General features: G+C 41.3%; 3 protein-coding genes and 1 long non-coding RNA gene across 5 annotated transcripts; 1 reads left to right on the top strand and 3 right to left on the bottom strand.

Annotated features, from left to right (window-relative positions):
• Window positions 1-1,152: 1,152 nt before the first annotated feature.
• LOC139420446 (RNA-binding protein 33-like) lies at window positions 1,153-46,768 on the bottom strand. Of its 2 annotated transcripts, none has more exons than XM_071170587.1 (19): window positions 46,608-46,768; window positions 41,347-41,425; window positions 38,126-38,174; window positions 34,954-35,024; window positions 33,736-34,000; window positions 30,062-30,181; window positions 29,423-29,603; window positions 28,785-29,014; window positions 24,348-24,687; window positions 23,183-23,244; window positions 18,181-18,307; window positions 15,722-16,089; window positions 14,568-14,861; window positions 14,033-14,335; window positions 12,569-13,207; window positions 5,192-5,359; window positions 4,025-4,294; window positions 3,763-3,851; window positions 1,153-3,620 (listed from the first exon to the last, which is right to left on the bottom strand). In XM_071170587.1, the coding sequence occupies exons 1-19, from the start codon at window positions 46,624-46,626 to the stop codon at window positions 3,572-3,574; spliced, it is 3,723 nt and encodes a 1,240-aa protein (XP_071026688.1). In that variant the 5' UTR covers window positions 46,627-46,768; the 3' UTR covers window positions 1,153-3,571. The 2 variants fall into 2 exon arrangements, with proteins under 2 accessions (XP_071026688.1, XP_071026690.1); XM_071170589.1 differs by having other exon boundaries at window positions 3,345-3,620; window positions 15,734-16,089; window positions 46,608-46,766.
• Window positions 46,769-54,678: 7,910 nt separating this feature from the next.
• On the top strand, window positions 54,679-87,829 carry LOC139420713 (uncharacterized). Its single transcript, XR_011635523.1, has 3 exons — window positions 54,679-54,764; window positions 56,883-56,958; window positions 87,797-87,829. It is a non-coding gene; the product is annotated as an uncharacterized lncRNA (long non-coding RNA).
• Window positions 80,297-83,151, bottom strand: LOC139420712 (homeobox protein engrailed-2a-like). Its single transcript, XM_071170944.1, has 2 exons — window positions 82,668-83,151; window positions 80,297-80,766 (listed from the first exon to the last, which is right to left on the bottom strand). The coding sequence occupies exons 1-2, from the start codon at window positions 83,149-83,151 to the stop codon at window positions 80,447-80,449; spliced, it is 804 nt and encodes a 267-aa protein (XP_071027045.1). The 3' UTR covers window positions 80,297-80,446.
• A 17,760-nt stretch (window positions 87,830-105,589) lies between the features above and the next one.
• Window positions 105,590-114,966, bottom strand: LOC139420447 (insulin-induced gene 1 protein-like). The gene is made up of 6 exons (XM_071170590.1): window positions 114,659-114,966; window positions 114,071-114,419; window positions 113,080-113,204; window positions 112,340-112,506; window positions 109,506-109,605; window positions 105,590-107,570 (listed from the first exon to the last, which is right to left on the bottom strand). Exons 2-6 carry the CDS (start codon window positions 114,402-114,404, stop codon window positions 107,541-107,543), a joined length of 756 nt encoding a protein of 251 aa, XP_071026691.1. The 5' UTR covers window positions 114,405-114,419; window positions 114,659-114,966; the 3' UTR covers window positions 105,590-107,540.
• Between the last annotated feature and the right edge of the window lie 29,213 nt (window positions 114,967-144,179).

The following is a 144,179-nucleotide window of genomic DNA, read 5'->3' on the forward strand; positions in this document are numbered from 1 at the left end:
GCGAAAACCATCGACATTTTAAAAATTAAAAATAACCAATAGCAAAAACAATAAGACAATATGAGCAGATCAGTCAATCACTAAGACACTATGTAACATCTCGTTTAAAATCTAAATTAGTGCAGCTTTAAAAAAAAAAAAAAAAATCATCAACATTAAAACCGCTAAAGAGGAGTGCTCCAAACCTGATGACATAAAAATCATTACGTTCACCATAAAGTTCATGCAAGTACATTGGCAATAAAAACCTTAGAAAGAAGGTACAAATAGGTCCAATATGAACCTGTTCTCCGTTACCAGACATAACTTATGTCGTATACTATTGTGACTTAAATGGCATAGCCGATACTTTTTTTAAAAAATCCATAGGATTCAGAATTAAAATTCAATACAGTTAGAAAAAGCAAACAAAAGGAACAAAACAAAACTAGGTCAGTTGAGTCAACGTGAAACCACGAAAGGGGAACAGCGACAAACAAAACCACTTAAAAATTGTACTCAGCATCGTGTACCCTTCTACGTCTTGCAGAAAACCACAAGATTTGGACTTACAGTTAATACTATAGGCATTTAAAATACGTTGTAAATTATCAGTGCTGAGTGTTGGAGGGTAATTCCATATATACTATGAATAAGTATACTCAAATAATTGACTACAATAGATTCCTTGCCATAAATAATGGCATATTATTGTACCAAATTGGTATGTAATGGAAATATGTAGCCTACGTTAAAAAGTACCTCATCTTACTGATACACCAAGATCCCAAGGTTCATTGCGCAACGGGCAATTGTTAAAGGATTTGGTAAAACACAGCACAGGGAGGGGAGTCAACGCATGAAACAATACCAGGGGGATAAAAACTAAACAATTACCTTGAGAAAAATATTAGATCACAATGAATGACAGCTTGCATCAGAACTGAGCTTCATCGTAAAGCACAAGACACATAGACATTAGACACACAGACAAAGTTGTGGGCTGGAGAAGTTAAATCGGCTTCACATACCCATATGTTCATGGTATATATATAGGCCATATTTTATTTATTTCCCCTTAAAAAAAAAGTATTCAAATATCTACGAACAGAAACGGGGTCCAGGGTCTCTTCAGTTTTGGTTCAACACACAAACGAAACACTAGTAGAATAATTCAAGTCTGGACACATCAGGTTTTTTTTATATAGATATATATATAAAAAGTGAACTTGATACAACAAAGCACATAACGAGAACTCAAAACAGCGATAAACATTCGGTGAAAGTTCTACTTGTTTGGTGTTATGTACATTACTAATACACTGATAATGGTTGCCCCCACACCTTTCCGAAGCAGAAAATGTATTGCTCTGAACGACTTGAACGAAAACATACAAAATAACGCAATTACACTGCGACTGTTCTATTCTCTTTTCTTATTACTCGAGGTTTGCCACTTTCGGAAGCAAGGAAATGTCAACAATATTTTCGAAATAAAAACTTCACTACACCTGGAGTAACTACAACACTGGAGTATGTATACGTCGTCTTCAGAAGTAAATTGGACTTTGTTGCACCAGATACCAGTTTTCCGTAAACCTGAAATGGAACAATACCAAATCAAATGAACTACTGAAGGAAGGGAACATCCTCATGACATCAAAAGACCTGTGTGTGTGTGTGCGTTATGTGTTCATTAATCTAGATAATCACTCAGCATAGAAAGAGTTTGTAAATCAATTTTGTTCTGGAAAGTAAAAAAAAAAAAAAAAAAAAAAACTCAAACGTCCTCTTTCCTTTTGCGGCTTGGTGTTCTTATCAGAATGCTAAACTACAATGAGATTGTCAAGACTGCTATGACATTTTTAATTCTGGCCAAACACAAAAACAACAAACCAGTATCCTTGTTTTACCATTAAATCAAAAGTAAAGTTTACTATTAAATTAAAGCTCTATATGAATATCAGCTAGTCAGAAAGTCATGCAAACCAGACCAAACCAGGCTTCCAACTGTTCCTAAATGAGCCATATCAATAGTTTTCAGAATATAAATCGGCCAACAACATTCATTGTATCAGTGATCCAACACAGATAAATATGAATTTATAGCAACTCAAACAAATCTGCTACAATGTCAAAATGTACCCTGCAAAAATCGGGAAGCTTCATAAGGTCTTTATTTTTCCAATCAATCTGTGAAAGATATTGTTGACATAGTTTTATAGCCTACCGGCCATACTCAGCATTTCAATCATTATCCCAAAGGACCATTATCCCAATCAAAAATCTTTAAAACAGAACTTGTAACGATAATTTATTCTGGAGCACAACCACTAAACCTGACATGTACCAATGAAATCAGAATATGCTAAAAAAATATATATACAAAACTAAAGTTGAGTGCATCAGAAAAGTAAAATAATGTCTAAAACCCATTTCGAGATCGCACCAATGTAGGCGGGCCTATTCGTGTTTAACCAATTAAAAGACTAAATAAAAATCTCAATGATCAAGTAGCGTTACCGGCCAAAATGGACTCTTCAGAGTGAGAAGGAAAATGAAACCAGTCTTTACCAGTGAATGTCATTTAACTTTAAAGTACAGAAGAAAACCTAAAGTATAGACACTATTATCCACGTTATCCAGTCTTAATGTTAGGAACAAGATCTTACTATATTTTGTACGGCCAGTCAATCTAGATTCTATTCGAACAACCTTGGAACCATTACCTGGTGCATGTGTACGTTTGAATCATCCCCATCATCATACCCTCAAACTGCATTTGACCAGAATTTCTATTAATGGCTTTAACACGTTCCTACATGTTCTCCACTAGGCAGTGCCATTTACCCAGAAACTAAACGCCGCTTGAGGAAGGGGCCTACCCAAAAAGCCACCCCATAGTGTACACAATCATTATCAAATGCTGCCATCTATAGGAGGAAAATGGCACTGCCAGAAGGAAAATGATGTCGTGGCAAGCCTCGCTCCTCTTCTACACCTGCTTTATTCAAGTAGCTTTCCTCGAATCCAAAACACCTGTTCAGAAAATGAGCAAAATCTTGAGGTACAGTGTAAAACAATAGCCTATACACAGGCAGATCTCCAAAACTCTTCTCTCAAACTGGTGATATCGATGGTGTTCACAATTGAGCCGAGGATGGGAGCAACCATTATCCAGTGTCAACCCCTACCTCTTGTTGTCGTTAGTGCCCGATGCACAAACCTTTTACTCAAACCTTTTCTCATATCTCACATTTCTTCTGTCACAGTTTGAACGTCACCAGCTCGGTGACCATGAACATATTGTCACATGAAACTGGCATTGAACCTCCCCCCCTTGACAGCTATTTAACTATGAGAAAAAAAAACATGCTGCTTTGTGCTGAGGATTTCCACAGTAGACAGTCTGCAGGCGAGGCGGTTGGGGGTGCTTGTTGTGAGGAGGATGAGGGTACGGTGTAGGTTAGTGTTCCATAGGGACGTGGTTACATCGAGCTGAAGGAGCTGTACACGGGGGCCTCATGGTTGAATAAGCATCTGACTCGACGTCCCCGCACTGGGCGCTCGCCGCCTCCCTCTACCGCTCACTTCAGCCGTCAATCAGTGACACGTCAATGTGCGACAAATCTATCATATGCCTGTATGGTTACAAAAGGAGGATGTCTCGTTGAGTAAGCTTTCTAATTTGGCGTAAGGTGTAGGCCCTATTTTTAGAGAGATGACCTCATTAGGATTTGTGGGTTTTAAAAAGGGGAGAGTGAAACAAAGTGGTTTATTTACCTGTTGAAGCTGACTTGGAAACTCAGGGCATGCTGGGGATTGTGAAATTTGGCAATAGCTTTCCTCTGATGGGGCAGCATTTTGAACATCTGCAGCCAAATAAGCAGAAGAAGGGAAGAGCATGCGTTTAGAACAGGGCAGCTGCTGCTACTCTCATCTCAAGCTTCTCTCATCCATATTGGGCCCTGGTTGAAAGTAGCACACTATATGTGGAGAAAAGGGTGTCGTTTGGGACACAGACATGGGGGGGAGGGAGGCATACCTGGATGGGGCCGATGGAGTTGAGCAGGTTTTGGAGCTGCGTGTCCGTGGTGGATGTAGACAGGCCGTCTATGGACACAGTGCAGGCCTGACTGTCCCCCGTCCCCGCCCCTCGCTGATTCTGTCTGGTGGGCATCAGGCGCCCACACCCCAGCTGACCCGCTCCTCCTGCCACCGCTGCCCCTCTGGCTCTGCCACGCCCACACCCCAGCTGACCCGCTCCTCCGGCCCCCGCTGCTCCTCTGGCTCTGCCACGCCCAGGGACAACCACCTGTACCAGGCAGGGAGGAAAGCAAAGGGGGGGGGGGGGGGGGGGGAGGAAGAGAGGAAACTGCTTGAACCTCTTATGTTGCATGTTGATGTTTTAATTCCGTATCCAGCCGAGTGGAGACGAGATGTCTGACACATCTACCAGGGTCTACTGTTTTTCAGCATGAGTGAAAATTCAACAACCGGATGGTTTTCCACCCTTCTATTTCCCCAAACACCTCCAGGCTGCAGAGCTGCTTTTTCTCGATTGACTCATCATATTTCTACATACGGCGTCAACGTCAAGCCATGACGACTGCTGCCTGCGCGCATCTGCTGCATCGAGGGCGAGACCCCAGAGTACAGAGAAGAGAACCAGCCAGGCATCATGGTGGCTGACTTCCCCCGGTCAGCGTCGCCGAGCTGAAGGTGTCTGCCGAGACGGCGGGCTGCTGACAGGCGTGCAGAGATGCCAGGAGACGCTGTGTAGCATCTGTGTTACGCCGACTCTCAGCTTGTCAACATTACAATACCTGGCATACTAGCCTGGCATATTACTAGAGCTACTCCAAAATGGTAAACCTACTAAATGGCAGGGGAATGCCAGAGGTATAAAAAACATAGCGAGAATAGCCATGTGCTCAGAGGATTTCTTACATTTATATTTAAGATGAAAGACCTAGGTACCGCTCCTATCCAAAACACAACACCCGTCCTTAACAAATATGACAGTATTAGACAATTTTGTATAATTTCATCAGAGGAAACGCATGTTCTGTCCAAAATGGCACCCCATATGGCTCTGGTCAAAAGTAATGCACTATGTAGGGAATAGGGTGCCATTTGGGAAATGTTAAATTGTTTGTATTTTGTGTAGTGGAGGAAATGGGGCTAAGTGTGAGGAGGGAGAACAACCTACCCTGTTGCCCAGGCCCCCTCTGTCCCCCTGTGTGACCAGGCCCTGTATGGGTTGTCCTCCGGGGGGGTTGGCCAAGGTTATCTTCCTCACTGGGCCCTGGCGGAGATGGGGGGCTGGCCTGGTGGCCTGCTGCTGGATGGGGGTGCTGATACCACTCACATCTGCTCCCTGGAGATCACACAGCACAGGGAAAAATAAATAGATTGCAGGGCTGTGTCCCAAATTGCACCCTATTCCCTATATACAGTGCGTTCAGAAAGTATTCATACCCCTTGCCCTTTTCCGCATTTTGTTGTTACAGTCTGAATTTAGAATGGATTAAATTAACATTTGTCACTGGCCTACACCCAATACCTCATAATGTCAAAGTGGAACTATGTTTTTGACATTTGTACAAATTAATAAATAATTAAAAGCCAAAATGTCTTGAGTTAGTAAGTATTCAACGACTTTGTTATGGCAAGCCTAAATAAGTTCAGGTGTAAAAATGTGCTTAACAAGTCACATAAGTTGCATGGACACACTCGGTGTGCAATAATATTGTATCAACAAAAAATAATATAAAAAAATTATTGGATGAAACATTGAATTTGGCACTACTGCTATTAGCCAACAGAAACGCATTGAATAACAGATTCAATACATGGAGTAACATATGGTCCCAAAAAATATCAAAAAGAAGTTTGTCAGTCTGTCAGTATCCTAGGACATCTACTTTGTACAGTTGTGGCCAAAATTTTTGAGAATGACACAAATATACATTTTCACAAAGTCTGCTGCCTCAGTTTGTATGATGTCAATTTGCATATACTACAGAATGTTATGAAGAGTGATCAGATGAATTACAATTAATTGCAAAGTCCCTCTTTGCCATGCAAAGGAACTGAATCCCCCAAAAACATTTCCACTGCATTTCAGCCCTGTCACAAAAGGATCAGTGATTCTCTCGTTAACACAGGCGTGAGTGTTGACGAGGACAAGGCTGGAGATCACTCTGTCATGCTAATTGAGTTTGAATAACAGACTGGAAGCTTCAAAAGGAGGGTGGTAATTGGAATCATTGTTCTTCCTCTGTCAACCATGGTTACCTGCAAGGAAACACGTGCCGTCATCATTGCTTTGCACAAAAAGGGCTTCACAGGCAAGGATATTGCTGCCAGTAAGATTGTACCTAAATCAACCATTTACCAGATCATCAAGAACTTCAAGGAGTGTGGTTCAATTGTTGTGAAGAAGGCTTCAGGGCGCCCAAGAAAGTCCAGCAAGTGCCAGGGCCGTCTCCTAAAGTTGATTCAGCTGCGGGATCGGGGCACCACCAATACAGAGCTTGCTCAGGAATGGCAGCAGGCAGGTGTGAGTGCATCTGCACGCACAGTGAGGCAAAGACTTTTGGAGGATGGCCTGGTGTCAAGAAGGGCAGCAAAGAAGCCACTTCTCTCCAGGAAAAACATCAGGGACAGACTGATATTCTGCAAAAGCTACAGGGATTGGACTGCTGAGGACTGGGGTAAAGTCATTTTCTCTGATGAATACCCTTTCTGATTGTTTGGGGCATCCAGAAAAAAGCTTGTCCGGAGAACACAAGGTGAGCACTACCATCAGTCCTGTGTCATGCCAACAGTAAAGCATCCTGAGACCATTCATGTGTGGGGTTACTTCTCAGCCAAGGGAGTGGGCTCACTCACCATTTTGCCTAAGAACACAGCCATGAATAAAGAACGGTACCAACACATCCTCCGAGAGCAACTTCTCCCAACCACCCAGGAACAGTTTGGAGACGAACAATGCCTTTTCCAGCATGATGGAGCACCTTGCAATAAGGCAAAAGTGATAACTAAGTGGCTCAGGGAACAAAACATTGATATTTTGGGTCCATGGCCAGGAAACTCCCCAGACCTTAATCCCATTGAGAACTTGTGGTCAATCCTCAAGAGGCGGGTGGACAAACAAAACACTACATATTCTGACAAACTCCAAGCATTGATTATGCAAGAATGGCCTGCCATCAGTCAGGACGTGGCCCAGAAGTTAACTGACAGCATGCCAGGGCAGATTGCAGAGGTCTTGAAAAAGAAGGGTCAACACTGCAAATATTGACACTTTGCATCAACTTAATGTAATTGTCAATAAAAGCCTTTGACACTTATGAAATGCTTGTAATTATACTTCAGTATTCCATAGTAACATCTGACAAAAATATATAAAGACACTGAAGCAGCAACCGTTGTGAAAATTAATATTTGTGTCATTCTCAAAACTTTTGGCCAAGACTGTATACAACACAACAATTGTTTACAGACAGATTATTTCACTTATAATTCACTGCTTCACAATTCCAGTGGGTCAGAAGTTTACATACACTAAGTTGACTGTGCCTTGAAACAGCTTGGAAAAATCCAGAAAATAATGTCATGGCCTTAGAAGCTTCTGATAGGCTAATTGACATAATTTGAGTCAATTGGAGGTGTACCTGTTGATATATTTCAAGGCCTTCCTTCAAACTCAGTGCCTCTTTACTTGATATCATGAGAAAATCAAAAGAAATCAGCCAAGACCTCAGAAAATAAATTGGAGACCTCCGCAAGTCTGGTTCATCCTTGGGAGCAATTTCCAAACGCCTGAAGGTACCACGTTCATCTGTACAAACAATAGTACGCAAGTATAAACACCATGGGACCACTCAGCCGTCATACCGCTCAGGAAGGAGACGCGTTCCGTCTCCTAAAGATAAACGTACTTTGGTGCGAAAAGTGCAAATCAATCACAGAACAACAGCAAAGGACCCTGTGAAGATGCTGGAGGAAACAGGTACAAAAGTATCTATATCCACCGTAAAACGAGTCCTATATCAACATAACCTGAAAGGCAGCAAACGAGTCCTATATCAACATAACCTGAAAGGCAGCTCAGCAAGGAAGAAGCCAATGCTCCAAAACCGACATAATAAAGCCAAACTACGGTTTGCAACTGCACATGGGGACAAAGATCATACTTTTTGGAAAAATGTCCTCTGGTCTGATGAAACCAAAATAGAACTGTTTGGCCATAATGACCATCGTTATGTTTGGAGGAAAAAGGGAGAGGCTTGCAAGCCGAAGAACAAAATCTCAACCGTCAAGCACATTGGTAGCAGCATCATGATGTGGAGGTGCTTTGCTGCAGGATGGACTGGTGCACTTCACAAAATAGATGGCATCAAGAGGTAGAAAAATGATGTGGATATATTGAAGCAACATCTCAAGACATCAAAGCTTGGTTGCAAATGGGTCTTCCAAATGGACAATGACCCCAAGCATACTTCCAAAGACAAAATGTGACAAAATGGCTTCAGGACAACAAAGTCGAGGTATTGGAGTGGACATCAAAGCCCTTACCTCATCCTATAGAAAATATGTGGGAAGAATTGAAAAAGCGTGTGCGAGCAGGGAGGCCTACAAACCTGACTCATATACACCAGCTCTGTCAGGAGGAAGGGGCCAAAATTCACCCAATTTATTGTGGGAAGCTTGTGGAAGGGTACCTGAAACATTTGACCCAAGTTAAACAATTTAAAGGCAATGCTACCAAATACTAATTTAGTGTATGTAAACTTCTGACCCACTGGGAATGTGATGAAAGAAATAAAAGCTGAAATAAATAATTCTCTCTAGTATTATTCTGACATTTCACATTCTTAAAATAAAGTGGTGATCCTAACTGACCTAAAACAGGGAATATTTACTAGGATTAAATGTCAAGAATTGTGAAAAACTGAGTTTAAATGTAGTTGGCTAAATTGTATGTAAACTTCCGACTTCAACTGTATATCTGAGAGATCAAATAAATTATTTATTTATCCCCTTATTTTAGGCACTAAATTCCATATATACTTCCATTAATTTTTTAAACGAGTACCAGGGACCTTATGATAAGTCTTAGTAGTGGTCATAATAGTTTGCAGGCCAAACCGTTCCAGATGTTTTTGTAAGAAGAACGATTTTCGGGATGTCTCATGGTCTGACAAACACCGCTCTAGCTCTGCCACCTTTCACCGCAGATGTGGAAATGTAATATTGGCGGGTGCGGTGGATTGAGACGCAACCCAAAAAAACAGATATCCTTAGCTTAAACAGACGGATTTTGATAATAATGTTTTGTTATCATGTTAGATTTCTGTAGGGGCGCGGAAATTGTAGGCCAAGGGTCAACATGATTTTTTTGTGACTACCTCATCTCTGTAGACCAGGGAGGTTTTGCTATGGTTGGCTAAGAAGGGCACCTATTGGTAGATGGGCAAAATAAAAAGCAGACATTGAATATCCCTTTGAGCATGATGAAGTTATTTATTACACTTTGGATAGTGTATCAATACACCATGTCACTACAATGATACAAGCGTCCTTCCTAACAGAGTTGCCGGAGAGAAAGGACACCACTTAGGGATTTAACCATGATGCCAATGGTGACTTTAAAACAGTTACAGAGTTTAATGGCTGTGATAGAAGGAAACTGAAGATGGATCAAAAGAAGTCTGTACAGAATAAAACATGTTCCAAAACATGCATCCTGTTTGCAACAAAAGTAATACTGCAAAAAATGAGGTAAAGCTTTGTCCTGAAAACAAAGTGTTATGTTTGGGACAAATCTAATAAAAGTCCAGAGTATCACTCTCCATATTTTCAAGCATATGGGTGGCTGCATCATGTTATGGTTATGCTTGTAATCTTTAAGGGCTGGAAAGTTTTTCAGGATAAAAAAAAAAAGAGTTAAGCATAGGCAAAATCCTAGAGGAAAACCTGGTTCAGTCTGCTTTCCACCAGACACTGGGAGACGAATTTACCTTTCAGCAGGACAATAACCTAAAACACAAGGCTACACTTACACTGGAGTTGCATACCAAGAAGATAGTGAAAGTTCCTGAGTGGCTTTGACTTAAATCTACTTGAAAATCTATGGCAAGACCTGAAAATGGTTGTCTAGCAATGATCAACAACCAATGACAGAGCTAGAAGAATTTTGAAAAGAATAATGGGCAAATGTTGCACAATCCATGTGTGGAAAGCTCTTAGAGACTCACCTATAGAGACTCACAGCTGTTATCGCTGCCAAAGGTGCTTGGGGGTGTGAATACTTCAGTAAATTATATAAATCTGTATTTCAATATCAATAAATTTTCTAAAATGTCATGTTTTTACTTTGTCATTATGGGGTATTGTGTGTAGATGGGTGAACAACAATTATATATCATCCATTTTGAATTCAGGCAGAAACACAACAAAATGTGGAATAAGTCAAGTGGTATGAATACTTTGTGAAGGCACTGCACTCCTTTTGACTGTAGTGCACTACCCATAGGGGGCTCTGGTCAGAAGTTGTACACTTTGTAGGGAATAGGTTGCCATTTCGGACATATACCCTATGATCGATTGCCTTTCCACACATTTCTTGGTTTTAACACACAGTTAGTTATACAGTGTATTGTCCGACTGGAGTCCTAAGTCCTTGAAATCAACACAAGTGCCCGGCGATGCAGAGAACACAGACCGATCACGGATTCCAGAATGGTTGAAAAAGATCCTGCCAAAATGGACCGCCAAAGCAATGTCTGAAGCGAGTCTGGCTTCCCCGTTCACACCTAACAATACCCATGAAGACATTAGCTTTGAGGTGGAGCAGTGTGGGCCTCATGCTATGAATGGATACAACACGGAATGGTGGGATGGACACACTCGTTATTAAATAGAGTTACAGATAGCTAGGGCTGTGCAGCCTACGATTACCATGCTTATACACACACGACACACAAACACGCACAGGCTGACACAGCTGAAAGGTCGTCTCTCGTCTCCTCTCTTATTCTAAATGTGACAGATCAATACCGGGGAGGGAGAGAACGGTGGAGAGAAAGACAGCAGTGATATATATGACTGACCCGTCTCTTGCCCCCCCCTCCCAGCAAATGGATTAATCCTCCTATAGAAATCTACAGCTGCTGATTGCACCCATCAGATGCTAAGCTGCATTACAACCGAGTGACATGTTCCCTGTTCCTTTACCCCTCCCCCTCTACTCCCCACCCCACTTGCTTTTGTGCCGCGTGTTGCATTGTAGGGCCCTGTTCTGTCTGATGAAAATTTAATTTCCCCCTTATCTGCGCTGCCTAAGCTATACAAATCCAAATCCCTCAAAAGGTGACTCTTTTTTACACACAGGTATTATGGCGCAGAGCCGCCCTGTTAAAGGAAGATTAATTGCCACGTGTCGGGGGTTGACGGTTGACGTTTCTATAGCTCACACACCTGAGAGACGGCTGATGGAGAGCGCGAGAGGGAGGGAGAGAGAAGGAGAGAGCGAGGGAAAGAACATCGTCAGGCTGCCGTCGATGACAGCGGAACAATGTGGAAGAGAGAGCATCAGGAGAATCTGCTTTTCAGCACAGCTATGGGCTCCCTCCCTCTCTCTCGTTCTCCCTCTGAGATGCGGCACTTCAGATAGCTCGGCACAGGTTTCTATTAACGCGGCTGACACCCAGTTATCTTAATCTAAGGCAGCAGAGAGAGAGAGAGAGAGAGCCTGCGATTCAGCCTTTACAGCCTTATCCTCTGGGATGGCGGCAACGCAGCTTACTCCAAAATACCATCACATCTCACAAAGGCCTCAACAACAAATATGAATGTTTGAACACAAAGCCATTTCCAGTTTACAAACGAGATGAATTCATAATTAAGGCGGTGGCAGTGACTTGATCAAATGAGAATAAAATGATCGACGCTGACAAAGGAGGGATTGAATCGGGGACACAGTTGGCTTATAACGCTCTTTTCTGTTTTACACTTCCAAGTTCCCTTGTCTTTATCTTTTTGCCTTTAAAAGGACAGACACCAACCTTTGAGGGCAGTGGACTGGTGTCGCTACCAAATAAATGCGATAAATGTCAGATGAATGCCAGACAGTTTATTGACTGGCGCCTTTCATTGTTTAAAAGGTAAGATTGGTGTGGAAGCACCTAATCCTCAATACCACCACTCAAACAAAGGGAATCAGACACTTTGGATCCATTTTGCCAAAATGAAACCGACAGAGATATGTCATTCCGAATAGGTTACAAAAAATGAGTTCCTCCTAGGGAGTGAGTGACATTTAAAAGTATCTGGAAATTCTTGAGTTGAATTCAAGGGAACAATGATGGAGGGTGGAGGGACAAAGGCACTAACCAAACAATAAAGAAACCGTTTGTCTAAGGTTGTAAAATTCCAGTACATTTCCCCAAATGTCCATGTTTTCCAGATATCCTTGTTAAAGGATTTCAGATTTCCCTCCTGATTCCATGAATCTCAGAGAATTTTGCAATCCTATATTTATCAAGTCTAAAAACAAATGGCCAAACCAGACACTCACCCCTCCTAGAAGCTTGACAACTCTAACTTTCTGTGGGATGTGTGGCCCCGCTCTGTCTCCACTATTGGCTCGCTGCATTACAGTTCTCTTCACCCCTGACTTAGGCCCCAGAGCCTGGGCCTGGCCTGGACTCAATCCTGCCATCAGGGCTCCCTGCATGGGCATGTTCCCCAGGGCAGTGGGTCCCCCTGGTCTGATAGAGTTCAGCTGGGTAACGTTCCTCCTCTGCTGCTGATGTTGTTGCTGGGCCTGCTGGGTAGGGTTGGAACTGGGGCCCGTGTTCTGCCCCTGTTGGCCCCTCTGCCAGCCTGGCGCTGGGGCTTGCTGACCCGGGCCCTTGGTCATCTGCAGGCGGGTCTTCACGTTCTGGCGGAGCGCGGGGGGCGTCGGTGGAGTGCAGTTAGGAGGGAAGGCAGTAGAACCTTGCTGGGGCTGTTGGGGTTTAGGTGGAAACTGCCTCTGCTGCTGTTGTTGTTGTGGGTCACCCTGGCCGTTGATGCGCTCCAGAAGCTCCTTCTTGCGAACGCCGGCTTGCATCTGCCTCCTCATCTCCTTCCTCTTCAGGATCTCCTCCCGGAGTCGCTTCTGCTCCTCGATCTTCAGACGGTACTGCCGCGTCTCTTCATCCTCATCAGGATCCTGCAACCAACCAAACACTATGAGAAACATCACACTCACACTCTCCATGAGCTAGTAACATGGGTAGCATCCCCAATGGCACCCTATTCCCTATATAGTGCACTACTTTTGACCAAAGTTCTATGGGCACACAGTGCCCCTCAACCTATTCCCTTTATAGTGCACTACTTTCGACTAGCGCGGGTGCACTATAGGGAATAGGGTGCAGTCACAGAGCTGCAGTGACTACCACTGGAACCGTCTAAATTGGTGTGACATTCACAGCAGTAATGAGAAGCGATACCCCAGAGAAATATACTATGATATTGATCCCGTTTCCAATGGACTACCCGGTGAACGAGTCAACTAATTTATAACCTTATGATCGGGCCATTAATAAACAGAATAGCATTCACTGCCCCATCTAACGGAACACGTTAGCACGGCTTAATATGTCAGGTTACTGAATTTTACAGGCACAATGTCTGTCAAAATTCTCAAATTATCGCCACGCCTTAAATGTGATGGTAAAAAAAAATACAAAATGATTGGTGAAACTGAAGAAGCCACTTCAACTATACTGAGTCACACATGAGAATCCAAGCCGTTTGCCTTTGTTTCCCCGTTTTGGCCATGACCTCAACGCCGTTTTATTTAGACACTACTTTTGTGTGCGTCCCAAATGGCACCCTAATTCCCTACATAGTGCACCACTTTTGACCAGAGCCCTATTTACACTATGTAGGGAATAGGGCGCCGTTTGGGACGCACAAAAATAGTGTCTAAACAAAACTGTGTTTTGTTCATGGCCAAAACGGGGAAACAAACATGTGGTGCAGGACTGACCTGTACTGCTATGTTTGGCTGAATGCCTGTGGAATCCCTGCGAACCACCGTTCTTTCAGGTGGTCCAGGTAGCTGTGCTGCAGCCTTGTTGGCAGCAATAGGCTGGGCTCTCCCTCTGCCACCGCCGGGGACCGGCCAAGCGTTCAGGCTCGGTCGCACCCCCGCCTGCATTGCCCTGGCAACGGGCCTGACGTTGGGCGCCGAGGCGGGGCGGACATTGTTCATGTTTTGGTTGCCAGGTGCCACGGGGAGCTCGCGGAGGTTGCTGTTGCGCTGGGGAAGGACTTTCAGTGCAGGAGGGTTCTGTGGAAGGGGGAGATTTATATTTTGTTAGTCTTTTGATCACAATCATATTCTAAAATCACTAGCCACTTCCGAACTGACATTAGCTTGATATATCTATATAACCAATGTGATTTTTTTTCTTCTGTGCACATTGGGTTTTTGATTGAAAGCAAAGCACATTGATTCCTTCAAAATCAGTTGGAACGTGTCATGAATCCAAATAGTCCTACGACCGATAGTAGCTGCTCACCATCCTGGGCCTGATGGGGGCGTTTCGTTGCTGTGGGTGGGGTCCGCCAGGGTGCGTCTGTCTGGGGCTGCCGTGCTGCTGCATCTGGTGAAAGAGGGGCTGGCCCTGCCCACCGCCGTGGTGCATCATGGGGCCTTGCCGCTGCTCGTTGGGGTGGAGCTGGTGCTGTGGGTGGTGGTGGGGGGGCGGCTGAGACAGGTCCTGTCTGTGGTGCTGCTGCTGTTGTTGTTGATGGGAGAGAGGCAAGTCGTGATGCTGGAGGTGCGAGTGGGGAGGGCCGTGCTGCATCAAGCCCTAGTTTTAATTTCAACGCAAAAAGACAAAGCGGGCAGAATGAGTGATTCTGACAGACAGGGTAAAAGATTGACTGTTTTGACTTACAACTTGAAACAATAAAAATTAATCAGCCACTAAAGTTCTCATATGCAGACGATTGGATCTTCTGTAAGGAGAAACGGTTACATGCATATGATTAACCTCCAATCGGTGTCCTCATATAGCCGCGGCAACAGAGGTAGAACAATGAGCCGTACACTAGAGGGCACTCTTGTCTGCGCCTCACCATTCATACGGCATGGGAAGGTCTGTCTGAGAAATATTAGCTGTTTTAATGACCTTTTCGCTAAACAGGGAATATTCAACAAGCGGTTCCAATATTTTTATAACCGAGTAAGAACGGTACAAAATTCATGAATTTAGAATAAGGACCATATTTCACATTTGATATGTATCCCAACAGGTATTGTATAATTGTTTTATTTCTTTATTGAACCTTTATTTAACTAGGCTAGTCAGTTAAGAACAAATTCTTATTTACAATGACGGCCTAGGAACAGTGGGTTAACTGCCTTGTTCAGGGGCAGAACGACAGATTTTTACCTTGTCAGCTCGGGGATTCGATCTAGCAACCTTTCGGTTACTGGCCCAACACTCTAACTACCTGCAACCCCATAATCACTAATTGTGAAGAAGCTTGTAAAAACCCATAGTATACAATATAAACTGAAGTAATTTCCATCTATGCCCAGTAAATACTTCAGCAATAGACAACACATACCCAGTTGTTGACCAACCCCTGAATCATTCCACTCCACCTTGCACAGGCAAAGCGCAGGCCACCGCCACACACGTTCATTGGTAGATGATTCACTTACTCTCATCCGTACCTGCATCCCAAACTGGAGCTGCTGCAGGGGGAAGGGCCCGGGGGGCACCTGCTGCTGCTGAAACCCGGGCTGAATGTGGCCCATGAAGGGCCTGGTGTTGGGGGGTCCACCGAGCCCCGTCAGGCTGGCCATGCCCTGGTGGCCCTGGGGAGGCAGGTTGGGTCTGGGGGGCTCTCTCTGGAACAGCCCTAGCTGGCCCCCTGGACCCTGGCCTGGCTGGTTGAACCCTCCTAGGCCTGGCTGGTTGAAGGCCATGTGGCCCTGGCTGGAGATCTGATGGTTGTTACTGTTTATGAGTAAGCCAGGGTTCTGGTGCTCGAACATGTGCTGCTGTTGCCCAGGGAACCGCCCTGGGTCTATAGAACAGGAGGGGAAGTAGGAGGGAGGAAAAATCCACAACAGAGACGTCAAGTTGTTTGCTGCGTCGCCACATTTCCCACTCACTTTTAATACATCAGACAGCGACTGCCTCGAGTCTTGGCTGCATGGACTAAGGCTGAGGGAAGCAGCACACATAGGCCTACATCTCTATCAACAGAAAATAACACAACACCAATATTTCATTCCACATAAGCAGTGATTTATAAAATGTGTGATACACTTGTATATTAGGAGCCCCGACTCATTCGAAAGCATGTCGGTGCACATACATACAGTTGCCTTCAGAAAGTATTCACACCCCTTGACTTTTTCCACATGTTGTTGTGTTATAGCCTGAATAGAACATGTATTAAATTGAGAACCTGGCCTACACAGAATACCGCATAATATAATATGATTTTCGGGATTTCTACAAATGAATTAAAAATTAAAAGCTGAAGTGTCTTGAGTCAATATGTATTCAACACCTTTGTTATGGCAAGCCTAAATAAGATTGCACACAATAAGTTGCAAAGACTGACTGACTGTGTGCAATAATGGTGTTTAACATGTTTTTTCAATGACTACCTCATATCTGTACCCCACACATACAATTAGGTCCTTCAGTCAAGCAGTGAATTTCAAACATAGATTCAACCACAAAGACCAGAGAGGTTTTCCAATGCCTCACAAAGAAGGGCACCTATTGGTAGATGGGGAACAAAATCTGACATTGAATATCCCTTTGAGCATGGTGAGATACAGGTGTCCTTCCTAACTCAGTTGCTGGAGAGGAAGGAAACTGCTCAGGGAATTCACCAATGGGCCAATGGTGACTATAAAACAGTTAGAGTATAATGGCTGTGATAGGAGAACACTTAGGATGGATCAACAACATTGTAGTTACTCCACAATATTAACCTAAGTGACAGTGAAAAGAAGGAAGCCTGTACAGAATTGAAATAGTCCAAAACATGCATCCTGTTTGCAACAAGGCACTAAACTAATACTGCAAAAAATGTGGCAAAGTAATTCACTTTTTGTCCTGAATACAAAGTGTTATGTTTGGGGCAAATCCAATACAACACAATACTGACTACCACACTCCATATTTTCAAGCATAGTGCATCATAGCTGCATCATGTTATGGGTATGCTTGTAATCGTTAAGGACTGGCCAGTTTTTTAGGATAAAGAAGAAATGGAATGGAGCTAAGCATAGGCAAAATCCTAGAGGAAAACCTGGTTCAGTCTGCTTTCCACCAGACACTGGGAGACAAATTTACCTTTCAGCAGGACAACAACCTAAAACAGAAGGCCACATCTATACTGGAGTTGCTTACCAAGAACACAGTGATTGTTCCTGACTTAAATCTGGTTGAAAATCTATGGCAATACCTGAAAATGGTTGTCTAGCAATGATCAACAACCAATTTGACAGAGCTTGAAGAACAAATAAAAGAAATTACTCACATCTGTAATCGCTGCCAAATTTGATTCTAACATGTATTGACTCAGGGGGTTGAATGCTTATTCATCTAATCAAGATATACAGTATTAGTACTTTTTAGAAAAGTACCCATTTTTCTTCCACTTTTACATTAGAGTAGTTTGTGTAAGTCGTTGACAAAAAAAATCTAATTAAATTAATTTTAATCCCACTTTGTAACACAACAAAATGTCAAAGGATGTAAATACATTCTGAAGGCACTGTATAACATTAATTTAGTTAATGGAACTCTGCAATTACGCTCGCAGCGTACCCTGAAGGTATACTGCTAGGGGTTAATGCCCAGAAGGTATACTGCTAGGGGTTAATGCCCAGAAGGCTTAGATATGCTAAGAGAGACGATTTAACCCCTTAAAGGCAGGGAAGGACGCGTGGGTGGGCAAGCTAGGTGTGTGTGTCTAGGTGAGGAGGTTTGCATCCCAAATGGCACCCTGTTACCTATATAGCGCACTACTTATGACGAGCGGGCCCTGGTCAAAAGTAATTCACTATATAGGGAATAGGGTGACATTTGGGACAAAAGTAGTGCACTAAATAGGAAAAAAGGGTGCCATTTGAGATGCAGGCTGTGGTCTTACCCCCGATAAAGAAGGGCTCTCTGTCCTGGGGGGCGGGGGGAGGCTGGTTCCTCCAGGGCTCCATGTGATGCGGGGGCCTCTGGCCAAAATTACCAGGCATGTGCTGCTGCTGGAAGTCCCCTGATCCCTGTGAGGGGGGAGAGGTGCACACACACTCATACATTGAATTCCACATTGAATTCCATATTGGGAACCACAGTAATCACAAACTAATTAAAACTAATGAAAAGGGTGCATTTCGGGTAACAATATTATACTACAAAGAGAGCGAGTGCTCAGAATTGATTCTCATTAGGCACGATGTTAACTTGGGTAAAATGTATCAATGTTTACACCATTTTGTGAGAAATACCATTGAGAATAAGTGAGAGTAAACCTCTAAATTCACTAGTGTTCATTGGCATCCTAAGCATCATGACAAAAAAATCTGCCATCTTGGCCAGGAAAACATTAATTTGAGAAACGGTTAAATAATCGTAAACAATCGTATAACACAATGGATCTCTATGGTAAACCTGCACTAAAGCCTACATAGAACTTTGTTGACGGGACCTGCTCGCGTTTCGGGAACATGGACGGCAAAGCATATTGGGCTTGTGTTAGATCAGTGCTAATTTCTTTGTTTCATCTACCCATTGTGTATGTACAACAGCTTTCCACACAGCACAAAATCCCCCCACAGCGCTCCGTCTAGTCTACCTTCAAGGAAAAGCAGCAGATAACGATCCCATAATCCCTCCTCGGAATAAGATCCCCCCCCTCCCCCTCCCATAGCCGGTCTCTCCTTTATTCGCTTAAACATCCGTCTCTGTTGAAAAATTAACCTTCAACTCAAAACGTGGCAATTCCACAACTGGGTTGCTTAGGCCTCCATCCTCCTCACCCCTTTGTAAATTACTTAAAATGCTATCTAGGCTTAATCCACCTTGATTCGCCGGTAGACTGCCGGCATTTAGAAATGGATAGAGGCGCGTTTTGAGTGCTGGAAGGGAGAGAGACTCGCCAAAGTTGCTTAACAGAAAGTTAATCAACGGGGCTTAACGAAGCAGAGGACGAGAGGGAGCGGATCATATTGTTAGTTTGGACATTATCGCTCTGTTCCAAAGGTCAGTCCGGTTTGCACAATGGAGACTCGGTTGCCTACATAATACCTCTGGAAATTTGTATGAATTTGATAACGCGGCTCATCCGCACTGAGTGCTAATCCTTGATAAACAGGCTGAGAGGTGCTCAATGTGTAACTGATGCTGCAGATATCCCTCTCGGAAAGAGGAGGGCTAGCTAAAACAAACGTCATACAATGGACCGGGTCATATGTCAAACCATTCACTGAGAAATGGAAATGAAGAGGATTAGAAGTGGCATTTGTTTTGGTCGGTCCCTCTTTGGACATATTTATTGTCTTGTACAAATTTCACATTGTTGCCACTGTTTATGGAGGAATTTCATATGTAAAGGACAATGGTACTGTTGACCAATGAGACTAAAAGATATGTTAGACAAGTGCCTCCACCATCAGAAAGAAATTTGCCCTGATGTGACTTCAATGTCACCTTTTAATGTCATCTTTGTAGCTTGGACAATGTGGAACCTAGGCTACTTTTATCTTTTCAATATCTAACCTGATGATATTACAACATATTCATATTTGGAAAAAATGGCAAAATATATTATATTTTAACCACCAGTCCCTTGATATGCTGGATAATATTTTATGCTAGACTCAAGAAATGCCAAATTACAAACCTAAAAATGTATTCTTGACTAGCAGTTTCTATCGCCATAGCCCCTAATTAGCTCTTAATTGGAACCTCAGATTAATATTTCATTATACATTTTCCAAATGTTTTATAGAATGATATTACATATTGGGGGGGGGGGGGGGGGGGAAATCACCCCTCCCCTTCTTGAACAATTAAATATGATGGTATGATAATGTATGATAATCAGCCATAATCTGCTGCCCAGTGGTAAATGGATGTTGCTGGGTGTTTTGTCACCTGCATTTCAAATAGTGTCCCTGGCAACAGCAGCCTAAATGTGAATGACAGCTGGGGAATCCAACACTATGCTAGGCATCAGCCCAGACTCTCCCTCCAACTCTGATAATCGTGAAAAACAGCTCTGCTACACACTGGAGCCTCTCTGCTATCAACGTACACCACAATCACAGACAGGAAAAGAGACGAGGACGATTGTCGTTTGAAAAACGCCAAAATTGCATTCAGACTCTAAACGCGAGATCCTGGCTCATTTGTTGACAAGGTTTGTAAGTACACCTTTTGCCAAATGCAATTGGATGCAGCCATTTGTCAATGTCTGATTTGCATTAATCCATATAAAACGCTCTTCCCGAGAAGGTGTCAGTCAGCACCAGTGCCACCTGATGCCTGGGCATCAATTAGCTTGACACACTGTTCTATACATCAGTGGTTCTCAAACCTCTCCTCGGAGACCCCCAGTCCTTACCACCCCTACCTTGTCACAACACAACTGTTTGGCTCAAACACATTAAGAAGGAAAGAAATTCCACAAATGAACTTTTAACAAGGCACACCTGTTCATTGAAATGCCTTCCAGGTGACTAACCTCATGAAGCTGGTTGAGAGAATGCCAAGAGTGTGCAAAGCTGTCATCAAGACAAAGGGTGGCTACTTTGAAGAACCTAAAATATATTTTGATTTGTTTAACACTTTTTGGGTTACTACATGATTCCATATGTGTTATGTCATAGTTTTGATCTCTTCACTATAATTATACAATGTAGAAAATAGTAAAAATAAAGAAAAACCCTTGAATGAGTAGGTGTGTCCAAACTTTTGACTGGTACTGTATTTTGATTTAAAAAAATGTTTTCTCTAAATATGCGTTATATACAATGAAAGGTCAAATACACTGCATTTCAAACAGTCAGCAATAATCTAATGAATTCAGGACTTGTGAAGTTATACCTAGGCTAAATATACATCTTCCACAACCATAAGACCCACTAATAATTACAATATTTCATGAAAATAGTTACTTGCTTTTTTTTGTTGCAATAATACTGGATCTGGCTTTCAAGTCCATATATGAAGAGGCCCTTTTTTGTTCCAAATATAACCATGCATAATGCACATTTACCAATAATGACTTCTTGTAGCAGGTATTAGGCTATAGAAAATGAACACAGGTCTCATCAACAACCTAGCCCACGTGCTAGTGATTAGCCAGCTAATCTTTATATTTCAAGTTTAGCCAACTTGGATCTATTTGCTTGCTAACAAGGTTGAACAGTTGAATTGTTATGAACACACACTTCTGTCCATCTCTAAATGTTTTAAAAGCCTGTTAGCCTGTGCACTTTGTTCAGATGCTGAAATCAAGTGGCCTAACTTATTTCTCAGAATGACAAAGAGTTGCCAATTCCTTATATGATTGTGTTGATGCTAATTGCACATTTACAAAACACAGACTAGACAGCTAGTATAAGAGTCTTTGGCTAAAATGCTGCTAACGTACCAATTCCACATGCGACAAACTGAGCATTCATTTTCCAGAATCGATGTTCAATGATACTCTCGTTTTAGTAGAGCCTGCTATGCGCGCAATTTGAGTAGATGAGACATGAAAAGGGTGAAAAGTTAACTTATTGTCTGAATGTGTTATGGTGTCCATATTACAGATTATTTTGGACCAAACCTCAAATGCAAATAAGCGAGTTGAAACCGCTTGCCAGAGAGGAAGATGTGATCTCAACTTTGCTGGCATGAGAGGCAGAGGGAGGGGCTTGGTGTGTGTGTAAACCATAGAGGAAGAGGCGAAGGGAGAGGTTTCAGTCTCGCTAAAAATCTGTCCAAAATAAGACCAATGCATTTCTATGGGATTATTTTGGACCAAAGCTTGTCGCCTGCCTTCCAGCCTTTGAGACAACGACTCCCATTGTTAGGGCGGAGACTTACATTTCTTAATTATATACATATCTATGGTGTAAATGGGGAAGGTACACACAGCACAGAGGCACGAAGGAGAGGAGACCAAAAATACAACATGAGAACAAGCTGACAAACACTCATAAAAATGAAAAATAACAAAACCTCAAAACCTTCTTGCAATAGAGGCATTTGGAATATCGCGCAAAAAACATACATTCAAATTAATCTGATATAATCGCCCAGCACTAATGCAACCTGAGTAACTTGAGGCACAGTTGGCTGCCTGGTCAATTCACTTCCCCGCCAGTCCTGTAATCACTTTAAAGGCATTCCTTTCCCGTCATCTCTGTAATGGGTTCTATGTTACTCTGGCTGCGTTTAGACAGGCAGCCAAATTCTGATATTTTTCTTCATGAATTGGTCTTTTGACCAATCACATCAGATCTTGTTCAGATCTGATTGGTTAAAAGATCAGATTTCGGGTGCCTGTCTAAACATAGCCTCAGAGGTTCTTCACTGACTCCAGATTCCTTTTCTTAACTAACTGAATACCTATTTATCCCTTAGTATTAAACCAAAATTATGCTATTGGGTTGTTTTTCTAATTCAAAACAGCCTTCTAAAGGTCTGTTCTACTTTGTGCCACAAAATTTCCCTAAAAAGTAGTATTTTCACTGGTGGTAGTGGGCTGTATCCTGGACTGTGTCCCTAATGATACCCTATCCCCATAGGACTCTGGTCAAAATTAGTGCACTATGTAGGGAAAAGGGTGCCATTTGGGACATGCCCCTGATTTCAGGACTCCATTGTGAAGCCAACCACATGGTTTGAGCCCTAGCACATCCATAAAGAGTCCTAACTAATTTAAGCCTCAGCCACCACAGCCCTCCAAGAAGGCCAGCCACGGCCAAAAGCCCCTATCAACCATTTCCAGTTGTGCAGACAGACTCGGTATGAGTGTTTACAGATTTGCTCCAACAGTATTTGGACCAGAGCGGGTATCTAATTGCGATAATGATATTTCCCTCACAAAGAGGCCCAGCGCTAACCGTGTGATGGGGGAGTGTGTAGGAGCAGCTGCTACTCACAGGGAACCTCTGAGGACTCGCAGCAGGTCTGGGCTGGCTCTGGGCAGGAGGCATCAAGGGCACTGCAATGAGAGAGAGAAGGAGTGGTGGTGGTGGTGGGGGGGGGGGGGGGGGGGGGGGGGGGGGGGGGGGCGAATGATGTAGATGGGGCAGAGAGACCAAAGGAGGAGGGGTCAAAAGAGAAATGAGAAGAGGAAGAGAGAACGCAGGGGTGGGGAGAAGGAAGGTTAGTCCATTAGGCACCTCTGTGTGTACTAAAGGCTGATTCACAGGCACGCATCTTACATTTCACCTCCGAGATGGGCTCACATTTAAACACAGCTGGACAGAGGCAAAAAGCAATGAATGAACATAGTGAAGCATTGCGGTTGAAGTTGTCTAATGGACAAGGAGGATGGGTACTTTTGGCTCTGAAAGAGGCCATTTCATCACACAGTATGAGGCTTTTTGACTTCAGTAAATACTCCATGCATCTTCAATTCATAAATCAGTTTGAGTTGCAACTGGTAATGGCAATTCATTTTCCACAGGAATTGAAAAGGACAATTCGTTGCAAATATGGGTTAAGGGACATATGCCAACCTCTGGTAAACACTCCCGTTATCCTGTCCACTCAAAACACACACCGACTGTCTATCTCTGTTACACACACCCCTAGTCATGACTGAAGGCAATCCCTGATATTTTCACACACAGAGACCCACACACACAAACACCTCACAAACACATTTCAGTCTGGACAGACAGGGAAGATAAACCAATCTCAAGGAATGGAATGGAGATACCGCCAAAAAACGACAAGTAAATAAACCTATTACTGGCTGAAAGCCCTATTCACTTGTCATTCAACCCAAACAACAACATGACATGCTAATCCAGACACTTTTCAAAGCAGTGCACGGATAACTGCCAACCATTCGGCAATGTACGCCTTTGCTTAGAGGTAAATATTCAAAACATTCAATGGAGGTGCTATCCTTACAATAAGTCCAAAACCTAAGGAAAAAGGACCCAGTGGGCCACTCAAATGACACACTATTCCCTAAATAAATAACTACTTTTGACCTGGGCCCAAAGGGAATATAAGGCGCCATTTATGACAACATCAAAAGTAATGCACTATATAGGGAATAGGGTGCTACTTGGAACGCAAGTGCAGACCTACCTTGTGCAGGGGAGGACGCTGGGCCCCTGAAATGGGGATTGATGTGGATGTTCTTGGGCTGCTGCTGCTGCTGTTGCTGGTGGGGGTGGTTGTGTGAAGGAGGGGGACTCATCATGCGGGGAGGCGGGTCCATCTGGGGCCTGACTGGGGCCCCGTGTGAGGAGGGAGAGCTACGGTGGGCCATGTGCTGGGGGATGAGGGGTTGCAGGGGCTGCTGGGCCAGCGAGCCCCCACTGTGCTCCTGGAAAAGAGGCCCTCGGGGGCCACCGGGGCCGCCCTGGCGATGGTGCTGCTGATGATGAGTTTGGTGGTGAGGGGGAGGCATTCTGGCGGGAGACTGCTATTTGGAGAGAGAGAGAGAGAGAGAGAGAGAGAGAGAGAGAGAGAGAGAGTAATGGAGAGTGGGGGAGATAGAGTGTGGGAGAAAGAGGGAAGACCAATACAACAAGTCAGATGTGTTGAGTATACAAAACATTACGAACACCTGCTCTTTCCATGACAGACTGACCAGGTGAAAGCTTTGATCCCTTATTAGTGTCCCTTGTTAAATCCACCTCAATCAGTGTAGATGAAGGGAAGGAGACCGCTTAAATAAGGATTTTTAAGCCTTGAGACAATTGAGACATGGATTGTATATGTGTGCCATTCAGAGGGTGAATGGGCAAGACAAAATATTTTAAGTGCCTTTGAACAGGGTATGGTAGCAGACTGGTGGGCTTTTCCCACTCAACAGTTTCCTGTGTGTATCAAGAATAGTCCACCACCCAAAGGATATCCTGCCAACTTGACACAACTGCGGGAAGCATTGGAGTCTACATGGGCCAGTATCCCTGTGGAACGCTTTCCACACCTTGTAGAGTCCATGCCCCAATGCTTTGAGGCGGTTTTGAGGGGTGGGGGGGAGGGTATATTGCTCAGTAAATTAGTTAAATAAAGACACTATTAATCCTTCACCTAGGCCTATACGTTAACTTTAGCTCCTATTCAATTACCTGTTGGCCAGTCATATACAGTGCCTTGCGAAAGTATTCGGCCCCCTTGAACTTTGCGACCTTGTGCCACATTTCAGGCTTCAAACATAAAGATATAAAACTGTATTTTTTTGTGAAGAATCAACAACAAGTGGGACACAATCATGAAGTGGAACGACATTTATTGGATATTTCAAACTTTTTTAACAAATCAAAAACTGAAAAATTGGCCGTGCAAAATTATTCAGCCCCCTTAAGTTAATACTTTGTAGCGCCACCTTTTGCTGCGATTACAGCTGTAAGTCGCTTGGGGTATGTCTCTATCAGTTTTGCACATCGAGAGACTGACATTTTTTCACAATTCCTCCTTGCAAAACAGCTCGAGCTCAGTGAGGTTGGATGGAGAGCATTTGTGAACAGCAGTTTTCAGTTCTTTCCACAGATTCTCGATTGGATTCAGGTCTGGACTTTGACTTGGCCATTCTAACACCTGGATATGTTTATTTTTGAACCATTCCATTGTAGATTTTGCTTTATGTTTTGGATCAATGTCTTGTTGGAAGACAAATCTCCGTCCCAGTCTCAGGTCTTTTGCAGACTCCATCAGGTTTTCTTCCAGAATGGTCCTGTATTTGGCTCCATCCATCTTCCCATCAATTTTAACCATCTTCCCTGTCCATGCTGAAGAAAAGCAGGCCCAAACCATGATGCTGCCACCACCATGTTTGACAGTGGGGATGGTGTGTTCAGCTGTGTTGCTTTTACGCCAAACATAACATTTTGCATTGTTGCCAAAAAGTTCAATTTTGGTTTCATCTGACCAGAGCATCTTCTTCCACATGTTTGGTGTGTCTCCCAGGTGGCTTGTGGCAAACTTTAAACAACACTTTTCATGGATATCTTTAAGAAATGGCTTTCTTCTTGCCACTCTTCCATAAAGGCCAGATTTGTGCAATATACGACTGATTGTTGTCCTATGGACAGAGTCTCCCACCTCAGCTGTAGATCTCTGCAGTTCATCCAGAGTGATCATGGGCCTCTTGGCTGCATCTCTGATCAGTCTTCTCCTTGTATGAGCTGAAATTTTAGAGGGACGGCCAGGTCTTGGTAGATTTGCAGTGGTCTGATACTCCTTCCATTTCAATATTATCGCTTGCACAGTGCTCCTTGGGATGTTTAAAGCTTGGGAAATCTTTTTGTATCCAAATCCGGCTTTAAACTTCTTCACAACAGTATCTCGGACCTACCTGGTGTGTTCCTTGTTCTTCATGATGCTCTCTGCGCTTTTAACGGACCTCTGAGACTATCACAGTGCAGGTGCATTTATACGGAGACTTGATTACACACAGGTGGATTCTATTTATCATCATTAGTCATTTAGGTCAACATTGGATCATTCAGAGATCCTCACTGAACTTCTGGAGAGAGTTTGCTGCACTGAAAGTAAAGGGGCTGAATAATTTTGCACGCCCAATTTTTCAGTTTTTGATTTGTTAAAAAAGTTTGAAATATCCAATAAATGTCGTTCCACTTCATGATTGTGTCCCACTTGTTGTTGATTCTTCACAAAAAAATACAGTTTTATATCTTTATGTTTGAAGCCTGAAATGTGGCAAAAGGTTGCAAAGTTCAAGGGGGCCGAATACTTTCGCAAGGCACTGTATAAATTCTAATTTTCACCCCTCCAGTCATTCCCCACACAGTACATCGCCACTAACACGAATGCATGAATGTCAGTTGAGCGTTCCCATACCTCTTAAAGAAGCATGTTTAAAAGGATTTTCATTTTTCATATAGAGAACGGAGTGGCTGCGGACGTGAGTTTTGTCTGATCGCTTCTTTTGTCCGGACTAAAGATGCAGAAGCCGATCGATCACCTTCTCCGCACGTGCTTATGCTCTACTTCACTCGTAGAGAACAGGCTACTCTGGCGAATGGTGCTCGTTTAATAAAGTCGGATCAAAGCTGAATCAATGTCTGCAAGATCACATATTGATAGTATTCTGCATAACAAATGCAATAGCATAGTATTACATTACTCTAAAGGCGTCTGTATACATAGGTTCGGTTTGCTCCTAGCAAAGGTTCGGTTTGCTCCTAGCACGTCTGTGCTCGCATACTCCCTAAAGACCTTCAATAAAAGCTGCAATATTAATGTTGTTCGTCCCTCTTGAGCAACCGTAACAACATACGGAGTAACGCTTCCTCAAAATAGCCCAAATTAATCTAAGATAAATCAAGAAATCTGTCATTAATTTCGACATTTTTCGCTGAGGTCTTAGTCGCGCAATTTTTCATCTAGCTAAGCTGTTTGATGCAGTTCTTCTCAAGTGAAACAAGTCGCATGAAAACTAGTAGTGCACTGCAGACAGTAGGGCCTAACTGCTGCTGTGCTCTCTCGTCTCTCTTGTTGAAAGACAGCAAACACTTCATTGAAAACTCCCGTCCATAGTTCCCACCCCAACTTTTGACCAATCACCAACGAATGGGCGAAGACTTCGTCTACCGACTTAGACTTGCCTCAAGAAAAAAAGGTGCGAGAACAGCTCCCTAAAACACTGCCGAACACCTAAACCTGACAAAATATGCGCTAACTGTTTCAACTGGGAAGCATGCGACAGGCTTAAGACAAAAACACCACCGCATTTTTTTCACTCATGTGACCAAAACTCAACAGCGCACGCCACTAGACAAAATACACAAGTAGGCTATGCTGCAATTTGTTAACACCGTCTGTTCAAATATTCGCTCGCTATACATAATTCTGTGGGCAACTTCAAAACACTGTATAAACTCAAGAAAATCTAAATGCCTATCCTCTTGAAACTGATTGAGATCAAATGGTTTGTATGCAGATGCTGCATGGGCGTTTCACTGGTAAAGAATTATCATTCACGATTGACAGTGAGAAAGGGAAGGGAAGGGGGCCACAAAATGTGTGCGTAAAGTAAAAAAACGTGTGCAGAAGCTTTGGGATTTTTGAATTCCGGGAAGAAGAAAAAAATGTCTGGGAAAAAGTCTTATCTGCAGACATGGCCTATGCAGAAATGACTTCCAATGGATGAACAACTTAGATTAATGGATTATATGCTTCAAAAGATATCTAATAAAAGGCCACGAGAAACTAAATCCTACGCAAAGAACTCAATTAATTTAATATAATTCTGTCTAAATGGACTACCATCAACGTTTTTTATATAATCCATATATCAACATTGATAAGGGGAGCAGAGAAGCGGAATAGTTGACTTTGTTCACGCGCAAGTGATCACGGTTTCAATCGGCCATGGAGAGAACGGCATATTTGCGAACAATCACAAGAAGCCTTCATGGCTGTGCCTTATTAGTTTTGCAGGTAAACATTAGGGCTGGGACGATACCAGTACCACAATATTTTCTCCTTGGCAAAAATGAAAACATGAAGCAAACCTTTTGCATTGTGTCAGTTCATTTTGTTAAGATTTACCTGCATGCCCATATGCAGTGGCATCATTGGGAGCCGCTGGTCATTCATTCGTCCTCTTCCTCCACCAAAGTCTCCCATCCCGAATCCGGGGAACCCCCCCCGTCCTCCTCGTCCTCTGAATCCTCCTCTCTCTCCTCCTCTTCCTCCTCGGCCCCCAAAGCGGCCCTGCTTCCTCTGGCGCTCCTTCTCCTCAAACTCCATCAGGTCTGCTTTGGCCTCTTCAGAGAGCTCTGGTGGGCAAAACACATCAGGAAGTGAGCATTACAACATTCAGGGGTAATTTCCCAGACACAGATTTAAGCCTTGTCCTAGACTAAAAAGCATTTCTTATGAAGAATCTCCATTGAGCATGCTTATTATTCTAGGACTAGGCTAAAAGCCATGTCTGTGAAACCAGCCCTCAAATTCAGCCCATATATGCTCAAAATACATGCTCAAGATGGATTTGTTGAGCATTTTCTTTTGATCCATGTTGTGTAAATACATTTTAGAGTTAAGCTTGAAATGCTCTTCAACCTTAACCAAGTCAACCAAACAAAGCCCAAACCTCTTACTTATTACAGTTAACAAATACGAAGCAAAAAAAAAATACCTTTGAATTAAGAGTTTCCTGAGTGCAAGGTCGTAATTAAATGTACCTAATGTTTCAGGAATGTTTCTTCTTTTGTTTGCTGCATCTGCCAGCCGCACAATGCCAGACGTGACGTCTTTGCGCTCTGTTTTGAAACGCAACCGACCGGACTGTCCATCGTCGTCTTCCTCCTCATCCTCGTCTTCCTCCTCCTTCACTTCTTCCTCTGGCTCTGGTTCATTTTCAGCCTTTGGAAATATAGGGACCATCTTAGTCATAAATTATGAACAACCCATCAGATATACGGATAGTGTTCATCTTGTAGGCCTATAAACTGCAACCATGAACATACGAGGTGTTGATTTCACAACACTTCACAAAAGATGCAGGCCTTCAGCATGGTTTAAACCATTAGAATTAGCTACGCACACATTATTGATCATTTGCACATTTTCTAGCTATAGGCAACCCCAAAATCGCCACACAGCTAGCGTCAGTCAGCACAACAGCCATTGACTCAATGCAACACATCAGACAAAAAGGGTCTCTGAATATTAATGTCTGCGTCCCAAATGTACCTTATTTCCTATATAGTGCATTACTTTTGACCTGAAACTCTAAGTAGTTCCTTATATAGGAATATATAGGGAATAGGGTGCCGCTTGGGACATAGCCAGTGAATGAGGGAGACCCATTCTGTTCACACCTCCTCTGCGAGCTGAGAGTCTTCCCCTTCTTCCCCCTCCGGTGCTTCCTGTTGCTCTGCCTGCTCCCCTAGATGCTCCGGTTGTTCTCCATCTCTGTAGCTTGTCGAGTAATCATCCACCTACAACAACATGGAGATTCAGAATCCATATTCTAAATACTAGTCAGTCATCAACACAGTGCCTTCAGAAAGTATTCGTAACCCTTGACTTATTCCACAGCCTGAATATCAAAATGGATCAACTGTATTTTTTTTCTCTTACCCATCTACACACAATACCTGAAACATGTTTTTTTTTTACATTTTAGCTCAATACCGCAAACATGTTTTTTAAAACATTTTAGCTCATTTATAAAACATTTTATACAGAAATATCTCATTCACATAAGTATTCACACCCGAGTCAATACTTTGCAGAAGCACCTTTGGCGCTGATTACAGCTTTGGGTCAGTCATCGTGGGTATGTCTGGATAAGGCTTTGCACATCTGGATTTCGGGATTTTTCCCCATCCTTCCTTGCAGATATTCTCTCTTAAGTTAAATGGGGAGTGGTGGTGAACAGCAATCTTCAAGTCTTTCCACAGTTCTTCAATGGGATTCAAGCCTGGCCTTTGGCTGGGCCACTCAAAGACTTTCACATTGGGGCCTCCCGGGTGGCGCAGTGGTTCGCGCCCAGGCTCTGTCGTAACCGGCCGCGACCGGGAGGCCTAGCGTCGCCCGGGTTAGGGAGGGCTTGGTCGGTAGGGGTGTCCTTGTCTCATCGCGCACCAGCGACTCCTGTGGCGGGCTGGGCGCAGTGTACGCTAGCCAAGGTGGCCAGGTGCACGGTGTTTCCTCCGGCGCATTGGTGCGGCTGGCTTCCGGGTTGGATGTGCGCTGTGTTAAAGAAGCAGCGGCTTGGTTGGTTGTGTATCGGAGGACGCATGACTTTCAACCTTCGTCTCTCCCGAGCCCGTACGGGAGTTGTAGCGATGAGACAAGATAATAGCTACTACAACAATTGGATACTACGAAATTGGGGAGAAAAAGGGGTAAAATTCAAAAAATAAATAAAATTTAAAAAAAACTTTCACATTGTTGTTCTGAAGCCATTCCAGCGTTGCTTTGGCTGTGTGCTTGGGTCTGCCACTGCGAGGACGATCAGCTGTCAGTCCCGTCTCCCTGTAGCGCTGTCTTAGGCGTGCGTCTCACAGCACGGACATTGCAATTTATTACCCTGGCCACATCTGCAGTCCTCATGCCTCCTTGCAGCATGCCTAAGGCACGTTCACGCAGATGAGCAGGGACCCTGGGAATCTTTCTTTTGGTGTTTTTCAGAGTCAGTAGAACGTCCTCTTTAGTGTCCTAAGTTTTCATAACTGTGACCTTAATTGCCTACCGTCTGTAAGCTATTAGTGTCTTAACGACCATTCCACAGGTGCATGTTCATTAATTGTTTATGGTTCATTGAACAAGCATGGGAAACAGTGTTTCAACCCTTTACAATGAAGATCTGTGAAGTTATTTGGATTTTTACGAATTCTCTTTGAAAGACAGGGTCCTGAAAAGGGGATGGGTTTTTTCTGAGTTGATATGCCTCATTACAAGAGATCTACGGACAGTTCCTTGGACTTCGCTGTCAACTGTGGCATCTTATATAGACACGTGTGTTCATTTCTAAATCATGTCCAAACAATGGTATTGACAATGCATGGACTCCAATCAAGTTGTATTGACTTTGATTTTAAGTATGATCAAAGGAAATTGGATGCACTTGAGCTCAATTTGGAGTATCATATCAAAAGGGGTGTGAATACTTATGTAATCGGATATTTCTATATATAATTTCCAAAACATTTGCCAACATTTCTAAAAACATGTTTTCACTTCATCATTATGGGGTATTGAGTGTAGATGGGTGAACAACAAGTATATATCATCCATTTTGAATTCAGGTTGAAACACAACAAAATGTGGAATTAATTAAGGGGTATGAATATTTTCTGAAGGCACGGTAGATGAAGTATATTCCTTCTTTCTACCACCCTTGTATTGGCTCATGTTTACTATTACTATTAATATTAGGAGGATAGTATTACACTGGCCTAAGATTACAGCCTTTGTGGGTTTAGGCTAACTATATCCCCATGGAACTGATGTCTAAAGGAATAACAGTAGAGCCAAAAATACTGCAGTGTTTCCCTTCAATGAAAATATGAACCACGAGTATAAAGGGGAAAACATTGAAATGTTATGAGGGGGGTTAGCAGGGGGGGGGGGGGGGGGGGTTTAGAAAGGAGAAAGGGGGAGCCTCTTTTGAATTACCATAACAGTGGGAGCAGGCTTCATTACTATTCCTGACGGCATTTGAAATTCAATGAGATGTAAATGTTTGACATGATATACAGAAATGCAGGGGGGGACACTCTCCAAATCAGTGATGGTGAAAATATCATTGAGCTAGCTACTGACTACTGCACAAATCGCTGCTTTATTGGCTCACTTTAGAAGATCATGACTCAATGCCATGCAGGAACATCACACACACGATACAACAGTTTTATGGTTCCGAAACCTGTGATTGCGGTAAAAAATAAATAATTAAACACTAAAGGCCTTCCAACTCTTTGATATACCACATGGTCTCAATTCGCGTAGTTACACTATTTTCAAAGCATATTTCCATTGAGAAGCCACTAGGTGCTTCATAACCGTCAAATGAGGTCAGTGTGTAGGTCGCAGGCCAGTGTTTGGTGTTCTGCACCATTAACCTGCCAACCCAACACATAATATTGCAGACAAATACCCTTGGCAGCAGAAGGATAGACAGACTGACTGCCCCGAAGGGACAGAAAGGGCTTAATCCTTTAAACTGTTCCACATATTACCTCTGAATAGCACTGCAAACAGAAGTGTTTAAGCCCAGGCAGTCAAGTCACCTTGTAAACATAGTTATTACACACAAAAACACAAATGTGCAATACGCACTCACTGGGGTTTTTCAAAGTAAGTATGAAGTAAAACCGTGCAACCCTACTAAGGTCAAAGGCTTAATTTTCAGTGTGGAGAAAGTAATACGTCTTTGTCAGACAGGTGTCAAGCGTCATCACACCTTGGTAAATCGGGCCATTACAGACATCACACATTAATCTAGTCTTATCTTCATCCCCTCTTCACTTCGAGGTTTGGGAAATAAATAACGGGGAAAATCGCATCAATCATTTCAGGACTGTATGGGGTGTCGGGTTGTCCCTAGGAAGGTCAATAATCTTTTCACCTATGTGAGAGTTTATCAGATGGAGTCGAGAGCCCGAGATAAAAGCCCCTCGCGTAAACCTCCACCGATTGGCAGCGCCTCTTCCTCGCACAAAGCGGCTCTTTAGCCGGACAAAGATACAGGGCCCAAGGTCACAATGGCACCGGGCGTCACAGCCGACAGACACCAGAGCATTACCTACCTACCGCCAAACAAGCTGTCAACACCAACTTTGTCAGCGAAAGGAGAAATCAACTGGCGGAGAGTGATAATGAATCTAATCCCCCCCACCCCTACCCAACATGTATCCCCTTTAGCGCCCCCTGAATAGATTTGATATGTGCCCCCTGAAACCCAAGACGGGGAAATCAACGTTATCTTTTCAAGATACAATGGAGTAAGACAGAAGGAGGGGAGATGGGGGGGGGGGTGACTCACTTGAAATTCATCGTCTAGAGGCTCATTGATTTGAATGTCTAACACTTCGTCCTGGTAAATCCCGTCGCCTTCGGCCTGTTCTCCTGAGTATTCCATTTGGCCGTCTGGCATCTCCATGTCATTGGGCTGGCTGTACTCATCCACGTACTCTCCCCCCTCCTGCTGGTAGCCCCTCTCTACATCTCCTAGGTCGTCTGTGTAGTCTACGGGGTTCACCTGCTGGTCAAATTCGCCTAGAGTAGCATTGAGGCTAACGCCCTGGCCGCTGAAAGGCAAAAACACACAATTATATAGGATGTTCACTCAATGCTGTACAATGTAGAGAAAAACGGGGCAATTCAAGAAAGTGCTACGAAATGAATGTCAAAACGTAGTTTTCTTTATAAATGACATAGAATGACTCATTAGATTGATTGTTCTCTACAGTGTTGATGAAGGTTCATTTGCGGTGAACGTTGCTAGTTTAGAATGCGCCCCTCTTGGTTGCATCTCTTCCATATTTGGTGTTGTGAGGTGGTTTTATTTGGAGGTGTTTCCACTGGTTGGACCAATAAAAAATCAACTTGATACCTTTGTCATTTTCACCTCCAGATCCTTGGCTTTCATTGCCTATATTAGCGATCAATCTACGCTGAGAGGGGCCATTTCTATGGCGTTTTAAAGGGAAAGACTCAGAAATACACAATGAAAACAGGAACAGATTGTCTTCGCGGAGGGTAGATATTGAAATTCAGTCTGTTAGCTTTGTAAAGAAATACATATTTAGTCCCTATTTGTTTTGTGTTCAGCAGATTTCAGGGGGTCGTTGTTTCCACTCACGAACCTGCAGCCACTAGTTAGCTTGTCAGTTGACGTTCAAAGTTAGAGCCGTTCTGCCGCGGAGCAGCGACACAGAGTTCTATTGAGTAGTTACCACTTTTTGATCATGCCTGTGATAACATTCCACTCACTCTAAACATGCTACATTCTCAGAGTAAATCGTGTGTAACCATATATGGTAGAGACATGGGGTTTGCACCATTGTTTTTCTGACAGAATTTTCAAATTGTGTGGACATATTTGTATAAACCTTGAATGCATTAATCCTTTTATGGGGGGAACACCATAAATTATAAACTAAGGAGACTGAAGCTCAGAAATTGTAACGTAAAGTGTCTACAGATTAAGTTCGGAAATGCAATCAGCACAATCAGACCACGTAAATACAAATTAACTTACATGTTTTGATCTTCGTCATCGCTTTGCAGAAGGTCGTCGTTCAATTCCTCATCTGACACTTCTGAGGGATTCTAAAATCAAGAAAAACAACCCAGAAGAGATCAGTATGTTCTAGCTCATGTTATTCATTCCTTGCAAGCCAAGGCTTTGGATGGCAAGGTCGACTATAGTACAACTACTGAATATCAACCAAAAGTGAAGTGTTCTTTCATTTCTACAAACCACATCAGATTGAAAGTGTAGGCCTATGTATGATCGAATCAGATTGCTAATCTCACATATTTTAGGTAAATACTTGAGAATGAATAAAATAGTTCAAATAAACATGGGGATCTCCTTCAGTCCAAAAGGATGCTTTATTCTCATGTGGTGAAGGCAATCTGGGCAGGTTAAGTGTGTTCTCACATATAGTCCTCTTTAAAAAATAAAAATATAAAAACTCAGTTCTCTTTGTATTCACACTGCCCTTGCCTTTGAATGAGGACGCAACTCTTTTGCCAGTTCACTTCACCAATTTTGTGGTCCGAGTTGCTATGTTTAGAAAGGAACCAAGATATTTGTCCAACATTCACTCAGAGCACTCTGGGACAAGCCATTTCATAAGAATATGTTATTGGACAGCTAGATATACCTACTTACAATTGGGAAGATAATAGATTGAATTTAGTTAAAAGATGCGACAACAATTTTAATCATAAGATACTATGGGTAACAGAATAAATAGAATAAAACCCAATGTAGGCTACTGACCTTTAAAGAGCTAGAAACGACTTTGTACCCTGTTGTGAATCTCACCAAATATGTTGTCTTCTCACACTATTCAAACCCAACAACCGAATAAACAGTTTATGAAGCTAAAGATCACATATTGCTAACAAATAATCTGAAGTAAAACCTCCACACATAGGTTATTTTGGAAATACACTATATATACACACACACAAAAGTATGTGGACACCCCTTCAAATGAGTGGATTCAGCTATTTCAGCCACACCCGTTGCTGACAGGTGAATAAAATAGAGCACACTGCCATGCGATCTCCATAGACAAACATTGGCAGTAGAATGGCCTTACTAAAGAGCTCATTGACTTTCAACGCGGCACCGTCCTAGGATGCCACTTTTCCAACAAGTTAGTTCTTAAAATTTCTGCCCTGCTAGAGCTGCCCCAGTCAAATGAAAGTGCTGTTATTGTGAAGTGGAAACATCTAGGACCAACAATGGCTCAGCCTCGAAGTGGTAGGCCACACAAGTGCACAGAACGGAACTGCTGAGTGCTGAAGCGCGTAGCGAGTAAAAATTGTCTGTCCTCGGTTGCAACACTCACTACCGAGTTCCAAACTGCCCCTGGAAGCAACGTCAGGATCTTCATGAAATGGATTACCATAGTCGAGCAGCCACACACAAGCCTAAGATTACCATGCGCAATGCCAAGGATTGGCTAAAGTGGTGTAAAGCGCACTGCCATTGGACTCTGGAGCAGTGGAAACGCCTTCTCTGGAGTATTGAATCACGCTTCACCATCTGGCAGTCTGACGGACAAATCTGGCAGTCTGACGGGTTGGCAGATGCCAGGAGAACGCCACCTGCCCCAATACATAGTGCCAACTGTAAAGTTTGGTGGAGGAGGAATAATGGTCTGGGGCTGTTTTTCATGGTTCGGGCTAGGCCCCTTAGTTCCAGTGAAGGGAAATAACGCCACAGCATACAATGACATTACATACAATGACGATTCTGTGCTTCCAACTTTGTGGTAGCAGTTTGGGGAAGTCCCTTTCCTGTTTCAGCATGACAATGCCCTCATGCACAAAGCAAGGAGCATTCAGAAATCGTTTGTCGAGATCGGTGAGGAAGAATTTGACTGGCCTGCACAGAGCCCTGACCTCAACCCCAGGGAACACCTTTGGGATCAATTGGAATGCAGACTACAAGCCAGACCTAATCACCTCACATCAGTCCCGACCTCACTAATGCTTGTGGCTGATTGGAAGCAAGTCCCCGCAGCAATGTTCCAACATCTAGTGGAAAACCTTACCAGAAAAGTGGAGGCTGTTATAGCAGCAAAGGGGGGACCAAGCCCATTTTAATGCCAATTATTTTGGAATGACATGTTTGGCGAGCAGGTGTCCACATACTTTTTGGTCATGTAGTGTATTTGGTGAGAATCACAACATAGGGTACAAAATAAATTATAGCTCTTAAAAGAGCAGTTGCCTACACTGGGTGTACAATTTTCAATTACAGCATGATTTAATCTGCAGTTATTCTTCTGCTTCTTTCTAAACATAGCAATGTTAATGCAAAGAGGACTCAGACCACAAAATGGGTGAAGTAAAATGGCAAAAGAGATTATTTATTTTCTTCTTCAAATTTCACCTTTATTTGACCAGGTAGGCCAGTTGAGAACAAGTTCTCATTAACAACTGCGACCTGACCAAGATAAAGCAAAGCAGTGCGACACAAACAACACAGAGTTACACATGGGATACACAAAACGCACAGTCAATAACACAATAGAAGTATCTATATACAGTGTGTGCAAATGTAGTAAGATTAGGGAGGTAAGGCAATAAATAGGCCATAGTGGCAAAATAATTACAACTTAGCATTAACACTGGAGTGATAGATGTGCAGAATATGAATGTGCAAGTAGAGATACTGGGGTGCAAATGAGCAAAAAAACAATATGGAGATGAGGTAGTTGGGTAGGCTATTTACAGATGGGCTATGTACAGGTGCAATGATCGGTAAGCTGCTCTAACAGCTGATTCTTAAAGTTAGTGAGGTAAGATAAGATATAAGAATTGGGTCCTCATTCAAAGGCAATGTGAATACAAAGAGAACCGAGTTCTTTTATGTGTTTTTTTTCCACTTTAGAGGACAGCTTTTTTCTCTCCAAAAAGTACTATATGTACAACAACAACAAAACACCCTAAGATCCTTTTTGTTGCCCACTGTACTTCCTACTGGCTCACGTCAATAAATGCCCTTGTGGTGGAGCCACCTGGCACAAGCCTACTGCAAAATGTAACATACCTGTGAGGTCTAACATGGCTAATTCACCTTCCCTACAGCTGGCAGGCTGCATTCTTAAAATGTGTCCTAGCAGAGGCACCTATGGATGCTATGAAAGTAATCACAAACACAGGAGATGGGGAGTCCTTTGTCTTACCTTTTTGGCTGTCAGCCAATCCTCATCGAGCAAATCACCATCAAATTCACTGTAAGAGAAGAGATTAACCATGACGTAAAGCAAGGCAATGTATCTAATTTTACAATGCTATGTATTGGTCTAGTCTCTATGCAGCTAGTCTAGACATGATTCTTCATTGGAGCCTAAATTCTCATGAGCAAGGCCAGCTAATAGGCTAAAGTGTGCGCCAATAACACAACATCTTTACGATAAGCAGATGCCAATGTTCCACAATATTTACACTAGACCCGTCTCTGCAATGCCAGATTCTAGTGACACAAATGTTGTTCTCATAGGCTGCAGTCCCTATATTGTTCCTGGGTCATGTTCAGTTGGCCCCAAACAGGAGCAAGTACTTTAAATGGAAGCTGTACCACCTCAATTTCTCTCCTACCAGGTATGCTCATAAATCTACATCACATTCAGATCATAAACTCATTATGTTGTCATACTGTTTGTCATATTGTTGTTGGTCAAATTGTTTTACAAATTACAATAGTATACTTTTATATATACAGTATCACCCAGCTCCATTCATGAACACACTTGGTAAACTGGGAAAAATATGTATGTGGTGACATGGTGGCAAAGCCTCTGCAAAATATAGTCTCTGCCTAAAATCTCTTGGCCTATATTTTCTGCATGAGTTATGTGCTTCATAGTTAAGAGTAAGGAACTACTATACTAATATTAGGCTTGGGCGGTACACTGTATATACCGTATACTGGAGTATTTGGAAATAGCCACAGGATGGTTTTTCAAGAGTCAATACCATTGAAAATATTTATTTGGAGAAAAAAAAATGCTATCAATGTGAATATTTATAACTACTTTTTAAGTAAATACCTGCAGTCAACTTGTGCAATATGTTAGGAGATAAAGATCTCACTCCTCATTTCACCTGTCACATTTTTTATTATGAAACTTAACCGGTAGTCCCAAGTCAAGTGATGTTTGTGATGTTTGTTTAGAAGCACGGAACGATGAGAGACCAGAGCCTTGTGAGTCACTCACTGTTGTGCAGCCAGGTAATCTAGTTACAGTATGGAATTCACAACTACAGCTGAAGTCGGAAGTTTACATACACTTAGGTTGGAGTCATTAAAACTCGTTTTTCAACCACTCCACAAATTTCTTGTTAACAAACTACGGTTTTGGCAAGTTGGTTAGGACATCTACTTTGTGCATGACAAGTAATTTTTCACTTATAATTCACTGTATCACAATTCCAGTGGGTCAGAAGTTTACATACACTAAGTTGACTGTGCCTTTAAAAAGCTTGGAAAATTACAGAAAATTATGTCATGGCTTTAGAAGCTTCTGTTAGTACCTGTGGATGTATTTCAAGGCCTACCTTCAAACCCAGTGCCTCTTTGCTTGACATCATGGGAAAATCAAAAGAAATCAGTCAAGACCTCAGGAAAAAAATGTGTAGACCTCCACGAGTCTGGTCATCCTTGGGAGCAAACGCCTGAAGGTACCACGTTCATCTGTACAAACAATAGTACGCAAGTATAAACAGCATGGGACCACGCAGCCGTCATACCGCTCAGGAAGAAGACGAGGTTCTGTCCCCTAAAGATGAACGTACTTTGGTGCGAAGTGTGCAAATCAATCTCAGAACAACAGCAAAGGACCTTGAAGATGCTGAAGGAAACAGGTACAAGAGTATCTATATCCACCGTAAAACGAGTCCTATATCAACATAACCTGAAAGGCCGCCCAGCAAGGAAGAAACCACTGCTCCAAAACCGCCATAAAAAGCCAGACTACGGTTTGCAACTGCACATGGGGACAAAGATCGTACTTTTTTAGAAATGTCCTCTGGTCTAATTAAAAAAAATAGAACTGTTTGGCCATAATGACCATTGTTATGTTTGGAGGGAAAAGGGCTTGCAAGCCGAAGAACACCATCCCAATCGTCAAGTACGGGGGTGGCAGCATCATGTTGTGGGGGTGCTTTGCTGCTGGAGGGACTGGTGCACAAAATAGATGGCATCATGAGGTAGGAAAATTATGTGGATATATTGAAGCAACATCCCAAGACATCAGTCAGGAAGTTAAAGCTTGGTCACAAATGAGTATTCCAAATGGTCAATGACCCCAAGCATCCTCCCAAAGTTGTGGCAAAATGGCTTCAGGACAACAAAGTCATGGTATTGAAGTGGCCATCACATAGCCCTGACCTCAATCCTATAGAAAATGTGTGGGCAATACTGAAAATGCATGCGCAAGCAAGGAGGCCAACAAACCTGACTCAGTTACACCATCTCTGTCAGGAGGAATGGGCCAAAATTCACCAAATTTATTGTGGGAAGCTTGTGGAAGGCTCCCGAAATGTTTGACCCAAGTTAAGCAATTTAAAAGGCAACGCTACCAAACACTCAATAAGTTTATGTAAACGTCTGACCCACTGGGAACGTGATGAAAGAAATAAAAGCTTAAATAAATCACTCTCTACTATTATTCTGACATTTCACATTCTTAAAAGAAAGTGGTGATCCTAACTGACCTAAAACAGGGAATTTTTACTAGGATTAAATGTCAGGGATTGTGAAAAACTGAGTTTAAATGTATTTGGCTAAGGTGTATGTAAACTTCCGACTTCAGCTGTAAATGTTTGCCAGCTAGATACATTATAACTATTAAGTTAACTGTCTAAAATGTGCTAAATGCTTTGCAGTTGTGCATTTGGTTTGCTAATTTAGTAGCTAGTTAACTAAGTGGTTAACTCCAGCCCAAAATAAATACATAAATATCTTTCAAAAAATCTTGTTTCGTTTGGATCAAGAGTCTTTCTGTCTAAAAAATGTTTTGTGTGTGCAGCAAACTGAGTAGCATTTTTTTGTTACTTGCATAACTTTTAGCTGGGATGTCTGTCATGCAAATACTTTAGGTCAGAGATGCAATGCACTCGTTAGCATTCTCTATGGGATTGCACATGTACTTGTTAGCATTACTAACCTTCAAATTACAATAGCGCCCCCTTTGTTCAGTGCCGGTATTATCGAATATCCCGGAATGGCATAAAGGTTGGTATTAAAGTATGACAATCTGGATACCGCCCAAGCCTAACTAAAATAGCCTAATGTTAGAGGCCAATCCTAAAACTGCCGGCAGTAAAGGGAAAAGGTGGCATGCAAAACATGGGGAATGCTTGAATCTTTATGACAGTCGTGTTACACCAATAGCAGATATACCTGTCTAAATCATCATCTTCGCCTCTCCTCCTGCGTGATCTCTCGGCACCTGGTTTATCATAATCTTCAAAGTCATCATCTGAAAACAAAGAAACGGGGTTGTTAAGTCTGTTTGCTGTTTAGGGTCTTCAACACCAGACCTTGAGGGCCACAAAGTTAGCACATCGTTGCTTTCTATTTGGCAAATTAAAACATGGGAAACCAGGTGTGAAGACTCTCTGGTCAATCAATAACATGAATTGATCAATTCGGTCCAACAATTGAGGGGATTTGATTAACCTGGCCGGGCAGGGCACCCGGGTCTTGCACCGGGTGAAAGTTGGATGCTTTTGTTTTAGAAACCGGGCAAATTCCCAAGCGAGGGCCAGGTGCCCCGTTCAAAGCCCATGTCGGCATTTAAAAAAAAAACGTAATTAAGCACATGGAGTAATGAGTAGGATTCTGTGTACACATGCGAAAGTGATTGTTTTTGACGAAAACGCTTTATCTGCCTTCCCAATGAAAACTAGTTTTAAAATGTAAACATATTTTTTCTGGAAAAGAGACATGTTTCTGGACGATGCACCATGCTGCCTTGTTGACAACATGACCGAGCAGTGCAGAATACTGTTCGATTTGAGAAGGGCGCTCCTTCCTCACCGCTTTGCCCGTTCACATCAAGGGCCATAGACCATCGCCCTGCGGCTCAGCATAATCTAATCCCCCCATTGATAACCCTAGTTGTTTCAGTGCATTCCCCTGCTCAGAAGTTGCATGCATCATCCCATGGTTGCGTGCCATGTCATTGACTATGAAGTCGGGCACCAGATTGCGATTGGTCCTTTAATGCCGTGTTGAAAACAACTGGGAACTCAGAAATCTCAGACATCAGTGATCCGACATCAGTGCGTTCAAGACAACTGGGAACGAGTTCCGACTGGGAAAAATCGTTTTGAAATGTCATTCAATTTGGGATCTTTGGCCTCTTTCTAGAGCTTCAACTTTGCGACCAGAAGTTCACTTAAGTCATGATTTGACCATGATCTGATCTTGTATTTTTCTGACTTCCCAATTGTCTGGAACACACCCGAAGACAACTGGGACCCCCCCCCCACAAAAAAAATGGGTAAAATCGTCGACATCAGTGATCTTCAGGTCGGAAAGTTGGAGATCTAGAAAGATGCCCGAGTTGGGTGACCGTTCAAAAGAGTTCCCAGTTGTCTTGAACGCACTGGAGTCAGTCAGAGATGTCTGGATCCCTGTGTTTTTGAACACTGCATACATAGCCTATAACATGTGTTGCAATCTTCTGCAAAGATAGCCTGCAGAGTTCTGTCCTACTATCCAGGTCTGTACCCAAACAATTTGAACTTCTACTTTTAAAAATCCACCTCTCTAAAAACAAGTCTCTCACTGTTGCCGCCTGCTATAGACCACCCTCTGCCCCCAGCTGTGCTCTGGACACAATATGTGAACTGATTGCCCCCCATCTATCTTCAGAGCTTGTGCTGCTAGGCGACCTAAACTGGAACATGCTTAACACCCCAGCCATCCTACAATCTAAGCTTGTTGCCCTCAATCTCACACAAATGATCAATGAACCTACCAGGTACCTCCCCAAAGCCTTAAACACGGGCACGCTCATAGATATCATCCTAACCAACTTGCCCTCTAAATACACCTCTGCTGTCTTCAACCAAGATCTCAGCGATCACTGCCTCATTGCCTGCATCCGTAATGGGTCAGCGGTCAAACGACCTCCACTCATCACTGTCAAACACTCCCTGAAACACTTCAGCGAGCAGGCCTTTCTAATCGACCTGGCCGGGGTATCCTGGAAGGATATTGATCTCATCCCGTCAGTAGAGGATGCCTGGTTATTTAAAAAACAAAATCCCTTCCTAACCATCTTAAATAAGCATGCCCCATTCAATAAATTTAGAACTAGGAACAGATATACCCCTTGGTTCTCCCCAGACCTGACTGCCCTTAACCAACACAAAAACATCCTATGGCGTTCTGCATTAGCATCGAAAAGCCCCCGTGATATGCAGCTGTTCAGGGAAGCTAGAAACCATTATACACAGGCAGTTAGAAAAGCCAAGGCTAGCTTTTTCAAGCAGAAATTTGCTTCCTGCAACACTAACTCAAAAAAGTTCTGGGACACTGTAAAGTCCATGGAGAATAAGAACACCTCCTCCCAGCTGCCCACTGCACTGAAGATAGGAAACACTGTCAACACTGATAAATCCACTATAATTGAGAATTTCAATAAGCATTTTTCTACGGCTGGCCATGCTTTCCACCTGGCTACTCCTACCCCGGTCAACAGCACTGCACCCTCCACAGCAACTCGCCCAAGCCTTCCCCATTTCTCCTTCTCCCAAATCCAGTCAGCTAATGTTCTGAAAGAGCTGCAAAATCTGGACCCCTACAAATCAGCAGGGCTAGACAATCTGGACCCTTTCTTTCTAAAATTATCTGCCGAAATTGTTGCCACCCCTATTACTAGCCTGTTCAACCTCTCTTTCGTGTCGTCTGAGATTCCCAAAGATTGGAAAGCATCTGCGGTCATCCTCCTCTTCAAAGGGGGGGACACTCTTGACCCAAACTGCTACAAACCTATATCTATCCTACCCTGCCTTTCTAAGGTCTTCGAAAGCCAAGTCAACAAACAGATTACCGACCATTTTGAATCTCACCATACCTTCTCTGCTATGCAATCTGGTTTCAGAGCTGGTCATGGGTGCACCTCAGCCACGCTCAAGGTCCTAAACGATATCTTAACCGCCATCGATAAGAAACATTACTGGCCAAGGCTTTCGACTCTGTCAATCACCACATCCTCATCGGCAGACTCGACAGCCTTGGTTTCTCAAATGATTGCCTCGCCTGGTTCACCAACTACTTCTCTGATAGAGTTCAGTGTGTCAAATCAGAGGGTCTGCTGTCCAGACCTCTGGCAGTCTCTATGGGGGTGCCACAGGGTTCAATTCTTGGACCGACTCTCTTCTCTGTATACATCAATGATGTCGCTCTTGCTGCTGGTGAGTCTCTGATCCACCTCTACGCAGATGACACCATTCTGTATACTTCTGGCCCTTCTTTGGACACTGTGTTAACAACCCTCCAGGCAAGCTTCAATGCCATACAACTCTCCTTCCGTGGCCTCCAATTGCTCTTAAATACAAGTAAAACTAAATTCATGCTCTTCAACCGATCGCTGCCTGCACCTACCAGCCTGTCCAACATCACTACTCTGGACGGCTCTGACTTAGAATATGTGGACAACTACAAATACCTAGGTGTCTGGTTAGACTGTAAACTCTCCTTCCAGACCCACATCAAACATCTCCAATCCAAAGTTAAATCTAGAATTGGCTTCCTATTTCGCAACAAAGCATCCTTCATTCATGCTGCCAATAATACCCTTGTAAAACTGATCACCCTAACTATCCTCGACTTTGGCGATGTTATTTACAAAATAGCCTCCAATACCCTACTCAACAAATTGGATGCAGTCTATCACAGTGCAATCCGTTTTGTCACCAATCCGTTTTGTCACCACTATACTACCCACCATTGCGACCTGTTCGCTCACGTTGGCTGGCCCTCACTTCATACTCGTCGCCTAACCCACTGGCTCCATGTCATCTACAAGACCCTGCTAGGTAAAGTCCCCCCTTATCTCAGCTCGCTGGTCACCATAGCATCACCCACCTGTAGCACGCGCTCCAGCAGGTATATCTCTCTGGTCACCCCCAAAACCAATTCTTTCTTTGGCCGCCTCTCCTTCCAGTTCTCTACTGCCAATGACTGGAACGAACTACAAAAATCTCTGAAACTGGAAACACTTATCTCCCTCACTAGCTTTAAGCACCAACTGTCAGAGCAGCTCACAGATTACTGCACCTGTACATAGCCCACCTATAATTTAGCCCAAACAACTACCTCTTTCCCTACTGTATTTATTTTATTTATTTTTCTCCTTTGCACCCCATTATTTTTATTTCTACTTTGCACATTCTTCCACTGCAAATCTACCATTCCAGTGTTTTACTTGCTATATTGTATTTATTTTGCCACCTTGGCCTTTTTTTGCCTTATCTCCCTTATCTCACCTCATTTGCTCACATCGTATATAGACTTGTTTATACTGTATTATTGGCTGTATGTTTGTTTTACTCCACGTGTAACTCTGTGTCCTTGTATGTGTCGAACTGCTTTGCTTTATCTTGGCCAGGTCGCAATTGTCAATTCTCAACTTGCCTACCTGGTTAAATAATGGTGAAATAAAAAAAAATAAAAAAATAAACATATGGCTCACAGCCCCTGCATGCATCAACCAATGGTTGAGTGCCACGTCACACTCACCGACTGACAGATTTCTATAACATATGTGGTTAGCTGATACATATGCCGCGTTCAAAACAACTGGGAGCTCGGAACTCTGAAATATCTGCCTTCCGTGTATTCAAACCAACTGGAAACAAAACAACAATAAAAAAAAACTTGCTCCTACTGGGAAAAATCGATTTGAACGGTCATCCAACTCGAGAACTCGTATTTTTCGAGTTCCCAGTTGTTTTGAACGCGGCAGTAAAATACCTATCCTGGTGTAAGATCCGGCAGAGGAACGCGCCCAATGAATTAATGACTTTGTGTGGTTAGCAAGCTACAACATTTTACTTACCAACAATGGTTTGTTTTAATAGTTCAAAGTAAGTTACTGTAAGACACCATTTTAGCGCGACACATAGTTACCATGCCTGCTAGCTAACCAGCCAGGCAGCGGAGCCTGCGTCATACAGTTAGCTAGCTACCGTTAGCATTTATTTGAATCAGGAACAGAACATAGCTATTTTAACTTCCCCAGTTATGCATCTAGTTATCACATGCAGACACAGTAGCAAGTTAACTTGCAATAACGTTATCAAAACAACCACAAAACACATGCATTTCGCTACTCCCATAATAACATCTGCTAAATATGTGACCATTAAAATGTGACATGGCGCAGCGAACTAGCTTTCTAGCAAATTCGCTATCTAGGCATGTTTTGACGTTAGCTGGCTAGCTTACTGTGGGCTTTACACTTGGTTATAATGGCTTCAAATATCCACATGCACTTTTGACCAACACACTCACTACACAGCATGAACTTGTATCGTGATATACAGTTAACTATAGATATGTTTCTGTGAATGATTGTGCGTTAGGCCAATGATGAGGCCTATCTCTTGCAAGCCCAAAGTCTACCGAAATAATGATAGTTAACATACCTCGGGGGCTGGCCGCCATGACGCAATAATGTTCCCCGTGTAAGTGCAATTCTATATAATTGCAGAATACATTGAAATGTTTACACTTTTGTATTTAAATAAAGCTAATGCTACAGCTAACGTTGTTTACCACCATCGGCAGAGAATCAGAACATAAACATGGCGGAGGAAATGAGCGCTGATGCATTCTGGGAATGCATACATGTTTCCCTAAAACCTGATCCGAAGTCAGATTATATTACCTAAAATGTATCAAACCAATCTTGGATATTTGATAATAAACTGATCCTAAATCTGCTCTTTTGGTTAACTTCTCTCTGCAGTTCATGAGACCCAACAACAAGTATGTATGCATGATATCACATGCTTTGTTTGTAAATTATGTCTGAGTGTTGGAGTGTGCCTATGGCTATCCTTAAATACATAAATAAATAAATAAACATTGTGCTTTCTGGTTTGCTTAATATAAGGAATTTTTTATTTATTTTTATTTCACCTTTATTTAAACAGGTAGGCTAGTTGAGAACAAGTTCGAATTTGCAACTGAAATGATTTACAGCATTTTCTTTTACTTTTGATACTTTAGTATATTTAAAACCAGATTATAGACTTTTACAAAAGTAGTATTCTACTGGGTGACCTTTACTTGAGTCATTTTCTAGGTATCTTTACTTTTGCTCAAGTAGTGCGAATTGTGTACTTTTTCAACCACTGCATAAAACTATGAAAGTATACATATTTTCTCAATAAGAGTAGGCGATAACATGAAATATACAATACAATGTCAGTCATTTGTCACACATACTGGGCCAATTTATCCCGTTCTTCATAGAGACCATCCTCTGGGATTTTAACTTGGATAGGAAACGGACGATGCTTATCAGTCTCACTGGCAGCTATAGGAATTAACAGAGGGGAAATGTCACAAAAATCATTTGTGGATAATGGGCGTGTCACAATGATGTCACAGTGGATTGTGAATAAAAAGTGAACTATCCTTAACAAAGGACTCAGTCCCTTGGGAATAACTTGAGGTTATCAATCACTCTCAGCTCTATTCTTTAGGCCAGAAACTGACTGATGTAAACATGACCGATGTAAATCTTTTGTATTCTACTTGATGTTTTAAGATCAACAAATGCATATTTACATTTAGATCTAGTCATTATGCAATTCCAGAACTGGAGTTAATCTTATTAAAGTTATTCAAGTCCCTCCTTTGATTTTTTGGAGGGGTGGGGGTGGGGGGGACCAAAGCCTTTCCAGTTAACGTAACAAAGGTTTTGGCATAGCATTTTTTTTTTCTGGTGTCCATTCTAAAGTCTGGAGTCCATTAAGCTCTGAAGTAGGAATCCAAGCAGTTGTCTCTCAGACTCTACAGCCAGACTTTGGAGTTACTGGTAAAGTCTAACCCCCAAATTCTTCTTTGGCTGACAAACGTCAACAAAGACCCCTAGAGACACCAAAGAGAGGTGAGCAGTGAAGTGAAGCCTCATTGTATTGGCTCATTATGGGATCCTGCAGTGAGGAAGAAGCCATTTTGTAGCACCACAAGGTCAATATCTGAAAGCCAGAGCGATGGAGGGGATCAGCCATGAGATTTTTAATTTCAGAAGGTGCAAAGGGACTTTCCTGTGAGGATTGGGAGGATAAGATGTTGAGCTGGTGAATATTTTCCTGGTTTCTTATGGAGTTGTGTATTGATCAAATATACAATATTTTCCATATTTTTCAATTACTATGTCATTTCCCTTAGCATTGCATGCCATTTATTTTGATTTTTGGATGGTAGACTTATCTTCTGACACACATTTTTGGAAACATATCTGTAAATAAAGTCTATGCATGCAAGTACAAAAGGAAATCCTTAAGCAGTGAACAATTGAACTATTGATGGTTGTTATCAAGGATAAGGTTGTTATACAGTAAATAAGAAAATAACTTTCAGGGTGTCCAATGAACACAGAACAACATTAGCCATCAGTAGTAACATTGACCAAATATGGTAAAGATTCTGCTGTAAAAACATGACTTGAAAAGATGAAAGATAGCCCATATTTACACATTTCAGTTAATAATACAATTATTTAACTAATAAGTACTTTCATCATGCTCCAATCATTACATGTTTTACCATGTTTTTCTTATGATGATCAACATTATTGCTATGCATATTGATATTCATAATTGGGATACCATCTTATGAAATATTAACAACTGAACAGCTGCTTTTAAGATGCTGAGAGGTTGTATATCATTATCTCTCGATCCTGATTCTTTTTTTCCCCAAGAATTTGGGGGTTATTTCCAATAACAAGTTCTGAGGATAGCTGTCACATTCTATTACGGTGCCCTGAATGATTCTGTGCTCTTTTCCCAATCCAGCGGTTTTCCATAACAATGCAATTTAAAGGGTGGAAAGCCTGAGGCGACAAGAATTTATCCTCTTCAGTTAATAACGGACAAAAGTTCTTCCCACAACAAACCTGCCCATATGCCTTGTGTAGACCCACTTGACAAAGCCACAGCCTCATCTTCTTTGTTTTTGTATGTAAGCCATTTGTATCTACAAAGAACTAATCATTGTCAAAATAATATAAACCATCCTGAGAAAGCCCAATAGCATTGCAAAGAGACATGGAAATGAAACGATTCATTGTAACAGAACATTTCTCTATTGCGTTGTGTGAGATAACACACACACATAAGCCCTTTAAAATAAAAAGCATACAGTAGGACATATCTATACCATAGACATTTAATCTCATTATAGCTCTGTGTTCTACACACCGTCTACTCTGATCCCCTGAAAAATACAATCAAAGGTCCTTCATTCTGGTCCTTGTTTCCCAGGGGCCCCCAAGTTGTGATGAATATGTAAAAGTGTATAAAACCACCCCTTAGACTTGTGGAAGGTGAGATCTTTTGTCCCTCAAGGGGGGGGGGGGGGGGGGGACTGTTCTGAAAAGACACCATGTTTATTTATTTGTATCAGTGCTTGTTTGTTTAAAGTATTCAAGTGATTGTGTGAAGTTATGGCACTGCAATAATGTATTTTGTTTTCAGTTGGTTTCATGAGTTTCGAGTGTCAGATGGGGGTCCAAGCACAGTGAATCTGACATTCCTTATGTGCATTTTTGGTAAATCGTGATCTTTGGTCAGCAACTACTGAGGTCTGAAAGCACTGCAGCCTAGTACTGTAGGAAGTGAGAGACTTCCAGTGAACGTAACAGATCCAAGCAAATTTTGATGTATACATTGAGTGTACAAAACATTAGGAACACCTTCTTAATATTGAGTTGCACCCCCCTTTGCCCTCAAAAACGGCATCAATTCGTCGAGGCATGGACTCTACAAGGTGTAAAAATCTTTCCACACGGATGCTGGCCCATGTTAGGTGCCTTGCACCTACTACCATACTCAGTTCAAAGGCACTTCAAAATGTTGTCCCCAGTTGCTTCAAGATGTTCACCATTGTTCCTGTAACCAAGAAAGCAAAGGACTATTGCCCCGTAGCACTCACTAATGTCATCATGAAGTGCTTTGAGAGGCTAGTTAAGGATCACCTCCACCTTACCTGGCACCCTAGACCCACTTCAATTTACATACCGCCCCAATCGATCCACAGACGATGCAATCGCCGTTGCACTGCACACAGCCCTATCCCATCTGGACAAGAGGAATACCTATGTAAGAATGCTGTTCATTGACTACAGCTCAGCATTCAACACCATAGTACCATCCAAGCTCATCACTAAGCTCGGGGCCCTGGGTCTGAACCCCGTCATTTGCAACTGGGTCCTGGACTTCCTGACGAGCCGCCCCCAAGTGGTGAAGGTAGGAAACAACACCTCCACAACGCCGATCCTCAACACAGCGGCCCCACGAGGGTGCGTGCTCAGCCCCTTCCTGTAATCCCTGTTCACCCATGACTGTGTGGATATGCACTCCTCCAACTCAATCATCAAGTTGGCAGACGACACAATGTTAGTAGGCCTGATTACCAACAATAACGAGACAGCCTACAGGGAGGAGGTGAGTGCTCTGGCGGAATGGTGCCAGGAATTAACCTCTCCCTCAACGTCAACAAAACAAAGTAGCTGATCGTGGACTTCAGGAGTCAGCAGAGGGAGCACGCCCCCATCCACATTGACGGGACCGCAGTGGAGAAGGTGAAAAGATTCAGGTTCCTCTGTGTACACATCACTGACACCCTGAAATGGTCCACCCACACAGACAGTGTGGTGAAGAAGTGGCAACAGTGCCTCTTCAACTTCAGGAGGCTGAAGAAATTCAGCTTGGCACCTAACACCCTCACAAACGTTTACAGATGCACTATTGAGAGCATCCTGTTTGGCTGTATGGTATGGCAACTGCACCGCCCGCAACCGCAGGGCTCTCCAGAGGATGGTGTGTTCTGCCCAACGCATCACCACGGGCACACAGCCTGGCCTCCAAGACACCTACAGCACCCCATGGACATCAACCACCTGAGCCACAGTCTGTTCACCCCGCTATCATCCAGAAGGCGATGTCAGTACAGGTGTATCAAAGCTGGGACCGAGAGACTAAAAAACAGCTTTTATCTCAAGGCCATCAGACTGTTAATTAGCCATTACTAGCCAGCCTCCACCTAGTACCTCACCCTGAACTTAGTCACGGTCACTAGCCGGCTACCACCCGGTTACTCAACTCTCCACCTTAGAGGCTGCTTCCCTATATGCATAGACATGGAATCACTGGTCACTCTAATAATGTTTACATACTGTTTTACTCATTTCATATGTACAGTGCCTTGCAAAAGTACCCATCCCCCTTGGTGTTTTTCCTATTTTGTTGCATTACAACCTGTAATTTAAATGGATTTTTATTTGGATTTAATGTAATGGACATACACAAAATAGTCCAAATTGGTGAAGTTAAATTTTAAAAAAGAACTTGTTTCAAAAAATTCGAAGCATGGTGGTGGCAGCATCATGCTGTGGTTATGTTTTTCATCGGCAGGGACTGGGAAACTGGTCAGAATTGAAGGTATGATGGACTCTAAATACAGGGAAATTCTTGAGGGAAACCTGTTTCAGTCTTTCAGAGATTTGAAACTGGGACAGAGGTTCACTTTCCAGCAGGACAATGACCCTAAGCATACTCCTAAAGAAACACTTGAGTGGTTTAAGGGGAAACTTTTAAATGTATTGGAGTGGCCTAGTCAAAGCCCAGACCTCAATCAAATTGAGAATCTGTGGTATGCCTTAAAGATTGCGGTACAGTACACATCCAACTTGAAGGAGCTGGTGCAGTATTGCCTTGAAGAATGGGCAACAATCCCACTGGCTAGATTTGCCAAGCTCATAGATACATGCCCCAAGAGACTTGCAGCTGTAATTGCTGCAAAGGGTGGGGGAGGGGGTGAATAGTTATGCACGCTCAAGTTTTCTGTTTTTTGTTGTTGTCATATTTCTTGTTTGTTTCACAATAAAAATATGTTGTATCTTTATAGTGGTAGGCATGTTGTGTAAATCAAATGATACAAACCCCCCCAAAAATATATTTTAATTCCAGGTTGTAAGGCAACCAAATAGGAAAAATGCCAAGGGGGTGAATATTTTTGCAATCCACTGTATATACTGTATTCTACTGTATTCTAGTCAATGCCACTCCAACATTGCTCATCTTAAATATCATTCTTTAACCGGTCTCCTCCCCTTCATCTTCAATGATTGAAGTGGATTTAACAAGTGACATAAATAAGGGATCATAGCTTTCACCTGGATTCACCTGGTCAGTCTATGTAATGGAAAGTGCAGGTGTTCCTAATATTTTGTGCACTCAGTGTATAAACCCTGAATTGCTGATGCTATATATTGGCCAATGAGGGGCTTTGAAGACACAAGTCAGCCACACTGGTAATCTTCAGAAGGAGCAGTCCTCCATAGGAATTAATGCAATTCTACAGTTTTTAAATTAAAACCAAGGACAAAATTACATGTATTTAAGTATTTTTGTTGTTTTAGTGGCGACAGTAAGATTAGTACTATATAAAAATATCTACTTAAAGTGAAAAATATATGTATATTCATTTTTATTTGTGTGTTTAGCTCACATACAATTTAAATGTATTCATTAAGGTGTCTGTAATAGAATATACCTGGCAAAAATGAATATAGACATTAAAGCTGGGATATGCGAAATGTGAAACAGCACCAATGGTCGATCCAGGCGCATTGTTACAGTTTTTGTTTTGTTTTTGAAAAGGATGAGCTGATTATCCAGCAACGTAATAAAACAAAGTCGTAGTACATACTCTGCTGTTCTATCGTGCGTGCAATGATGTCAGAGGGAATAAAACAGTGTTCGTTTTTTCAAGTAATGACTTTATTGTTGTAATATTGCAAACGGACTTGGCAGTTTCAACGCAACAGATTCCAACTTTAATAAATGCATTTCTATAGCTTCCAAACTTTTTTTTAACAATGGTGGGAGAGTACCAAAATGGAGGTGCTGTCCCTTCAAAACAGCGCCCCCCATACCATCAGTCATCTAGTGTATGTATAATCACTGGATATTAGTAATTTCTGTCAATATGTTTTTTATGTCTACATTTGACTGTTTCCCTATAAATGGGCCTAGAACCTGTGACTTTGAATAGATATTACTTACACATTGGGCCACACATATCACAAAACCATCACAGCATCAGGCAACTGTTAGTAGCCAAACAGCTTCTACAAACACAAAAACAAATCAATATGTCAGGGTCAGGATGTTCCGCGACACTCTCTATTGGGTTTGTCAATATATGATAAGCTGTGTGTGAAAGTATGTTACAGAATTCACAACTGTTTTGAGAAAAATTGGTCTGTGCTGGCTGAATTATTGCATATAACATTTGCATTACGCCTACATAAACCTAACAGTTGTGGATTCATTCTGTATAGGTGCACTACATTGACAAATCTACAAGACACTTTATTTAACAAAAGATGGGCTAAGTGCTTTGGCAGTTTTCACATTCATGCTATTTTCAAATTCCCAGACTATTGATTAATTTTCACCCCCAACACGCGGGTACCAGGATTTTCACTATGGCCTTTTGTCATTGGATGCCAGGTTCAGATTCACAATCCCATTGGCTCCCTGGCTGTCATTCTGAAATGTTGCAGATTTTTTCGCGGGTCGTGAACGCGCAACACAGACTGGAACGTAACTGCTCTGAGACTGTCTGGAGTCTGTCTGAAACTGATAAAATTGGAGAGGGAGTTAAGGCTCTAGCTATGTAAATTGATAAGAACTCATGAATTCGAAATGGGAATTTACAGTCACTCAACAATGCTAGCGATTGAATTACGACGCAATGCAAATCAATATTTAGGCTCATGCTTTGAAAGTTTTTTCAATGTTTATCACCAGACAATTCATTATGCACAGGTAAGACTACCGTCTGTAGATCGCGATATTATTTTATATAAGCCTTACTAAATGCTGTTATTCATTGCTGTTGAAAAAAAATGTATATGTTATTATGATAAAGATTGGTAATTCGTTATTGTAACATAAAAGTAACCAACATTACATGCTGCTAAATTGACGTCATTGCTGTTAATTCGTTGGTATAACGCTGCGTGCGTTGTGTGATGTGAATGATGCTCTGTACAGACATACGCAATTGTTGCTTTTGGGAATATGTAGCCTATCTATCCCTCATTCTTCGTCCTGTAGCCTGCTTTGTGAATGTGCGCAGGCAACGCATCTTTGCTCTCGTGAATACCGTTATTCTTAAATAACCCTTTGAGCACCTCACGAGAGTGGCGCGCGTACCTGTTGAGCATCTTCAGAGGACGATGATAGCTTTTTTGAAAATGTTATCGGTGTGATATACCCTAATGTTACGGCAAACTAGCATATTAAACATTTGTTGTTTTTTGGATGACGAAACATTTACAACTTTTAATTAATTTGAATTAATTTAGTGTAGCTTCACTGAGCGTGTGTATATGACCACAAGAGCCGTTGTGGCACGTAGAAAAATAGTTTACACGTAGGTATATTTGTTTTCTAGTGTGTTCTTCCCCCGCAGGTATGATCTTCGGTTCTGAAAAGAAGCCTATCAGCTGAAGTTTAAGCGTAACGTGGCATTTCAATGGAACAATTATTTGAAAGGTTGGTTCTGGTTGAAAAGTAAATAAGAGGTATGGTAAAAATGGCGTCTACCTGTTTAGGTAAGGCAGGATAGCGCCTAACCCAAAAAGTAAATTATATCTATTGCTCAAAGAGATCTTAGTCATGGATTGGAAGTTGGAACTGTGTCAAAACATGAGTAACAGTTAGGACTTTTCTTTATTCACACAGTCGAGGTATATAGGTAACAAGTTGTTACTTCAGGTAGAGAGGGCCATGTAGCCCTGAAGATGTACCAAAACGTCATAAGTCTCAGGCAGTAGGTTTACTAGTCTTTTAGTCTACTGCACCTCACAAAGGTGGTTGATTACTGGTCATTCACTGGATTTGGCATAGGACACTAAAATTACTTGCATTTTTGTAGAAGAGAAGCCATTCAAAATGGTTGTATAAGACACAAAATAAATGGTGTATCCTGAAACGTTTACATGGCAAATTTTTCCATTACACATACAATTAACTTCTAAGAAATTGTCTTTAGTTACAAAGGTTCTCTATCCTTTTTTTTTGTTTGTTGCCTCAGTCAGAGATTAATCTTTACATGTGAAATAGACACCTTTGCTTTGTCTTGTAGTTGTATGAAGGCACTAGTCTGGTCTGACAGGGCAAGATGGCGGCTGTAGAAGTCTCAAAGCATTGTTATGTCCCATCGCCTATTGATTCTTTGGGTAGTTGATGAATGTGATGAGACAAATCTTGGACAGACTAGTATAACATACAGTGTGGTTATCCGCGTTAGATCAGAGAAATAATTCATTTATTTGGTTTACTGCTAAATCTAAAGTGAGCTTTCATTGCACCAAAACTGCTTTTTGTTTATGTGTTAAGTAAACATTTTTTTCTGGGCATTGTTATCCAATATTTTTCCCACATCACCCCTGTTTTTGATATGCATATGATATGAATTATCTCAGTGTCTGGTTTTGTTTCAGCCAAAATATCCATATTATTCAGTCTCATGCCTCTCGTCGTCACAGTAGAAGGGAGTGAAAGAGTTCAGAAAATGAGCAGGGCAGCCTGTAACATTGAGATCTCACCGGCACACCCATCACAATTTTCCTCAAGGCTCAAAAGGACTCATGTCATTATGGTTTGACATAACTAATGCAAGTGATAGACAAGTCTTCGATGCAGACTCTTTGACGTGCCAAATGTGCTTAATGGACACAAGATTTCATAGCCTGCATTTAATACAGTAAAAACTGTACAAAAACCCCAAATGATCAGAATGAGTTCTAATGTCTAGTTAATGATGTGCGGTGGTGGGCCACTAGAGCTCTTCTTCAGACAGGCCTAATCAGAGAGATGCTGATAGATGCAAGAGCACTTTGGGTGCTGTTCAACGTCCCTCTGGGTGCAGTCTGACAGTACATGTTATTTCCGCTCGGTGGCTCTGTGATGTTTATCTGTGACTCTTATAACTGACCGGCCTGGACAGATCACTTAATTATCACCTGTTAAAGCTTGCTTTGTGTATCTGCTGTCAGACCTTGTCCTCACTGAGCCCTCATCATACTCCTTAATGGTTTTTGAAAGGTTTTAGATTGTTTTCAATGTAGCCTAACTTGGGAAGTGTGCAGCCACGCTTAAACATTCCAGCTCCTTTGATCTTTTCAGGTGTGTCCCTAACCTGACCTGTAATGGTTGACATGTACAATATTCCAATTCCAATTAGAGAGGGGGAAAAAAAATAGCCAACCGTGCCCATGGTGTTATTAGTCCTGGCGGTCCTGTAGTCCTGTTCATGGCGGTCCAGCGGAGCTGGTTTAAATTCAAAACCATACTATTTGTGTACGATGACAATGCAATAAAATAGGCCTCCTTTGGGAAATCCCTGCCATGCTCTTCAACAAACACACACACACACACACACACACACATACACATATATATTTATTCAATTATGACTCTCAAATTGTTTTCATTTTTTCCGGTTGCACTTTACTGAAAGCAGACCGGTACATTATGTAGTTATAATGCTTAAGAACATGTCAGTGGCACTTAAAACAGGCTCTGTCCTTAATCCTATATCAAGCATGGATTATTATTTTGTGTTTCATGTTAGCAGCATATTTAGATGTTTGTTGTCTTTGTTTACAGGGGGCCCTTATGACACCTTGAGCCCCGTCGATAACCCCCCCATGTCTGTAGTGATGACACTTTTCCAGGGATGATGGTAAGATTCTTGTTGACCTGTTTTTCGCTAAAGCACATTTGAGCATGTTGCAAGGAGAGAAGAGAAATGCTAGGAATGCTGTAAAGTTTTGGGTACAGAGAGAAAGTGTTATTGCCTTGGGGGAACATGAGTTTGCTGCATGGACTAATATTAACAGAAAATGAGTAGTAGCTTGCATCGTCAAATCTGATATGACGCTGAGAAATGGCACATTGCACTCAGCACTGCAGTCCATTTTCAGCAATCTTTTCTAATAAACTCAGATTCTTGATCTCTTCATAAGATAATTAAAAAAATGTGGATCTGAAGTCAGATAACTTTTCACCAGAGGCTTTTAGCTGGGAAAAAATACTGGCGTTTCGCTCAGAATAATTTTACTACTCTGCTATTGGTTCCCTTTTGCTTGCCTCACTCTAGTGGCCGAAGTCACGATTTATGGTCTAGCATCATGGAACTTCCCAGAGAGAATGGTGGTTCATCTTTCATGTAAAGCCGTTTGATATTTTATCTGAACATGTCTTGGGGTATCTCTGTGCTCATACAATATATTACTTTAAGTTCGGTCATTTCATCTTTGAGCAGTGCACCACACAACAGCGACACCAGCCAATGCTGCTTTCTAAATGGCTGGTTGTTTTTCCTAATCTGACCACGTAATGACGCTGCACTCTGGAAACAGGGCGTTTCCTTTGACATTGGTCTGGCATATTTTTGAATCAAGGCTCAAGGCCTTTGCTGTATTTTAAGGGGTCTCCTGGCAGTCTGCCAGAATATGGGCCCACTTTCCTCGTCCCCCATGGCTGCACAAGATCATGAGTCTTTGCACAGCTGTACTCTTTGCTGGTCTTAGCTGTTGAAATCTCAAGGCCAGCAGCCTCCATTTTATGCTAGCGAAGAGGAAAGAGTTTGCGCTCCAGTGTAGCTACTGGAACAGGCTAACTGAAAATGCAGCACGTATAGGAATCAGGGCGATTTGTACTAAAATATGGTTTCCCGTCAATCTGCATAAAAAATTTTATATGACAATATCCGTTTGTCAAATAAAATAAAATAAAATAAAATAGTTGACTGTCCTCAGCAGAGACTGTATATTGTTTTACATTTGACCGCGATCCAACATGTCCTATGATACTTTTTTTTTATATATATAAAATAAATGTTTATGTAAAATAAAAACATTTCACAATATAAAAAAAAAAATATCGTTTTCAGTTTTCAGGTTAATTTGAACTGGTTATCTGTTGTTTTGTCCTAAAATAAAAACGTAACCTTGATAAATACAGATAGTGGGAAATATGTAGGCCTATATATGACCTAATTTCAAAAAGTACCAAGTCGTGTTATCTTTAGTGTCAAATATTATCAGATGATGCTTATATAATACATATAAAAAATACCAAATAAAATCGTAGATTTGCAAACAAATATATTATTCACTTTTTTGTGAACTTGAAGAATTGCAATCGAATTAGATTTACACAAATAGGGATACATACCACATTGTATAATATTGACTGATTATTGTAAAATATGATAGAATGACGTTACGTGACAATTTAATGTCTTGTATTTTTGTTGTTTGTTTTTGCAATTTCACGTTGTTATTTGGCTGGTTTTTAAACAAAGGTTACAAAACCATTTTGTACTGTACATGGTTTGAGGTCTACTATTGTATATTTTAGCGTTCATTTTGTGTAACCCATTGAAATATTTATTGCGATTGTACACCCATCATTACTGCAAAACTCAAACGGTATATATGGGTATATTATGAATATTCTTTTGCAATAAAGGTACTTTCAACTAACGTTTCAATCAATTATTATACTATAATAGAATGGATGTTACATGAGGAATGAATTAACAAAAAAACTCACCCCCTGAAGTGGACATTTGTAACTAAACTTTTAAACTGATAAGACTATATGGCGTTGGCCTTCGAGTTGATTAGGTTCTGGAATAATATTTGATGTTTTATACTTGCCCATGTTATTTTTAAATTGCTTGAATTCACATTCACTTGTAATACGTTTTCTATATACTATTTGTCAAGATACTTTTGAACAATCAATGAATTATCAGGTCTTTAAAAAACGTATCCTCTGTAAGTGAGGAAAAAAATACTCATAAACTATAAATGCCCTTACATTAAAATGTCTCTCTTTGTCCTGTGTATAGTCTGGTTGAAAGTATTTAACATGTTCCCATATAGTAAAAACTGTAGCTACAAACTCCACGTATGACGAGTGACTTAATCTTTTGAATTGTGGGGCATAGATGACTGGTGCCTCTAACTTTAACTCTCTGAATGCTGGTCTTGGTCTACTGTAAAAAAAATAAAAATAAAAACGTAAAAAAACTTTTGTGTAGGCCGAACTGTGTTTCTATACCAAATAACACAATAATGTCTGCCAGTGACGCGTTGAGCTGCCATGCTACTCCCTCGTCACAAAGGTAGAAAGAGAGAAAGAGGACTTTGGGTTTGTGTTGTGGTGTGGAGAGGGGTGTTGGGGGAGCTTTGAGGGCTGGTGGAGTAGGAGAATCAAGCTTTAGCTTACTGTCAGGTTGTCTGCACTATAGTCCTGGATTTTCACTGTTCTCTCAAACTTCTTGACCTTCAGGCTGAGACAAAGCAAAGCCCAACACAGTTGAGCTGAGTTTTCTGCAGTGAGATTTCTGGGGTACATTGGGGTTTGGAACACATTGGATTAGATTAATCTACATGTTCTATTTGGTAATGACCCAGCAGGCATTAGAGATCATTTCACATTGATGGTTGTGGCTGAAGTATTACATAACAACCAGAAACATGAAGATCTCCCAAAGTTTTTAACAAGGCACTGCATGACTGAGCTTTAGTAAAATTTGTGAAAATATATATTTTTTGTACCGTACACGCATAGTACATAGAATAAAGGCTGCTTAGTTCATAGTTAATTCTATTTAAATACTTTATTTTGTGATAATCTTATTATTATGAATACTCTCAGGTTCTAAGTAATTTATGACAAGGTTGGCTGTGTATAAAAAAACAAACATGAGTATTACCTTCTAGGCACCTGCGATGGTCGAAAGTGTGTTTGTTTCGATAGAAGAAAATGGGTTTTGTAGTTAAAGATAACAATCTAGCTACTATTTAGCAGATGCTCTAATCCATGGAGATTTTCATTAAGTACAAGAACAGTAACTTTGTCTTTACTGTTGTCTAAAGGGCTATCCATATAGGGCTATGGGTATGAAGACGAGACATGTCCCCTGACCTTATATTAGCATTTGTTTGTGTTTCATGTCCAAATCATCCCAACCTGTCTACAATGTATTGCGTAGCTCAATAGTTACTTTAAGATGACATGAAACGCAAAAAATACTAATATCAGGGATAATTACTTTATTTGGTGGGGGGTGCTAAAAAGTAAGCATTTGGAGACACTGGTCAGGTAAACAAAACCAAAGTAAGGATTGTGGTCTTGTCCATAGACTGCTCACATGGTAAGGAAACCGATATGTATTTTTGCCATTTGAGTGAACTATCCATTTTTAAAGTCTTGATATCTAGCACACTTTGTTACTCAATGTTTCTTCGGACATTGTAATGAAGACATTGTAATTATGCTGTATCATGTTTGCACAGTACAGTACACATTTCATGCTAGTCATCCTTTCAAGTCTGGTATGTGTGTGCCAGGATCCTGTGCGAACTTCTCAGCCTTAAAGCCTCCCTTGACGAGGATTGGCTTTCTCCTCACAAACAAAGGGATCTTCAAACAGGAAAGATTAGCTGGACAAAAAATATCAGTGCCAATGAAAACCTGGAGTAAACATCAGATTACACTCTTAGAAGGTGCTACCTAGGACCTAAAATGGTTCTTCGGGTGTCCCCATAGGAGAACCCTTTCAACAACCGTTGTTGGTTCCAGAGTAGAACCCATTTGTTTCCAGGTAGAACCATTTTGGGTTCCATGTACTGTAGGACCCTTTCCACAGAGGGAATCCAAAATGGTTCTACCTGGAACCAAAAACGTTTTTACCTTGGAAACAAAAAGGGTTCTCCTATGGGAACAGCCAAATAACCATTTTGGAAGCCGTTTATTCAAAGGGTGTACTAATGGATGTAAAGTTTTGAACATAAAGTAGGTGAATGGCTCTGTGAGCATGTCAAGTGGACTACTTGGTTTTTGTCTGGGAGCTGTTTATTTTGAATGGTAACCAAGTGAATGGTTTGTTTCAGATATTGACTGCGGCGCTCAGTCTGAATGCTAAGTGATTTCCCATGTTCCACCGTTCTAGATGCAGCTGCTGGTTTTAGGATGTGCATACACAGCATGTTCTTTTCCACCCAGCTGCGTAACAATGACAGCTCCAGTAATTTCCCCTGTTTTCATTTGACTGCAAATCCTTCAGCCACTGCCTTTTACATGGGGTTTACTCGTCTATAAAACTCTCCATAACACAAAAAGAGGTAGGGGTGGGTGAGCAACGTCTGACTTCTGACTGCAACCTCTAGCCTTGAAGACTGCCCTTATAGAAAATAACACGTTAATTTCAAATGATCACGTGATTTTATGAGAAGTTAATGTGATGTGATGCAATGAAACTACACATGATAACATTTGAATATTTTTTTAAGTGAAAGTGCAGATTCGATTTTCACATGTCTAATTCACATGTGAAAATGCAACATGGCGCCGGAAGGGCACTGGAGGGCTCTTTCGGCTCTTAACCAACCATGCTATTGTTTTTGTGTGTGTGTGTTGTTCGGAACTTGTTTTGTACATATTGTTACTGCTACAGTCTCTTAAGACCGAAAAGAGCTTCTGGACATCAGAAATGTGATTGCTCACCTCAAACTGGACGAAGAGTTCTTCTTCAATGAGTCGGACGGGAGGGATGTAAAACAGACACCCGACTAGGCCCACATTCCCGTTATTCGCTGGAGAAGGAAACGGTTTCGCGGAAGGAGATCAGGGTGCCTTGTATGGGATGGCTGAATGACGACATTAAGAACATACACCGGGTTATACACTCCAGCAGCAGGACAGAACAGCAGCCTCTGATAAGACATGGGGCGGGGCCTAAGCATTTATGTAAACAACAGCTGGTGCACATAATCTAAGGAAGTCTCAAGGTTTTGCTCACCTGAGGTAGTGTATCTCATGATAAGCTGTAGACCACACTATCTACCTAGAGAGTTTTCATCTGTATTTTTCGTAGCTGTCTACATACCACCACAGACCAATGCTGGCACTAAAACCGCACTCAATGAGCTGTATACCGCCATAAGCAAACAGGAAAACGCTCATCCTGAGGCGGCGCTCCTAGTGGCCGGGGACTTTAATGCAGGGAAACTTAAATCAGTTTTACCTAATATCTATCAGCATGTTAAATGTGCAACCAGAGGGAAAAAAAATTCGAGACCACCTTTACTCCACACACAGAGAAGCATACAAAGCTCTCCCTTGCCCTCCATTTGGAAAATCTGACCATAACTCTATCCCCCTGATTCCTGCTCACAAGCAAAAATTAAAGCAGGAAATACCAGTGACTCTATAAAAAAGTGTTCAGGTGAAGCAGATGCTAAACTACAGAACTGTTTTGCTAGTACAGACTGGAATATGTTTCTTCCGATGGCATTGAGGAGTACACCACATTAGTCACTGGCTTTATCAATAAGTGCATTGAGGACGTCATTCCCACAGTGACCGTATATATATACCCCAACCAGAAGCCATGGATTACAGTAAAATTTCGCAATGAGCAGGGTAGAGCTGCCGCTTTCAAGGAGCGGGACTCTAACCCAGAAGCTTATAAGAAATCCCTCTATGCCCTCCGACAAACCATCAAACAAGCAAAGCGTCAATACATTACTAAGATCGAATCGTTCTACACCGGCTCCGATGCTCAGCTGATGTGGCAGGGCCAGTAAACTATTACAGAATACAAAGGGAAGCACAGCCGAGCTAAATAACACTGAAACCTGCATGAGAGCATTAGCTGTTCCAGATGACTGTGTGATCACGTTCTACGCAGCCGATGTGAGTAAGACCTTTAAACAGGTCAACATTCTCAAGGCCGCAGGGCCAGACAGATTACCAGGACGTGTACTCCGAGCATGAGCTGACCAACTGGCAAGTTGGTCTTCACTGACATTTTTTTTTTTTGAATTTTACCCCTTTTTCTCCCCAATTTCGTGGTATCCAATTGTTGTTGTAGTATCTTGTCTCGTCGCTACAACTCCCGTATGGGCTCGGGAGAGACGAAGGTTGAAAGTCATGCGTCATGCGTCCTCCAATACACAACCCAACCAAGCCGCACTGCTTCTTAACACAGCATGCATCCAACCCGGAAGCCAGCAGCACCAATGCGCCGGAGGAAACACAGTGCACATTTTCAACCTCTCTCTGTCTGAGTCTATAATACCAACATGTTTCAAGCAGACCACAATAGTCCCTGTGCCCAAGAACACTAAAGTAACCTGCCTAAATGACTACCTACCCGTAGCACTCACGTCTGTAGCCATGAAATGCTTTGAAAGGCTGGTCATGGCTCACATCAACACCATTTTCCCAGAAACCCTAGACCCACTCCAATTTGCATACCGCCCCAACAGATCCACAGATGATGCAATCTCTATTGCACTCCACACTGCCCTTTCACACCTGGACAAAAGGAACACCTATGTGAGAATGCTATTCATTGACTACAGCTCAGCATTCAACACCATAGTGCCCCCAAAGATCAACATTAAGCTAAGGACCCTGGGACTAAACACCTCTCTCTGCAACTGGATCCTGGACTTCCTGACGGGCCTCCCCCAGGTGGTTAGGGTAGGTAACAACACATCCACCATGCTGATCCTCAACACATTGGGCCCCTCAGGGGTGCGTGCTCATTCCCCTCCTGTACTCCCTGTTCACTCATGACTGTATGGCCAGGCACGACTCCAACACCATCATTAAGTTTGCTGATGACACAACAGTGATCTGATCACCGACAACGATCAGACAGCCTATAGGGAGGGGGTCAGAGACCTGACCATGTGGTGCAAGGACAACAACCTCTCCCTCAACATGATCAAAACAAAGGAGATGATTGTGGACTACAGGAAAAGGAGGACTGCGCACGCCCCCATTCCCATCGACGGGGAGCAGGTTGAGAGCTTCAAGTTCCTTGGCATCCACATCACCAATAAACTAAAATTGTCCAAGCACACCAAGACAGTCGTGAAGAGGGCACAACAAAACCTATTTTGCCAAAAGATTTGGCATGGGTCCTCAGATCCTCAAAAGGTTCTACAGCTGCACCATCGAGACCATCCTGACGGGTTACATCACTGCCTGGTATGGCAACTGCTCGGCCTCTGACCACAGGGCACTACAGAGGGTAGTGTGTACGGCCCAGTACATCACCGGGGCCATCCAGGACCAGGCGGTGTCAGAGGAAGGCCCTAAAATTTGTCATAGACTCCAGCCACCCTAGTCATAGACTCTTCTCTCTGCTACCACATAGGCAAGTGGTACCAGAGCACCAAGTCTAGGTCCAAGAGGCTCCTAAATAGCTTCTACCCCCAAGCCATAAGACCCCCCCCCCCCCCCCCCCCCGATGCTACTCTCTGTTATTATGTATGCATAGTCACTTAAATAACTACCTACATGTACATATTACCTCCATTACCTCAACACTGGTGCCCCCGCACATGGACTCTGTACCGGTACCCCCTGTATATAGCCCTACTATTATTTAATTCTGCTCTTTAATAGTTTGTTATTATCTTTTTTGGAGGGTATTTTCTTAAAACTGCATTGTTGGTTAAGGGCTTGTAAGTAAGCATTTCACTGTAAGGTCTACTACACCTGTTGTATTTGGCGCATGTGACAAATACAATTTGATTTGATATTTCACGTGTTTGTTTTTGTAAGGGAAGAAATGAAATGCTATTGTGGTTTTGATGAAAGTGTTACGCTGTTCAGCTAAAATACTGTAAACATCTTGAATCAATCTGATTCCATTTGACGTGATCACTTAGTGCAGACTTTTCAATATGACCCAACCTCGGATTTGAAATCACAACCTCTGGATTTGGGGTGACCTGATCTTTCTGCTGGGCCAAAGAGTATGTAACGTTTTCAGAAGGCCCCTACAATGTCATTAGCTATAATAAATCTCTGCATTTAGCAAAAGAGTTCCCTCTGGGGGCCTCCCGAGTGGCACAGCGGTCTAAGGCACTGCATCGCATTGCTAGAGGCGTCACTACAGAGCCTTGTGGCAGGTTGGGTGCCTGCAGGCTGACCGCCTGCAGGCTGACCTCGGTCATCAGTTGAACAGTGTTTCCTCTGACACATTGGTGTGGCTGGCTTCCGGGTTAAGCGGATGGGTGTTAAGAGGTGCGGTTTGGTGGGTCATGTTTCGGAGGACGCTTGACTCGACCTTCGCCTCTCAAGCCCGTTGGGGAGTTGCAGTGATGAGACAAGATCGAATTTGAGGAGAAAAATGGGGTAAAATACCCCCAAAATATATATAAAAATGTAGGTTCCCTCTGCACTGCTATTTTAGTTATCATGTAATCTGACTATTCTCTCATCATTGATTTAATTGACTTATTTCAGCAATTTCAGGGTTTTCTGTATAGTTGTCTAATGTTGGTGGGACATATTATTCTGTTTTAATGTTACTCCTGAATCACCATGATTAATATAATAGTTTTTCTTGAGTGTATTTAAAAAAAAAAGAAGCTGAGATTTCATTTGAATTCAGAAGAATACAGGTGAAATCAGCTATTGACACAGACATGGTGGCGTAGCAGGAAGATCAGAATGCCGTGACCCAAGAGGTTGTGAGATCAAATCCCTGCTGAGGAACATGTTGAATAATAATGATTAATAATCAATGTACACAACATAATAATCATGTGTGTAAAATGTGTAAGCTGAGAACACTGTGAGTGTGTGACATTCCGGAGACATCCTACACGACTCATTCGTTTTGCATGTCACGTGAAGTGTTAAAAAAACATGATTTCACATGTGAAAGATTGTGATCACGTGAAATATCATTACTTTTGCAAAACATGTTAACATTTCACGTGAAATCATGTGTTTTCTCCATAAGGTCGTCCAGATTGAACCGTGGCTAGAAACTTTTGTCCAGGGATGGCATCTCATGTTAAACACATTTTCCTTTCCTATTATGTATCGCTTTCATCGTAAGATACAGTATTACACATTCATGCCATGCTGCTGCCCTGGTTACTTATTTTCTCTAGTATTCTTGGGATGAATTGACCAATGGTATAGATGGGCAGGTGTGGCTTCCATGCTAACCCGTTATTGTTGCTTTATTCAGAGGAAAAATGGAAGGTGTTTAATAAAAGAGGGACATTAGAGAAGTGTATTCATATCTGGAGTTGTCAGTTGGCAGAATAATGAAATGGACTGTTTATTCCTCTCTTCCTCTCTCTCATCTCTCTTTCTCATTTATCTTAGTACATATTTGGTTGAGCGCTTCTTGTACTACCTGTACTTCTTGACTGACCATTAGTCAGCTGAGTTAATTGAGAGCTCATGACAATCTCCCTAAAGGAAATTAAATACATAGCCTAGCGTATCACCTGCATAGTTAAGATATCGACCATTCCTCTCTGCACGCTTCCTCGTACGCATGGCAGTTTTCGTCCCGAGGGTGTGCTAGCGTTTTTCCTTGATTAGAGGCTCATTCTGTTCACCTGGAATACCTGCACTCTCTCTCCTTCAGCGCTGTGACCTTTCATGAATTAAGATGCCCAGGCAGTGGAGTTAGAACCAGTCTACCCCGCGGTTCCTCATAGCTACCATGACTAATTAGTAAAGCTCACCTCTCTCAAAGGTGGAAGAAATAATTTATTGTACAGGGAGGGTGGGGGGTTGGAGGGTAAATACTCACCTACTGCAAACCGTGAAAATCCATGTCAGTCAGGAGACCTTTAGGGTACATTTCATATCTCACTGAGTGTGAGCTATCATGCCTTCGGCCTGTTTCATATGTTTGTCTCCACAGAAGTAAAAATGAGAAAAGGAGAAATGCAGACTGCACCATGTCTTTCCTCCTGTCACACAATGGTGTGGAAAGGTCAGGCCTAATGAAGTCAGAGGTGTGACCCCTGGTATTCAGGGATGGTGCGCTTGCCCCCACCCCACCTCACCCCAGCAGCCATGTGGGTTAATCCCCATTTGATCCTAATTGATAGGCAATAACGCAATCCTTATCCAGGAGCTGTTTTGTCTTCCGCAGCCCAACGTCAGTGTCGGTGACACAAAGTGTGAAAGCGCTAAACCAAATGTGAAATTGATATTTTTCATGTTTGTGTGCTTAAAACCTGGCTGTTTTAAAAAAAATTGACATTTACAAAGTGCTGTGTTCAGTTTGTGTCATCTGAGGCTCTTAGTAGGGCTTACAACCGTGACCTCCAGGATCCCTCATTGACCTCAATGGTAACGTTTGTTTTGACTTGACCTCTTTCATCTACAACACCATTTTAAGGACGGTTGTACAGCTGTAAACTGTGGGCTAATTACTTTCCATTTCAAAAATACACTGCTCCGTTGCCCCTATCACTTCCATTGATTGTTAGCTAGCGGTGGCTAAAGTTAGCTGAAGTTTCTAGAGGCTATTTAGCGAACGGAACCGTGGATTACAGTTTCTCCTGGCCAGTAGACTACTTTCATGGTGATGAATCATTTAACATCCAGTTGTAAAATACTGAACTTCCCCTTTAAACAAAGTTTTTAATGAGTTGATGTCTTTGGCTGGATTTTGAGGAATCACTTAAAAATGGGGGAAGCATGAATCCCATATTATATTCACAGTTATATAGGCCCTCATTTGTCAAACAATCATAACCTCAAACATGAATATACAGCGAATATAATTTTCATGGAATTATCCATATTTAACGGGATCTTACTGTACAATAACATTTTGTGTCACATCCAGTATGCAAATGTCCGGTGGTGAACATGCAGTGTTCCATGACATTTGTGACTGAGCAGTATATTTGGGTGACTGTCATCTCAAATCAAGGGGCACAATTAAAGATGGATTTATGTTCACGTCAAGTCTTGTGCATATTACAAAGAAGTCTGGTTTATCAACCATGAAAAAAATATAGTGTAAGCTCATATCAGTAGAATACTGCAGTTTGATGAGTCTAATGTGGAGTTTGTTTGCTTCGCCATTTCAAACATTTTCAGAAACATCTATCTAGTAGCTTTACTCCCTCCCCCCTTTAAGCATTTTGCATGTTTTTTTTCTTCAGTGCGCTCATTGTTAAAGACTTTGGGCACTTTCATTAACTTCAGGACTGTGGACAAACAGTGATGCCAAGGAAACCGCAAGCTATGTTTTTGGGTAGCCGTTATGCATGGGCAACTCGCATTACACCAGGCTACAATGAAGTTTAGCATATTTCAACCAGAAAGCTTTTATCACTGTTGTTATGAGTGACTTTTATCAGAAATTGTGTAACAAAAAGAAAAGCAGTTATCAGATGTGTTTCGTCAATAAAGCCTCAGGTTTCTTAAATGTTGTTGGGGAAAACAAAAGGGGAGATTAGACTGACATTTCTGCAAGTCTCCTTCAACTAGCACATTTAAGCAGGCTGTTTCAGCAGTGTGTTCAGCAGTGTGCAACAGCACACTTTGGCTGAGAAATGCCAGGTGTCGTGTCTGTTCTTGTTCGTTTCACACGGTGTCTCGAGTCCCTCCCTGGAACGCCATTCGCAGGTCTCTGTAGGATTGGAAGTTGTTTTCAGTTTGTTTGTTACCAGAAGTAATGGGGAACCATAAGACTCGATAACATAATATGTTGCTCGGAAAACATTCATATGGAACAAACGCTAATTACGAAGCCAAAGGACTATGGAGTGGGACTGTGCTTATATACTCCATTTGACTGCAGACACCTGCCCTCTTCATGCCACGCTCCCAAGTTGTCCCAAAACAGTCGAAGTGAACTGAGTCAGTCTCAGACATCCATCTGTAGACCCCACCCTTACCCTGCAGACAGACAGACACACCCTGCAGACAGACACACACACACACACACACACACAATCGAGATGAAATATCACAATGCCATTTGGCCTTAAAGTATAATTTTCAGAGAAACAAGTCATTAAAAGTGATTACAGTTCAGGATGAACTGATTATCAGGGATTCAAAGTCTTATTGTTCGGCACACGCTCAGTTCTACCTGGAGGGTTATTTGAACCATGTAAAAAAATCATTGTCTAAATATTGCTTGTGTATAATCTTAGCATGATGCCTGATGATAGTTATGTAATTGGCATGTTTTCTAAAATGTCCCTCAATGGCTGGATTTGTTTTCTTTCTAGTTATGGACAACAACATTTGATGAGTTCTCTTGAGATAATTGCAACCTGCAAGAATGTTCTGCCTCTGTAACGATAGATATAGAGACCAGTTTCTGTCCCGTGTCTTTTCAAATATGGCTGTCCGTTCCTCCAGTAGGAATACAATGGATGAGGTATTGAGGGGCCTCCTCTCTTTAAGGATGGCTGGCCGGTTGGATCCTCTTGTTCTCGCATTGTACCATGTCTGGAGAGATGCCCTTCAAATCCCTCACACTGGCAAAGAAAAGACATGGGCCTGTCATTGCTGAGGTAGGAGCTTTGATGAACATGTTACTATCACCTTCAGATCAACTATCGATAATTTTGACATTAACTCTCTCCTTTCTACACCATTTGTCAATTCAAAGTAATACATTTTTTTCCCCCTGATGAATTATGAATTAAAATGTGTGGCTATTAACAGATGGCTTAAGAATGGTGCTCAATAACTACATTTAGATTGTTGTTGTTTTCTGCGGTTATGCAGCAAAAATCCATATTTGCATAAATCCTTCAACATGGTTATAGCCCACACTGGCTTTATTTGTAGATGCAGATTGGGTCACAATCTCTGGGCTGAATGTGTGAGGCTTTACTGTATGTTTGCTTATCTGTCCAGCCATCCAATCTATTCAAATAGGATCCCTTTAATTAAAGGGAGGCGCGGCACGCCAGGCTTATTCTCTTCCAGGGACCTTTTCTCTTATTTTGGGGACCAGATGGTGGAGGGGCACGGAAGCTCCCCTTTTGTGTGGACTGCCCCTGTGAAAAGAGCCTCTCCTCCCTAATGTAATCAGTGGCACCGGAAGGGTCCATTCTGGACTGTGAAAGGAGACAATTGGGTCTGGACACGTCCAGATTACAGAAACGCAGAGTTCATCGGCCGACCCTGCCCCCTTTGACCAGGTCTATGGCACGGAGGAGCGTCAGCTTTGATCAGTGGAGGGTGGAGGGCACTGATCCGACCTGCCCTCTTTTACCCTGTACTTGGCTGCTGCTGACACCTTCTTCCGGAAAGAGCCAGGGGGATTGGCCTGTGGTGGTGGGGCATCATGACCTGTCTAGACACTGTCACATGTTGCTGTGGTGTTGCCAAGGGGAAATTATGAACTCTGACCTTAAATGTAGTTGGTTAATAGTTACTAGTCATCTAAAGGGATGGGTTTTTTTGGTTGGGGGGGGGGGGGGGGGTGATCCACATAATACACAGTCTTCTGAAAGGGCTCACTAGCTTGAATGCATTGACAAAAGTTTTCCTGAAGTTTCATTTTATTTGTCTTTATTTATTTAATTTTGTATAAGTCTGAGCAAGAACTGCTACATAACATTGTAGGGCTAACTGCGCTAACTGCTCTGACAATCAAACACATTTCTTTATTTCATTTGTTTGTTAGCAGATTATACCTGCTCACTTGGGGATGTTTGTGGAAGCATGATTGACCCAGCATAGCAGATGATCTACATGGGAGCATTTCTTCTGGATTTACAGTATTTTACAGTTGGGACATCAAATTTCGTAAAGTTTTCAGTAAGTAATCTTTGAAATATTTTTGAGATAAATGCATTATTTTGGTTATGTGTAAAATAACCCAACATATTTTATTCTAGTATTTGAGTAATTTGTGAAGTTTTTCAAACATTTTATGTACTAAGTAATACAGGGTAATAGAATGTAAAAAATAAAAAAAGCTTAAACAAAGCTTCTTAATAGAATCAAAGGCATTGCATTGTTTTTGTGCAAATTGACTCTGAAAAGCAGTGTAACTATAGCTTGTATGGAATATTGCAAGGCACCTTCTATTCTTATATTGAGGGACATAAATTGCTGTATCATGTCAAGAGATATCCATTTGGTTTGTTGTCAGTTCTAACAGTTTAGCCACCCACTTGAATCTATGACAACAGAATTGATCAAATCTTGTCAAATAATTAAGTTATTACAATATATTTATTGATTCAATGTATAATAGAACTGTTAATAAATGGTCAATAAAACGTGTCTACGTAGTTTGTCTACTTCTGTTGTTCCTTGATAAAAAAATAAAGAAATCTGCGGCACTTGCGTATTTAGGCCTACTATTCACGTTTTTCCAATATCCAAGAAGGAAAACTCATTGTATTGTTAGTACATTTTAGTAATTTCATATACTCTCTTATCCAGAGTGAATTACAGTACTGGTTCCCCGGTGGGAATCGAACCCAAAACCCTGGCGTTGCAAGCGCCATGCTCTACCAACTGAATCACACGGGACACACATCGTACCGTTATTTTCTTTTTAGTTTGGGATGACCAGTGCCTATTCACTAGCACACATCCAGCTGCAGGAAACGGTGGTTGTTGTTCCTGTGGACCACTGGTTGTAGTGATTCTTCCATCATGGCCGCCGCTGCCACCCCGCCCTCACGTCTGCCACTCAGCAGTAAAATGGCAGCATGCAGTGGGTGAGACAAGAGAGTGATGCGCTCACCACTCCTATGTGGCTGCTGTGGTACACTCCACTGAACCATAACCTTTTCCGTTCACCACACCGAGCTTAGGGGCTCTCTATACGTCTTTAGGTGGTTTTATTAAACTGTTCAAACACAGTGATGTACGAGGGCGAGTTATTATATGAGTGTGTGCTTAGGGAAATAATTATTGCATAGGACAGCACAGGTAGAAGGTGCTACTAATACAGATGATGGGTAGCCTAGCTTACCACCATTTTCTCTGTGACTGTAGCCACAGGAATGGTCGACAGTGCAAGCCGTTCAGAGATTGTCAGTGATAGAATTGATGTCGATTCGCCATGGTAATGTGTGGCAGACCACACACTAGAAGTATAAGGATCTGAATTGGCGAGTAGTGTTATTTGCAAAAAGGTCTTTACAGTGGCAGTTTTTGCATTTGTCTAGCAAGTAACTAAGTAACTAGGAACAGTGGGCAAAACTGGTTGAAATTAGGTATTTAAAACCAGTTTTGCTCAATGGGATACAGTAAACGGTACATCATGCAGTGAGGCTTATCTGTGTGCATTGATATGTTTTTTTGTTATCAGCAGTTATCAAATGAGAGATGGAGCCAAGTTCTAATGTCCAATTTCACCAGCTCCTCTACTGAGCATAGAGAAGTATTTATGGTGATCTATGCTTCATCTACCAGTCAATGTACACAGTAAAAGGGCAAACAGGGATTTAGTTGCATAATCATATCTTATTCCTCTTGCGTAACACGGCTGCGCTGTTTTTCTGCAGTATCATGTCTCCAATGATGCTTCGCGTCACCATAGAACACTGCGTCATTTGTTCTTCCAGAATTGTACTGTACTCAGAAGTAGAATCTGTTTTTGTGGCATAGGAAGGGCATTGTGGGGTCTGAAACATGGTAACCCTTACATTTGGGTCAAATGGGTGAATATATTAGAATTTTGGTTTATTGTGGTGATTATATGCCATTGATGCCGAATGTTGTTTTACAGAATACGATAACAAACCCCATTTGCAGTACTCTTATCTGTTTGCTTCTGCCCCAGCAACTTTGAATGTAGCCTAATTTAGAGATCATTCTTTACAATCTGTCGATAAACCCCAATTGTGTACTTTTCCTGATAAATGAATCGTTGTGATGCGGTATACAGCGCTTTGCCATCCTATCTACGCACAATACATAAGAAAAAAACAGATTGGGTCATACAAAACAGTGGTCAAATTAGGCAACCCTGGTAAATAAGGTAATCTCATTGGTTCACAATGTATATTTGTGTCTTTTTTGTTGTTGTTCCGTGTGAGAGGAGGATGGCTGTGGTGTGCACCACGAAGAAGATGTCATGCTGAGGACGGGTTTCTGCACTGATGTTTTTGGTGTGATGTAGCGGCGGCTCTCTCACTGTGTCTCTGTTGCCCATGATGCGTAACCATAGAGAGTGATTGACAGCATGGTCCCTACACAGCAAAGGGGGCCTGAGGTGAGTAGGATGTACCCTTGGCCCTGCCTGTCTGGCTGCCTTTGTTTCTCCCGGCAACACGGATACATATTACAAAGGACAGATATTATGGATGTGGATGTCTGCATCCAGCCAAAAATGTTAGACAAATTCTGGTTTTTGGGGGTATAGAAAAATAAGAAAAATTACAATGGTCAGGGTTAAAATGAAGGATGTTAATATGGTATGGACTATGAGAATCCTAAACCTCTCTCGTTGCTTATTCCACGGCTTGGCCATATGAGAGATTGCTCATGACAGTACAGTATAGAAGAAAAATCATGTGCTGACTCCCATTTCCAATGTCTATGATTTGCATGATGTTTCAGTCAGTGTTCCCAAAATGGTGGGTCAGACCCGCTCACGTGCCCGCGACCAATTCTTACTAGGGAATGTTGCTTGTGGGGTCCTGAAAAAAATATTGAATGTCTGGAATTCACAGCAAAAAAAGTTTGGGAACTGTTGTCGTGTTGCCGAGTTCAACGTTTAGATTTCCACTGTGTTGAAAACTGCACCATGACCCAGTCAGTCTGTACTAATCACAATTGAGGTTTATTGGTCAATTCCAAATTATAGACTATTAGGTTTAGACATGTCTGAGGTGTAATTAAAAATCGTACAGTGGAATGAACATCCTTTCATACTCTTCAGTTCCTAATCTGTAATGTAAGTGAAATGTGAATGTGCTATTCTATTCTAGAAACCTTGACATGAAATTTAAAAAGAAATCCCCTACACTGCTATTGTATCTTTATAAACATTTAACAGGAAGTTTTGATGTGGGCCGTTATGTCATATGTGGACTTAGCATTCACTTTCGGCATTTTAAGAAAAGTGTTTGTTCATGAAAATGAAGGAATTGAGAGGAATTGGAGCTAATGCTTTATTGATGTTATGCCTTAGAGTTGATTGAGTTGGAGTTTGAGTGAATCTGAATATAAGTCATATTTCATGAAGTTGAGTTACTGCAATATACCACAACCCTGTCAATTCGAAAATGTAACCATCAGAACTACTTGATGATTGATTATTTTCATGCAATGTTACACCATCAGCCAAACTTCAAATTTGTAAAATCCGCTAAAGTGATGCTCTACCATGAATTCATGTTATGAATGGTCTTTTTCACATTCATATTATCGTATGAACTTTTGCCAGAGCTTAAGTCAATTTCACTTCAGTTCTTGTCAGTTCAGGGAATTCAGTTTTAGAATAGAAATCTGCATAGATAATTTGAGACCATTTTCTCTGATCCCTACTTTTTTAATTAATCGGCAACAATATCGTAGCATGGTGTTACTTTAGTTTTTTTTGCGAATGAATCAAATCATCCATAAATTGAAATGAATTATATATCAATCAATCAGCAACATTATTTAATTGGCTAGTTTAGTCCAGGAAGTATTTTCAACAAGTTTGTAGATTCTTTAAAAAAATGTTTTAAGAAAAAAATGCCTCCTAGGTGAGAGGATGGGTAGGGTGACCTACAACAGAAAGGGACATTGTATATCCTACATAATTATAACAGCCTAATGGAAGTGGGAAAGTCCCTAAAAACGTCTAGCATTACGATGAAAATGATCCCGTGCCTCTTTTTTCAAGGGGTCACTCAAACGCAGTGTGTGAAATGAGAGTTGTCTTCTGTGTGTCTTCTTAGAATGCATCCGCTTCTCATTGTCTGCCCAGTCAACTTCTGCAGGCCCCAGTGCCCTGAGTCTCATACATGAGAGATCAAGGGTTACCAAGGTGCTATTGAGAGAGAGAAGGGCTCAATACCAGAGGGAACAAACTGCACCACAAAATACTCATTTCCTTTGCATGTTAGGTGCCCTGGTGGGGATTCAGACAGGGTCACTGACACAACTGCTGGAGTTGCTGTTTGTCTCATCATTGTTCTTAATGAAAACGGACCCAGCTCTGTGTGTGTGTGCGCGCGCGCGTGTGTAGCTTGATAATGCATTGTGGTGGTTATCCAAGTTGGACCTGACTATGGTCAAGCAGTGCCAGACAGAAGTACCTAATTTAGAAAGGTAAGAGGTTCATCTGTCCACTCGGGTTCTCTCCACAAAGTCCAGTCACTGAGCTCTGGCATTAACTTGTATTCTAACAAGATTAAAATATATTTGTCCTGGGGATTAGCACAGTTAGGTGCCCTTTTGCCTTCTTTTTGCAGTGGTGCGGTGACAGTGGGCTTTGATCTGTGTTGCATGGCAAGGGTCCTGGCTTGGGCCTGGCCATTCGAGTGCCTAGTGTGAAATTGGCCTGATGTCATCCCCGTTCTCCACCTTTTACATCTTTCACCAGTTTTAATTATGTTTCCGCCACAAAGCCCGGGCACCTCGGAGCAGATTCCACTCGGGCTATAGGAAGCATTTAGAAACTATGGTTAAATGTCACAGTAGGGGAGGGGGAGGGCATAGCAGGATGGGTTCCTTTGTAGAAGAGGGGGCATTAATACTTTTCTGTTCTTTTTTCTTATTCTCGCTCTCTTTCTCTATCTCTCTGCCACCTAACTGCCCGTTGGCAGTGAACTTTTGAAAAGTCCTGTGAACTTGCAAAGCGATGACTTCTATTCTCCTTTAAAAAATAGATTTTTTAAAGAAAACATTTTAAGGCCCATGTGTATGTTCGTACAGAAGTTGCTCACTCTTTCAGTTAACTAACCATTCATCGCAATGGTAACCAATTATGTTTTCTTTGGATAGCTAGCTCTTAAAATGTTACCTACGAAAGCTCAATGTATTGTATCATGCATTATAACTCTGGTACAGTTCTCAAGTAAAACCACTATGGTGTCTAAACCATCTTTTATGGTTTCCTTGAAACTTTATACAACAAGCAACGGTTTTAGGGCATAGCAGTTTGTTATTTCTTTGAAGAGTGATGGGGTTTTGATGTTGGGTTTGAAACTTGGGAAATTTTTATGGGAGGTTCCCATCGAAATGTTGCATAAAAAGGTGCAGGAGAGAGGGTGTGTGTGTGAGAGAGAGAGGGGGAGAACAGAGAGAGGAAGAAAGACAGGGGAGTGAGTTTGGGTGAGAAAGTACTGTGTGTAGAGAATGGGTTACTGTGGGCTGGGGGGAATTAGCCACCTGCAGCCATGACAGGAGGCTTTGACCTTCATTGGTTTCTCGCTCTCGCTCTCTCTCTCTCTCTCCATCTCTCTCTCTGTCTTTTATTCTTTCTCCTTCCCTTTCCCGCCTGGTCACAGAACCACAGACTCCTTTCAGAAGCAGTAAGGACTGACCGTGCGCGAGTGAGACACTGGCCTTTCTCCCATCATGCCAGTCAATGACTGTTATAGGCGTTGTGTTCAAAGACTAGCGGCACAAGTATGGAAATACAGAGAAAGCATTGTAAAAATAAAAAATAGGAGGAAAAAAAAGTTAAATGCCTGGAAACGGTCACCGTCCACCACTTTGCCTGCTGCATGTTCTTTTGTTTTGAAACTTTTGCTAACTTTTTTTCGGTTGTGTATGAATCAGTAGAGCGGAGGTATCCATCCACAGACTCAGATTATGTTGGCCCACGATTTGAATAATACATTTTGTTTTTATTTACAGTGACTGGTCACAGTTTGCTGAATGTTCTCTTTCAGATAAACATTCTCTACACAGTTTGTAAGATATGGAATTATACAACTGCCATAAAATGTTTACAAGAAAACACTCCAAAAAGTACAAAGGAAGCTTTCCCACTGGGCACACACTGGTTGAATCAACCTTGTTTCCTCATCCTTTCAATGAAATGATGTTGAACCAACGTGGAATAGACGTTGAGTTGACGTCTGTGCCCAGTGGGTTAGAATTTCTTTATTTGTTTTGCAAGCTATATGCTATTTGGGTAATTCATAGAATATCTGGAAGTATGTAAAAAATAAAACGTTTTTTATATTTTATCAATATCAATATTTTGGGGTCAAGGATAACATGAAAAAAAAACGATCCCCCAACAGTCCAAATGGAGGAATAGTCCACTAGCTGTTTTGGTTATATTCTGACGATTTGATTGATTTAAGTCATAGGCTAGCTCATTTTCAGTACAAATCCGTGTGATTTAAGGCCCATCTGAGTAGTATATGGGTTAATATGGAAATTTGGCAAGATTTGTCTCTGTTTGTCTTAGACCTTGAGAAAAGATATCCAATACATTTGATGCGTCTTTATTTTGTTCTATTTATGGGTAATGTTGTGATTATTCTAATCACAATAAAAGTGAAGAAGTACTCAAATGTGATGTGTTTTAAATTAGTATGTTTGTGTCACCTGTATTGACAAACCTATGTGATGACAACACAAACCTCTGGGAACGTAAAGATATTGGATAAAATTCACTTTTTTCACAATTTTTCATGAGAAAACAAGACCTACTTGGAACTTACACTGAGTGTACAAAACATTACGAACACCTTCCTAATATTGAGTTGTACCCCCTTTTTGCCCTCAGAACGGTCTCAATTCATCAGGGCCTGGACTCTACAAGGTGTCCAATGCGTTCCACAGGGATGCTGGCCCATGTTGACTTCAATGCTTTCCACAGTTGTGTCAAGTTGGCTGGATTACCTTTTGGTAGTGGAACAATCTTGATATACACGACAAGCTGTTGAGTGTCTAAAACCTAGCAGCGTTGCAGTTCTTGACACACTAAACCGGTGCACCTGGCACCTATATCATACCCCGTTCAAAAGCGCTTGAATCATTTGTCATGGCCATTCACCCTCTGAATGGCACACATACACAATCCATGTCTCAATTGTGTCAAGGTTTAAAAATCCTTCTTTAACCTGTCTCCTCCCCTTCATCTACACTGACTTGAAGTGGATTTAACAGGTGGCCAATATGGGATCATAGCTTTCACCTGGATTCACCTGGTCAGTCTATATCATGAAAGGGGCAGGTATTCCTAATGTTTTGAACCAGCAAAGGTTGACATTTACGCATTCAGCTTTGTGGTGATATTTCTATTTTATTGTAGGCCTTGTGTCACATGAAACCAATATTTTTGTCATTATTTATTTGTATTTATGTAGTAGTCTTATTGGTAAGGTAACTGTAACGCCAATGGTCTTCAGAAGGGAGTGTCATTTTGGGTGTTACACCAAATAATAGGGCACGGCTCATGCACCTTTCTGGGCTGGACCTAAACACTCAGGGGTAGTAATAGTACCAACACATGGTGGACACATTCAAATCATGTAAATATACTTTTTTTTTTACATTTTGTCATTGACCTTTTTGGTCGAAAGGTTACTACAAATTCCTCTTTGGTCAGCGGTGTTGCCAAACCAGTGACATCATCCACAGGGATCCACTCCTATTTTGGCAATGGAGGATCACACTTTCTTTCCGATCTTTCTGTGTTTACATAGAAATGCTCATGTCTCATAGACATTCAATTATCCTTGACTGTGGATTATAGAAAAAGGATGATGCTAGATACGTTTTTAAGTGTATCTTCGAGGTTTATTTACTTTTCTTTTCCAGTTTTTCATGAGGCAGTTAATTACACAATTAATACATACATGAAAGTTATGTACATTATACCAAAGAATATGTTGAACATAAAATAAAAATAGCATTGTATAATAATACAACTCCGTGTTGTAATTTCATTTAAACATATTCAACTATAGATAGATATTCGCTGATGAGGAAATTCAATATGTCACACCAGCAGTTTTCATGAAGGCAATAATCTTGAATCAAATAGTCTGCATTTTGAAGTAATACTGCTTCTCTGATTCGGCACAGTTCTGTCTCATAAAAAAGTTCTCGCTTGAACTTTAAGGCAAAGTGTGTTCAGTTTGGTGGATTGTAATTCAAACACACTTTTTGCAGATACACTACAAAACAATTCAAAAGGCAAAAGTCCACAATTTGGTATGGATAGTCTAAAACTTAGCTTGATCATACTCTTGTCGACAAAGACAGAAGTTTATAAACACAGTTATTTGCCCAAGTACAACAAATTGCAGCTTTCATGCAAAGGCCCCATAAACCATTTTCAAAGAGACGTTATTGCAGGATAAACAAGCAGTGTAAATACCTCAGAAATCTACTCTAAAGCAACACCGTTCATTGGATAGATTTTTTGCCCCTCAATATAATATATATAAATACACATATGAAATCCTTTCAACAACAATAAAAGAGATTTTCAACAATTGTTATACAGTCACTAATGGTTTTGTCTGTTTTTTTAAAATGATATATATGTATATTAAATAAACATGTATATAGAGAAATAACTCCATGGGACATATAGTTGACAGCCTACATCAGATACAGTGTGCCTACTTTTGATCAAGTAGGCCTATAAAACTTTCAGCCAAGAGTGTGTTAAACGTTTTGTCATCATTGTCACTATGCCACAGAGTTGTCTCCCACGTTATAGGCAGCATTGTAATCATTCAAAGCAATTTGCTACAAGAGATGATTTATATTGCTCTTCAAAAACGATTTATAGAGGCCTTGGTACACTGATATAACACAGAACACGCACAATGTTTCATGGAAATGAACTTGGCTTAGATGTAGTTATGAGACAAAACTACATTTGTGTCCTACGTATTAGCAATGCGTGTATTATGTTTGCTAACCAAAACATTGCTACCCAATCACTTCTGTGGTTATATAAATTTTCCAAAAATAGTATTAAAATCCATCTACTTTTCAATTAAGTCTGCACATCACTGACACTCAAAACCCTTGCTATGTCCTTTTTACACTAAACCTCAATAAAACCATAATAACCATGGGAATAAAATATCTTGTCAGCAAATGTATTAAGATTCACAGTTGCCTGGATGCAGCAGAAAATATTCTTTGGACTTAAGCAGGTTGTTTTTCACATCACTGACAGATCTCAACGTCAAGTGCCAGATAAAAGCGCTATAATGTAAAAAATGACAATGAATAGCAATATAAAATGAAGTGTATAACAAGCATTTATACTTTTCCTGGAAGAAAAACGACACACGTTACAGGAGATTGAAAACGTACCTTTTTACAACATATTTTTATAGACATGATATTGCAGAAATATCTATATATTTATCAATTTATGCTGGTATATTCTATACACTGGCCCTTTATTCGATGAAATTATTGCATTGTAAATATACTGATCTGTATCTCGCTCGAAATCAATCGCTGTCTGATTTGTCATCTTTTGACGTCGTAGCATGATTGTACAGTCCCTGTGCCATCAGGTGCAAGGCTAGGGTGTTTTTTGCGCCGGTGGCCTTCTTGATTTTTGCCCTTTTGTTCTGGAACCAGATTTTGATTTGAGATTCGTTAAGGCCGAGTTCTTGCGCCAGGGACTGTCGCCTTTGCTCGGTCAGATACCGGTTCGTTTGAAACTCGGTTTTTAGTCTTTGTAGCTGTTCAGCTGTAAAGGCCGTCCTTGGTCGCTTGTCCTCTTTCCTGGCGGTGGTTTTCTTCTTTGGTTTTCGAGATCTCGGTCCTGTGTTTTAGAAAAAATATTATTATTAGCCAAAACCAATCAAAATATGAAATGTGAAAGCTTGGTGTAGCCTATAGGATATAAATGTTCCAGTTACTACAACTGTGTAGTAATACATACATTAATGAATGAATTTAGGCCCTACTTATTTATTATTACACTGTATGCCAAGTGTCGTGCAATCGTAGAAAAAAAGGTTCCAAAAGGGTTCTTCGGCTGTCCCCTTATGATAACCCTTTTTGGTTCCAGGTACAACCAAAATAGGTTATTCAAAGGGTTTTCCTACGGGGACAGCCCCCTTTTAAGTTTTAGATAGACCCTTTTTTCTAAGAATTTGAGTGTTCGTTTCAATGCATACCATTCCATATCACACAAGAGTTGTCAAAATAGTGAGGAATAAAGATGAATATTGATAACGTAACCGTAGTTCCGCACTTCTTTATGTAGAACAATGCATTGGAAGATATGTAGAGGGTAGGTAGACCTATACCGTTGGGCATGTCGGTTCCGTAGTTTGTTATGGTCATTGGAGGATATGCTGAGTAGGCCTGAAATATATCAACACAACTGGACCTCCCATCTCAACTGCAACTTACTGAATAATATCAAATATGTATTTTTCGTAAACAATTGTTTATATTTAACTCTTCATTTTATATACAGTTAGGCTAATAGTCTAGGCTTGACGATGTCTAGTGGAAAACATTGGCTTATATCGTAGCCTATAGGTTGCTGAATTCGGTCTTTGGCTGTTGTTAATTACTTTTCCAAGTTTGCCCTTTGGTGGGTAAACATGATGGGTTGTAATTGAGTAGTAAGAAATCGTCAGGCGAAACTATTTGATAAAAAAAAAAAGTGGTGACGTCTGTTTGGGCAAGTAGGCCTGGATGACTATCAAAGAGATTATTCAATACATTTGGAGCTCGCTGGAGATGATAAACCAACGTACGACGTTTTAAGATATGCAGCCCATGGGGATACCATCGAATAGTAGTCTAGTTCATGCGATCCACGTTACATAATGCATGAGAACATTGTGTACAATACGATTTTTTAGAAATGAACGAAAATGCATTCGAATATTTGAGTTTTTACACAAGTAGAATATAGAATAATGAAGGAAACGTTCATGTTTTGTGTGCTAAATATGCTAAATATTTAGAGACCCTGGCAACTCCGTTGTAAAATCTCATGCATAAACAAAAAGAGTGGATTTGCACGACAGAATTGTCGAGGAAAAATACCCTATAAAGTCCTTTAACCTATTGTATTTTTTTTCTTCATAATTATTTGAAAGACTCATTGTTTTGGTGATATGTGCGCCGGTGTTTATAGTAACCTATACTAGTAGGCTAACCTAGTATTACATTGGCTATGATCTAGCTAGCCCAAAGCAATAGCCATCGCATTGACGGTATCATATTCGTATTATGGCATTATAATTGAAATACTCGTGAAAAAAATACTAAATTGTATGAGGCTGTTCCAAAATTCGAAAAATTACTATTTATCCCGCACGCTATAGGCTTTTAACATGAATGTGTAGACTTCCAATACCCCTGCGTTTGCACATTTCAGTTTTAAAGCAATGCAAGATGCTATTTTGAGCGGCTTGTTTTGTCGTGAAATTATGCCATTATTCAAACTCGTGGCAATTCTTTAGCGTTCTAGAATATTGATAGGCTATCGGCTCTTATGATTTTATTATTAGTCTTGTGTTTCCACCGATACACTTTGAAGATTTTGCAAGGTTAGAATCTTATATTTTCCATTTTTTCTGATCTTAAAACAGGCGAACACTATTTGCCCTCCTTTCCTGGAAGAACTCAGTCAAGGCGTTTGAGGTCAACGGGCCGGTGTATTTCAGGTTACAAAGACGAGGGAAAATAATCCTAGCCTACCTGATGAGGGCCTGTCCGAGTATCTGGTGCAGTACACCCAAGCTGGCCAGAGCATAGGCGGTTTGGATGGTGTAATTGAGCTGGCTTGAGAACTATCCGAGTCCGAGCTTAGGCACTGATCTCCATTCTCCCCGCGGGGTTTCAGGGGCTCTTCGGTCGCTATTTCAGCCTTCTTGGCCACGCCGCCTGGATGAGGAGTGGAAGTTCCCTCCGTTGGCACAGTAATCCCCACTTGCTCCGCTCTTGGAACAGCCGGGCTATGGTTCTCTCTGGTAGCGTGACTACTTTCGTCATGATTTATGTTATCTTCTTTTTTCCGCCCAAAGTCCGGCCGTAAGATATTATCGATGAAGAAATTGGTGACTCGGTGCGGGATCTGCTGCAGGTTGCCCGGCGCTTGTAATAGAGGGAGTATCACTCTGTTTGACTCGTCCGCCGACCCTTGGCGCACCGCATCTCTGTTGCTATGATCATTTTCTTCCATACTGATACACTTTCCAGTTTTCTTTCCTTAACCCCTTTATTGCTCTCCCGCACCGAAATGAGCGCAATCCACTTCTGTGGGAGGCGGAGCTTTTCAAATGTTTGAATAAAGGTTTTAAAAAAGAAAAAAGAAAGTCAAATCTTGTTGAGTGTACTGGACACCATGCAACCCTTTGCGATAGTGCCCACAGAGAAACACATAGTTTTGGTCATATATTCCCAAACTTGGCTATCCTATATTGTTGCACTGGATAGGCACCATTTGTCATTTGCCCATCCAATTTGGTACTATCCGTTTTCAGTCTATCCAATACAAGCGCTTCAATTACTAAACTAAGGGTAAATAAAGAGGCTTCTGATCCTGAAATACACTCACTGGAGTTTTGTTCTTATTTTCAATACGAGCCCCCAAGTGACGTTGCAGCGGTTATCCTAGACACGTGCCTTAAACCAATAGACTGGGAGAATGTTTACCACGTGACAGTGACTCGTGAATAATCGACAAAACGCCCAATCTCGTCTTCTTAAAGGAAAGGCGTTCTGGAATAAAACGACATACCTACACTAAATTTATCTTCTGTTTGATTGACTATTATATTGGTGAATTTGTGTTGTAGTTGTAGGTTAGTGTTTTCCATTCATGCGTAATGCATGCTTAATCTGGAAATGGTCAAACGCCTTTCCATAAAAAAAATAATTATATTGATATAGACTAAAAATGTAATTGTAAGATTGGGCAAAATATTGAGAGTCGGTTAATAGCCTGCTGTGTGACGTTCGCATGTTATAACTATTTTGTTTCGGGGATGTAACTTGTAGCCAAGTATCGAAGCAGTAACCAACTACTATGGTACATTAGGGATAGCCTCTGCAACCAAAATTGGGTGGGGGATACAGGAGTCTGTATGGCTCGCATTGAAGCAGTGTTTGCGGTTTTTACATTTAAGGTTTTTAACTCGGTGCGTTTTTTTATTTGGGACATTGTGTACCTCTTTTACTTTATGGAGCTTTTCATTCTGAGGAGTTATTTATGATATTTAATATTGCGGATTTGTGTCGCATGCATCATGACATTGACAGGGCATTGACCATCCCGAGTTTCTAAAGCCCCACCATTAATGGCCAATTCATGCAATCTCTTAGCCAGTCATGCAATAATAGCCAGTCATACAATCTGGAATTCCTTTTCATGTCTTCATGTGCTCTTTCGTGATTATATAAAGGTTCAAAGCAAAAATGGGTCGCTAGCCCTTTAAAAAAATATGTTATGCAAACAAACTGTTGTGTTCACGGTGCACATGATATAGAGTCGCGCCAAAGACAAATTTGGGAAAAACTTTACTGACCAACTCCTTGGCTGTTTTCACTCAAATCAGGATTCAGAGCTTGCCTTGCCATAGTCGCGAGAGATAAGTTGCTATTTGATCTGAAATATCATGTTGGCGACGTAGTGGGTAAAACAACGCATGAGTGAGTGATGACCCTTGGATGATTAATTCTTGTATTTAGCATTGGACCCATAGCGTTTGTCAAATTTAGGTAAACAATAACTGAATTGTGGAACTGTTTTTTCAACCTCTTCTGTACCAGTGATGTAAATTATTGTCACAGTAATGGTAACGTGTCTAATTTCTAATTATTTGTAGCTAGGTAGCATATACATTTGAAACTTGTGGCATTTCACAATTAAGCGGAAAAAGGTATATAATTTCCACTCAGTCTCCACAAAACGAAAGGTCATTATTATTGGTCAACTCGTGCGTCGAACGTTCATGGACCGTGGAAAAACGAAGAGTTTTTAGAGAGGACGGTAGAATATTAATTTTAGAATGACAGTACCTCTTTAGTGTATTAAGACCCTATAATTAGGCCACAACTTTTTAGGCATTGTCCTGCGGTAAATTTATGTACACAGTTTAAAATGAAAGCGTGCCTGCTCTACAGAGAATGCATCTCGAATAGGCCTACACATTTTCTTCTACATTGTGTAGTCTTATTGGCTCATGCAAAATGGCCAAATCATGTGAGCCCCGCATAGGACTACTTGAACGATAGTCATTTTGGCCAATAGCCTGGTGGTTTCTGTTAATAAATTCCTACATTTCAACCATAGAGCGATCTCCATACGTCATCCATTTTCTAGCAGTGCCTGTCTGACAATAGCCTATATGGTTGGGAGCGGTGGCGGTCCATGAACCATGCACAACCACCATGCAGTGTCCATCTTATCTCTCCAGCTGATGGAGTGAAAGTTCTGAGTAAAGGTTGTAATTAGATAGGCCACTCTCATGCTGTGATTGTTTCTCACTTGTGAGGGAGTCCCAGATTATCCCGAGCACTAATAAATGAACAGGAGACAATGGCGGCCAGACAGGCCCGCTACCCCCTCCGCCTTCTCGCTGCTCTCGCTGTCAGCCACAGCAAAACAGGGCTGGCGTGGAGGAAACCTCACGATTTCAAGTCAAGAGTCATACAGACCAGACCACAGGCAATTATAAATAGGGTGCTTCAATAGGCCTATATGGTGGTATTAAAAATGGAATAAATGTAGTTTTATGCGTTTTGTTTTGCAAGCTCTTGTATAGTCCTATTGGCCTATACATGTCAACATTGAAGGACTACATTGGTTGTTTTTGATTGATTATATTGGACAGTATGGCATCGTATATCCCTTAATTGGTAGACTTCGTCTGTTTGTGGTGTCACCCTGCACCCGGTTAACAGACTTTCCTTAAAATGTTGACATAGGTTACCTCACATTTTCTTTCTACCTTTCTACCTTGCACCTTATACTGATGGGTGCACATATTCCGTTACTTGGGTTATGTTGCCTAAAAGTTAGGTGAAATGAACTCCCCAAAAATGTTAGGCTACATTTGATGTCTTGTTATTTTATAATTCCCAACATCGTTTCGTGACTATCGTTTTGTCTTGTAAAGAATGTTTACTAATTCAGTGTGGATGCGGGGATGCGTGTAGCCTATAGATCGTTTGTATTAAATGCATGGCTGAAATATACATTATAATTTTTTTTATGTAACCTTTATTTAACTAGTCAAGTCAGTTAAGAACAAATATTTATTTACAATGACGGCCTACCCCGGCCAAACCCTAACCCAGACGACGCTGGGCCAATTGTGTGCCGCCCTATGGGACTCCCAATCACGGCCGGTTGTGATACAGCCTGGAATCGAACCATGGTATGTTGTGACGCCTCTAGCACTGAGATGCAATGCCTCAGACCGCTTCGCCACTCGGGATCCCAGATAGGCCTATAACATGATAACAAGCGTGCATTTGGCCACAGCCCTCTTAGCAGAGTCTTTACCTATCTCTGCAATATGCCCTCGTATGCATTTACGCATTGTGCATATAATTTCGGTTTACGATTGAGATCGTAACCCATCTCTCGTAGCCTATGGTAGGCATACATGAGCTGTATCGGTTAGCATTGTGTCGGTTTGGCAATAAACCTTTAAAAAGTAGTGAGATTCGTAAAGGGGTATGCCACATTGACATTTTTATTATGCCTGAATGTGACATCATTCTGGTTATCATGTTTTGTTGTTGTTTGTGTTGTGCACATTGCATATAGCGTATTAGTCTGCTGGTGGTCAATGCCGCAACACGAGAGCTCACACCTGGTTTGCAAACGGTATTTGATTTACTAAAGATTTCTTGGGTATTCGCACGTCCGCACCAGTCTAATCCCCCCAGACAAAACATCGCGCCCTGACAGCAACCCTATACCTTTCCCTGAATGGACACTGGCCCGACGAAGGAAATCAGATATTTACTCAAAGCAGTCTATTTTCAACGAATTCCAAGGGATTTATTCTTTAAAACACCTATTGCAATAGTTGGCAAAAAGGAACGATGGTAATCGGCAAAGCGAAAGCCAGTGCATGTCAATTATGCCTCTTATGGGTATAGTAGGCTTTATGCCTTCATGCGTTCCGTAACCTGATAAATCTAGGCCACTTTTTCCTATTATTGTAAGCGGAGCCTCTTTAAACACTTCCAATTAAAAGTTTGTCACTCATAACAACAATTGAGTCTGTTTATTGTATATTAACACAAAATAACAGGTTATTATGAACATTACAATTTAGCTGTATCCTAACCAATTTAGTTAAAATCGGAAAGAAATGTTGCTTATGTAAATTATATTAGCTAATAACTCATTTATGGTTATGTAAAATGGATGTTTTGCATTTATATATTCATGTGCTCCTTCAGGGAAGGTGGAAATATTGATAACCCTTAAGGCCATGCATGCATACAACCCAAACCTGTCACTTTTCTACAGAGCTGCTGTGTGCCTGCTAAATGACTAATAAAATGTTATGCAAATGTTTATTGTAGACTAGCCTATAGCCAACATGAACCGAGAATTAACAATTCACTGAATTCAGTCCAAGACTGTCTACTTTGGAAGATGCGGTGGCCCAAAAAAAATCGGTGTTGATACATTTCAAATGAACTACCAATTCTGCATACATAATGTGTCTGCGTATACAAATTCGTGCCTTTTTCAGATACTTTTTAAATTGACATTGGTTAAGTTTGGCCTACGTGTGCGTATGCATGTACTGCAAACCATCCTGAGTACCTAACCCTATTTTTCCTGTTTTTCTTTTGGCTAGGATTTTCTGAGACGTCACAAGAAGTTACTGCCATGGATCGAGAACCTCAACTACAAAAGGTGACGATGCACAGGGAAAGATTTGTGAATGGAAGCTGTTCACGGTCTATGCTAGATCATAGATCACATGGGCTGTGAGACCGTCCCAGTGGTGTAAAGTACTTAAGTAAAACTACTTTAAAGTACTTAAAGTAAAGTACTACTTAAAGTACGACTTTACTATTTATATTTTTGCCAACTTACTTTTACTTCACTACATTCCTAAAGAAAATAATGTACTTTTTATTCCAAACATTTTCCCTGACACCCAAAAGTACTCGTGACATTTTGACAGGAAAATTGTCAAATTTACACACTTATCAAGAGAACATCCCTGGTCATCCCTACTGACTATTATCTGGTGGATTCACTAAACACAAATGCTTCATTTGTACGTTTTGGCAGAGTGTTGCAGTGTGCCCCTGGCTATCCATCCCAAAAAATAACTGTGCTGTCTGGTTTGCTTAATATAATGAATTTGAAATGGTTTATACGTTTACTGTTGATACTTAAGTATATTTAAAACCAAATACTTTTAGACTTTTACTCAAGTGGGATTTTACTTGGTGACTCACTTTTACTTGAGTCATGTTCTATTAAGGTATCTTGACTTTTACTGAAGTATGATATTTGAATACTTTTTCCACCACTGGATCGTTGCAGATGTGCATTATTCGCCACCCTCCCTCTCCCTCTCCCACCCCGGTCACCGTTCCTCCCTATGAATGGGGTCGCTAAGATATCAGCTCTGTCACCGGGGTCGGCCCAAAGCCGCCAGCTTCCTGTGGCCTTTAAAACCGGAAAGCACGTCTCGCCCATTTGAATAATCTGTATATTTTCTGTGGTTTGTCTCGGTGAGAGCTGTTTTTTTTCTTCATCCTAGGTCACTCAAGAACAGAACAGTAATATCACAGTCAAATCCACACGCCATCAATCCTGGCCTAAAACACCCCCGTCTTTGTTTTAGCATATTCTTAGTAGCCTAACTGAGTTTTTCCAGATTTCTATGAAATATGACCTATAATTAATTACAACATGAGTGAAATAGTTTTCCTTCCATTTAAAAAAAAATTAAGTATGCAGGTATCATGTGTTGGTGTGGGCATACCCTACCACAACAACAGAATGATTTGGGCATATAAGGCTACCCTGTCATGAAAAATATTTAATGCGAGTAGACCGCTGATTGAGCAGCTCAGCCAATGAGCAACATGAGCCGTCATGTTCTATGAGGAAGCATTTTTTAAACGTCTGTTTGAGATATTACAGGTTAGCGTTTTTCGTCGTGAGTCTTGTTCTGGAGGCAGCTCTGCAGTGTGGTTACTAGCAGGCCCAACCACAAAGTAATAAAATCACATTTTAAACCTAAAGTACACTGCTAACCCTAATGCCTAACCATAACCAAAAAGTGAAATTCTGTTTCTTGCATTTTTACAATATTGCCAATTTTGACTTTGCAGTTTGCCCATCTAGCAGGAATCGCTCAGTTCTGCCTCAAGGACAAGACTCATCCCAATAAACGTCAACCTGCGTTTGAGATACATGTTTATTTGTGGTGATGTTTTTAAAGTGTTTTTAAAGTGTGTTTTTTTCTTCTTCAATTTATGGTTTGGTCACAAAAACTAGTATAGGACGAGTCAACAACATTATTTGGGTATGAGTTCACAAAATTTGAACTTTTAAAAGTGAGATTCCCATTGGACAGTTTACTTTAACTCAAAGGTGGAGTGTAGCCTGTGTGATGGGACCAGAGGTTATAGCATATATTGAAGCTCCAAAATCCAGCTTCGATTCTTTACCCTATATGTAGCCTAAATTGTTGAAGGGTGTCCCGTCCCCGTTCTTTGTTTTAGGATAAATGTTTCCTCAAGCACACGGACCGCGTCACCGTCGGGGTCGTGTCAACCGAATGGAGATCATTTATAGGTTCAATAACTCTTAATCCGTCTGATCGCCCTGGTGTAGATTGGGATTGTTCTGGAATCTGTTCGGATTTCAGCATAGTGGTCCTAATTGAGTTTACCGCAGCCTTGACTGCTGCATCCCCCCGAACACAATTAAGGTCTTGCTCAGATAAAGCTAACTGAACGCCAGTCCCGTCTAGAAAGAATGCACTTTTTTCAACAGTATATTCGTTAGACGTTTATCTCTTTGGGGAAGATGATGTGCAATGAAGCGTTATAATGGCGTATAGCCTATACATCAAACTATAATGCAATGCTATATTGACTGATGCGATCAACGCAAGTTTTATTTCATTTTTTAAAATTCTTCTTTACATATTTTAAATATGTTTTTTGAGTTTAAGATGCAGACAATTTTGGGGGTAAAGCAATTTCTAGCTTTGGTAAAGTCAGTGTCCTCTATTTAAAGTTTAGAGCTACAAGAAACACAATAAGTATGGTGGTAATATGTCCCATATTTGAAACTTACACACGTTCGTTCCTTCCTTAGCTGAAGTAGGCCCAAGGCTATCCTAAAAAGTGCCATGGATGTAGGTCTAAAATCAATGCCAAACAAGAAATGCTGTGCTAGGCCTATATGTTAAGGGGGACATGTTGTTAACAGCTTTGCTTCCTTCACTGTCCGACTGCCACATACTGTTTTCGAACCAGTGATCCTCTGCTTCGCATCGCATTGACAACGTTCCAACGGTTTGAGCCACCCAAAAGGTACCAATTAGACGGTTCCATCCGCAATATTTGTGGAGTGAGCTTAATGTACATTCTTAACTATGTTACACATGCCCCTCTTCCATAAGATGAATTTAAAACGGCGATCACACGCATTTTTCTTTAATTGATGGTGAATGTTTTTCGCTGTCAATCAATACTCAACGCAAAGACAACATGCTTGTAATATATATATATATATATATATATATATATATATTTGCAAAAGCATCAGGCTATGATTTCAGGTTTAATTTGATATTTTTCTAATGTGTTCAGAAATCCTGTTAAAGTTGTCCAAATATATTATCACAAGTGTGTTCCAAAAGAATACAGAAGGCTAAGCTGTCATTGGCATATGCGTTTATATTTATGACAATTGAACCAATAACTTATAATAATTATTTCTAAAATAAATGGAGCTTATTTCAGTATGAACAGTGATGTATTCAATCGAGGTATATCATACCACAAATATGCCTATGTGTACAAATATAGGATTACATTGACTAATTTAAGTTTTAATGTCAGGGTCAAATGCAGATAACACTTTACATCTTTAGTCTATTATGTTTTTCGTCCTGGTTCAGAATATCGTTTTTGTTGCAGTGCATTTTGAAAGTCAAGTATATATAACACTTATATAACACTTAATAGTTTGAGTTCCACTCATAGCCTTTAAGGAAACTTTGTATGGGCCATAAATGTTTGGTGGTAAAAAGTAGTCAACCAGTCTACAGTGTAGCCTAATGGAAAGGTTTAGGATTCGCTTGAGTGCTATGTAGTTTACTTTTAGTAACATTTGACTAAATTGCTATAATTTTTCCAATATTTTTTTAATTCAAGATTTATTGGACTTCATATTGTAGGCCGATTTCACCATCACTCTTGAGCCTTGCCATGTTGACGTTTGCACTCTCCAATGGTAACATATAGGCTTCCTCGCCATGTTGCTGAACACCAAAGCTCGCCTACGCTCCTACACACATCTACGTTTATACAGCCGGACAACCAGACGTTTCACGTGTCACGACGTCTTACTTGTGACAGTAAAGAATAAACGCCACGTGGTGGCTATTTCCACGAGGTTAATGGCTTTAGACTCTGTCATATAGAACAAATACCATGCAAGGGGACGGGACACTTTATGAACTTGGTTAATGGCAATTGGCACTGAACATTTGCTCACTAATAAAACCACGTCGAGCTGAACAATATACCCGTGTAATGTAAACATGCTGAAAGATCGACTGCACACAAGTCCAATATCAATAAAGTAGAGGTATTTTAGGTTACCTGTTTCAACTTCTATAACTTCTATGGCGGGCTACCGCCCACGCATATGGCCCTCGAATCCTTGCCAGTTATACTGCAGTAACCCAGATGCCTCGCGCGTTTTAGATGGTCGAAATGCCTCGTACACCTGTCCAAGGGGGTCTGCAATTGATTACAAGGTACCACGACAAGTGGACAGCTGGGGAAGCACTTGTTACTCAAAAGCCACTTCCACAAGACTATTAACTCAATGTATTGGTAACTGCAACTGCTTAAAGTTGGTAAAATGGTGTAAAAAGTTGTAATTTTGTAAAGTAATTAGGCCTACAGTATGCATAAAGGATTTGCGTAAACCATTTATCATAGGTTATCGATAATGGTTATGCTAAAAGTTATTGGCTATAGGCTGTTTTCCACCCGACTTGGCCATTCGACATTATAGGTATTAAAACGTTGCCATAGTAACTCCAACACATCAACAATAAAACACGAATGTTTTTTAATATTTCCACTAGAGATACATTTTTGCTTCAAGCTCAGCTATAGCCTTATACATTTATATAGGCCTAAACTCAAATTAATTAATTAGTCTAAAGCATGTGTAAACGTTAATGTAACGGCACTGTGGAATCAGAAAATGAAAATAGCATAAAGGGACAATTTTGTCCTAACCTTATTAGTGCGTCCTCGTCTGTTTTGGACAAGCACTCTCTCATCGAATGTCTCATCCAGTCACAAATGTGAGTGGCCAGTTGCGATATGCTTTTAAGTCCAGTTTACTTGAACTTAGGAAAGAGGTCAGTCGTTATGAGAGGCTATTCGAACCCCCTTCTTGTGTGGCATCATGCCCCTGCACTGTCCCCAGTTTTAACTGACCGAAATAGTGCTGCAGGATCTCATGAAAGCACATTGCTCGATGACGCACCTTTCACCCCTCTCTCCACCCGAATTGTTTTTACCCCCAACGGTGAAATGTTGTGATGGTGACTTTTACATCGACAGGTGTTATTCGTAAATGACCTCATTTCACAACGATGTTTCATTACACTGGTGTCAGAGGTGAGATTATTATTATTGTCTGATTTATAACTCTTGAGTGACTTTAAAGATGATTTTCGTGATAATAATATATGCCTAATCCGTCTGATTTTGCAGGTGATAAACTCGGTAGCATACTAATCTTGAATTTGACATGTGTTGCATATGTTAATACCATATGTCACACTTTAAACGAACTATAACTCAAAAAGCTTTACAGGGCTTAACTTTACAGGGTTTAACTTCTTAAGAGCACAACATACATGTTTTACAAATAATACACGTTGACCTAAATTGTTTCTAAGAAATTCATGAAAATGTAGAGATGGGATTGGAAGTTAGTTGCCAAAAATTAACCATTGTGAAGGTTTTGTTACTAACACAATCGGTGCTGAAGTAATTCTGAAACTTGTAGAAACTTTTTAGTGGTGTTTTTCACTCGAGTGAGATTTCTAATCCATTACACATGGACAATAAATTATTACCTAACTTTCTGCACTGGTGCATGCTTGCCGAGCGTGTGTTCGTTATATCACTGACCAATAAAGTATCACTCAATTATGAATCCATATCTTGTCCTTTTTTGTTGTAAATTTATTTTGTACATTTCTTATTTGTTTGGAGCGTGGAAGCCCTATGACATGATAATTGTGTTTGCACTTTTTTTGGGGGGGTGAATGATATTTAATGCCTTTTGTGGATGATATTTACATTAATATCATTGTCTGAGCATCGATTATTCAAAACCCTGCAACGAAAAGGCGCACATTGATTATGGTGCCATATTTACCAATGCACCGCCACGTTTCAACGTCATTAGGTTGTAATATGCTGGGCCGGTTTACCAGACGCTAATCCGCACAGTAATATGCAGCACTGTACATATATGCAGAAATTGAATGTGAGCTTGTGTTGTAATATGACATGTGTGTGTGCTTTGTGTTTCATTTGCACTGGAAAGGATTTGTTTGGATGAGATGCATCATGTGGCATCACCTGAGGTTTTATAATGTCAACGCGTGGTTGTCCAGTAGCGGGAAGAGAAAACGTCAGAAGCAGCATACAGCATATGGGATAATCGGCAGAGCAGGCAAAGAAAGCCCCTCATCTCCATTTATGCATGTTTTCTTTCATATTCTAATTGTAAGGGATATGTTGTGTTAAAATACATGGTAGATATTTACAATTCTATTCTATTCACTTCTATCACTGCCATTCTTGTGGTATATTCTCACATATTTGTATGCTCACACCACTTGCTTGAGGGTTCCACTTAATTATAAAGTAATTATATACACTGAGTGTACAAAACATTAGGAACACTTGCTCTTTCCATGACATAGACTGACCAGGTCAATCCAGGTGAAAGCTATGATCCCTTATTGATGTAATCTATTAAATAAACTTCAATCAGTGTAGCCGAAGGGGAGGAGACAGGTTTAATAAGGATTTTTAAGCCTTGAGACAATTGGGACATGGATTGTGTATGCGTGCCATTCAGAGGGTGAATGGGAAAGACAAACGATTTAAGTGCCTTTGAACTGGGTATGGTAGTAAGTGCCAGGCACACCGGTTTGAGTGTGTCAAGAACTTCAAAGCTGCTGGGTTTTTCACACTCAACAGTTTCCCATGTGTATCAAGAATGGTCCACCACCCAAAGGACATCCAGCCAACTTGACACAACTTTGGGAAGCATTGGCGTCATCATCAGCCCGCATCCCTGTGGAACGCTTTGACACTTCGTAGAGTCCAGGCCCTGAAGAATTGTGGCTGTTCTGAAGGCAAAAGGGGGTGCAACTCAATATTAGGAATGTGGTCCTGATGTTTTGGACACTCAGTGTATTCATCATACTTTAAATGCTTAGATGTTAATTTTCTGCTTACACCATGGTACATTTTCAGACGTTTTACTTTTTTAGTTCTATTAGCTCTGCTGTTGTGATATTGCAACCAGACGTTTATACAGTAGGTGCAGTATTATACTGAATTGGCCTCCGCACTGGTCTATTCAAGTTCTAAGGGTCATTGACCACCATAAGTCAACTACAACACTGTTGACAGTCACCAAACTAAATGAATGAATAGTGAAAACTGTCAGAGTGGATCAGATATCAATCACACTTATTTGATGAAGCCCTTTTAACATCAGCAGTTGTCGCAAAGTGTGTATCACATTAAGAAGAATGTGTGGAAGATTAGAGAGGGTACAACATTAACGACACCATTTTAATGGGCTGTGAGGTAATTTGACCTAAGATGGAGTCCATTTGCGGCCAGCTCAGTGAGCTCCTTTGTGGCATTCTTCTCACTGTAGTACATTACTCCATGCTGACACAAACAGGTAAGGAGAGATGGGACTGAGCGAGCGAGGCAGGACAGGAGTGACTCTGCACTTGGTAGCCTCTCAAATAGCACCCTATTCCCTACATAGTGCACTATTTTTGACCAAGACCTGCTCACAAAAAAACTATTCTTCTATATAGTGCCAAGTAAGGTTTATTTGGCTTCTAACCATAGCGGACCCCTTTTTGGTGCTGTTTATAACCTTTTCATAAGGTTCTAAATGGAACCTGTATGGTGCCATAAAGAAACCTTTCCAATGATTATATAAAGATCCACTAATAAAGGGTTCTACATAGCACCAAAAAAGGGTACTGATATGGTTACAACCCTTTTTGGGGCTATATACAGTATAACCCTTTTTTTATGGTTCTTCATAGAACCTTTAATGGAGAACGGTTCTATTAAGAACCTTCCTTAATCTTCCTTGTAGATGTTTTGAAGAACCATACAGGGTTACCGTTCTGGTTATCCGTATTATATTGTTAAAATTCCTTAGGCGTTATTATGTTAATTGACAAGTTGAATTAGGTGTACTAGCTCCGGGAACAGCTGGGGGTCCCTGAGGAGAGAATTTAGAACCATTGAGTTAGACGACAGCTCTCAATTGACAAAAGGCCTTACGTGTGTCCTTCACAAGACATTGTCACTGGCCATAGTTGTATTTAACGTTTAATCGCATAACTCAACAGATTAGATAAACTGGAATGACATTCTAACTTAAGGTTGCACAAACAGAGCTGTTAGCAAACCATGTCCCAAAATATTTGAATGAGCCGACTCCGCTACATTTCAATTATCACCAAAAGAGGAAATAACTTGTTTTTGAACTGCAAGCAACCATTGAAGGACTCAAAGGGTTCATTATGATTCCACATAGAACCATCGCCGTTCCCAAAGGACCCTTACGGAACCCTCTTTTCTTAGTGTGTGGTCTGACCAAAGCCATATAGGCCAGAGTTACTGTTGCAGCGTGAGCAACTAGTGCTAGTAATTCGGTGAACAACTATTCCAAAATGGAAATACTTGACACAAATAACAAGACAACAAGCAACAGAATCGATCTCTTCAGTACCTGTTAATGAATTAAGTTGGCATCGAACCAGAATAATTATCCTACGGTATAGGGTCTTCCTCTCGTATATTGCTTGGTCTGCCACTCCATCATTGGGGACATGACAGGTAAGCTTGCATGCATACAGGCTACTCTTTTTTGAGATAGCTAAATAAGATATTTTACTGACTGTTGAAGAATTATTCATAGCCAAGTAGTGGTATTTCACTGTGAAGCTAATATTGCGTTAAAGCTGATGTTTTTTTCTGAGTAGGCTTGCATTGTGAATAATTCATACAACTACCACACCTGTGCATATTACTAAATGACACTGATATTCAAGAATACATGGTTTTATATTTGCTGATAAATAATATTGAAAGGTGATATGATGCAATCCAACTATGTAGATTAGAAGGCCTAGGCTCCATCCTAATGTAAGCTAAATGCATTGAATTAAAAAAACTACCGGCATGTGATAAAGGATAACATGTCCAATATAAATGTTCTCTTAATTTGAACAGTTGTCCAATTTCTTTGATTTGTTAGATTTTATAGTGAACTAACTAACTGTCTGTCTGTCTGTCTGTCTGTCTGTCTGTCTGTCTGTCTGTCTGTCTGTCTGTCTGTCTGTCTGTCTGTCTGTCTGTCTGTCTGTCTGTCTGTCTGTCTGTCTGTCTGTCTGTCTGTCTGTCTGTCTGTCTGTCTGTCTGTCTGTCTGTCTGTCTGTCTGTGTGTGTGTGTGTGTGTGTGTGTGTTTGGGCTAATGTCTTATCACACAACAAAGAAACAATTCAGTCTTTCTTGTCCAAGTTGTAATCAACCCCACCAACTATTTGTTGAGTCAGTATAGAGAAACACTCCTTGTACTTTCTACAGCCAAGACATTTGTTGATATTATCAGTCTTACCACTAGGATATCCACAGCTGCCAAGTCTATGATGTCCAGGCAAACAGGATAAATACTGTCATCTGGTGGTAACCAAAGCAATCACCACTGAATTGTTATTGTCTTTTGCAAATTAAGGGAGCATAGGCCACTGCGCTCTCTCACACACACATTTAATGGTCTGCTTTTCCCAGAGCAGAGGGAGAAATGTCTTCATCTCAATTTTTTAAACCTTAGGCCACGAATACACCCCTTTAATTTGAAAACCACAAAAAATTAATTCGGAGAAAAACTCCCATCTAGCGGGACTAGTGTCAGTTAGAAGCACTTACAGCTTACAGAGAGAGAGGGAGCACTGAGAAGCATATCAAAGAGGGCTGTCAGTGTATATGACAGGGCCTGGGAGAGTTATATGTGTATCAAAAGCTGAGCGGGCTGACAGCAGTCCCCGGGCCAGGCTCTGTTGTACAGAGGCCCCTGAAGAGAGATGGTAGGGGAGAGACAGCTAAGGCCCTACTGCCGGGCCCCACACCTGCTGAGCCAACTCCAGGTGAGGGGGCACAGCCACTCTAGTGTGCCACGGGCAAAACACACACACACGCACACACACACACACACACACACACACAAAACACACACACACTCAAAGAGCATCAGCTTCCCCACTGCACCACAAATATACTTTAGCCTAAATATGAAGCAATGCCTCTTTTCAGAATCTATTCATAATTGAACCTATATGTTTTGTTCTGCTTTGCTGTTATACCATCCTTCAAATCATAAAATCTTTCTGCTTTGCATAACATCTACTGGCATGAAAGTTGTAACTCAATGTGTTTGTCCAATGTCAACATAACATCCCAAAGGTCTTCATGGTGGTTTGACCTGCTAACAACCATAAACAAAATATCCTTTACAGGGGGAAGTGTGTTGATCTATCCAGTAACCCAGTTGAATTAGATATGGCTGTGGGGTGGGTACGTCCCAGTTTCAGGTTGATACATCGAATGAATTCACTAACCCCTGCTGGACTGTCTAGGGATCCTGTCTGGATTTCAGATCAAATAGGCAGCGTTTGCCAAATCTCTCAGAAGATGACTATCTACCCCTGTGGAGAATCTGTCCTGTAGAGAAAACTTTCTCTGCATCCCAAATGGCACCCTGTTCCCTACATAGAGCACTACTTTTGAGTTTTAGTGTGTTCTGAGAAATTTCTATAAAGTTAAAGCTCTTTTACTGCATTTCTATACAATTTAAAAACTCCTAAATGCTATTTGGAAAATAGGAAAAACAAGCAAAAATGACACTGACCATTGTCACATCATGTCATGTCCTGACCTTAGTTCCTTTTTTATATCTCTGTTTTAGTTTGGTCAGGGCATGAGTTGGGGTGGGCATTCCATGTTTTGTAGTCTAGGTTTTGTATTTCTCTGTGTTTGGCCTGGTATGGTTCCCAATCAGAGGCAGCTGGCAATCGTTGTCTCTGATCCATACTTAGGCAGCCTGTTTTCCCACTATGGGTAGTTGTTTTCTGTCTCTGTACCAGGCAGAACTGTTTTTTGTTTTGTTTTTTTGTTTGTTATTTTGGTCTTAGTGTTCTGAGTTTAATAAATATGGACACTTACCACGCTGCATATTGGTCCGATCCTTCCTACTCCTCCTCATACGAAGAGGACAGCCGTTACACATCAGTTGCTGTAAGCTTGATTCAACTCAGTTAATCTACAAACACAGCCAATTAGCTATACAATTAACAGCTACACATTCGTTCACATTAACGCAGCACTGGGAATAAAAACTATAATTTAATACTTACAGAGCGATCTATTAGCAGAAAAAGTATTTTATTAGCCTCCCGGGTGGCGCAGTGGTTAAGGGCGCTGTACTGCAGCGCCAGCTGTGCCATCAGAGTCCCTGGGTTTGTGCCCAGGCTCTGTCGTAACCGGCCGCGACCAGGAGGTCCGTGGGGCGACGCACAATTGGCCTAGCGTCGTCCGGGTTAGGGAGGGATTGGTCGGATCTCCTTGTCTCATCGCGCACCAGCGACTCCTGTGGCGGGCTGGGCGCAGTGCGCGCTAGCCAAGGGTGCACGGTGTAGCCTCCGACACATTGGTGCGGCTGGCTTCCGGGTTGGATGCGCGCTGTGTTAAGAAGCAGTTGTGTATCGGAGGACGCATGACATTCAGCCTTCGTCTCTCCTGAGCCCGTACGGGAGTTGTAGCAATGAGACAAGATAGTAGCTACTACAACAATTGGATACCACGAAATTGGCGAGAAAAAGGGGTAAAATTAAAAAATATATATTTTATTAACAAAAGGTAACCAAATAAGTTTGCTTTACAGAACTTTTGTTGTCGCAGTTTTACAGCAATTGTCTTGCAAATCGACACATTTTGCCATGGGGTAGGGAGAAATTGCCATGGCGCTTAGTGGCAGCCTAGGCAGAGAGTTAATTCTGTACATATTTAATAGTTTTTATATAAGTAGTTTGATAAATGGTTTATTTTTCAATAGCTAAATGAGTGCAGATCAAGTCTTGATATCATGAATTGGATTCCTGCCTGTAAATTGATGAAAATCAGTGTCTTCAACAAGCTAGCTAATGCTAGCTAGAAGGTGTATGTTTTCATTTGAATTACACCTACTGACTTTTTTTCTTTTCTTTCACCCAACAGTGACCCAAGAGGAGGCTATGCATCTTCTGAAGTACGGAGTGGGGTGTAGTATGTGGCGAGCTAAAACTTCAGCAGAGTCCCAATACAGAGAATCGGCAGACGGCGGAGACGACCAGATGACATCAGGCTGCCTGCCTACCTGCTCTTGGACATGCTGACCTGCCCAACACCTCCGCTGACCATCTAGTTATGAGCTTCCAAATCCTCTCCATGATGGAGGCTTCAAGAAGCACTCAAACAGACTTGCTCTAGATGATCTAGCTACTGTTGTAGCCTATATTTCATGACTTCTTGTTTATTTTGCTTAACATGTGCTTTGAGATTCTGTATGTAATGAAAAGTGCCATAAATGTTTAATAATAAATTATTAATTCATTTTAAAACAAGTTTCCTGCAATTCTAGACATTTTGCCATGATTTATGCCATGTTAATATATCTCAGTGAGAGCAAATAAGAAAATCAAAGGGGGCTCCCTGGAGGTCAGTGCCCCTGGGCTTGTGCCCTGCGTGCCCAGTCGATAATTTGGTCATGAATGCTACAAGTATAGATGGACTAATTTTCCAATACATTTTTTTACTGACATGGGCTAATTGAGTGACTGTCAGTGAGTAACATATAACAAGAGGAAAACTGCTGATGCACTACCAAATTTCAGAATGACACAACTTGTGTTTTCTACTATTGTAACTCTCAACAGTAAGTTGAGACCCCGAGTGAGTTCCTAAACATTTTTTTTACTAGATCCCGGATCTTTCTCTCCTTATATGTAGCTATGGTCCTGTGTACTGTACATAAACAGGTACAAACACACTCACAATTATTAGAACTAGCACAGTAAGGCTCTCTGGAGCACACTGACATGTTAACATGCGGTTGGTTGGCTTTGACTCCACTTGAGGTGGATGGAGAATAATATTGTACCATACTACGTACAGCCCAACTGTCAAGTGTTGGGCTAAGTTGGCCCTCAGGGCACTGTATCAGGACCTTTGTTGTTTTCTAACTGCTAATGTATGAGAGAAGGATGTGATACAGAGGGGGGAAAGAGAGAGGCAGAGGAAAGAGACAGGGGCAGAGGCAGAGGAGAGAGAGAGGTAGAGGAGAGAGAGAGGCTGAGGAGAGAGAGAGAGAGATTTGTGTTGGCAGAGAGCGGTTGTCTATTGGAGTCCTTCAGTCAGCTCTGGGTGGAAATTAAAAGGGTTGACGCCACGCCAATTATTCTGACTGAGTGGAGGAGGAGACATTAAGAGGGGAAACGTAGCCGTGGCGTGTGGCGCTGGATCGCTGCCCTGTCGGGAGAGACGCAACGCTCTCAGAACGAGGGCTGAATCCGGCCTGAAAATTGGCCTCACTCCCAGAAATGTCCCCAGTGCAAAAGGTTAACTGTCAGTCCCCTGCTAGGTATAAATAGAAGACTGCTCTCCAGAAAGGCGTGTCAGGAGGGGGGAGCAGATTGGGGAGGGGGTGCTCCCCCTCTTATGATAGTGATCCTAGTGACAGGCAGGGGTGTGTAAGTTCAGCGAGGGGGAGGGTTGACAGGGAGTGAGAGAAAAGGGGAAAAAGCTGAGTACATTATAATGGTAGTCGAGCCTGTGACAGGGGCCTCAGACAAAAGACTGTCCTGCTCTATTCAGCTTCCCCTGCCGCAGACACAACAATAACAATCCAGGCTAATCGAGCGCTGATGCCCCAGCACTTTTGGAAACCATTGTTTTGTGGAAGCCATCTTGACACATAGTAATTAAGTGGCAGGAATAATTATTGTCATCCAGTCTTGTAAACAAACGTGGAGTTCAATGCCAGATTGAGTTAGAATGGAAGAGAAGAAATACATTCTCTGAATGATGGACAAAGTATTCTTCTTCCTCTATAATACTACAGTTTGTCCTTATAATGCTCTAACTTGCTATAGTTTGTCCCTTTAATACAACCAGAGATAGAGATGACTCACTGGGTTACTCAGGAGCTGTTATTACACTTAAGCATCAGCTTAGCAAGTAAAGGTTGAAGGGCAGCACCATGGGAGCTATTCGTAGTATGTGTCCCAAATGACACCCTATTCCCTATATATTGCACTACATAACACAGGGATGGGCAACTTTGATGGGGTGAGCGCCACAAAAAAATATTTTAATCCCTACTCTTCCCAGGCCCGATTGCTTCTGCCATATTAAGATAAAGAGAATGCTGCCTTTTTACGGGCTCCTAACCAATTGTGCTATTGTGTGTGTTTTTCACATTATTTTTAACTTACTTTGTAAATAATGTTTCTGCCACCGTCTTGTGGTGGAACATTCTAATCAAGTGAGAGAGACTTTGTAATTTCTTCAAACAATCATCTTTATTCAATATCGATTAATTATTGTAATAATGAGACTAGTCAACCCAACACTCTTGACTGTACCCTAACCTTTACAGACAATGCAGTTTTTTATAGAGCTGACACAAAGAATGCTTAGTCATGGGGGGGGGGGGGGGGGGTTGTCTTAACCCCACCCTGGCTTAGTCTCCCAGATGCAAGGATGATTTTGTTCTAAACTCTTCCAGGCTATCTCTATCTCGGTTACACCCACCACATCTTGTCTATGTAATGTAATCTTTCACTAATTTGTCAGCTCAAGCCATCTCTAGTGACCATACACCCAGATTAGCTGCAGGGAACTAGAGTGGAGACCATAAAAACACAGCATTAGTAGGACAGAAATGTCTTATTATTAGTTAAATATTAATTGTTAACCATTAATATCAAATAAATCAGGTAAAAATCACAGTCTCTTATGACCGAAAACAGCTTCTGGATATCAGAACAGCGATTACTCATCTCGTACTGGATGAAGATTTTCTCTTTAACGAGTCGGACGCAAAGGATTTATTTCAGACACCCGACAAGACCCAAATCCCTGTCATTCGCATGAAGAAGAGACAGAGACATCGGGGATGTAGGTTGGGGTGCCTGGTAAGGATCCGACAGCAATCCCCCTCTACCATCAGTCCTATTAGCCAACGTGCAATCATTGGATAACAAAATGGATGAGCTCTGATCAAGACTATCCTACCAATCGGACATTAAAAACTGTAATATCTTATGTTTCACCGAGTCGTGGCTGAACAACGACATGGATAACATACATCTGGCTGGGTTTTCGGTCCATCGGCAAGATAGAACAGCTGCCTCCGGTAAAGACAAGGGGTAATGGTCTGTGTCTATTTGTAAATAACAGCTGGCTCACGAAATCTAATATTAAGGAAGTCTTGAGATTTTGCTCACCTGAGGTAGAGTATCTCATGATAAACTGTAGACCACACTATTTACCAAGAGAGTTTTCATCTGTATTCCAGGTTCCACCTGTCACTAGAGGGCGGCAGAGACCGCCCTATATACATTAATGACACTAATGACGTTATGATTTCCCTGTTAAAAGAGGTGCATTGTCTGGTTTCCTTTGCAGAAGCTTGAACTGTTTACTGTGTGCGTTTGTTTCCTGAGTGAGTTTTCTAGACTTAATGGTTGTTGTTTTTCGAGTGTTCTGTGATCTTTTGGCTACCGTTTCTCAGTAAAGTATTTATGTTTATCCTTAACCGCTGATTCATTGTCTGGTCTCTTCTCTGCACCTGGGTCCAACCTCACCACATCCCAGCAAGCTTCTGCTTAAACATGGACCCAACAGAGGTCACCCAGATCAAGAACGTTGTAACCCACCAAGGAGCGCTGCTGCGATGGCAGCAAGAACAACTCTCCCAAATATTAGAGACCCTTCGGGCACTTACCGACTCCCTCCAACCACAGTCCAACCTCAACCCAGGAGGAGCCAATGTCCAAATCTCATCGCCCAGTGGTACAGACTTCACCGTAGTTCCTCCAGGGAACCTGCACCGGGAACCCAAGATCCCAGCCCCTGAGCATTATGATGGCCACCCGGGAGGATGCAAGGGGTTCCTCACTCAGTGCTCTCTGGTGTTCGAGCTACAGTCCTCCTCATTCCACACTGATCGGGCCATGATCGCGTACATCATCTCTCTACTCTCGGTCAAGGCCCTGGCAACGGCGATGTGGGAACAACAGCACCAACCTGCAGCTCCGTATTAGCCTTCACTACCGAGCTGCAACGAGTCTTCGACCACCCAGTCGACGGACGAGAAGCGGCCAGCCAACTGTACAACATCTGCCAAGGGGCCAAACCGGTGGCTGACTTCACCATTGAATTCCGCAACCTCGCCTTGGAATCACACAATGACATGTTGTATGGTCTTCCCACTACATATTGGAAAAGCATACAGTTTATTAGGCTACAGATTAAATACATTATGATGAACTTCACAGGGTGGTGAAAGTGCAAGGCAATGCTCCTTTCCAATAAATATAGAGGGTATATTTGGCTGCCTCGCTCTTTTATCCATAATGATCTCTTCAAGTAGGCTATAGGGGATACCTAGTCAGGTGTACAACTGAATGCCTTCTGGGGCTGCCATAACCAACATCCACGGCACCCGGGAAACAGTGCCTTGCTCAGGGACAGAACGACAGATTTCTACCTTGTCAGCTCAGGGATTCGATCTAGCAACCTTTTGGTTACTGGCCCAACACTCTAACCACTAAGCTACCTGCCGCCCCATACATACATACATATACACACACACACATACATATATATATATACACACATACATGGTTGTGGCAACATCATGCTGTGGGGATGTTTTTCATCAGCAGGGACTGGGAAACTGGTCAGAATTGAAGGAATGATGGATGGAGCTAAATACAGGAAAATTCTTGAGGGAAACCTGTTTCAGTCTTCCAGAGATTTGAGACTGGGACGGAGGTTCACCTTCCAGCAGGACAATGACTCTAAGCATACTGCTAAAGCAACACTCAAGTGGTTTAAGGGGAAACATCTAAATGTCTTGGAATGGCCGAGTCAAAGCCCAGACCTCAATCCAATTGAGAATCTGTGGTAAGACTTAAAGATTGCTGTACACCAGCGGAACCCATCCAACTTGAAGGAGCTGGAGCAGTTTTGCCTTGAAGAATGGGCAAAAAAATCCCAGTGGCTAGATGTGCCAAGCTTATAGAGACATGCCCCAAGAGACTTGCAGCTGTAATTGCTGCAAAAGGTGGCTCTACAAAGTATTGACTTTGGGAGGGGGGGGGGGGGTAGTGAATAGTTATGCACGCTCAAGTTCTTTTTTGTTGTTGTCTTATTTGTTTGTTTCCCAATAAAAAATATTTTTCATCTTCAAAGTGGTAGGCATGTTGTGTAAATCAAATGATATACAATCCCCTGAATCTATTTTAATTGCAGGTTGTAAGGCAACAAAATAGGGGGGTGAATACTTCACAAAACACTGACAGAAGTGCTGATGCACAACCAAATTTCTAAATGGCACCTTGTGTATTCTACTATTCTAACTCTTAACAGTAAGTTGAGACCACGACTTTGACCTGTGAAAAAAATTCAGAGGGTGGAAATTGATCCACAGGCCTACAAAAGAGGGACAGGCCACCAGTTGCCCATGCCCAATATAGGGTAACCTTTTGGACACAGACTATTTTCCAAGACAGAATAAAACAACTTATTAGTTATCAAAATTCAGAATAAAATTGCATCTATATTTTTGTTATGTCTCATTTGCATACCTTATATGTTTGTGTCGATTACATTTTCAGATGGCAAACTTACCAGAGGAGTAAACTCTCATACAAACACTTCATGCATTGGGCTGAAAATGTGCACACAAATCTTGTATCTGTATGGTTTCATTCTGCTAATATGTGTGGCAGAACTATGTAGACTCAATGTAGATACACACACGTCATTAGGAGTTCCTTTTTATTTTCCACTTGGATTCAAGGTAATACAAATGATACACAGCTGAAAACACACTCACACTCTCTACACATTGAAATAATAGGTGTTTTAAACACCCCAATAATAAAGCTTCCTTTTCTCCCAGCAGCACACCTGAACTGCATCCAAAATGGAACCCCATTCCCTATATAGTGCACTACTTTTGACCAGGGCCCCTGGTCAAAAGTAGTCCACTATATAGAGAATAGGGTGCCATTTGGGACAAACACCTGAAATTGAGCAAAGATTCACACCGAACCAGGCGTACCAACCAATCCCGCTGTGATCTATACATAACAAAATATAAAAAAAATATAATCTGTATTCCCATTTAATAATGTTTTAACTACTAGGAGAATTTACAAACAGTTTGACACAATGTTTTTTTTTTTTCTCCTCATGGAGAGAATAGTCATTGGTATACAGTCAAAGAATTTTTAATTTTTGACAATTTTTGTTTTTACAAAAGCTGCTGTTATTGCTTATTTGATGCTCCTTTTTAATATCAACACTGCATATGATTCCATGGAGTCTCACCTCTTAACTATTGTCAGAAATAATAAATAAGAAGAATAGTCAGCTCAGGTATATGTGATTGCACTTTTATTCCTTTAGCCCCCCAACTATTGAACTGAATTGGTGGTAATACCTGTCTGATTATATAGGGAAGTGACTATACATGTAAGCAATATATAATTATGTACAATAAAATTGAACTGGTATAGTAGTGACAAAAGCACTCAATTCTATAATACAAAGGCAATCACAGATTGCAAATCCGCAGGCCATAGTAAAAATGTCCTGTCTCCTTCTCTTAATGTATGATCATAAACTTTAATGCCAAGTCTGGAAAATTCTAAATTGGAAATCAGCCATTCATTTGGGGGGGTCATAGGTCACCTCCAGGTTGCACACCATATCCACAAAGTCAGCCAAGAGGTGAGCTTTCACACCCGATTACATTCAGGCGCCTTTTTGTTAACATTACTGATTTCACTGAAACCATGAATATGCTTACTTAGTGTAGTATCATGGTACATTCTTTCAAAACATGGTCACATCATCTGTGATCTCATGTATATTTGGTTTGGGGTTATAGGTGTTGGCATTCTAATTTCTCAGATATATATTTTTCTTGGTTAATTACAATATTGGGAACACAATACATGTCATCGGTGACATACTGTTGGTCGCTGTCTCTGTGAGTGTCAGACATTTTTGCACAGCTCTTAAACGTTTCCCTTTTACGGTCATTTTGTACTCAGCCATAACAGACCTGCACAAATCCACACGCGCGCACACACACACCTGCAAAAAGCTAATAGTTCCCTCTTACACTGTAAAACTGAAACAAGTTAACTTTTCATTTCGAAGAATTGGAAGGGCAAATACTGTCCTGCCATAGTGAGGGAGGAGCTAGTGGCCATATAGCCTATTTCATTAGGCCATATAGCCTAATGCTATATGGACCCAAATAGGTATAGCCTAGAGGCTAACTGCTAGGCTAATGCTATATGGACCCAAATAGGTATAGCCTAGCAGCTAACTGCTAGCACAATGTTATTTGGAATCAAACAGGTATAGCCTAGTGTCTAACTGCTAGCCTAATGCTATATGAACCCTAACAGGGATAGCTTTGTGACTATCTTCTGGAATAATGCTATATGGATCCTAATAGAGATAGCATAGGGGCAACTGCTAGCCTAATACTGTAAGTTATTTTGGCCACCAAGAGGTGCAGAAGTCATGGCACGTTAAGTCAAGGGTGTTCTGGCTAGCTCTTTGTTATAACACACAGAAAAGTAGTAAAAAAATAATAAGTCTCTTTTCTTTCAAACTGTCTCTCCCCATGACGGCAGACTTGGTTCCGTTACGCCTGTTCTCCATATTGTCAGTCTTCCTTCTTTCCCCTCTTTTCAGTCGTTGTGGAGTTTCTCGACACCACCCTGAAGGGAGAGAGAGAGGAAAGCCCATGTTCATATATCATGCTCAATATCAGCAAACAACAGACATCTTCCTACAGTGGTAACATCCACAATGGGGATTGGAGAAGACCATTATTGATGACTTTAACCTAAGGCTGAGTTCTACAGTTCTTGACAGTAGACTATAGGGCTATTATACAGTGGATCATGGTGCCCTATGTATAGGTACAACTGTGAGAAGATTATCTGATGTTGGGGTTACAGTAAAATGTGATACCCCTTCCTCAAGGCCTCCCTTAACCCCCCCCCCCCTAAACGGTATATGTGCCTAGAGAGTTATCCCTCTCACTTTTCCCATTTATCCTGATTTAGAACCTCCCTTCAGAGCCCCAAGTCACATGTTAAGCATATGTAGAACATACCAGAAAATAAATGTACATCCCAGAACTTAGAGCAGTGGCTCAGTTCATTTATTTGGTCTCATAGAGGAATTGGTATTGCATTCAAGAGCGCTAAAGACAACATTAAACCAACATTTACAGACAAAATGACGTACATGACAACAACCACATAAAGAGAGATAAAGCTACATAACCAGTTATATAACTGTCTCCATAACAAGTTATAGGCTAGTGATGAAGGATTAAAGGAAAAGCGCTTTCAATGCTGTTAGGGCAATATTTCAGTCATTTCAAACTTCTGGAAGCACACACACAAAAAATAAAATAAAATCAGACAGAAAACTAAAAAACTTGAGTTAGCTTCTCAACAGTTCAATCGCTGGCCTGATTCGATACTGTATAATGAACCAAATCTCAAATTAACACATCACTAAAAATGCCGTCTAGCTGTGTAAGTCCTAACCACAACTCTTTCTTAAATGGCCCCTCTACGGGATCGGTGTCCGCCGTCCCCCCGTGGGATGATTGAGCTAACATGCGCTAATGTGACATATAGACATAGACATATCTGATATGGGCAGAAAGCTTACATTCTTGTTAATCTATTACAGTCTATTGTACATGCTATTGTTTGAGGAGAATGCACAGTTATGAATTTGAATATATATCAATAAACCAATTCGGCACATTTGGGCAGACTTGATACAACATATTGAACAGAAATGCAATGGTTCATTGGATCAGTCTAAAGCTTTTCACATACACTGCTGCCATCTAGTGGCCAACATCTAAATTGTGCCTAAACTGGAATAATACATTGTGGCCTTTCTCTTGCATTTCAAAGATCATCAGCTATCAGCTACAATAATAATGGTCATATTCATTAGTGCACACTGTAGCAAAACGTTTAATATTGAACATTTATTTGCAGTGCCTCACTGTTTCAGTCCATTTTCTTTCTAGCGAATGCAACCCAGTTGACTGAACTCTAGTGCTAACGTGTTCCTGCCACACACAAGCTGGCTGCTTTGTTGAGAAACACAAGATGCAAGTTTGAAAGCATTTAAAAGGCAACTCTAAAAGACTGAATGAAAGGTAAACAGACTTAATCCATCTCAGAGAGAGAGAGAGAGAGTGAAACAGAATGAGAGAAAAATAAATAAAAGAAAGAGCAAGCAAGGGCTTGTGCCAACTGCCAACATTTCAAACACCATCAATGAAAAACAACAAGCAGGAAATGACCCTTTGGTACATTTGGCTGTAGGACTCGCTAGAAGACTGGCTCGCTACTGCGAAAAACAAAACAACATGCTGTTTTCACACTTTAATTGAGTCAAACTGTATAATGGACGTGACTTTGAAGAACTGTACACAGAATAAGGTTCAGACTTCGGGCGTACACCCGATGAAGGCATTATAGCCGACATTGTGTTGTGTCAGGCTTTTTCTCTCACAAAAGTTCGTACCGCACGAACATGTCAAGGTGCTGTCTCAATGTGTTCCTGTGCTAACAAATCAGCAGAATTTGACTAAGAAAATAGGGGACAGGGCTTACCATGGCTAGCTGGCGTCCTATGTTCCCCACAGTCACTCCTCCTGAGAAGAATATGCATGGAAGCCAAGAGCGCGCATACAGAAAGTCTGGATACGTGTATCTACAAGAGAGGGAGAAAAATACATGCGATTAATTAAATATCTGCCCCAATAGTCAAATCCAGCCCCAAATAAGACACATAGAGACTAGCCTTAAAACAGGAATGGCAACTTAAACACAGTTTCAAAGACAGATCTCGAAAGGGGGGAAGGCAGCATTATTAAAGTTTAATGAGGAAATATAAAATCCTCTCCCTCTCAATTTCATCTCTCTCTTCCCTTCAGTCAACAGAAGCTGCAAGGCCTTTTGAACACAGCTCTTTGTAAGCCCCTCACTGAAGCAACATTGCTCCCTCTCCCCATGATGTTTTCGAGGAGGTGCCACAGAGGCAGGTAGGAGGGCCAATAATTGGGTGTAGAGGCATGGGGGAATCCGTATCACCCAAAAAATAATTGCTTTCATTTTCATGCCTTATCTGTCAGATCCTCTTTGATGGAATCAGGTGACTGAGACCAGTTCCAGGAAGCACACTTTAATAATACATCAATCACAAGGGAAATATTTCCTAAAAAAAACACCTGTCTTATTTTATTCACTGGCTGTACTAAAACTTTAAGGCAAGTAGTGATACCATAATATAATATCATAATATGGTCCTGTGCAGCTCAGTTGGCAGAGCATGGCACTCGCAACGTCGGCAATATGGCTTCTATTCCCACTGAGGCACAACAACAAAAAGTAGTCTTGCAGTACTGTAAGTCACTTTGGATAAAAAGCTTCTCCTAAATGCATCTTATTATTATCATATATCTTGCGAATGCATTTTTGACAGTTTGTCAGCACGGTTAACCCCAATTAGTTGTCATTACGCCTCCAATATAATCTCTGTGTGCTTTGCATTTGAGTGAATTATAGAGTTACCACCCATGGCTGTATTTGTTAAAGACATTTGTTCATTTTCAGTCGTGAGGCCTTCACCAAGAGAGTTCCTAGGTGAATATTATATTTAAAACTCTTTATGACATTACATTTCTCATAAGGCCTCGCTTTACCCTAATACAGTGGCCTGAAACTCATGGATTACAGGCCACATCAGGCTTTCATGTAGGGTAGCAACATATTATTAACTTTCCCCAAATTCACAGATTTAAAAACATTCTTGGTTGGAGGATTTCCAGGAATCTACCAAGAGGGATTTTTTTTTTTTGCAACCCTACCTGCAAATCACATTTTGTTGGCTTGCGAAGTGATGTGTAATTGAAAAATAAACAGTTGAAAAATATATGGCCCATGGAAATCATAAGAGGGCAGTTTACAGAGATAGGTGGGATGGATTGAGAGTAGCTGAGGGATGGGTTTAAAAGCTCATGTTCTATAATAGTTAGTACTTATACATAGTGTTTTCAGTCATATCTATCCAGAGGTAATGTATATCAAATTACTTTATTCTTGCTATGTAACTACTGTAGTAGAAAAATAAAAGTGCAATGTATGTCAAATGTGTGTATAAATACAACAAAAGAAAAAGCTGTAAAATATTCGTTTTTTTGTCCTCCGAAGAGGGGTGGATGGGCCAAACATTTTTAAATATGTATATTACAAAAAACCCAACAAAAAGTAAGGTGTAATTCATATTGGAATCCAGCAAGAGTTAGAATATCCAACAGTTAAAAATGTTATTCACCCATAACCTTCATACATAATAACTGCCAGGGTTAGGAGTGAGGACACTACCTAACAGACCCACTACACCGCTCGCATGTGCGGGCGTTGCAAAATAAATTTAGAAATCTATATTATTAAATTATTGCTCCCACACTGCTCGCGTGGGCCTACGAGCGTCTGCGTTGCTAAAATAGAAGTCAGTTCTACTTCCGACGCAGATCGTGCTGCAAGTCCTGCCTCTCCCATCTCCTCATTGGTTTATAGAAGCAGGTACCCACATGCCATCTCCTCATTGGTTATACCCACGTGGGTGACTGAAAGATGAACGAGGTCGGTGGCGGTAATGCACCTAATTTATGAATGTTGCCAAATTGCAATATAAAGTCAAGAGAAGAAAAAGCCTAGAAGGAGGAGAGATGAATAGAAACGACTCGGTTGACCGTTTTATGTGTGGATTAATTGTCAGAGTAAAGGACCTTGTGCATTTCAGGTAAAATAACAACTCAATGTTTATATCCAAGGACAAATTAGCTAGCAACAGCAAGCTAGCTAAATATGACAAATTAGCTAGCAAGTGCAAGCTAACTAGCTAAATTGCCATAAAGGTTTAATGCTTTTCGACCTGTCCCCAAATTAATGTAATTGGTTTAGAGTTTGCTCAGATATTTAAACCTGCGTGTCGTGATCGCGTTTGGTGTGGGGGGACAAAATACATGTATGCACAATGGCGCACACACGCAGCCGGTTTGGGTTCCGTGTAAGCCATTTAAACCGGAACAACCATTTCAGCAACGAGTGCAAAAAAATCTCAAATCTAAAAAAACTAAATTATAGGATTAATTTAGAAAAATTTATGATATGTATCTTTGTGTAGCAGAAGATTAATCAAATTAAAATCAACCTGCAGTAGAGCATGCTGGGTAAAAAGTCAATTTATCATTATTTAAATTTTTAGTGACTTGTCATTTAGTTTTGAGTCAGTACCACAAGGATTTGAAGTAATAATGACTTTTCATTGACTTTTAGTTCAACTTACTCTAAGTATTCGAGTTCAAAATGCCTTTTGGGTATACAGTGTGGGCTTAACTTCTCAGTGTGACGTGGTCAAACAAAAGCACGACTTGACTTACTGATAGACACCGTTGTAGACCAGCAGCTGTGTGATAACGGTGGCAAGGAATGCCGTCCCGATGCCCAGGCCGAAGCCACTCCTCGAGCGATCAAACATCCACCACAGTCCCAGGGACAGGGCAGCCAGGGTCAGGGACAGCTGGGCATTATTGGCAAAGTGTAGTTTCTGTGAAACGGAGCAGTTAAGGACAAAGACAGTATTTGCTTGCGTAGGCTCTAATCTGGGCCTAGTACCATTTGACACAACCTTTCACTATCTTTCCCCAAGGTCATCCTCTCTAAGTATCTCTTCAGTAAAAAATAAATAAAAATCACTTCAAATATGTTTAAAAAAATAAATATTTGTTTGAATGTTACTTCAAAGCATTACAGTGTGGGTGGCACAAGCAGTGTATATGTTTAAAGCAACTATAGGTTCCATACATACTTGGAAAGTATGTCAAGGAGTCAAAACAAGCAGGAATGCAGTGGGGAATTCAACCCACCGTCTCACTGACACTAGCTGAATTGCCTTCGGGGCTGTAAAAGTAGCACAATGGCAATATAATATATCAAAAATAATCACAGAATGTTACTCAATTATGAATATGTTACACATTTAGTAGACCCTCATCCCTGTTTATGCTCTGGATGTGATAAAATTACTTTGGTGTAAATATGCATCCATCCTTTTCTAGATTGGAGGTAGCCAACATGAGAGTGTGCACATTGTGAAGTTGTTGATGTTTAGAAAGGATACAGCACTGGCATGGTTGATGCCAACGAACACTGCAATGCATCTCATGACACTAGCCCATTCCCTCTTGAACTTGTGGGGCTCTCCTAGATGGCTGTCGATGCAGGGGTATAGCAGGCCAACAACAGCTGCAGAAAAGATAGTTGAATTAGTACCTCACTGAACGGCATACATACAAATCAAACTGACTCATGTGGTTCGATGGTCTTGAAAATTGTATATTTCTTTTGAGTTTCAATTTGGGATAAAAATAGACCGAAACTAAAACAAAGGACAATATCGCTTTCTACTTTCAGGCACATGATCATTTCTGGCCTATCAGTCCTTGCACAAACATGTCCATAACCTACAGTGAGAAGACAAGTCTCGAACATTGTATCACTAAAATAAAAACGTTACAATTCAATTGGGAGACAATGATCTAACGTTTGTATTGTTTGTTGTTGTTGCATGAATCACGGTAGCCTACTTCTCAACAGCATGGGGGAGGGGTTGGTGGTGAAAATTATTTATTTAAATTCTGACTGCACACGACTTCCTTGTTTCTCTTTTTCTGTAGTGGCATGTTCGAGGCAGCAGCCAATTATGGACCACCTCCACAGCTCGCCCGTTATGAAAGCAGCCAATGAAAAATAAGCACAACCCCAATGACCCTCCATGTCCGGCTGTTTCTAGTGAAGCCTATTGGAGGGCAATATAAATACTAATGTATGTTTCCACCAGACAAAACGCTCACCATTATGGGCTCAAGGCTGAGAGAACACTTACACAATTCATATATAGAACAATAACAATGATGGAATACGCGGTAAATTATTATGTAGCCCAGGCTGTAGTTAGCTGCCTGCATATAATGGCATCATGAAACACACAAGCAGACTATCCCCATTCCACCCCCCATAAAATCCCAATTCACATTAATTTTTATCAAAATTAAAAAGTACATTTAGCAGCCTCATTAAGTCAGGGTATAGGTTTAAAAGTGACAACTCACCAGCTGCCGTGCCGCAGCAAGGGGGTATCCACCACGCTGATGAAAACAAAGTTGCCATCACCTCTTCGGGAAACAAAGTCACATTTCTTTGTAACTGCAGCAAGTTGAGCACCAACGCAAGAACAACTCCCACGGTGAAAAGGACGAGACCCCGCCTGATCAAGTGTGCTGCTCGCACACTGTGCAGCGAGCCATATGCATTGCTGAGCACTGTTGTGACAATGGACATCATTTCTTCAGCTCTCGATGCGACCCAGTTTCCCCCAGAAAAAGTCTTAGATTCCACCCTAGATGCACAGGAGCGACTCCAACAGTGTTCTTCTAGTCTTGGCATTTGGCACTTAGAGTGCTGGAAAAAAAACAAAAATGCGTTAATACATCATAGCTAACACAGATATGCATCCATACATTGTAATTCATCTAAATTAACACTGACAACAATGTTTCAAGATCACCACTAAACTAGATATCAAATAAAAGTGGTGTCTAGTCTGGCCTTTGTAGATCGTGTCTTTCTCAAACTGTTTAACCACTACAATGATTATCAATGGACAATAGCAAAGAAGAATGAATTGATCGTCTTCTTACCTTGGATGTCCAGATATGTTCTATGTGTCCAGATAAGTTCTAAGTGTCCAGATACGTTCTAAGTGTATGATCTAGCGACAACCGACTATGTTCATTCGCACCTCGACAATGATGAAGCTGTGAGTTGTGCTGCTCTCTTACTGCTCAGACAGTTATCACGTAGTTAGGTCACATCATCGTTTTGGGGGAGAGGGAGAGAGAGGCAGAAAAAAAGCTGCTATTTCATTCCTGAGCGCAGACCTCATACCAGAGACAGGCTTCCTCTGCAGGAAAACAGCCACAGCTGTGTCGGGTGAGTCGCGTCGGCCAATGGGAGCTAGGCGAACGATATGACGCGACGCCACCCCACCGTTCAGGACAGACGACGTCACACGAGTCTGGCGCACGATCATGCAGTCGTGGAAGGTTTGAGTGGGATACGCAAACCAGTGATCATTTAAAATAAACTGAGCGAACTTCCAATTGAAAACTAAAACTTATTCAAAAGTCATTCCGATGCAGCAATGCATACATTTGTCTACTGTAGGCCTATTATCTTACCGATAAAAATGCCAGATCAGCTGTGCTATCCTGGGCTCATAACATTAACTCTGTCCAACCCAAATATTTTAAATAGCTTACTGACTACTCGTTTTTGAGCAATTGTATATGTTTCAACAGGCAGGCCTAGTTTGATAGTTCTTATAGTCCATACCCAACATAAACTATTTAATTCTGGCGGGTGCCACTCAAGCAGACACCTTCCAGGCAGGTTGGTGAAAACCCGAGTGAACAGGACAGCTTCAGCCATTGACTGTCGACCCAGCCCAACCCAGCTAAAGGACATCGATAACATCACCAGAGGGAGTCAATGATTGGATAACCGCCAGCTCTCTAGGTACTGAAACTAACAACAACAACAAGGAAACATGTTTTGCAGGTGTGATGTGGCCTAATATTCTGAGTGGTTACACAATTCACATGCATCAGGTGATGTGTAGATAAACAAATACTGTATGGCACACCGGCATCATTCGATACATACATGCTACATGTCTGCATGCACGCGCACAGACCTCATTATGCTTTAAAGGGGTTGGGTTAAATGCGGAAGACACATTTCAGTTGAAGGCATCCAGTTGTACAACTGACTAGGTATCCCCCCTTTCCCCTTTTGAAACTGCTTTCATACTGCATTTGGTATTACATCTCAAGGTTACTTGTGTAACCCAGGTTCTCTGATATCTCACCTGTAGTGATTGAGTGAGATACTGTAGCTCACCTGTGGTGACAATCATTCTACCCAAGTCAATGTTTTGTCACACATCAACGTTTTAAAATCTCAATTTACACATACAATTTCATGCCAAGTCAATTTGCATACTGGCAACAACAGGGGAAACATGACTGAGTCACCTGCATGTTTCAAGTGTGACAACCATAATGTTTGCAACCTACTTAGTTGTTCCTTACTGAAAAATCACATGTTTTCATGTGGAAAATCACATGATTTCACATGTTTTGTAAAAAAAAAAATTCACAAGGTGAAATTTTACATGTGAAATCATGCGAAACCATGTGGTTTTGGAACACTTCACAGGTGAGGATATTTCACATGAAGTTTCACGACATTTCACAGGTTATGCCTGCAAACAAAAGTAAGTCCTCAGGATATCCGGACCATTACCTTGGTCGCAGTGTTTTCAACTTAAATATTTGACATACAGTACCCGATTACATTGTGTATGTTTATTTATTCAATTATTATTCAACATGTCCTCACCTGGGGTTTGAACTCACAACCTCTTGGTTTACGGCAGTCGAGCATCGATCGTCGTGTCACAACGATAAGACCCTCGATATTTATTGGAAAGGAGCATCACACGCTTCACTTTGCACTTTCACCACCCAGTGAAGTTCATAACTTATTTCATCTGTAGCCTAATAAACTGCATGCTTTCCCAAAGAGTTGTAGTGGGAGGACCACACAACATGTCATAGCCTGACTGCAAGTTTACTTTGATATGATGGTTGTTCTATCAATATTTGCACATAAAAGCGTTTCTATCTACGTTTCTCTGATGTGATATTCCGATCTGGGTTGGTGCCCACCCTTGGGTTGTGCCGTGGCGGAGATCTTTGTGGGCTATACTCGGCCTTGTCTCAGGATGGTAAGTTGGTGGTTGAAGATATCCCTCTAGTGGTGTGGGGGCTGTGCTTTGGCAAAGTGGGTGGGGTTATATCCTTCCTGTTTGGCCCTGTCCGGGGGTATCATCGGATGGGACCACAGTGTCTCCTGACCCCTCCTGTCTCAGCCACCAGTATTTATGCTGCAGTAGTTTATGTGTTGGGGGGCTAGGGTCAGTTTGTTATTTCTGGAGTACTTCTCCTGTCTTATCCGGTGTCCTGTGTGAATTTAAGCATGCTCTCTCTAATTCTCTCTTTCTTTCTCTCTCTCGGAGGACCATGCCTCAGGACTACCTGGCATGATGACTCCTTGCTGTCCCCAGTCCACCTGGCCGTGCTGCTGCTCCAGTTTCAACTGTTCTGCCTGCGGCTATGGAATCCTGACCTGTTCACCGGACGTGCTACCTGTCCCAGACCTATTGTTTGACCATGCTGGTCATTTATGAAAATTTGAACATCTTGGCCATGTTCTGTTATAATCTCCACCCGGCACAGCCAGAAGAGGACTGGCCACCCCTCATAGCCTGGTTCCTCTCTAGGTTTCTTCCTAGGTTTTGGCCTTTCTAGGGAGTTTTTCCTAGCCAAAGTGCTTCAACACCTGCATTGCTTGCTGTTTGGGGTTTTAGGCTGGGTTTCTGTACAGCACTTTGAGATATCAGCTGATGTACGAAGGGCTATATAAATTAATTTGATTTAAGTAGATTTCTCACATAATACATTTTACCTACACAAAAATATTCCATCTTGACTAGCGTATTTAGTTTTGTCTACATCTGGAAAGTTTACGGGGGAAAAATGTCTGTTTCCATCAGGCCTGTCAGGACAGTTTTTTGGTCAGACATGTACCTCACTCACATAAATAGGTTGGATGGAAACCTGGTTACAGCTGTCATGATACATTTTTTAAAATGTTTATACTGGTATGACTGCTCGCATAAAAACTGTGGATGGAAAAGTGGTTAGTGTCAACTGATACCACCTGTATTAACACACTTTGGACTTCAAAGTCTCAGCTTTGATAAAAACACACTCAAGAAAAACTATTATATTTATCATGGTGATTCAGGAGAAACATTCAAATGTAATAATGTCTCACCAACATTAGACAACTATACAGAAAACCCTCAAATTGCTGATATAGTTAATAAATGATGAGAGAATTAACTGACAACTAAAACAGCGGTGCCGATGGCACACTTCTGCTTAGTGCAGAGATGCATTATAGGTAATGAATCTGTAGGGGACTTCTGAGAATGCTAAAGGCTTTGTGGCCCAACAGAAAGATCAGCCTACACCAAAATCCAGAAGCAGTGAGTTCAAATTTCAGGTGTGGTCATATTGAAAAGCCAGCATTAAGTGTTCATGTCAAATGTAATTAAATATGTTTAGACTATTTTAGTTGAACAGCGTACCACTTTCCTTAAAACACCCATACCACTCCATTACATAAAAACGTTCACATCTGGAAATCTAACTCTCACATGTGGAAATGCATTTTCACATGGTCTAACTGACATGTGGAGTTGCATTTTTACATGTGAAAAACATTCACGTGAAAATCAAATGTACAGTTTTTCAAATGTTGCCACGTGTAGTTTCATGGTATCACTTGTTGAAATTTTGCATCCCCATGTCACATTTATTTCACATGTTTAACGTTTTCAAATGTGTAGTTTCATGTTAACACATTTTATTTTCACCTTTACTTAAATACCCAGGTAGGCCAGTTGAGAACAAGTTCTCATTTACAACTACGACCTGGCCAAGATAAAGAAAAGCAGTGCGACATAAACAACAGAGTTACACAAACAAACGTACAGTCGATAACACAATAGAAAAATCTATGTACAGTGTGTGCAAATATAGAAGAGTAGGGAGGTACAGAGTTGAAAGCCTTGGCCAGGTAGATGAAGACGGCTGCACAGTACTGCCTTTTTCCGATGGCGGTTATGATATCGTTTAGGACCGTGAGCGTGGCTAAGGTGCACCCATGACCAGCTTGGAAACCAGATTGCATAGTGGAGAAGGTACGGTGGGATTCAAAATGGTCCGTGATCTGTCTGTTATCTTGGCTTTCCAAGATTTTAGAAAGGCAGGGCAAGATGGATATAGGTCTATAGTCTATACCCAAAACAGTTTGGGTTTAGAGTGTTTCCCCCTTTGAAGAGGTGGATGACCGTAGCAGCTTTCCAATCTTTGGGGATCTCAGACAATACGAAAGATAGGTTGAACAGGATAGTAATAGGGGTTGCAACAATTTCAGCAGATCATTTTAGATTGGTCTAATTTACTGCATGGTGATGTCACCATGGAAAGCCAAAAACCCCATCCCACCAAAACAGGCTGAAATTTCAGTTGGTATTTTCAAACACTAAATGGCATTTTCATCCTTTACACAGTATTATTCCAACCTCATAGTGTAGGAATATATACAAAACGCGGGAAAATCTAGTGTGTGTCTGCCCGTGTGTGATATGAACAATATCAATATTTTTAAGAGTCCCCCCAAAAAAAGAGTTCAAAAGGCCCTGCTAAAGACAAACCGGCTATCGGATGTGTATGTAGCTTGTTTTCCATACAGTATGTGTTTATCTACATTTCAGGGATGAACCAGTTACTAGGCAATGACAGAGCCCTGAGAAACCACATGAATTTCACATGTGAAGTTAATGTGATAACATGTGAAAACATGTATAAGCAACATGTGTTAGAGGATGCCTGGTTGCGCTTTAAAAGTGCTTTCCTCACCATCTTAAATAAGCATGCCCCATTCAAAAAATGTAGAACTAAGAACAGATATAGCCCTTGGTTCACCCCAGACTTGACTGCTCTTGACCAGCACAAAAACATCCTGTGGCGTTCTGCATTTGCATTGAATAGCCCCCGTGATATGCAACTTTTCAGGGAAGTCAGGAACCAATATACTCAGTCAGTTAGGAAAGCTAAGGCTAGCTTTTTCAAACAGAAATGTGCATCCTGTAGCACTAATAACAAAAAGTTATGGGACACTGTAAAGTCCATGGAGAATAGGAGCACCTCCTCCCAGCTGCCCACTGCACTGAGGCTAGGTAACACTGTCAACACCGATAAATCTAAGATATTCCATCATTTCAATAAGCGTTATTCTACGGCTGGCCATACTTTCCACCTGACTACCCCTACCCCGGCCAACAGCTCACCCAAATCCAGACAGCCTTTGTTCTGAAAGAGCTGCAAAATCTGGATCCCTACAAATCAGCTGGGCTAGACAATCTGGACCCTCTCTAATACGAAAGAGAGTTCCAAACCTCTCAGTTAAAAACTGTTAATTTTCACTTTTCCCCTCCCCACTCAGACCACTCCCAGACAGTCGGAGCAAAATTCTTTCTTGAGAAATTTCTATTTGCTAAAGAAGCTATTTTTGTTTCTTTTTGACCATTTTAAATTGGAAATAATCACAGTAAGGTATTTAATTGTTACAAAGAAATGATTTGTTATTGAGATAAGAATGGCTGCATTTAGACTTTTAAAATCTAAATTAGAGACAATTTTATGCAAGTCAATTTGTGATGCTGGTGAAAGTGTATTGGTTGAAATTAAGTTGTTTCGCCAGGGGATTAATATAAATCGTACAGTGGATTTATCCAAATGATCAGGCAGGAAGTTTCATAACATGGCTATAGTGTTTATTCACTAGCTGCTGAAAACTTTGTTGAAGGCAATGCCATGGGTGAATCATCCGTTTCATGCAAATTAGCTACTGAAATTAAGAGCGTGGCTTCTTGACCTAGAGCTAGTCTGGCAGGCAGAAGAAAGCACAGACTGTATTAATCAGAATTTTAAATACATCCTTACATTTTATAAATAGACATGCCAAACCAAGGAAACATATAAAAATATTTCCATCGACCATGAGAATTTCACTCAAATAATGCTTTAGCATTGAACATGTATATTTTGATGCATTTGAGTGGTGTCAAAGTCTTACCCTTCTTCTTTTAGAAGTTGGCTGAAACCTGGTTGGTCATCTAAAAGTTCTATGTTGAAGTCTTAAGTGGAATTTAAGGCTTCAAATTGGATTCAGGAAATTGGATTCAGGACTGCTGTATCAGTCTATTACGCCTTTATAACTCAAGCAAAACAAGTATTTTTGGGGGATTGAAAGTTAGTATTTGCCCCGTCTCGCTTTCTTAAATACTTTAGTTGTCGTGGTTGTTCTGCAGCCCGTGGACACAAATATGTATATAGCATGTCTTATTGGATAAGAATTCTGGGTCAAAAGAGAGGATTCCAATCTTTCGTGAACTGAAATGTTTATTTTCCCCTCTCTCACATCCCATTTGCTATGTCTAGGAGGGCACTAAAGCTGTTTTGGAGTGCAGAGCCTTATTGCGTCTCTGGTGTAGTGTACAGCACATGCTGTTTGTGGCGTAGAACAGACAAAGACACACATTCCCTCGCAATGTGTTGGCATGCAGAAAATTAGGTCTTTGAGATTTACTTTATGGCACAACATAGAAAATGCAATGTGGTTGAAAGAGATAAACGGGCAGGGCTGCACAGTTTTGACAAATCAAATCTTTTGACAAAGGGGAAGGAGGTCAAAGAGAGAAGGCTAGGTCGTGAACAGGAACCTCCCCAAGGTGAACCTACAGTAGTGTCACACTACCCCTATAATGCCATTGTCTTCCTATGGAGGACATGACTACATTGTTCCTCCATTGTTGCTCCCAGCTGAGAAGGAGTATGTGCTTGTTCTCCTAAATAAATACCTCCCTTTCACCCCCCCCCCCCCCCCTGTAATTCAGGGGTTCCTTGTGTTGGTGGATAAGGTCCTCAAGCTGAGTGTAGGGGTTTGAGGGACCTGGTCCTGAGATCACATTGTGCACAGAAAAACACCCTAACCAAGGATGTAAGATACCACCATGAATTATTTTCCACTAACAGTTTTAACACAATAATATTTCATTACAGTATGTAAATGAGGGTGAGGAATTACAGGCCTGCTTTAACTTTTTACTGCAGTGGGCTGAATCAGGGTCACACAGAGTGTTTCTTGGTTGTCTTAAACAAATCGACTTTGAAACAAAAGAATACACCTCACCTCTCTGTGTTTTCATAATTTTCCTTCACAAGTGGCTGAATCTCACTGGAGAAATCATCGGAGCGAGGGAAACAGCTCCCCCTCTGTCTCAGTATGTGTATCCCATGAATCTGATGCTGTCTGGACAGGGAAACAGCTCCCCCTCTGTCTCAGTATGTGTAGCCCATGAATCTGATGCTGTCTGGAAAGGGAAACAGCTCCCCCTCTGTCTCAGTATGTGTATCCCATGAATCTGATGCTGTCTGGACAGGGAAACAGCTCCCCCTCTGTCTCAGTATGTGTATCCCATGAAGCTGATGCTGTCTGGACAGGGAAACAGCTCCCCCTCTGTCTCAGTATGTGTATCTCATGAATCTGATGCTGTCTGGACAGGGAAACAGCTCCCCCTCTGTCTCGGTATGTGTATCCCATGAATCTGATGCTGTCTGGACAGGGAAACAGCTCCCCCTCTGTCTCAGTAAGTGTATCCCATGAATCTGATGCTGTCTGGACAGGGAAACAGCTCCCCCTCTGTCTCAGTATGTGTATCCCATGAATCTGATGCTGACTGGACAGGGAAACAGCGCCCCCTCTGTCTCAGTATGTGTAGTCCATGAATCTGATGCTGTCTGGACCAAAAGAGTATAACATGTTGCCGCTGTAGCATTTGATTGATTGAGGTCAGCAAGCATTTGGCCTCCCAAATGCAAAAAATATATATCAAATAAGTAGCCAATCAGCGTTGAGCTAAACTCAACTGTGGGTTGTCCTGGTGCAACAAAACACCCCTCAAGGGAGGCCAGTTTTGATTTGGCTTCAGACCACCCAAAATCACTTCCTTTGCGAAAGGTAATTTTCAGAGAAAACGTGTCTGTTTCTGGTCTGCTTGTGTTGATGTTCTGTAGGGCTAAATCAGCCCTTTCCTAAGCCATGCAAGGAGATGGGGATTTGGACGTGTGGTTTTGACTTAATTCTCTGTACAGGCCAATGATTACGATGGCAATTACATAAATTAATATGTTGTGTCACTGGCCTGAGACAATTGAAGTTAGCCTAGATGTAGCCTAGTTGGCTCACATTAACTAGCTAGCTAACTTAGCTGTTTCATTGTTTCCCATGCAAGGAAGTCAGGCTAACACAAATTTTAGCTAGGTAGCCTATGGCAACAAAAACTAAAAGTATTCAAAAACGAAAACATTTCCACTTAAATCAGTAGCTGTTTAGTAAACTGTCAAAAACATTAATTTGCTTGACCCTGCTGCAGGTGATATAACTGTTGTATGTAATATATGCTTTGTGGACTTCTCCGGACCGATGCTGCTCTCCCGTTTTGTGATGAAACAAACGTATGTGTAGTTTAATTTATTCCGCCACTCTGTGACTGTTGTCTTTTTGTTGTCACGGCCTTATTGTATATCAGGTGGCGTATGAACAAATGGCTTATAGAGCGAACAACGCAATTATCACAACATAGTAACAAAAAAAAGCCTGACTTGGCATGGCTTCCTCAGTGATTTGATCCATGCACCGCTACTGCACCTCACACACATGGTTAAAAAAAAAAGAAGACATCTGTATCATGTCAGATATATTTGGGGTGGAAAGGTATCTTAGTGGTTAGAGCGTTGGACAAGTAACCAAAAGGTTGAAGATGGAATCCCCGAGAGTTACATTTTGAGTCTGAATCCCAATATGACACTTTATATACATCACAGAAGACTGAAATATAACAAAATAGTTTGACATAGAAACACCAGATTTTCGGCGAAAAATGAATACATGTTTATCAATTATGAAAAATAGGAATAACATTCCACCCATGAGGCCACTAGGTCATTTGACTGCAGGAAAGTATTTTTTAAAGCACATTGACGTTAACAAGTACGTTTCCTACGTGGATACTGAAATCAAAAAGGATATGTTAAAGCCCTGATAATAACCATGAAAATGATTTGGCGCAGCAGCAAATAGCTTCTAGCAACCGGCTCTGCTCCCTCTCTCCCAGTCTCTCTCTCTCCCTCTCGCTGCTGGTGTCGAGGAGATATCTTCTGATGAGGGGGGATGAAGCAGGATGTTACAACACATCAAATGAATAGCAGATCAAGCCTGCCACAGATTATGCTGTTCGACTGAAGAGGAGGAATGGAATAGCACCATATTAAAAGGGGAAAGAGAGACAATTAGAACAGAGAGTAAATTGATCTATCAAACTAGCAAGCACTTGGCAATTTATTCTTCAATACCGCCTGGAATTATTAAGGGAGACATCTTCATCCGTCCCCGTCCTAACCGATAAGAGATTAAGACGCAAAAATCGTTTCATTTCTCATATTTTCATTTTCAGAGGAACTGAAAGCCATGTCCCTGATGTACACTGCCTCAGCCCATTTACAAGTCACGTCACTGCGTTGAAGTCTAGATAACAGTGTGACATGCATGCTATCCTGTGTAGCTCAATTCAATATGGTTCTTGCAAGGCTACTGTTGAGGGTTGGATTCTGGCTGGGGCCACCTATGCAAACATGTATGCACACAGTACTGTAAGTCGCTTTGTATAAAAGTGTCTGCAAAATGACATATTATATTACAAAATTCACATATGAAACTGCAAATTAGATTTTTTTTTCACATGTGAACCCACAATTCCACATGTGAAAGTGAAATTTCCAAATGTAGAGTTGTTTTGCACGTGAAACGTCAAAATTAGATTTTCACATGTTAATGTTTTTCACGTGAAATATCTTACATGAACAAACCTGCAAATTGGATTTTCAAATGTGAAATTGAAATTCACATGTGAGGTGAAAACATGATATTCTCTTCACATGTGAAAAGGTACTGTTAAGATGTAAACTCTACATTTGAATACATGTGAAAATCGGGTTTCACGGGAAATTTAAAGTCAGCAAGTGAAAACAGCTATTTCAAATGTGATTTTCATACAGGAAACTGTTATTTTTTTGTTGTTGTAAAGAATGCTTTAAACATGCAACAAACTATTTAGCACATGTTTGGTCACTTAGCAGAAGCTCTAATCCAGAATGGTTTATACTTGGTGCATTTAATGAAGGTATGTAAAACAACCACATACCACAGTCATTGTAAATTAAGCTATACAGAATAAAGCAGCTATCAGCAAAAACAGTGCTAGTCAGAAAAGATAAGTGCAAGTTGGGGGGGGGGGGGGGGGGGGGGTCAAGAGTGTTATGTTGAATAAGCTTGTTATAACACAGTGGGCATTGATGATTTTTACATCATTTTTGTATTTTCCCAGCAGTTTGACCTGCGATAATTGGAATTAGGTATCCAAAATGCAATTCCAAAATGCATGTCACAGACCTGCCAAAGCAGCATGATCCTTCTGTAATGTTGTTATTTTAGTGCTTTCATGAGGTGTGGGCTATTACTTAACCACTAAGGTGGGTAGGTGTAGCTACAATAAATGACTGACTTATCAAGCAAGATAAGTAGCATACTGATAGTAGGAAGCGTTCATTGTCCTGATACTGAGATAGGAAGGAAATACTGGGTCATGTTTTTTAGGCATCAAACAGGCAAAAGAAAACAGACTGAAACAGGGGGGCATTACCTGAACTGCCAAATAAGAAATGCTCATTTTTCATTGCAAAACGTTTCCCTACAGTATGCACTAATGAATACAACCCAGGTAAGACAATACAAAGTTTATCTAGAATACAGACATACTATGATGGTTTTATGCTTAGCTCTTCATTAAAAACGTTGTGTAATCCCATAACTTTCTACTAAAGTATGAGAGTTGTTTTGTAGGTCTGTCACTTCCAAAAAAAGAAGAAGTGGCAACCTCAAGAGGCAAAATAACTAACAGCACAGAAGTCCTGTTTATGCTTGGTGCTAACATGCGTCCTTTGTCCTGAATTTTGTCTACGTTCTGATTGTACCCACATTTTTAGGCAGGTGTTGATGATTGAAGATGCATTGAGATCTGATTTTGATTGTGTCTGAATAGAAGGATTTACACAGTGCAGACGGATATAGACAGTGAAATCATTTAAGTCATAATTATCACGCCCTTTAAAATCAATGATAGATAGCACCATTGATTTATGGCATCAATATGTGTCCTAAAATAAATGAATCCATATTATTTCGAAAAAAATATCAGTGAAATAATTTGCATACAAGGAAATCTGGTCCAAATGTGGACACTGTATACACTATGTGGACAGATGTGTAGACGTGACAAACCTTCATCAGATAGTGATTGAATCATATTGATCCGATCAGGAAGCCCACATGTTAGTGCAAGGTGTAAACAGGGCTAGAGAGGATGTCCCATATTAGGTTTATTCAACGTCTGTCTATGGTGAGAGATTTATGAATCTTAACTACAGTGGGATGGGTCCATCACTGAACCCAAGGCATGCTATGGTAAATTGTTAACATTCTCAATGTTGACTTATATGCATCATACTTTTCCTAGCCAATATTGTACATCGCTTACTTTGATATTGGAACAGAAAAATCTAAGCCAATATGACACCGATGTCGATGAAACTTCACAAATCAACTTTACATTAGATCTGTTCAGCCGTTACCGAGGAACCACATACCAGATTTTTAAAGGGTCGTTGGCATTAGGAAAACATATATAATGCGAACACCTAGTTCAAAGTCTAGACGGTTGGATTAAAACAAAACTATAGCGTCCATACGGTGACCATTGGATTTACCCTTTGTCGGACTGAATGAGTGTGTAGTTGCAACAGTTTTTATTAAATGCAAATATAATGTATCGCTCTCACGTGCCCAATAAAAAACAATACCTTTGTGTAGCATTTCTGACAATGCTAACAAATATGTTTATAACTAAACCAAGATAGACCACAACCTGTCGTTTCCAACGGGAACAACTGAGTCATAGTGGGCAGAACAAGCAAGGAGGTGGGCAGAGCCACGCAGGAGCTAGCGAGATTATATTGGCGGGTTCTAGCATTATCTGCATATTTCCGTTAGGGAACGCCTACTATGTGAATTGCATGTGCACAATAACTCCATTCGCCTTTGCGCACCTTCTAAACAATGCAATTTTTTTCCTCAAATTTATACAAAGGGAAAAGTATACAACACTTAGTCCACTCTGTTCGTAATTGATTGTAGTTTTGGGAAGATAAAACTGTATTGAAATCAAATGTTTCATCGATGACAACATTTGCAGAACATCGGCCAAAATCCACCTTCTTCCATCTTCTCCCACGGCTCTCACTACCATATTTGGTGATGATTGGAAACACCAACCGGATGCTTCACATTTATACATCCAGTGAAATATCTGTGTCATTGTTCTATCTGTGATGCTAACATATTTTTCAGCCAAATCTTGCTCAGCAGTTTAACAACACAGCTGACCGCCTGCACCAGGCAGCATATCATAAGAAGAGGTTGAGAACAATCCTAGGCTGCTGTAGATATATGTTGGTATTCAAGCTGAGGTTAATCAATAAATGCATGCAGATAATTATTCGACATAGAAAATGGGTCGGCTGGTTGTAGTGAGCAGTTTCCGTTTTGAAAAACCAATGATTGGGGTTATGTTTAGATTAGCTAGGTAACAAGCTACATTACAAATCCCAGGTGTGGAACATGTTGAGTAATAATTACTCTAGCTGGCTAAATTAGCTAACATTATACCAGTCAGATGGGAGCTAACGTTGACTAGCTTGGATTTTGTATATAAAGCTAAAGTAATGTGTAAACTGCTGACCTCGACACTTGCGTGTAATCAGAGCACAAACCGCGCTTCAGGACTCCGTGGTCCCGTTCCCGGCTGACCCGTTGTTGCTCCGTTTCCACTTCACAATAACAGCACGTACAGTTGACCGGAGCAGCTCTAGCAGGGCAGAAATTTGACGAACTGATTTATGGAAAGGTGGGATCCTATGACAATGCCAGCTCTTCAGTAAGGCCATTCTACTGCTAATGTTTGCGTGGCTGTGGGATCGATTTTATGCAGCTGTCAGCAACGGGTGTAGCTGAAATAGTCGAATCCACTAATTTGAAGGGGTGTCCACATACTTTTGTATATAGTGTACCTAGCAAACGGTAGGGAGCTCGTTAAATTCAACGCTCCCCAGTTGGGAAACCGTCAAGCTGCTCACATTAAGCTACTTCGCTAGCTAGCTGTCTACAATGATGGTCCTTCTTCCTACATTGTATTTTTCCTACATGTTGCTCTTTCCATCCGACTGCTCCCATATACACACATGTACTGTGCACCCAAGCTCCCATTATGCCAACAGAAATGACTGACAATGAAAACATATCTAATTGATGCGATACAAAAACAAGACAAGCTTACATTCCTTGCCAAATCATGACAGCTTTTTCACAAATTCTAAAAGGAGAAGTGGGACAATATGTGTTCCAAACACGAGCTGCTGTTTTGGAATAATACATGCTGAAATTGACTTTACTTAAGTTTAAGGTAGGATCAGTTATTGTCATGGTGGCGTAGCAAGTAGATCAGAATGCCATGACCCAAGAGCTTGGGAGTTCAAATCCCAGGTGTGGACGTGTTGAATAATAATTACTGTATAAATAAACATACTCTATGTAGGTTGAAAACACTATGTTAAAAGCACTGTTTGTGTGTGCATCCTTAAGGACACATTTTCGTTTTTAGGGCATCACTTGTGAAATCTCGTGAAAAAATATTCACGTGAAAATTTGAATCCACATGTAAAAGGTTATGCGAACTTCAATGTGAAGTGTTCCAAAGTGAAGTGTTCCAAAAACATGGTTTCACATGTGAAATAAATATAAAATCATGTGTTTTTTTCCCCGTAAGTGTTGTGTCAATATTACCAAAAAGGAATGCAGACAGGCTCAATAAACCTCTATATAAGAGTGACTGTGTCCAACACACCACCCCCTGTTGTTAAGTTAGGCACCTACTGACTAAAAAAATATGTTATGAAATGTATATTCTCAATGACTTGTATTGCTATAAAAAAAAGCTTGAAACGGTAGTGGAATGGGTTAATGTCTTAGGCTGCGTTGACACAGGCAGCCCAATTCTGATATTTTTTTCTACTAATTGGTCTTTTGACCAATCACGTCAGATATTTTCACATCAGATCTTTTCCAGAGCTAATCTATTTGGTCAAAATAGCAACTAGTGAAAAAAATACCTAAATTGTAAACACATCCCTAGAGTAGGAGCTCTCGCAATAATGTGATTTGTACTGCATACAAGCAATGGATTCTTCACACACTGCACTATGGCTGCATTTACACAGGCAGCCCAATTCTGATCTTTTTTAAAATCTAATATAGTAGGTCAAAGCTGTGTGCTTGAAAACCTTGGTAGAGCATGGGTGAAGTAGCCATTGTGGCACTCATGTGAATTTTCTTTCTTTTTTGGTTTCAGACCAATGCCTACTTTTCACTTCAAATGTATTTTTTTTGTATTTAATAACCGAATGGATATGCATAATAAAGTTGACAGGATGAACAGCAGAGGGCACTAAAACTTCAAAATGTATCGCACAAGCCCTGCTGAATGATCAAGACATGAATAAACATAACTCAACAGTAATCTCATTACCTGTACTTGTTGATTTAAGTCTGTCAACAAAATGGTACCTCTAGTGTTGACATGTTCACTTCTTGAGTTGCTCAGTTGTAACCAACATTCCGAAGACATTAAGGGAAATTGTATAGTAATGCCAATGCCACATTTCAACACAGTATTCTGAAAGTGTCCGTAGAAAAATCTTTATTTCTCCATTATCTTCTGTTTTCTTCTTTCCGTCTTTTGCCCCTCTATTCTTACCTCACATGAGAGTAGCATTTTTGTATTTTTCTAATTACTTTTTTTCTGAAGACCTCCCGAGATTACCACAAAACATTTCCGCTTGCAGCAGGACAAAGTAACGGAACTTTCGGGTCATATCAGAGTTCATCATTTATAATAATTACAACTCTATATCTGAATATATACAGAACAAAAATATAAACACAACATGTAAAAGTGTGGGTCCCATGTTTCATGAGCTGAAATAAAAGATCCCAGAAACGTTCCATATGCATAAAAAGCTTATCTTGAACACACATTTGTTTATCTCCCTGTTAGTGAGTATTTATCTTTTGCCAAGATAATTCATCCACCCGACAGGTGTTGCATATCAAGAAGCTGATTAAAAAGCATGATCATTACACAGGTGCACCTTGTGCTGGGGACAATAAAAGGCCACTCTCAAATGTGCAGTTTTGTCACACAACACAATGCTACAGATGTCTCAATTTTTGAGGGAGCGTGGAATTGGCATGTTGACTGCAGGAATGTCCACCAGAACGTTTGCCAGAGAATTGAATGTTCATTTCTCTACCATAAGCCTCCTCCAATGTTGTTTTAGATAATTTGGCAGTACGTTCAACCGGCCTCATAACCGCAGACCACATGTAACCAAGCCAGCCCAGTACCTCCACATGCAACTGCTTTACCTTCCGGGATTGTCTGAGACCAGCCACCCGGACAGCTGGTAAAGCTGAGGAGTATTTCTGTCTTTATTAAAAGCATTTTGTGGGGGGAAAAAAATCATTCTGATTGGCTGGGCCTTGCTCCCCAGTGGGTGGGCCTGGCTCCCAAGCGGGTGGGCCTATTCCCTCCCAGGCCCACCCATGGCCGCGCCCTTGCCCAGTCATGTGAAATCCATAGATTAGGGCATAATGAATTTATTTAAATTGACTGATTTCCTTATATGAACTGTAACTCAGTAAAATCTTTGAAATTGTTGCATGTTGCGTTTATATTTTTGTTCAGTATAAAATCAACTGGCCAAAATCCGCTCTATTACCCCTGAATGAGGCAATGTATAATTCACAGCTGCCCGTATACATTCCCAGAGTCCAGCATTTCTGCTACCTGGGGAAATAAAGCTATCCTTCTTTGCAATCAATTGTAAACTTCAACACCATCTTTAAAAGCATAGAGTCTGATTTTAAAAGATGGGAGCAACTCTTTCCAGGCTTGAGTCTCCATAATTGAAATGAATATATTGCCAAGAATCAATTTTTATAGTTCCATGATCCCTCTTTCACCACCAGCAGGATATTGGGATAGGTTACAGTCATCACTTGCCAAATTCATTTGGAAGATGAAACACCCTCGTATTAAATGTTCTACCATTCAGTGGGAAAAATGTGCTGGCGGCCAAAACCTCCAAAATTTCAAATTCTATTTATGGGCTTTTATTTTACACCCTGGTTAAATCCTGGTACAGCTTTAATCCTGGCGCGCCCTGGAGGAAAATCTAGTTTTCCCTCACAGACTCCAAGACATAATCCATTCTGATATTCCACTTAAATACTGCAAAGTCAAATTTGGTGATGTCACCAAGCAGGCCTAAACTCCATTGCACCTAAACAGGTTGACATTTCAGGCGTACTTTTCAAACAGTTCTTACACTAAAAGGGCATGATCATCATTTTCACAATTTTACAGTGTTATTTCAACCTCGTAGTGTGGAAATGTATATAAAACATAGGCAAGTCACATTTTTGACTGCACTGGGCTTTTACGAATGAGATAGATGAAGTGATCTTATACCTGCTTATACCTGCTCTGCTGTTGGCCCAGGAGGCCAGTCTGCTTGTGTGTCTTTATCTGTGGGGACAAGGGATTCTCACATATTTTTACTGCACTGAAAGTGTACAATAACTGGGAATAGATAAACACTCAACTGTGATTGAGATCAAATGTTGCCGTAATTGAAGAGGATGCATCCTTTTGTAGCCTCACTTACGATGTCATCACTCTTCACTCCTAAAGTAAACCATAACCACGGACCCTCAAGGCATTGTCCTTCGGTGCGCTCCACCGTGGCCCCTTAGGTCTGTTTTTCCTCCACTTGTGGCCTCAGTGTTCCAGCTATTTTTAAGGAACGCTGACACTCAAGATTGTTCTCTGTGTCTACGAGCGTGTGAATTGCTTCTAGTTATTATGTCCATTTTCAAAGCGATTGTTCCAAATAGATCTATTGCATTTGGCAGTTAATGGAGCGCTTGTAAATCCCGAACAACAGAACTGCTAATTGTCACAGCCATGTCACAATTGCATGGCAATTATTTCAGAAGTTCTCTTGTCTCGTAATTGCAGCCCTCTAATGAAATCACGACATTGAAAAAACAAATAGGGCAATTTGGGGAAATCCATATCAATAAGGACACTTTACTAGACTGTCAGGAGAACTATACTCTGGGTTATGGGCTTAAAAAAAAGAAGACGTCTGTACCATGTCAGATACAGAGTTGCATCACCATATATTACACTTGATATACCTCACAGAAGACTGAAACATAACAAAACTGTTTGACATAGAAACACCGGATTTTCGTCAGTTCCAAAAGATACAATCTTTATTAATTGTGAAATGATGACAAATATGAATAGCATTCCACACACGAGGCCAAAGAGGGCACTTTTAGTCATTGACTGCAGGAATGGGCTACAGTATGTATGTTCTCTCAGAGGAAGGAAGGCTACATGTAACATGTAGACTACATTTGCTCACTAAAAACCTTCATGGGAATAACACACCCCTTAAACGTTGGTCTTTTTAGTCCGAAAATCAGCAAGAGACTCTTTGTTATTCATGAGGCGTCTCAGAGTTGGAGTGCTGATCAGGCCCCCCCCCCCCCATCCACGCAATTTTATTCATGGTGATGTAAAAGGCTAAACTGATCCTAGATCGGCACACCTGAGAAGCTTTATGAACATAGGTATTTTGAGCTTTCCTCTAAGAAAACTCAATATGGAGACATGGTTATTGAGTCATTTCGGAGCCACATACTTCAGGTCTATCCTTCGTTTGTCTTCGTAGACATTTGCTCCTCTACCTGCACGACAGAGGGCCTGGTTCATTTGGTGGGAGCACCTTGTGAATCCATTTACATGTTCTTATCACATGGTGGAGGAAAAATATGATTTCAAGATTTGCAGATGGAGAACTGACCGTACTCTTGAAGTAATTCAATCCGTATCATGGAAGTTCAGCGTTATTGAAGTTTAAAGGCAATGTCCCAGTGCCAGTGGAGACTCCTTTCAATGTAAACGCTGCGTGTGTCGGCTCAATCGGAAATGACCCTTTACATTTTGATCGCGTAATCTGTAACTCTCCGGCGAAGCAGATTGAGTAGAGCCCTAAGATGCGTTTGAGTTAGTGCCATGCCTTGACAGATTCTCAGAGGTGTTGAGCCATTTCATCAAGGCTCTGAGAGTGCTTTTGTGTGGAGCTGGAGGAGTACTCTCAGGAATGTGAAAAAGCGTGAGGTGAAATATTAATTCACCAGTCAGAAATATTAAAGACTCATGTGTGACAGAACACCAAAAAGGTATTAATACCTTCTGAACATACAGCGAGATCCACGCATATTTTATCCAACTTGCCACAACTGAAGTTCCCTCTAGTAAAAGCAAAGTAATTATATTCTAATGGATCATCTCCTTGTCATGAGAGAGAAGGAAGAGAGAGCATAATGATATCAATGACATTACGATAATAGAAAAAAGAACAGTGGCGACCCATCATTCATGTTTAGCTTTTTTTTGTTGTTGCCTGTTTTGCATGTTATTTTGGCATTAATTACGTGCCTCTTTTTTGCTTTCTTGAGTAAGGCAGCTGCAAAATACAGGCGTTTCAGCCTAGCTCAGTGCTTTCTGTGGTGGTGAGGCAGCCAGCGGAAAATACGGAGCGTAGGGGTTGGTAATGCTCTCTAGCAGCGCCGTGATTGGCTCAGTGTAGAGTAGAGCTCAAATATTCAAGCCCCTTGGGTGCTGCCATAGAGTTACATTAGAAGTGCCCATCCAAGAAGGCTCAAGGTCATAGGTCACAGATAAAATGATGTCAAATCACGTTATATCTACAGTAGCTTTGATTGGACTCATCATGTCAACATCATACTTTCAAAATCAATCTACTGGCAAATGCCTTTCAATCCTTGTCATATGAAGAGAAATAATGAAGAGAAATTATAGAGTACACGTATCTGTGCTCATCGGCCATTGGACATAAACATTACACAACAAGTTGGAAATCGCAATTCAACATTGAGTGGTTTGGAAGGAAACAGTGGCTAACTGCAAGCATTGCAAAGCACTCACAAGCCTGCTATTCAGTGGAGTGGATGTCTGTTCCCAAGTTTGGATTTAAGGGTCTCTTTACCAAGCTTAATACCTGTTTGGGATAGGGGGCAGCATTTTCACGTTCGGATGAAAAGCATGCCCAGAGTAAACTGCCTGCTACTCAGGCCCAGCAGCTAATATATGCATATTATTAGTAGATTTGGATAGAAAACATTCTGAAGTTTCTAAAACTGTTTGAATTATGTCTGTGAGTATAACAGAACTCATATGACAGGCGAAAACCTGAGAAAAATCCAATCAGGAAGTGGGAAATCTGAGGTTTGTAGTTTTGCGACTAATTGCCTATCGAATATACAGTGTCTATGGGGTCATATTGCACTTCCTAAGGCTCCCACTAGATGTCAACAGTCTTTAGAACGTTGTTTCAGGCTTATACTATGAAGAGGGAGAGAATGAGAGCTGTTTCAACCAGAGGTCTGGCAGAAGGCCATGAGCTGATCATGCGTGCGCCGTGAGAGCGACCTGCATTCCATTGCATTTCTAAAGACAAAGGAATTCTCCGGTTGGAACATTATTGAAGATTTATGTTAAAAACATCCTAAAGATTGATTCTATACATCGTTTGACATGTTTCTACGAACTGTAATATAACTTTTTGAACTTTTCGTCTGAACTTTCGCCTGGACTTGCCCGCGCCTCGAGTTTGGATATGTGAACTAAACGCTCTAACAAAAGGAGGTATTTGGACATAAATTATGGACTTTATCGAAAAAAACAAACATTTATTGTGGAACTGGGATTCCTGGGAGTGCATTCTGATGAAGACCATCAAAGGTAAGTGAATATTTATAACGCTATTTCTGACTTTTACTGACTCCACAACATGGCGTCGATCTGTATGGCTTGTTTTTGTGTCTGGGCGCCCTACTCAGATTATTGCATGGTTTGCTTTTTCCGTAAAGCTTTTTTGAAATCTGAAACAGCGGTTGCATTAAGGAGAAGTATATCTATAATTATGTGCATAACACTTGTATCTTTTATCAAAGTTTATGATGAGTATTTCTGTAAATTGATGTGGCTCTCTGCAAATTCGCTGGATGTTTTCGAGGCACAACATTACTGAACATAACGCGCCAATGTAAACTGAGATTTTTGGATATAAATATGAACTTTATCGAACAAAACATACATGTATTGTGTAACATGAAGTCCTATGAGTGCCATCTGATGAAGATCATCTAAGGTTAGTGATTAATTTTATCTCTGTTTCTGCTTTTTGTGACTCCTCTCTTTGGCTGGAAAATGGCTGTATGTGTTTTTTGTGACTAGGCTCTGACCTAACATAATCATATGGTGTGCTTTCGCTGTAGAGCCTTTTTGAAATCGGACACGATGGGTAGATTAACAAGAAGTTAAGCTTTCATTTGGTGTATTGCACTTGTGAAAGTATGAAAGTTAAATATTTCAAAAAAATATTTTTGAATTTCGCGCACTGCCTTTTCAGTGGATGTTGAATGTTTATGTTTATCCTTATAACAAGTTAAAAGGATAAACATTCAACATTGGCCATGCTGTCAATCCAGCATGACTTCTGCCTTGCTCAAAACAACTGGAAACTTAGAACTGGGAAATCTCAGACTTCAGTGAGTTCAAAAAAACTGGGAACTCAGGAAAAAGCAAGCTCCAACTGGGAAAATAAGTTTTGAAAGGTAATCCATCTCCCCTCATAATTTTGCCTACTGTTCTGACTTGGTGGTGCACATGCAGGCTATAGCCTGTTTTAGAGAAACATAATAATAAAATATTATAAGAGCTTTCATTGTCCGCTTATATGCTCCCTTTATTTATCCTACTGTTCTGACTTGGTGTACAGGGAGAATACTGTAAGAACGGCTCATGTTCTGAATTCTGTCGCAGTACATTTCCAAAGTGTTGAACAAATAGTTTATATTGACTACGTCCGGATTGCCTCTTATCCGCTCATCATCCCCTTATGCCATAGTTTGTACATCTTAATTGCCAGTAGAAAACACATTTGTTTAAGCTAGTCAACCATATCACCTACGTTTTTTTTAAAGGCAGTAAATGAGGCTGAATGAACTGTTTCGCTGCCAGACAAGGCTCCGCTGATGTAGCAGTGGTAAGGTGTTGGGACTGCTGATGTTGGGACAGCTTTATGTAGGCCCTAACAGTTTGTGGGCACTGTTTGTCACGGTTATAGTGCAATTCACGTATTGTTTAGTGTTGTGTAGTGGCTGTTTTTTTCCCCAACAAGATTTACATGCTAAAATCATCATTGATAAAGTATAATGAAGATGATTATTCTACTTAATCAACGTAGGTCTGATTAACAAACCTGCAAGTTAGAACTTGTTAAAAAACGGTAATTGCGAAATTTATAACAAAAGTCTGCTGTAATATCAGTGTTTTTTAAGGGGATCTGCATGCTCTGACTGTATCAAACAAACTATTACTTGAGCATTCATGAAGTCTCATCACATTTGATGTAGCCTATGCTTGGTAAATCACACACGAACACGCACACACACACACACACACACACACACACACACACGCACACACGCACGCACGCACGCACGCACGCACACACACACACACACACACACACACACACACACACACACACACACACACACACACACACACCCTTGCTGAGACAGAAGTTTGATTGCCTTCAATAGCATACCACATCCCACTGCAATGAACTCAACAAACAGGACTTACGTAAATGATACAGATATATCAGTTTGACCCTGACCTCTGTAGGATGGCGTGGGGCTTTATATCATTATGGAGGTGTGATGCTTTCCTGCCTGTGTGTGTGTGTGTTGCATGTGGTTGATACTGAACAGGAAGCACATGCCCCACCATGCGTCTAGGGAGACGGTGGCTGTGGGGGCAGGTGCAGTGATTTGGTACTTTTGATCTGTCCTCAGCTCACCTTCCTACTATGACACTGTGTACTGAACAGCCTTTGATTCATTTGTCTCCAGGCTATTTTTGGGCTTCATCCCTTCTCCTTTTAATGTTGTTTTACACTGGCTATCTGGTAAACACACACTTGACCAGACGTGCTCAGAGTATGTTCATCAGAATGATCAGAAGGCGTATATTACTGGACACACGTCAAAGGATCTGGGTTAAGCATGAAGCATAGGCAAACAGAAAAGGACCAGCACAATATTGTACAAAGGTTGCAATTATATACAGTGCCTTGCGAAAGTATTCGGCCCCCTTGAACTTTGCTACCTTTTGCCACATTTCAGGCTTCAAACATAAAGATATAAAACTGTATTTTTTTATGAAGAATCAACAACAAGTGGGACACAATCATGAAGTGGAACGACATTTATTGGATATTTCAAACATTTTTAACAAATCAAAAACTGAAAAATTGGGCGTGCAAAATTATTCAGCCCCTTTACTTTCAGTGCAGCAAACTCTCTCCAGAAGTTCAGTGAGGATCTCTGAATGATCCAATGTTGACCTAAATGACTAATGATGATAAATACAATCCACCTGTGTGTAATCAAGGTTCCGTATTAATGCACCTGCACTGTGATAGTCTCAGAGGTCCGTTAAAAGCGCAGAGAGCATCATGAAGAACAAGGAACACACCAGGCAGGTCCGAGATACTGTTGTGAAGAAGTTTAAAGCCGGATTTGGATACAAAAAGATTTCCCTAGCTTTAAACATCCCAGGGAGCACCGTGCAAGCGATAATATTGAAATGGAAGGGGTATCAGACCACTGCAAATCTACCAAGACCTGGCCGTCCCTCTAAACTTTCAGCTCATACAAGGAGAAGACTGATCAGAGATGCAGCCAAGAGGCCCATGATCACTCTGGATGAACTGCAGAGATCTACAGCTGAGGTGGGAGACTCTGTCCATAGGACAACAATCAGTCGTATATTGCACAAATCTGGCCTTTATGGAAGAGTGGCAAGAAGAAAGCCATTTCTTAAAGATATCCATAAAACGTGTCGTTTAAAGTTTGCCACAAGCCACCTGGGAGACACACCAAACATGTGGAAGAAGGTGCTCTGGTCAGATGAAACCAAAATTGAACTTTTTGGCAACAATGCAAAACGTTATGTTTGGCGTAAAAGCAACACACCTGAACACACCATCCCCACTGTCAAACATGGTGGTGGCAGCATCATGGTTTGGGCCTGCTTTTCTTCAGCAGAGACAGCGAAGATGGTTAAAATTGATGGGAAGATGGATGGAGCCAAATACAGGACCATTCTGGAAGAAAACCTGATGGAGTCTGCAAAAGACCTGAGACTGGGACGGAGATTTGTCTTCCAACAAGACAATGATCCAAAACATAAAGCAAAATCTACAATGGAATGGTTCAAAAATAAACATATCCAGGTGTTAGAATGGCCAAGTCAAAGTCCAGACCTGAATCCAATCGAGAATCTGTGGAAAGAACTGAAAACTGCTGTTCACAAATGCTCTCCATCCAACCTCACTGAGCTCAAGCTGTTTTGCAAGGAGGAATGGGAAAAAAATTCAGTCTCTCGATGTGCAAAACTGATAGAGACATACCCCAAGCGACTTACAGCTGTAATCGCAGCAAAAGGTGGCGCTACAAAGTATTAACTTAAGGGGGCTGAATAATTTTGCACGCCCAATTTTTCAGTTTTTGATTTGTTAAAAAAGTTTGAAATATCCAATAAATGTCGTTCCACTTCATGATTGTGTCCCACTTGTTGTTGATTCTTCACAAAAAAATACAGTTTTATATCTTTATGTTTGAAGCCTGAAATGTGGCAAAAGGTCGCAAAGTTCAAGGGGGCCGAATACTTTCGCAAGGCACTGTACCTACCCATGAAGTCAAGTCCATACAATGCCAAGTCCATACATACAGTACAGATTATATGTTGGTTAACTGAGGTGATCATTTTGCATGACTAGGAAGCTGAGACCCGAACAGAGCTGAGGAGAAGGGCCATTGTGCCAAAAGCAGCCCATACACAAAGCACTGATCCACTTTCTTTCAGCACCTGTCTGTTTTGGAAAGAAAACAAATACTTGGTTGGATGGCCATCAAAAACCCTGCAACTTATCCAGAACGCTGCAGCCGGCCTGGTGTTCCACCTTCACAAGTTCTCTAATGTCACCCTGCTCCTCCACACACTCCACTGGCTTCCAGTCGAAGCTCTCATCCACTACAAGACCATGGTACTTGCTTACGGAGCAGCAAGAGGATCTGCCCCTACCTACCTTCAGGCTATGCTCAAACCCTACGCCTTAACCCGAGCACTCCGTTCTGCCACTTCTGGTCTCTTGGCCCTCCCACCCCTACGGGAGTGCAGCTCCTGCTCAGCTCAGCCCAGCCCAAGCTCTTCTCTGTCCTGGCATCCCACTGGTGGAACCAGCTTCCCCCTGCAGCTAGGATAGCAGAGCCCCTGTCCATCTTCTGAAAACTTCTGAAACCCTACCTCTTCAAAGACTGTCTTAATAATATTTTCTTAAACTGAAAGTCCCCAAAATCTGGAATTATAATATATATTTTTTAATATGTTTACATGACTTATTTCATTGATTTCCAGCTGTTTTATAAGTCAGAAGACAGACATCTAGACCTTGCTAGGACGATGTCAACATCCTCTGTCAAATACACGTATATATGCCTCCCTCCAGTGGTTGGCTGCATCATTACATCCATTTATATAACTTCACTGCACCATTACGTCAAAGGGGTGGTCCTTTGAAAAACATTTAACCAGCTCAACTTCATCATGGCACAGACATGGCAAAGCATCCTGAATTTGTCTCGAGCAGCCGGATATAAATACATTACTTTCATAGCTCTACAATAAAGAATGCGATCTACACACACCCTAAAATAAGTAACTCATTTATTTTGTTTGGAGGTCAAACGTTTGTTTTATGTCGGAGGCAGACACAATTGCATATGCTCACAATGACAAAATGTAGCCTTTAACATAGCCTTTCTCCCCTTGTCTATAGAAGTGTCCCACAAGGTTTAAATGGCCCAAATGTTGATTTAGACATTCACAAATTTGACAGATGTTTACTATCACTAATGTGATAGTAATATGTTTGGTAAAGTAATTGGTAAAGATGGTGACATATCTTGGGTGCATGTTCCTAAAAACAGATTATAACTATATATGGACATATTATAAAGTATGAAAAGGCTTATTCATTCACAATTTAGATTCATTTTTTATCGTACCATCATATTTATATACGTTTTATTACACTTTTATTGTGTACTACTCATAAATAAAGGATTCCAGGTGAAAGCCAAAGGTCAAAGCTTTCTGCTGGGTGGACACACACACACACACACACACACACACACACACACACACACACACACACACACACACACACACACACACACTACTACATGAATAAAAATATTGGCCTCTTTCTAGATTGATGACTAAAACCATAGTGACACAGTGCAAAACGTCTGTCAGTTCAACTTTAACCCCAAAGCACCCCCCCCTTGCACCCCCTCCTCACTCTCCCCCCCCAAATAAGCAAACAACACAATACAATACAATACAACACAATACAATACAATACAATACAAATCAATACAAAAAAAGAAAAGCCTTTCGTGATCTAAAACTCACACTTGACTTTTATCCCCCCTTACTAGCTCTGACTTTGCTGATAGCTACTTCATTGAAGGAAAAATGTACTTACTATGACTGTGATACAGTACTTGGTTGTCCCACCTAGCTATCTTAAGGTGAACGCACTTAACTGTAAGTCGCTCTGGATAAGAGCGTCTGCTAAATGACTCAAATGTTGACTAAATACTGGCCAAGCCAAAAATAACATCTTACGTACAAGATGGATCTCTGATGGTGTGGATGATAGTGGTGTGTGTGTGTGCTTCTCCCCAGAGCCACAAACAACCGTCTGGTTTCTGGTCTGTCAGAATCTATGTGATTATAGCTTTTCTCAATATCCTTGAAATATCTACTATGTTGTTACTACTGTATATTGCCATGTTTTATGTAAAGATGCAATATGCAGAAATTGCTCTCTCATTCCCTGTTGTGTCGTCTGCAAACTTGATGATTGAGTTGGAGGCGTGCTTGGCCACGCAGTCATGGGTGTACAGGGAGTTCAGTGTGATTATAGCTTTGCTCAATATCCTTGAAATATCTACCCTATTGAAATATTCTCAACACTGTCTGTGAGGGTGGTTCATTTCAGTTTGTCAGTGAGGTGTATGCCAAGGAACTTGAAGCTTTCCACCTTTTCCACTGCGGTCCCATCAATGTAGATAGGTGGGTGCACCCTCTGCTGTTTCCTGAAGTCCACGATCATCTCCTTTGTTTTGTTGACGTTGAGTGAGAGGTTGTTTTCTAGGCACCACACTCCCAGAGCCCTCACCTTCTCCCTGTAGGCTGTCTTGTCATTGTTGGTAATCAAGCCTACTACTGTTGTGTCGTCTGCAAACTTGGTGATTAAGTTGGAGGCGTGCTTGGCCAAGCAGTCATGGGTGAACAGGGAGTACAGGAGGGGGCTGAGAGGCAGCCTTGTGGGGCCCCAGTATTGAGGATCAGCAGAGTGGAGGTGATGTTTACTACCTTCACCACCTGGGGGCGGCCTGTCAGGAAGTCCAGGACCCAGTTGCACAGGGCGCCGGTTCAGACCCAGGGCGTTGAGCTTAATGATGAGCTTGGAGGGTACTATGGCGTTGAATGTTGAACTATAGTCAATAAACAGCATTCTTACATAGGTATTTCTCCTGTCCAGATGGGGCGGTGTGCAGAGTGGTGGCGATTACATCATCTGTGGATCTATTGGAGTGGTAAGCAAATTGAAGTGGATTTTTATTTTACCTGCCTTCAGTGTTACCTGCCTTCAGGGTTGGCTAAAATTATACCTGTCTCATAGTTTGTGTGTAATGAACACGATGGGAGACAGAGAGCTGGTTTCAAGCGCAGGGTGCAGGAGGTGTTTATTGGTAAAGGACCACAGGAGGAGGCAGGTAGCTGGGTCCAGGGGCAGGCAGATGGTCCAAAAAGGCAACAGTACAGGCAGGGAAAACGCTAGTAATGTCATCCAGGAGATCAGGCAATAGGTTGATCCGATAGGCTACAGAACAGGCAGGGAATAGGCAAAAAGTGTCGTTAATGAGGCAGGCCAAAACTATCATACACAAAAACAGAGCTCTGAATAGAAGTGTGTCACAAAAGAAGCAATACCTCACAATGATGTGGTGCAAAGAATGGAACTGAATAGTGTGTTATAATGACATACAGGTGTGTGAACAGGTGATCAGAATTCAGGTGATTGGGATCTGGAGAGTGAGCTGTCTTCAGAGGATCTACGTGTTTGAGAGAGTGAGTTGGAAGCAGACGTTACATTGTGTTAGACACTGATCTAATATGACTTACTAAAATTCTCTCCAAGGAAATTAAAGTCCACTCTGTCCCCATCCATCCATCCAACAAAAAAAGGCACAAAAATGGCTGTACTATGTAGCCAAACATACTTTTGGATTTTGTTTTGAGAGAGAGAGAGAGAGAGAGAGAGGAGAGGAGAGGAGAAAGAGAGAGATGCAGGTCATGTTATAACATTAGAAAAAAACAGTATCATCCACAAAGGGGCAAAACAAAATTCAACTAATGAGATAAATAAAATTTAAAAAACTGAAAAATAATTAGGAATAAAATCTGATAAAAAAGTAAGATCCCAAACAAATATTATAACCTCTATTAAGGAACTGCTCCTCCTGCTTCTCTCTTTTGATGCTTATTTTGTGGGTGGACACATCAAAGTGTACCTCCTATTTTTAGAGGTGGCAAAGCGGTCAATGACACTATTGTAGCTTAGTGGCCCAAACACTTCACCCTCAATGGACATGGCTGCAAGACTTGCAAGCCTTTTCTGACCCATTGTCTTACGCAGCCAGGAGTGCAGACGGCGCAGTGCACTAAAGGACCTCTCACAGGAGCAGCTGATCACAGGAATTGTGAGGGCAACTTGAATGATTTCCTTCAGAGAAGGAAACACATCATCATCCAGGAGGTTATGCACAGCAAGCAAATCTTTGGGAGGACGTCCAGCCTCTCTTTTCTGGGCAAGAAAGTTTCTGGCCCCCAACATCTCTTGTGTTTTAACATCAATACCGTAGTGCTCGGCAAACTCAGTTAAGCATGATGTATCTAGGATGTTTTTTTGCGTTGGGTTTGCATGCCTGTATGCCTTTGAGGCGACCTGCATCTACAGTCGAGAATTCATCTCGACCAGGCAGGGGAGCAACAACTCTGTTTTCATTGTTTGGGAACATGACAATTCTGTACCTAAACCCAAGGAGGTCTACACCACAAAATCTCCCATCTTTGTTTGCTGTTTCTTGCTGCATCTGCCTCTGGAATATTGTGAATTTCACAGAGTGCTTTGGTTCTGTCATAAAGTTCTGTGGCAAATGCATCTGTGCGTTTGCCTATCAGTGTGTCACATACAGCTTGTTTGCCGAAACAAGCTTCTGCCAGGTCTACCGTCTCTAATCTGTCTGTAAACAATTGTTGGAAACATTACTTGTGTCATGCACAAAGTAGATGTCCTAACCGACTTGCCAAAACTATAGTTTGTTGACAAGAAATGTGAGGAGTGGTTGAAAAGCAAGTTTTAATGACTCCAACCGAAGTGTATGCATATTCCCAACCTCAACTGTATGTTCTGTGAGCCATGAGAATGATGAGAGAACAAGGAGAACAATGGCAGTGTATGCATTTGATAGTGTTCTCACATTGTGCTGGGAGAATCATTAACATTTTCCTCATACAAATTCACCATATTGGCAATAACCGGCCAAGATGACACAATCTTCTTTTTTATCCTAGAACATTCTGCTGTGTCCAGTAGTCGGCTGTTGTTCAAGCAATGTTCAGTGGGGCAGATACTCAGTCCTCGGTATTATTTACTCTTAGTCATTCCAAATATTGAGCCCAGTCGATCGGTTACATAATACAGGGTATAACTCATATAATGGTTGTTGTTCAATCACATTTCAGTGGATGGGACAGGTTAATCATTAGGAACAGAGGCTTTAGCCAACTCCATCATTACATCACCCAGCCACCAGGACTTGAGGGAATTGAGCTTGACTGACTGGTCCTACACCAGAAGACCAGTG

The sequence above is a fragment of the Oncorhynchus clarkii genome, chromosome 11 (genome assembly GCF_045791955.1).
Source record: "Oncorhynchus clarkii lewisi isolate Uvic-CL-2024 chromosome 11, UVic_Ocla_1.0, whole genome shotgun sequence".
NCBI classification, from domain to species: Eukaryota; Metazoa; Chordata; class Actinopteri; order Salmoniformes; family Salmonidae; genus Oncorhynchus; species Oncorhynchus clarkii.

Coding starts and splice junctions, on each gene's coding strand:
- LOC139420712 (XM_071170944.1), bottom strand. CDS start 83,151: ATGGAAGAAAATGATCATAGCAACAGAGATGCGGTGCGCCAAGGGTCG. Junction 80,767..82,667: donor CTCGGACAGGCCCTCATCAG/GTAGGCTAGGAT, acceptor TCTAAAACACAG/GACCGAGATCTCGAAAACCA.
- LOC139420446 (XM_071170587.1), bottom strand. Junction 38,175..41,346: donor GAAGATGATGATTTAGACAG/GTATATCTGCTA, acceptor CTTCTCTTACAG/TGAATTTGATGGTGATTTGC. Junction 24,688..28,784: donor CACTGCATATGGGCATGCAG/GTAAATCTTAAC, acceptor CTCTCCAAATAG/CAGTCTCCCGCCAGAATGCC.
- LOC139420447 (XM_071170590.1), bottom strand. CDS start 114,404: ATGCCAAGACTAGAAGAACACTGTTGGAGTCGCTCCTGTGCATCTAGG. Junction 113,205..114,070: donor TTGCTGCGGCACGGCAGCTG/GTGAGTTGTCAC, acceptor TCTTTTCTGCAG/CTGTTGTTGGCCTGCTATAC. Junction 109,606..112,339: donor GTCTACAACGGTGTCTATCA/GTAAGTCAAGTC, acceptor CCTCTCTTGTAG/ATACACGTATCCAGACTTTC.